The 134,330-nt window shown below is 33.1% G+C and overlaps 4 protein-coding genes across 4 annotated transcripts; 1 reads left to right on the forward strand and 3 right to left on the reverse strand.

Annotated features, from left to right (window-relative positions):
• Positions 1-13,710: 13,710 nt before the first annotated feature.
• On the reverse strand, positions 13,711-37,119 carry LOC132731868 (uncharacterized). The gene is made up of 4 exons (XM_060718168.1): positions 36,751-37,119; positions 27,068-27,137; positions 14,351-14,484; positions 13,711-13,741 (listed from the first exon to the last, which is right to left on the reverse strand). The coding sequence occupies exons 1-4, from the start codon at positions 36,986-36,988 to the stop codon at positions 13,719-13,721; spliced, it is 465 nt and encodes a 154-aa protein (XP_060574151.1). The 5' UTR covers positions 36,989-37,119; the 3' UTR covers positions 13,711-13,718.
• Positions 37,120-49,078: 11,959 nt separating this feature from the next.
• Positions 49,079-68,523, reverse strand: LOC132731869 (DDB1- and CUL4-associated factor 13-like). Its single transcript, XM_060718169.1, has 12 exons — positions 68,354-68,523; positions 66,926-67,125; positions 64,877-64,984; positions 64,209-64,295; positions 62,687-62,842; positions 61,382-61,459; positions 60,021-60,103; positions 54,712-54,779; positions 54,154-54,250; positions 52,787-52,922; positions 51,054-51,217; positions 49,079-49,492 (listed from the first exon to the last, which is right to left on the reverse strand). Exons 1-12 carry the CDS (start codon positions 68,421-68,423, stop codon positions 49,405-49,407), a joined length of 1,335 nt encoding a protein of 444 aa, XP_060574152.1. The 5' UTR covers positions 68,424-68,523; the 3' UTR covers positions 49,079-49,404.
• Positions 68,524-75,940: 7,417 nt separating this feature from the next.
• On the forward strand, positions 75,941-78,821 carry LOC132731872 (retinitis pigmentosa 1-like 1 protein). The gene is made up of 3 exons (XM_060718171.1): positions 75,941-76,508; positions 77,318-78,054; positions 78,268-78,821. Exons 1-3 carry the CDS (start codon positions 76,001-76,003, stop codon positions 78,271-78,273), a joined length of 1,251 nt encoding a protein of 416 aa, XP_060574154.1. The 5' UTR covers positions 75,941-76,000; the 3' UTR covers positions 78,274-78,821.
• Positions 78,822-84,312: 5,491 nt separating this feature from the next.
• On the reverse strand, positions 84,313-96,780 carry LOC132731871 (netrin receptor UNC5B-a-like). The gene is made up of 4 exons (XM_060718170.1): positions 96,692-96,780; positions 86,900-88,201; positions 86,202-86,344; positions 84,313-85,896 (listed from the first exon to the last, which is right to left on the reverse strand). The coding sequence occupies exons 2-4, from the start codon at positions 87,968-87,970 to the stop codon at positions 84,900-84,902; spliced, it is 2,211 nt and encodes a 736-aa protein (XP_060574153.1). The 5' UTR covers positions 87,971-88,201; positions 96,692-96,780; the 3' UTR covers positions 84,313-84,899.
• Between the last annotated feature and the right edge of the window lie 37,550 nt (positions 96,781-134,330).

Consider the following 134,330-nt stretch of genomic DNA (forward strand, 5'->3'; position numbering starts at 1 on the left):
CATGTTTACAGTGTTATAAATTTTCCCCATGCAAAACGAAAAAACTGGATTTTTTTTTACGTGTATTCAGTATCTCTGAAAAAGTGAAAAAAGCTAGTATCTACATGTTTACGGTGCATATATCAGTATCTCCGTGTTAAACGTGAGAAAACTAGTATCTTCATGTTTACAGTGCATATATCAGTATCTCCGTGTTAAACGTGAGAAAACTAGCATCTACATGTTTACAGTGCATAGATCAGTATCTCCATGTTAAACGTGAGAAAACTAGTATCTTCATGTTTACAGTGCATATACATATGTATCAATATCACCGTGTTAAGCGTGCAAATAACTACATTGTATTATCTTTATGTTTATTGTGCATATTTCAGAATCTCCGTGTAAAACGTGCACAAAGGAGAAAATATCTACATGTTCACAATGCATATACCATTATGTGCAAAAAGAAACACTATATAAGTGCATATATCAGTATCTCCGTGTTGATTTATTACTGACACCAAAGCCGATTATGAGATGTTTATAAAACTTTCCAATACTTCTCTACACCTCCATATACAAAGTCATCGATTTCTGTGATATAAAAGTATGCCTGAAACCGGAAACATATGATATATAGATTGAAATACTTTGTAGAAATCTATTTTTATTCTAAAAAAACACCTACAAGCTGTGTATAACCAAATATACATATATATTTCACTGCTTACACCGCTCAAAAATTTTGAAACAAAGAAGATTAGCGGTGTTTATCTGACAATGGGTGTTTATCTGCCTAGGTATATTAATTATTAAATCAGAACCGGTTACTGACCAAGGCTACCTAGGGATGGGAGACACGTGAATGGGAGAAAAGCGAAAAAAATGCGTGTTTTTTAAAGATTGAACCTCCATTATGTACATTTGACCAGGGTAGGTGTGGGAGGGTCGCTATCATAGAATGAGAACATTTTGAAATCTGAGGTTGAATCTTGATTTCCTATTGTTCTTTATGACGTCGAACAATCCTTTTCGTTATTTGCTGATTAAATGAATCCACTTTAGATATTTAAGAGGACATTAAATTTATTTTTTAAGATGACAATTACATTTTAAATTTGTTTCAGGCAATATTCGCATGATATAAATGTTTATAATAAACCAGAGACTTACAATCAAATACATATGGTTTTTGAAACAACTGGAGGATTCGTTACATACCAATACTGAGGGAACTAAGTCAACTTGCTTGTGGCTGTTATTTTCATTACACGTATGTAAAGTAATAGGCCAATTAAATAAGAATGCCGTTTGGAAGATTGGCAACTTAAATGTTTTGATAAGGTTGTACACTACGGCCAATAATGACACACAAATATTTCAGCCCAGCCCTAAAACGTCTCTTCCTGCAGTCAGGGTTGAGCAAGCAGAAGCTTTCGTTAAAATAAAAAAAACGAAAGCGTTAGCAATCGCGTAACGAACACGTTAGTTATTTCTACGATTTTTTTGTTGCATAACCAGAAAGCGTTGTTACGTTATCGCTAATCAGTCGTTAGTAAAATTCATTAACGTAATCGTTGTGTAATCGATAAGGGTATACATGGCATTTTGGCACCACCTGTTTTTAGCTTTTCCTGCATAGATTACATTACACGTACGAATTATTGTTTATAAAATGTTTATAAATTGTTTTAAAAATGTTTGTACAAATGTACAGCCATATATATCTGTGAAGACACAGCTGCTTCAAAGAAAAGTTGACATTGTGTATTTTTGTTTTTGTATACATTGCTTGCAATGTATACAGAGTTATAGCTGTATTTCAGATTTAGTACACCTAACGTGTTTTGCTGAACAACATCCACCTTTGGATGAAACCTCGATAAAAGTAGATCCTCATTTTGCAGGATTGTCACATTAAGATCACTTTTTATTAATATACTGTTTGCATAGTGGTCAATAAGCTTTGAAAGTTCAAAACTATGCACTTTCAGTTCAAATAAACATTTTCTAAACATGAAAGCAAAAAAAAATGAAAATTTCTATTTCATTCATAAAAGCATTGTGTAAACCTACGCTTCAAACTTCGTATCGACGCATGCGCGTGCAAGAATGAATGAATTACGACAGACCCTGTATAAAAATATGTCCAACACCCAAAATTAATATTAAATCTGTTTAATAAACCTTATTTACTTTTAAATATAGACTTGCATACTTTTTCTATTTCAAACTGTTTTAGAAAACGAGCATATACAGATATATATGTCTTATTTAGTGTTATGTAACATTGTAAGCGTCTGTATGAATGGATTAAAGTTAACTTTCTGACGAATTGTCATATAATTGCATATAATAGGACCCTATCAACGTGGTGGCATCGGAGGAGTATGCAATTATTTGTTTCACACCTGCAGTGTGAAGTATTTCTGCCACTTTAGTGAAATATATCGTCCAAAAGCCATTTTCGGGAAGGGGAAGATTCGTACTCAATATTATTCGAACTAAGGATTTGTACTCAATATTATTCGAATTTAGCCTTCATAATCGGTATTATTCGAACTGACAATCATGGCAGATATGTTTAGACCCCCTGGACATTTAGATGTTGAAATGGTAACATATCACATAACTTTATCAAATGGAAGCGCCAATGGAAATTTACTTTACCAGTGTTGACTGCCATTGGAAATGCTGAGAAAGATGAAAAGATACAAGTAAATATCCTATTACACTATGCTGGACCACAGGCGCTAGTAACATAATCAAATATTTTACATAATCGGTCTATATATGTATATAAAGATATATATAGACCGATTATGTAAAATATTTGATTATGTGACTAGCGCCTGTGTGCTGGACCTAAAGTTATCAATTTACATGGGCAAATGCAGAACATAAACTGAAAGTGAAAAAATTATTTGACAAAATAGAAAGCTATTGCAATCCTAGAAAAAATGAAGTGCTAGAATCACACAGATTTATTTGTATTTATTCATCATTTGACAGTTTTCTTACAGAGTTTTGAAAGCATGTTGAGTCCAGAAATATATTTTGAAATATGTTATTTACAATCCAATCACTCAGTCAGGCTGAGCCACCCTTAACATTTTTTTACATAACTCCTTAGACTATTAATATATATATAAGGTAAAATTATAAGCCATATATCATTTATTATATGAGCTTATGATTGCATGGGCAGTTAAATTAAAGCCAGTAGTAAAAAAAGAGGGTTGACCTGGGATAACCAAAGTGAAGAGTGAAATATGATACTCAACACAGGTACATTCTAAATATTTAGATTGATGTTTATGATCAGATTTAGCACAAATAGTAATTTAATTTCCCCTGATACCACAAATATGAATTTATTTAGAGTCCTGAAGATCTTTTTATGATGAAATCTTAACTGAAAAACCAGGTTTAACTGAATAATTATAAAATTCCTTGCCACACTGATAACTAGAAGGTACATAAAGCCAGTCAAAAAAAATATTTCTATCCATTATTCATCATTCCTGGACCTCCATCCATTTGATGAATTTCTCCAACTGGTAAATTTTTCATCTTATTATGTTTTGTTTGTTAATATAAAATATTTTTTATGTTTATATACAGCTAGAATAGTCTGTAATGGCTAAGATAGACAGATAAGAACAAACTTTTTAGTAAACATGAGTTACATCCCTTCAAATGGAGATAAAGATGAAACCCATAAGAAATTGCCATGTCTGACAGACAGCAAAATTATAAAATTCTGCAGGCTCAGTTTACTTAGGCCCATTAGGAGGTAGTGGTAATAACTGTGGGTCAAAAATGAAAAAATATCATTTTCAAGGGATGTTTCTAATATGATTTACTTTAAATAATGGGTCATTATCAATGAATATTTCTTTGACTTCTATGCCCATGTGTAATAGATTATTGACATTGCCAGCAGCTAGATAGCTCAGCTGAGTGAGTCAGTACAGCCCACATACATGTATAATATTCTGATTCAGGTTTGATTCCCGGTCAAACTGCACATATTTCTCACCCTGTGATATTTTCACCCTGTTACTTTTAGGGTTCAATATATGTTTATGATGGTTCATAACTGAGTCATAAGTCAATTCACTTTGTTACTTAAGTGTGCCAATGAAAAAGGAAAAATTTCAATATGCTGTGGATTATGTCAATGCATAGAACTATGAGACTGAAAATATTTAAGCTGTAGAGCTGCTGTATGGTATTCCAAGGGTTCTGGGTTTTTTGGTAGTTCTGAGGTATGGTATTCTGAGTGTCTCTGGTTTGAGTTTTAGTCAGGCTGCATTTCATTTTCTCACTCTTTGATATTGATAAATATTTTCAGCTCATTATTGGCTGGACTGCATATATTAATGATTTATTTGTATTAAATCAATATTGTTAAATATTTAGTTATTGTCTATATATGCATGTGACTTTATTTTTGATAAGGCATTGTAACAGTACTACTTCTTAATTTGACCTTTTTTGTATTGGGGGAGAAGCCCTTAATTAACTCCTTACCAGTAAGTTTTATTGTACACGATGATGATAGCTTGAAAGGATTTAGCTAAAAAAAGATACTACATGAATTTTTTTTTCCTATTGGATTGTAAAATATTTATTGATTGTCAAAAAACTATATGGAGTTCTCCTCGGTGACATTAAACAGTCCCAGCTGGCCATACATGCAGGACCTTGCAGACCATGAGACAGGGTGGTCTGTACCAAGACATTGACAAATCCGATATCGAGACATGGTGGACAGGACAGACAGTGATGTTCAGATCCCCCACTCAGAAAGGAAGTTCCTAAGTTCCTGGTCTTCAATTACTTCATTTGCTTACTTGGAGTAAAGGTGCTGGAAACAATAGTATGATATCACAAAAAAGCACAGACTGTGATAAAAGTCAAACCAAAAAATATACTATAACTGAATTCATAGATTATATAAAAGAAATTTATTAATTCTTTAAGTTTATAGTTAACAAAAAAAAAAGATACAGAGTATTTAATTTTGATATATAGCATATTAACACACATAAAGTGCATTATGCCATATAAATTTCAACTTAGTGCTTAAATACTTTCTGATGAACTCAGTAAGCAAACATGATTTACTAATCTTTGGATTCCCACACTCCTCTCCACCTAGCTCCAATGAGATCCACTTGGTTGACCATAACATGTACCATACCTCATATTGTTTGTTTACAGTTAGGAATGAAAAAATGAAAGTTTATTCTAGATATTATAAAGCTTAATTTTATTAAATTTCACAAGGCTTTCAACACATCAACAATGTAATTGTCATTTTATTTTTTGAAAATGTGTTGGACTGCTGGTCTGATGCATGTAGATGCTGTGTTGGCATATATTTTTTACATATTTTTGTGTGTGTGTGTGTGTGCATGCATGCGTGTGCATGTGTGTGTGTTTTATACATTATATAGTTAACATCTTTTGAAAACATCTTGTCCAATTTCAACCAAACTTGACAGGGTTGTTCCATGAGTAAAGGGCTTCCAAAGTTGTTCAAAGACTTAAATGAGGCCTAGAGCATAGATATTTTGCAAAAGGCATTGTCTGGTAGACATTCACAAGATTTTCACATTATACCCTGGATGTCAAATTAGCCCTGCACTAGGGTTCATAGATTTTCCTGATATGTATGTAGTTAAAACTTAAAATCTTCTCAAAGACAAAGACTAGAGGTTAGATATTTGTCATGAAACATTTGGTAGTTAACCTCTACCAAGATTATTCACGTTACAGCCCAAGGGTCAAAATTAGCCTCACCCCTGGGGTCATATATTAAGGTTTTCCTTATATGTATATAGCAAAAACTTTTTTAAAAATCTTTTTATCAGAAGGTTTAAGGCTTAGAGCTTAGATACTTGGTAAATAATATTATAAGTACGTCCTTTACCAAAGTTGTTCAAATGTTGCCCCTAGTGAAATAGCACCAGAGTGTCATAGGTTTTCCTTAAATGTATAAACATGTATAGAAAAAAAAACTTAAAAAATATTCTCCTCTGGATTGACAAAGGCTAGATGTTTGATATTTGTCATGAAACCTTTACGTGTGTAATAAACCTCTATCACTATTGTTCAAATTATAGCCCTGGGGTCAAAATGGCTCTGCCAAGGAGTCTTTTTGGGTTTTCATTATATGGTATGTATATAGTAAAAAACTTTAAAAAAAATCTTGTCTGAAGGTACAAGGTTTAACAGGCACCATGGTGTCTTAGGATTTCCTTAAATGTATATACATGTATAGAAAAAAGACTTAAACAGTATTCCCCTGTGAATTGACAAAGACTAGAGGTAAGATATTTGGCATGAAGCATTGTGTAGTCGACCTCTACCAAGATTGTTTTAATTTTAGCCCTGGGATAAAATTTGCCTTGTGGGAGGGTTGGGGGTGGGGGGAGTCATTAATTTTCGTAATGTACTTGTAGTAAAAATTTAAGAATGTACAAGGCTAGAGCTTAGGGCTTTGATGCCTAAATTTTGTCAAGTACAAATGCTTTTATTTTGAATCAATAATTGCACTATGGAGTGCATTTTTTCCAGTGAATGCGTTTTGCATGTAAACAAAAATGTTCACCTAACTTTTAAGTCTTGCTGAATGATTTAATACCACATTTTTGTAGACTACAAACCCACATGTTGGTCTTGTTTTTAAAGTAATAGATAAAAACACTGAAGACTCTATTTTACTATTTCAGCATTGTATACTGCAGATAATAAACCGGTCTTTGCAAACTGATTTCTGTATTGCTCTTCAATTTCGCAAACCATATAGTCTTGCCTTGAAAAAAACAGCACTAGTCTGTAGGAACAACACCTCTTTCCTGTCCTATTAATAACTTGAGAAGAAATAAGCCTAGATTTGTGTTCGAAATTGATTGTAACCGGAAGATGACTTCTATTGAGTTCAGTAGATTAAAATCACATGGTCTTGATGTCAAGCAATGTATACCTCAGTGCTTGCAGTGCTTTGATTTTGTTTGTTTGTATGTATGTATACCATACATTCGCCTTAAAACGCATCTAAAGAAAACAATGCTAAGTCGTCGGATATATAATATAATACAGATCAGAACAGAACATTATTTTATTTTGACAAATACAAAGTACATAATCATACTAAGTGTGGTAATACATTAATAGAAATGCATAAACAATACAATTTCAATACTAATTTTCAATGAATTAAAATAAACTTTGAAGACAATGTCACGTTACATTTTAATGACTTGATATATATATAGTACGAGTACGAGTAGCTTCAGTAATTATACTAGAACGTTATTTCAAATCAACAAAAATTGGTATTATAGTGTTGAGGATAAACTGTTTTAAACGTAATTAAATATACATGTTTATATAACAGATATATCATCAGAAAAAATATGCAAGTTACATAAAAATGTTAAATGGAATTTGTATGTTCTTTAATACAGACATATATATTCATTAATCAAATCATTACAATAACGTTTATTTGCTTTAAACAGTATACAACGTTTCTAGCAAATATATAGATAGGAAACAACTGAACATTTAGAATTTGTAACAAAATACAAAAGGAGAGACTAGATATAACTCCATTGCATCATCTTCAAGGTGCAGAATATTTCGGTCTTGACAGGTTATATGTGTGTGATGAAAAAGAGGAGTACACTATTTAAGAGAAAATGTTAAAGTGCAAAGTAAATAGAAATCAATAAAAAATTTGGATAATTTTCGAGATAAATATACAATGACAGAAAAAAGTAAGAGAGAGAGAGAGAGAGAGAGAGAGAGAGAGAGAGAGAGAGAGAGAGAGAGAGAGAGAGAGAGAGAGAGGGAGAGGGAGAGAGGGAGAGAGAGAGAGAGAGAATTAAGATCGGATAAACCTCAAAATTGACTATAATATGTATCATTTTAACTATTTAATCCAAGATACTGTTTATGCAAAATCAACATACATATTTCGAAGAAACCAGATGTCATATAAGTGTATGCTGTATGATTCGTACATTGTAGGAGTGCGTTATATAATTGATAGGCTAATATTCTTTTTTACCCGAACATAACGAAGTGCCATACAACTTGTTGCCTGTCAATTTATTTGATAAAAAACTGAAACAACAGAAAGCTGATACATTTTTATATAAACAGCATAAATATGTAAACATCCAAATGTAGGTTTGCGCTATATGCAGTATAATGATTTTGTTTTAATTTTCTTCTTATTAATCAATGGTGTAAGTGAAGTAAAATGCTTCAAAATGGTCATAATCATCCAATACGATGATCATCATAATTTTATCATCATCAACGTCGTCGTCGTTTTCACGTTATATCAATATTGTATAATTATTTATTTTCCTTATATGTATATAGTAAAAATTTAAAAAATCGTCTTCACTAAATTGACAAAGGCTAAAGGTTAGATATTTTGCATGAAACATTGTGAAGTGAACCTCTAGCAAGATCGATTGTACAAATTATAACTCTGGGGTCAAAATTGGCCCCATCCCCGCAGGTCATTGATTTTCACTATGTACATATAGTGAAAAATTAAAATATCTTCTTGTCTGAAGGTACAAGACTTAAAGCTTTGATATTTGGTATAAACTATCATCTATGGGTCCTCTACTAAATTTGTTTTAATTTTTCCCCTAGTGTTAAAATTGCCCTTCCCCAGAGGCGATAGTTTTCCTTATATGTATAAAGTAAAAACTTGAAAAACTTTATTCTCTGAATTGACAAAGGCTAGAGGTTAAATATTTGGCATGAGACTTTGCGAAGTGAACCTCTACAAAGATTGTTCAAATCATAGTCCTTGGGTCAAAATTGGCCCCGCCCAAGGGGTCATTGATTTTCACCATGTACATATAGTAAACAAAATTAAAAAAAATCTTCTTGTCTGAAGGTACAAGGCACGAGCTTTGATGTTTGCTATATAATATCATCTATAGGTCCTCTTCCAAAGTTATTTAAAATTTTCCTCCTGGTGTCAAAATTTGCCCTGCACAGACTAAGATGTAAAGTAAACGTTAATATCAGCTGACCTAAATTTTGACAAAGTGTCTTACTGTGTTGTCCTTTGATGAAGTCATGAAATTTAGGCTGTGTGAAAATATGACCTTCACCACCAAATTCACTAGACTTAACGGCATTGATATCTAGTCCTACTCTGATCTTTTATTTGAATAACAATAGATTAAACCACTTACCTGATAATAAGAAATAGATAAGTCAGGGATCTTTGCATTATAACAATCTTCAATTGTATAGAAACAAATAACAAGAGCTGTCAGTAGGACAGCAACGCTCGACTATTCTTAGTGCTTGATAGTAAAAAAATGCTTGATACAGTTACCTCCTCCTGTTTACAGGTTGGGGTCATGATGGTGAACAAGTGTGCAAAGTTTCAAAGCCATATGTCTATGGACTTTGAAAATATTTGAACTATTACAAAAACTTTAACGTAAATTCTAAGTCGAAAAAGGGGCATAATTCTGTCAAAATGCTTGATAGAGTTACCTCCTCCTGTCTACAGGTTGGGGTCATGATGGTGAACAAGTGTGCAAAGTTTCAAAGCCATATGTCTATGGACTTTGAAAATATTTGAACTATTACAAAAACTTTAACGTAAATTCTAAGTCGAAAAAGGGGCATAATTCTGTCAAAATGCTTGATAGAGTTACCTCCTCCTGTCTACAGGTTGGGATCATGATGGTGAACAAGTGTGCAAAGTTTCAAAGCCATATGTCAATTGAGTTTGAAAATATTTGAACTATTACAAAAACTTTAACGTAAATTCTAACTCGAAAAAGGGGCATAATTCTGTCAAAATGCTTGATAGAGTTACCTCCTCCTGCCTACAGGTTGGGGTCATGATGGTGAACAAGTGTGCAAAGTTTCAAAGCCATATGTCAATGGACTTTGAAAATATTTGAACTATTACAAAAACTTTAACGTAAACTCTAAGTCAAAAAAGGAGCATAATTCTGTCAAAATGCTTGATACAGTTACCTTCTCCTGTCTACAGGTTGGGGTCATGATGGTGAATAAGTGTGCAAAGTTTCAAAGCCATATGTCAATTGACTTTGAAAATATTTGAACTATTACAAAAACTTTAACGTAAATTCTAACTCGAAAAAGGGGCATAATTCTGTCAAAATGCTTAATAGAGTTACCTCCTCCTGCCTACAGGTTGGGGTCATGATGGTGAACAAGTGTGCAAAGTTTCAAAGCCATATGTCAATGGACTTTGAAAATATTTGAACTATTACAAAAACTTTAACGTAAATTCTAAGTCGAAAAAGGGGCATAATTCTGTCAAAATGCTTGATACAGTTACCTTCTCCTGTCTACAGGTTGGGGTCATGATGGTGAACAAGTGTGCAAAGGTTCAAAGCCATATGTCAATGGACTTTGAAAATATTTGAACTATTACAAAAACTTTAACATAAGTGGTTACGCCGACGCCGACGCCGACGCGGACGCCGACGCTCGGGTGACTGCAATAGCTCTACTTATTCTTATCGAATAGTCGAGCTAAAAATCTGTTCATACACTACTATTTAGTGTTGTATTAACCCTTTCGCTGCCAGAGGGTTATTGTTTTATTGTTCACCTATTTGCCAGAGGATTTTCTAAGAAATTACTATATTATTAATTAATATAATTATTATTATTTGTTATTAGTATTATAATAATTATATATGTTTCCAAACCTGTTAGTATAATAATAATTATTGTCGATGGTATAATTTTCTTTATATTTATTATTATTTTTATTACTATTATTATTATTAATTTATTATTATTACTATTATTATTATAGAAACGGCTAAAGCCGTCCATATGGCAAATACGCCGAAAATAACAGGGACGGCTTAAGCCGTTCCTATGGCAGTGAAAGGGTGCGGTGGAATAGCATTTTTCACAAATGCAATCTTGTTTTTTTTTTAAAGTAAAATAAGATGTCATAACTAGATGCCTTAGCTTTCATCAACTGTTGTCGGAACTCAAACACATTTAAAATTCTAGCTTGAAATCTTAAACAATTTAAAGGCCCATTATGCCTATGAAACGCTTTTATTTTCATTTCTTTTGAGTCTCACCTTGACTATCCTTTACATCTGTTGCATTTTTTGCAATAAGTACAGTTATATAGTGAATTAATATTTTGTATGGAAGTCAAAATACAATGTACGGCTTTGTTTAAATTTTGCAACTTTAAATGACAAATTATTTTCAAATTTTATCACTACTGGCTTTCAGGCAACAAGCACATTACATTCTCTAAAACCATTATTTAAACATAATAATTTCATGTTTGCCCTTTCTAAAGAAGTAAAATATTTATTGGTTTCTGAGGCATAATATGCCTTTAAACAAATTTTTCAGGTTTTCATAATCTATAATCTGGGACTTATTATCATATCATGTCTAGCCAGATATATTAATTATGATATATGTGAAACAAATGCATACATCTGTTAAAAACAATCAATCTTAAAAACTAAGTAAAGTTATAATCATTTTTAAAGACCCTTACTTTGAAAATCTATGATTCAGAGTTCTTTTTTGAATCTGATAAAGCACATGTAAATTTCCAAAATTGAACAGTAAACTTAGCTCTTTCATAATTAAGAAAAAAATATCCTTTTATTCTATTTGCTTAAAGATTTACGAAAAGGGTTTTTTGTTATGCCTGACAAGACCTTAAGGCTTTAAAACTTCTGATGTAAATTTAAACATGTTAACACTGACATAATTATAAAGGTTTACTCTTAATCAGTTAAAACTGTTTTATTTCATATATCTCTCAGAATTATCACTCTCAGTCTGCAAGCATTCTTTTTTAACTGCATTCAAGTCAAATTATGTCAAAGAAGCACAAGTATTGTAATTTTAAGGACTTGGAATCCACAAGGAAGCCCATAATTATTAGAAAGAAGCATTTAAAACACTATTTACAAAATTAGAATTGTCTGTCTATTTTCTCCAAGTAATAATACGGCATAAAGTTCACATAATTACTTCAACTAATTAATAACCATTTTAAAACTTGATTATTAAAAATGCAAGCACTTTTTCAACATTTTGTCACTAAAACTTGGAAGTCACTGTTTGGCTAAATGGAACATAGTCTTACAAATAGGATGTTGCAATAAATGTAATACTTCAACTTCCGGGCAAAGCAATATCTTATTAAATTTGTTTCAAAATCTACAGCATCTGTTGCAACATTTTCTTTTGGCGTCATTTACCACTTAAATCAGAGCATATACTCTGACATAGAAATTTTAACTCACATTTGAAATTGATTTAACAACAGCTCTACTGAGATGGGGCAAAATACGCAAGATGACAAATTTAAAACAAAGTTTCACAGACAAAATATATGCCTTCAAAATAGATAGCAAATTTATAAAATATTAGTAAAATATATGAAATGATGATATTCTTTCCAGGGAGAACATCACCGTTGACGACCACGACAACAACAGCAGCAGCAGCAGCACCTAAACTATGTTTGTACATTTAGTTTTCATGCATTATTTGATATATTAGTTATATTATATTAGTTGGGATATTTTCTTTTGAGTTTTATGCGAACAAATAAAATATTTTTTTCAAATACCCGAGTCGCCTTTAGGACTCCGTAACCTAAGTATTGCACGGTCCTGCTTATAATATGTAAATTAGCCGTTGCAAATGAATATTTTTAAGTTTACATATCGTTAAATATATCTAAAACATTTACAATTTTAATGTTTTCAACGGTTCTGTTTTTTAACCCTTGATTAACAAGCCGATATGGTTTTCAGGGTGTGTGATAATCAGAAAATCAGTTTATTCAACCTGTCCATTTAAGGCAAGTTGAAACAACATGCCCTTGGCTTCCTGTAAGCAAACAAATAACAATGATTTTGCGCATATATTAATGTAAAATGCTGATTAAAAACATGCCAATAATTATACCGTCTTTTAGTTAAAAAGTGCGGATACAATAATAATTAAACAACAGCTAAGCTTGTGCACAATTTTTGAAATATAATCGATTTCCATTTATATTTTTAGATGAATGCATTTAAAATTTCTAAAGTTTTATAAAAGTTCTTTAATTGCCATACAATAATATGTGCATTGATAAAGTCTACAGTCAGATGTACAAATTTGTTTAAAAGCTCTCCCAAAATTGTATAAAATCTGTGTTTTTCGTCTATTCAGCGATAAAGGTATTCATTGATGTCAATGTATATACAACATGTATCTATTCTGGTCCCCTGCCTAGACTAAGTACCAGTGCAGGTTATCTAATTACTTAAAAAAACATTTTTAAGCAAAGAAGAAAAGTTTATTTTTAAAAATATGAAACTGTTAATAAAAACATTCTGATAGGCAGAATCAAAACAAACAAACAAATAAACAAAAAACTCCAAGTTGCCCTGTGAAGATAGTGCCACATTTGTTATGGCTTGGGCTTTTCACATATGTGTTTAATGCTTGTAGATGGCGAATAGCAGGCTATATCATCTAGTTTATAACTAAAGAACGTTGGTATCCATATACAGAGCGGCTGCATGTTACCATTATCAGGCCCTACTCCGTTGTGCCACGATGACCCCGTCACTTATCGGAATACCTTTATTGTCACTCGTCCTAACGCGTCCATGCAGAAGGGTCCGGATGCTAGCGCATTTGTGCATCAATCAATAATGATGGCCATTCACGTCTGTAAAGAAAGAAGAAAAATTCATGTTTTTTCGTAACTTTTTCAGTATCATGATTAAATATTATCAAAAAGTGTGAAAATTATTTATTAATTCATCACGATTCATCGTCATACATACTCGTGGATAATTATATATATATATAATTAACAATGTCTCAAAGATTATCATTAATAAATTAATTATAATTTTCTACGTTAATCTTGTCATTTCTCTCTCCCGCGACTTAATGCTCTGCTTTATAAATTGTCTTTTGACGTATATTCTGTAGTATGCAAGCTACATAACCTCTGTTCCTCCATTTAGAAATTCCATTTTGTTTTTGTTTTGACCATTGCTTTTACTTGCGGACCACATGCCGCTTTTCTTGTGATGACCCGAACGTTTCACGAGGCAAGTTCCGTGATAACCGATCTGCGGGTGTTCTCAGTTTAAATGGTCACCACTTTCATGTTTAAATTTTGAATTCTGTTTAAAACGGTGCTAGTGGTGCGGGCGGTAGCCTACAATTACCACTACCGTCCATAAATAGGCTCAATCAAACCGAGCCAGTTTTTCTCTGTTTTAATACTTATACTTGTATGTAAAAGTTATAGAATTTGCATTAGTACCTGCACATGGTATTAACTGGTCTCTAACAAAATTCATTTTGTCAACAGTTTGAATTTGTAAAGGATGTGCGTTGAGGGAAGCACAATGATCAACAGCCTCTTGTAACGTCACTGCCGCCGTCGTGGTGAATAAGCTGAAAATATAATCGATAATTCTATTTTAGAATGAAGTTTATAAACTGGTTAGCAAAATAAAATAGCCGTGTCTAAATATGATCATCAAAGAGTGATGGAATATATTAATCTTACACTGGCTGCTGGTACAGACTGGAATATCTAGCTCGAGGGTGGCTGTTTACGGCGATAACGAGGCTCTGCCGAGTTTCCGCTAAACAGTTACCGGAGAGCTAGATATTCCCGTCTGTACCGACAGCCGGTGTTTGATTCTTTTTTTTGCATTTTACATATCAATTATTTTCAGAACAGAAATAACGAAAACTGATATTCTCATTACGCACATTTTTCATATAGTAGCGTATGAACGTATAACTTCATGGATTTAACTCCATACAGGATTGGAGCAGTACCTATTGACGCTTGCAGAAATCATAATCACAAAATAGACAAATATCGTTTTTTCGCCGGTTTTTTCCCATTTTTTATGCATTATCATACTTTAATCGGTGTGAAAAGATGACTTAGACCTTTTAAAGTTCATTCCGTTGGGTGAAAAGGCAAAATTTTAGATTTTATCATTCAAGCGTCTTGTCCGGTATATACTGGAATACGGTATTTAGTGTGGTGCTCCAATTCTTTTTTTAGTCTCACTCCAACTTCATGATCAAAGTCAATCCCCCAAGATGAAATGCCTTGCTAATGAACTTGCAACATTATTGTTGCCGGCAATAACATCTGTTCTCACTAATGTAATTGAGAAATCATCTGTGCAAAAAGATCAGTTTGAAAAAGCTAAGGCAAATATAAGAGTTATTAAGTATGAGAATGATAAACTTGAACAATATACTAGAAGAGAGAATATAAGAATTTTCAATCTAAAGTTGAACCCAGGTAAATCTCTGTCAGAGGGTGTTGTTGCCATGTTGAATGAAATGGCTTCACGTGGGTATAATCCAGACGAGTCAGAGGGAGAGCCTCCATATCATTTTAGAGTAGAAGATATCAGTGTGTGCCATCGCCTTGGCAAGTTTCCGAAGGAAGGTCATCCAGATTCTCGTCCTGTTATTGTTCGGTTTGTTCGCAGGCAAACTGTGCTTAATGTATTCAAATACAAAAAAAAATCTTAGGCATATGTCAAAATATCAAGAAGATAAAGGTCAGGGAAAGAAGTCTGTTTTCATTACAGAAGACCTTACAAGATTAAGAGTTAAACTTAGAGATTATGTTAAAATGCAGGATAGTGTAAGTAGTGTGTATACTACTGAAGGAAATATCCACTGTACTAAAGAGGGTAAACACTACATTATCACAAATCCTGATGATCTCTTTAAACTTGGTATTGTGCCAGACCTTAATGAGCTCCAGCTCCAGTCATTTGTATAGGATACATCGGAAGGTGGTGATTTGCCTCATTGTACTCTTGATCTCGATGATAGTGAGAATGTTCAAAGTGACAGTAACTTCGCACATGTAGAATCCAATGAAAAGACAGTTCATGGTCACACTTACAGTTATATGTTGTTACATTCCAGTTTAAAGTTAACATGTTTAAATATTTGTGGTTTGATGAACAAATTGAATTATCCTGATTTTCATGACTTCATGACTTTATTAATAATTACGATATTATTGGGTAAGTTGAAACCAAACTAGATGACTTTGATACTGTATGTTGTAATGGTTTTAAATATATTGGTCTAAATCGTAAGTCCTTTAAACGTAAATCTGGTGGAATTGGGTTGTTAGTGAAAGAATGCTACCATCAATATGTATCTGTTTTGAATTCTAGTAATGAAAATTGTTTGTGGTTTAAAATTGATAAGTTGTTTGAGTACAATATTATTTTTGGTGCTGTCTATATACCACCAGAAGGATCTTCTGATAGTTCAATTGATATTTTTGACGATATTGAAAACGATATTTTAAATTTTTCAGAAAATGATCCATACATATGTTTGATGGGTGATTTTAATTAAAAAAACTGGACAAAACTTCATTAATTTTGATAAACATATTGTTGACTTTAACTTTGACTATAACGCCAAGTATCAGTTAAGCAAGCATAATTTAGATATGTTAGGTCTTCCCATTGATAGATATTCAATGGACCATTCTTGTAATAATTATGGTTACAGACTGTTAGAATTATGTAAAACTTTTGATATTCATATACTGAATAGTGATCAATATATTGGTCATTATACCAACACAAATAAAGTTTCCATTTAAAAGGAAAGGCTTGCTCAGTTGTGCCATCATCCCTTTCCTTTAAAATTGTTTTTTTTTTTTTGTTTCAATTTATTATCACAATTTTTTTTGAATTACGGCATTTGTATATCATAAAGGGTTTATTTAGTTTTTTTTCTCGAAAAAGTTTCACTATTAAAGGGATAGGTAGGGTAAGCCAAAGACTGGACGAGCACCTGTGCCCATTTGTTTGAGCACCAGTGTTATGCGTGCAAATTTGGACCAAATAGGACCAGAAGTCCACTGATTATAACTGAACGGGAACATGCTGACGATAACAGTGGCAACTGTTTTTTGTAAAAAACTAATATTTTTTTGTCAAAAGCATTTCGAAATCTATTCTCTATTGTATAAAAATAATAAAGAAAATAATCAATCGTAAAAATACTAACATTGGCTCTCACGTGGGGATCAATCTACCATACTGAAGGGAAACAAGTGTGCACATTTCATGCAGAGAGAGTCTTTCGTTTTGGCAGTTGCTAATTTCATTTATATAGCAGCTTTAGAGACAAGTAAATGCACTAAAAGACTTCGTTACGTGGTACCAATTAATAAGCATGTATCAACTATGTTTTACCTAAAATATGTATGATCGACAACACAGAAGATCAGCACGTGGTAAGGTTAATGATATGCGTGGGCTATTTTTAGATTACCTCACCAAGACGATCTAAATGCACTTATATTCTGCGTGATTCGGTCACGATCTTTTGGTAAGCAGGACCGCCCTTTGGAGACGGAATACTACTACAGTAACCATTCTCTATTGTATAAAACTAATAAAGACAAAAACCAATTATAAAAGAAACTAACTTTTGCGTCTTGAAAAAGAATTGAAACGGAAAATAAGTAAAAATAGAAATCCTATTTATATAAACAAACTGGGATTACCAAAGTAACTAAAATAGCTTAGATTTCCGTAATATTACTTCGTCTGATACCGCAGTATGACGGAATCGCCCGAATTGTCACGATTGCAATCGGAACTACCTCGGCTATTATGATTAATCCAAATAGTGACGGAAAGGGCCAAAAAGTTGCGATTGGCACGATTGCAGCTGGTTTCCCGTTCAATCATGCACTAACAAATGTAAGCAGGAAACCACCTAACCGGAACAACTTTTCCAAAACAAATGGCTTGCCAAAAACAGTGTCATTGATTATATTTTATTTCCACAAGTATCTAAGTTTGATGTTCTTCCATTTGATCCTTTATTGCTTGATATTCATGTTGCATTATCATTTTGCTTATCTTGTAAATTAGCTGATATTTCTGAGAACAATGTTAATAAGAATTCTACATCTAGTGTTGAAAAGCCTGTATGGGATGCCAATTGTAAAACACTGTTTGTTGATTCTTTTGATCATATGGATATTGATAATCTTGTTGCTCAACTTGATAATTTAGCTTTAGGTTGTAAGGAAGAAATTTCCTCTTGTATAAATGTGGTTGTGTCAGATATTTCTGACATTTATACTAAAGCTGCAAAAAATGCAAACATGATTAAAACTGTTGTTGTAAATAGTAGGGTCGATAATGATACTAATAAGTCAACAAAACCATGGTATGATCAGGAATGTAGGGAAAAAAGATCTGTATACATGAAAGCAAAAAAAAAGAATATAGAAGTCTCAATTCCAATGTAAATTTAGAGTCTTTAAAAAGTGCAAGTAAAATGTACAAAAAAGAAATAAGTTTAAAGCTTCATACATGTCATAAGTATAATAAAACTATTAATAATAAGTTCAGAAATTTACGACATTCAGACCCCAGAGCTGATTTGTCTTTACTGAATAAATACTCGAGAGAAAGAAATAAAATTATGTCTAATATTAGTGCAGAGGCTTTTTATGAACATTTCAGTAAATTGAATGAAAATAATGAGGGAGAGAATGTTGATTTTGACATAACCAATATTTCAGATTATAATTTTGAATTGAACTCCACTATTACTAACAGTGAAATATTGAATGCTATTAATGGTTTAAGTAATATTTACATGACAATATATTGAATGAGTATATCAAGTACTCTAAAGATATTATGCTGCCTGTTCTTAATAAATTGTTTAATATCATTTTTGAATCAGCATGTGTCCCAGAAGTCTGGTGCAAAGGAGTTTTTTTTTCCTATTTATAAAAAAGGGTGATGTAAATAACCCAGACAACTACAGGGGAATCACTATTTTAAGTTGTTTAGGGATATTCTTAATAAAAGACTTAATACTTTTCTAGAAAATTCAGGATTGTTATGTGAAGAGCAGGCTGGTTTTCGTAAAGATTATGGAATTGTAGATCATATATTTACTTTGAAACTGTTAGTTGACTTTTATCTAAGTAAGAATAAGAAATTATATTGTGCATTTTTGGATTATAAAAAAGCTTTCGATTCTGTAAATAGACCTTTTTATGGATGAAACTTTTAAAGCACAATGTAGATGGTAAAATGCCAAGGGTAATTTATAGTATTTATGACAAAGCTAAATCATGTGTAAAAAGCACTCAGGGTCTATCAACATATTTTACAAGTGCAACAGGTGTCCGTCAAGGTGAAACCTATCACCTATTATTTTTTTTGTCTTCCTAAATGATCTTGTAGAACATATCTCAAATAGGTATAATGGTTTAGATTTACTATCGCAGTCTATTAAAAATGTACTAAGTGATGATATAGTAGAGGTTTACTTTAAATTGTTTTTACTGCTTTATGCTGATGATACTGTAATTTTTGTAGAATCTGCATCTGATTTTCAATTAGCACTAGATGTTATGTCTACTTATTGCGAGTTATGGAAGTATGCAAGTAAATACAGCCAAAACTAAAGTGGTGATTTTTCAAAAGGGAAATGTAGAAATACACCTTCTTTTTACTTTAACAATGCCATACTTGATATTGTTGAGGATTTTAGCTACTTAGGTGTTAAGTTTAATTTTAATGGTAAGTTCAATAAAACTACTAAATACCTGTGTGACCAAGCTAGAAAAGCTATGCTTCCTGTTCTTAAAAAATCCAGAACTTTTGGTCTTGATATAGATTTACAATTACAACTTTTTGACTCCATGGTCACTCCTATTTTGTTATATGGTGTAGAAGTGTGGGGTGTAGGTAACATTGATATTGTAAAGCAATTTCAATTGAAATATCTTAAACCCATAATGAATGTCAAAAAGTCCACACCTAGTGTTATGGTATTTGGGGAGCTTGGTACTCTACCAATTGATTGTGTCATAAAATGTAGAGCCCTAAATTTTTGGTGCAAAATCATTAATTCAAAACCTGATAAAGTACATGTATGTAATATTTAATATGTACAAACTAATGTTTGAATTGGACCGTCAAAATGTATATCACTCCCCATGGATAGCTTATGTTAAAAATCATTACAAGAGCTTGGTTTTGCTGAATACTGGATAAATCAATCTGTGTTATCACCTTCTTATTTTAAAAATATTGTCAAATCAAAAATCAAAGACCAATATGTTCAAATGTGGCATGAACAGGTGTTTAACTCTAGAAAATGTATCACTGTATCACAGAATTTTTAAATCCTCATTTGAATAAGAACCCTATTTTAAACTTTTACCTAGAAATCTAGCCCTATCGCTGTGTAGGTTTAGATGTAGTAACCATAAACTCCCTATTGAAAAGGGTCGTTATATAAATTTTGGATCATGATTTAGGATATTGCCATCTCTGTCCAAATTATTCTTTATAAGGTGATGAGTTTCATTTTATTTTTCAGTGTCCTTATTTTAACATTGATCGTAGCAAGAACATGCCCATTAATTTACGAAGAGGTAACATGTTTAATTTACAGCAATTATTTCAAAATACGGATAGAACTGTATTAATCAAACTGTCTGTTTTTACACAAAGAATAATGTCTATTGTAAAATAATGTTTACCACCTTCTAGTCAGTATCTATTACCAAGTATTGTCTTGATTTTCATTATTTACTTTATCTATTTTTATGCATTTTAATTAATTTTTTATTATTTTTTCATCTTTAAGGTCTAATGACATTTGTAATCGAATTGTGACACTTCCTATTTAACTTTTGTGAAACTTATTGTACCGGCGTGGTGTGGTTGCAGTGTGGGGCTTCATGGTCCCCACGTTGTGGTTTATACCATGTCGCTGCATCACTTCATTTGCATTTTTGGTCAGGAACTTTCATTGTGCGATTGCATTATGTCTCATTCTAAGTCATTCATAAGTATCTCTAGTCTTCTTTTTGTATTTATCGTGCAAATTATTTTGTCTCAAGCTTTATTTACACACCTGTATTATTTTTTTGTTAATGCTAATTTGTTTGTGAAATTTTACTGTTTATAAAACTGATGCCCATATAGGCCTTGTTGAAATTAAAACTAGAAATGTGTCCATAGGACAAGGGTGCCCCCCCCCGCGCCACTGTTCTGTCAATCTTATGACTCTAGGTCAAATATTTTTGGACTACATGTGCCACAAGTTGAAAATTAAAACTCTTTTACTAAGTAAAGGGCAAGAACTTTACAAATACTGAATAAATCCACAAGCAAACCCCAAGGTGCATAAGTACACATGCTGACCAACATTCTTGTAAACTTTCAGGCCTACAAGAGAAATACTTTTTGAGCTAAGCATGAACAAGTTGAAAATTGCAAATTTATACTACTGAAAGTCAATGGCAATAACTCTTACAAAACTGAAAAAAAATTCACATGCAAAGTCCCAGGTTCATAGCTTCACAGTGATGTGAATCATTATTCCTGTAATTTAGTGATGTTAATCATTATTCCCGTAAAGTTGGTTGATTCTAACTCAAGCACTCAAGGAACAAATAACAACAAAATGAAACGGTTTTTACTAAGTTAAGGGAAATAACTCTACAAATACTGGATAAATCAACAAGCGAAACTCCAGATGCAAAACTAAATATGCTGAGCAACCTTGCCAAAAGGTTTAATGACTATATGTCAAATCCTTTTTGAGTTACATGCGACACAAGTTGAAAATTGCAAAAAATTTCTAAGTTAAGGTGACAACGGAGTCAATTATCACTGAAAATACCTAAAATGAGATTTTTTGCTTAGTATATTTATCAACCTTTTCTGAACACATTCGTGATTTAATTTTGGAAGCAGTTAGTCCAAAAAATGTGTTTTTAAACGTTTTAAAACGGTACCTGTACTATTTTTATCTGCTATCGCGTAACCTGTCAATTATCGATAACGCTCCGCCCCCTGTTGAGGCATCAATGAGGGAAATCGGTAGTTCCATATATCCGTGAATTACCGGTCCATACTGGTCCATACTACTCGTAATTCATGTATCGTACAAATACCGTACATCTTTTATGAATATCCTCTACCTTTTATTTAGCCTTTTTTATAAAATAAGAAATTGTCGGCCAATGTACGTAACATAATGTATGAAACATAAAATTAAATAATTAAGCATAGCGACAAATCGCACGACCACGGGGTTGATTTTGTTGCTAAAATATCCATAATGTGTGAAAATAATTTGTCTGTCCCGTTAATCTGATAGATATTACATTGAGTTTATGGACTTTTGTACGGATTCAAGGGCTTGCTTTACATTCAACCTCGTTTTCTAACAATGTCAAGTAAAACAACAACAAAAACAGACAACATTTTTTATGTGAACGCCTATATGACTTGTGGTAAGGTCTCCCTGACAAATTTCTAAACCATTTTAGGTTGTCTAAGGATGATTATTTCTCTATGAATCAATAAAAAAAGATAATAAAATAAATTATCAGTGAATGCTTTGAATAAATTGTTCGCTAGTAAATCGAACACAGTACTAATAAATCTATGAGAAAGTTTGGAATTTATTGTATATCCCAGTAGAAACTGGATCTCTATGCCGTGCATAGATGATTTTCATGATAATAGAAGTCAAGAAGGTCAGATCATAATGATCGAGTGATACCTTTTATTTCTATTAAAATATGTGAAGCATTTATATCAATTTGGAGGAAAAAATATATAAAATCCCGTTCTTATTTGTACATCTACCATGGACTTTAAAATACTGTCAGAAGCTCAGTTTTTTTGTTATTTTAATTTATATTTTAACGGAATTTCATACACGAGTACACAGATAGAGTGACACTGGTATAATATAATAATAATGCTGATGATAATAATAATAAACTTAAATGTGAAAACAATTAAATACCCCGCTAGCGGTGCACAAATACGTCCCCATTTCCCCCCACCGAGTGCCTCAAATTTTACCGAAAGTCACGTGACATGTGCAACCGATACCAGACTAACGGTAAATCACGTTAAGATGTGAAGAAATTTCTGTTATAAACTGATATTAATCAGCAACTTTTTAATTGGTCAGATGTCACTGGGTCATAAAATGTTGTTAGTGTATGTTACCGCAACTTGTGACCCTCCTCTGGTGCGATATTTGTGTATTATGTAATTATTTAGCGTGAAACGTAGGGGTCCGAGAGAGAACAGCCAATTTATGACACTTCGTTTGATGCGGATCGGACTAACTTTGAATCGGCATAACTTTTTTAATAATCAAGCAATTAACATGCGGTTTAAAGCACATGAAAGGGAATTCATTACGGAGGGAACCGTGTCAGGGATTTTTTGTTTGCTCAATCAGCGACTTAATTATCTTTAAATAGTATTATGTATGGTGAAAAAAGTCGCATAAAATGTTTGACGTTACGTAATATTTTTTTTGAGAAAAGATAGACAAAATTTGAGACACGGTTCCCCAGATATTATAAGTATGTTTATTTTCCAAAAGTTTGATGACACAAAAATAAAAATGACTTTGATATGACGATTTAAAATTTTAGGATTTTTATTAAAAATCAATCATTTACAAAGACATTTTTTTCAAATATGTTATTTTTTATGATGATCAACGACATTTAATGCACAAAGATTAAATAAATAACAATTATTACTAGAATAAGTTGGTTTAAATGACATTTATGTGATTACCACGGAAAGTGTCTGTTGTCACCTTAAGGGCAATAACTCTAAAAATACAACATAAATCCAGACGAAAATACCCAGGTGCACAACTACACATGCTGATCAATATTCCTGTAAAGTTTGACTCTATGTCAAATCCTTTTTGAGTTACATGCGACACAAGTTGAAAATAGCAAAATTTTACTAAGTCAAGGGCAATAACTCTAAAAATACTAAATAAATCCAGACAAAAATACCCAGGTGCACAACTACACATGCTGATCAACATTCCTGTAAAGTTTCATGACTCTAGGTCAAATCCTTTTTGAGTTACATGCGACACAAGTTGAAAATTGCCAAATTTTACTAAGTCAATGGCAATAACTCTAAAAATACTACATAAATCCAGACGAAAATACCCAGGTGCAAAACTACACATGCTGATCAATATTCCTGTAAAGTTTCATGACTCTAGGTCAAATCCTTTTTGAGTTACATGCAACACAAGTTGAAAATAGCAAAATTTTACGAAGTCAAGGGCAATAACTCTAAAAATACTAAATAAATCCAGACAAAAATACCCAGGTGCACCACTACACATGCTGATCAACATTCCTGTAACGTTTCATGACTCTAGGTCAAATACCTTTTGAGTTACATGCGACACAAGTTGAAAATTGCAAAATTTTACTAAGTCAAGGGCAATAACTCTAAAAATACTAAAACTATTCAGACGAAAATACCCAGGTGCAAAACTATACATGCTGATCAACATTCCTGTAAAGTTTCATGGGTCTAGGTCAAATACTTTTTGAGTTATACATGCGACACAAGTTGAAAATTGCAAAATTTTACTAACTCTAAAAATACGAAAAAGATATCCAGACGAAAATACCCAGGTGCACAACTACACATGCTGATCAACATTCCTGTAAAGTTTCATGACTCTCTGTCAAATACTTTTTGAGTTACATGCGGCACAAAAGAGAACGGACGGACGGCAGGACGGATGTTCTTACCAGAGCTACATTATGGGGTTTTCTTTTGTTATTTCTTTTGGTCTTTTTAACCCAACAATGCAGAAAATAACCCACAAGAGAAACGGAATGAATGACATCAAATACATCTATTGTTCTGAGAACCCAATAATGAAGCTCTGGTTTGTACGGACGGACGGACAAGGGTAAATCTAAATGCCCGCCACTAAAGTGGGGGCACAAAAATTGAAAACTTGAAACTTGGTTAAGTGACGTCATCCTAAGAACGTTATTCATTTATAAAAGACGCGCAGCAATGACGTCATTTAAAGCACGCGACTTGTCTAACATGGGGGTGTAAGACAGGGTTTTCTAGCACCGATGTAAACGGTAGATAAGATAATCCTGTCTCATATGCAAGAAATATTCCTGTTAGTGACCGCGAATCTTTAAACATACTTTTCTTTGTTGGAGTATATAGTCAAAAACAAGAGGGCCATGATGGCCCTGAAGTCGCTCACCTGTACATAGGCCCCCGGAGCGGGGCCAGTTTAAAGACCGGGGCTTTTATTTGAACAAACTTGGTAGACAACCATAAGAAGATGTTTCAAGTTTTTTCTTTACACATATAGTTAAAAACAATGACACCTGGGGCAGGGCCAGTTTTGACCCCAGGGCTTTTATTTGAACAATCTTTGTAGACACTTACTAGAAAATGTTTCATGCTTAATATCTAAACTCTAGCTATTCGGGTTTTTTCAAAGAAGATTTTTAAGTTTTTGCTATACTCGTATAAGGAAAATCAATGTCCCCTGGGGCGGGGCCAATTTTGACTCCAGGGCTTTTATTTGAACAAACTTTGAAGACACTCACTAGAAGATGCTTCGTGCTTAATATCTAAACTCTAGCTATTTAAGTTTTTTCAAAGAAGATTTTTCCATTTTTGCTATAGTTTTACACATATAGGGAAAATGAATGACCCCCGGGGTGGGGCCAATTTTGACCCCAGGGCTTTTATTTAAACAATCTTTGTAGACAATCACTAGAAGATGTTTCATGCTTAATATCTAAACTCTAGCTATTTGGTTTTTTCCAAAGAAGATTTTTTAAGTTTTTCCTATACACATATAAGGAAATTTGGAAAATCAATGACCCCCAGGGCCGGACCAATTTTGACCCCAGGGCTCTTATTTGAACAAACTTGGTAGACATCCATTAGAAGATATTTAATGCTAAATATCTTAGCTCTAGCTCTTTTGGTTCTTTATATGAAGATTTTTAAGTTTTTACTATATGCATATGGGGAAAATCAATGACCCCCTGGGGCGGGGCAAATTTTGACCCCAGGGCTTTTATTTGAACAAACTTGGTAAACACCCATTAGAAATGTTTCATGCTAAATATCTTAGCTCTAGCTCTTTGGGTTTTTTAAAAGAAGATTTTTTAAGTTTTTACTATATGTATATATGGAAAATCAATGACCCCCTGGGGTGGGGCCAACTTTAACCCCAGGGCTTTTATTTGAACAAACTTGGTAGACATCCATTAGAAGATGTTTCATGCTAAATATCTTAGCTCTAGCTCTTTTGGTTCTTTAAAAGAAGATTTTTTTAAGTTTTTACTATATGCATATAGGGAAAATCAATGACCCCCTGGGGCGGGGCCAATTTTGATCCCAGGACTTTTATTTGAACAAACTTGGTAGACACCCATTAGAAGATGTTTCATGCTAAATATCTTAGCTCTAGCTCTTTGGGTTCTTTAAAAGAAGATTTTTTAAGTTTTTACTATATGCATATAGGGAAAATCAATGACCCCCTGGGGCGGGGCCAATTTTGACCCGAGGGCTTTTATTTGAACAAACTTGGTAGACACTCACCACAAGATGTTTCATGCCAAAAATCTAAGCTCTAGCTCTTTGGGTTTTTTTGAAGAAGATATTTTAAGTTTTTCTTTTGGTTGCCATGGCAACCAGAGTTCTGCATGGAATTAAATTCTTTGAACAATTTTCAAAGGTGACCACCAAAGGAACATTCCTGTGAAGTTTGGATGAAATTGGCTTAGTGGTTTATGAGGAGATGTCATTTAAAGTAAAAGTTTACGGACGACGGACGGACGACGGACGCCGGACGAAAAGCGATCACAAAAGCTCACCCTTTCACTTTGTGACAGGTGAGCTAAAAATTGATGTTTAAGTATACCATTGCGCAACTACTTTACAAAATATTTATTTCCTTTATAAACTATCAGATTAAAGAGGTTCTTGTAAGAAGTAATCAATTCAGAATGTATTTAACAAAATGTATTTAACAATTTCGTTATTAAGTGTTGTATATATTTTACAAGAGATCACATACTTCATTCATCGCAAATTGTTATATTGTTATATTGTAATGTACTATATTGTATATCTACCTTAACATAATGTTAGAGTCCTCCTCTAGCACAAACCATCCACCTTCATTTACAGGACAACCGACGGAAACTGCAGTATACAATATAAAATCATGACTTAGGCCGTGTCTACACCTATTCAAGTTTCTTACATGTCACATTTAGATAAGCTAAATAAATGGCCCTTTCAACATTTTTTCAGGCACAATTTTTACTGAAATGTCTCATTAAGATAGCCCAGGATTTATACCTTTGTCTTTGCAATACTATCATGTTTCTGTAAAATATGTGAAAAAAGCGGGAAAATGATGCAATTAGCTAAACAATGGAGTAAATGCAATGCGTACATTCTTTTAAAAATTCAAAAAATGTGACAAAAATTTATTTTGATGCAAATTCTTTATTTGATGAAAGTTATTTACTAAATGAACAAGATCATTTTAAATCCAATATGACTTTACTTTAAAAAGAGCTTTTTTTTTATTTTTTTTACAATGTATTTATTTTTTTTTATTTATTTTTTTTGCTCTTATGTGTATCAGCGTATTGATTTGTTTCTTTTACCAAGACATTGTAAACATTTACTGAAATTCAAAGGGCATGTACACTGAATCAACAACAAAAAGTCAGAAAAATAATAGAAATAACAGCACTATCAAAACTTTGGGCACATGTTTTGTGTCAAACTGGTGTTATCAGTGTCTTGACAGCCAAAAACTTGTAGAAAAATAGAACCTGTTCTAATTTTCTTGCAAGAAATTATCTTCATGAATGTCACATAATTTCTCTTTAAAAACCATTCAAGTAGGGTGTGTACACTATCCAATACAAGAGAATACAAGAAAAGCATTGATGCAAAGCATCAAAGGGCGTCCAAGCAAGAAATGCAGCAAGTGAAGATGAACTAGTAGACATATGATGACAAGATATTCTTATAATCTTTTCAATGGTTTTTACCAGAATTGTATATCACTTATGAATGAGCGGACGAAAGACATTGTTCATTATGAACTTTGATTGGCATGCTAGAGATTAGAAAATTACTTGTTATTTCTTTATGACCCGTGGTTATTAATAGCAACGGATTTTTGTGTGTTTGCGTTTGTTTACCCTCGCCACTGGAAAGAGACCATATGGCGAGCAACGGATATACATGTAAACAATCATTTACAATCCATATGTGTAACGCATGATCAACACCACACTTGTGTAATTGTCCCTTATTATGTTATCGCTATTAGCGAAGACCCCCTCTTAAAAGTATCTATTCACACTTAGTAAAAATATGACACTGGTTATATTACCATGTTGATCATGTTAAGCATAATTGTTTATTATACAATAAATGTAATATATATTAATTTTAATAAAAAATACAGATTTTATGAATATTGTTTCTCTTTTTTTTTTGTGTTTATGCGCTTTTTTATGTTTACTTACTTTTTTTAATTTAAATTGTAAAATAAATTTTAAGAATTCAATTGTCATATTGACCGACGATTATAAGTCAAAAATTAACTGGAAAAAGTCAGTAAATAATGGTTAATCTTTCAAATATATAATATTGTTTATTCTATATATTCTTAAAACCCATGTACATTTGTTTTTTTTTTCTTTATCATTTTTTAATTATCAACCAATTGAATAATTCATAAAATCTAATTTTGTAACTTTGAATAATTCCTCGGCATCTTTACTAAACCACGAAATAACAAATTAAATAAAATGTTTCAAAGTTGATAGTGTCGTATTATTACCATAAAAATGTACCCTTTTCTCAATTATTGTACATATTTATTGTTTTTATCTCATATAGATATAAAATGAAACATGTATTGTTGTTGTTCTTGTTGTTTTTTGTTTTTTTTCGAATTGTATGTTTATGTATAATAAAAATCAATAAATTTGAGAGTTGATCTGTGTTCATGAATTATTGTAACCAAATTAACTGACAAACATTCATTTTGGAAAAAAGCTTATTTATTTGTAAAATATTTGTTTTGTTCTGTAACTATATCAAACATCTACTCCAAAACCGGGAGAGACCGGACAATAAACGGTCACTAGTAAATCCCGGTCAAAATAGACCGGGAGAGACCGGGAATTACCGATAGGAGCACATCCCTCTATAAATAGATTTTCGGAATATTTAGGTCATCAACTCATCATTCTATTTACAGCTTTCGGATAAATGTACAACAATAACATTCCATAATAACCCACTGTGTAAATAAAAAAAAACCGAAGAGCGCGATTTATTGACGGAAAAGGTTATTTCATTTGAAAATTTTTGCAAGTTCGCTATTCATTGTACCACGGATTAATTAATAATCAAGCACCTTCATACCGTTCGGAATGATCGGCTTTTATTATGACCGACTTAAAGGCTCGAGAAGTTGCTGTCGCCCTTTCACAAAATCTGATTTCATTCCATAAAGGGGCGCCGCGCTTCAGCGCGGACGCCAATGATACTTGCATAATAAGTTGCATTCAAGACTTGGATAGGTGTAGACAGGGCCTAATGTATTATATAGTTATTATCGCATGGTTTGGAACTTTTCCTTTGTTCTTACTAACCCATTATACTCAGTACACTTCAACGAGCATTTGAAAACTGTATTGATATAATTATAACAGTACACTTTTTTCATTGCTTCATATAGGATAAAAACTCGAAGTTGAGTTCTTTTCGCACCTTGTATATATCAATGTAGTTTTTTCACAGAGGCTCCAATGGGGCAGTGGTAACGAACAATCCCAGTAGCAAAAAGAATGGAATCAATAAAATAAAATAAAATAAATAAATGAATACAATGAAAAAATATAAACAAAGATAATTAATGAAATCAAAAAGGTACATCCGCTGAATGAATTAAATTTCCACTGAAAAGGGCCCTTTAATCTTGAATCAATATTGGTAACAGTTTACAATCCGCCTCTAACATTGGATGTCTCTTGTATATCTTTTTTTGCGGCAGCAAAAACTGCCTTATCATGAATAACTGTAATGTAGCTAACGATTTATTTATTTATTTATTTCTATTACAAAAAAAAAGAAAAAATTATGCCATTGCGATAAAACAGTTATAGTATATGAAACTCGTAAATTCTTCATAAATTTATCGAAAAAAAAATAAGTAGGCCATTTTTACTGTTGTTATATCATAGTATTACTAGTATCATTTTTAAGATTTTACAATAGTTGTCACAGTGAACTCTGGAAACGTTGAAGAACATGTTTAATAAGTTTCTTTGACTTGTTTCAATCATTCAATATCAACAATATCTGTTATTATATCTTCCAGGGTTTGTTTTAAAACTGCTCGGTGATTCTGTCGGCGTCGTCTAAATTATGGATATACATTTATTTGCCTGTGTATCTCTTTAACAAGTGGTGTTAAAAATGGACGAGGATTTTGAAGCAATTCAACAAAATAGTAGATTGATTTCCCAATAAATCAATTAACAATAGCTCTTTATTTCTAATCAATGTCAAGAAGCTTTTATATCTTTGACTCGCTTGAACCTAATGAGAATTTCCTCATATCTGTCTAAAATCAGATAACAGTCTTCCATTGATAAATAATGTTTCACTATATCAACATGCTATGCAAATTTATTCATGATTTTAATGTACCATTATTTTTTTGTTAACGCGTATAACAAAAAAAAAACCTGAATTTGGTCTTTTTTTTATATTCATCCCAATTTTTTCATTCCAGTGTGTGTTCTACTTCCGTAGTTATCTGGGGCTTAGAATATAGCTTCTGTATTAAAAGAAACCATTTTTCTTAATTTGACATGAAAAAATGCATGTAATATTACTACATATATTTATCCATTTCATTGCAATTTTTATATTCTGTGTGTTTATTTGTTACAATTTTTCATTTTGACTGCTGTTTTTTTATGTTCCAAAGAAAATACATTTTATATTTTTATCTCTAGCAAGACTACCAAAGTTCCTAATCGTCCGCCCATTCATCTATGATATCCATGTACAATATTCTGGTAAAATCCAATTTTACATTGAAAACTTTTTAAGAATATCTGGTCATCAGATGTCTACTGAATCATCGTCACTTGCTGCATTTCTTGCTTGGATGCCCTTTGATAATGTACACTAGAACTTAATCTATATAGACAACAAGTACAAATGTTGCTGCAATGCAGCAATTGAGAAGCTCCGCGCAAAGAAAAATGTGCTCATTACAGATACCTTACCGCACAGGTCATGTTATATTCAGATTAAGTACTATTGTAGATTTTTTCCGAATGTTTTGTAAACCAGTTTTTGCATAATTATACTCATCTTATGCACTGTACATAATTAAAAAGAGGGGGAAGATATTTAATATAAAAAAATGCTTTCACTGATGCCTACCTGGTAAGGAAAGTAATTCCATTGAATACAAACAAGACTTACAAGACTTGTAAATGTTATGTGACTTGACTGTAGTATGTTCTGTTTGTGTCACTACTGTAGTCAGTAACATAAGATGATAAAAATATCAAAGTCTGTTTTTTTTTATTATTATAATTGTAACAAATATACAAATAGTAACAAAAGGGACTAATATTATAATATACTAATATTGCATGCATTTTTTTCATGTCAAATTAAAAACAAGAACGTGTTTGTTAAACACAAATGCCCCCGGCTCAGATTCTTGTCAGTAGCAATATTTCAAAAAATGTTTACCCATTCACTCAGTAATGAACAGAAAAATTGTCAAAAAATTGTAAACACAAGTTATATAGCTTGACAAAGTCATGTCATTTTGTAATTGTGAAAAATATAAGTTGCCAAGTCATTGCTCTGACTTGTGAAGTTGAAAAATATTCAACTTCATGCAAGTTATCTTCCTACCAAATATGAAATACATCTGTCATTAAATAAAGGCTGTATGGGCAAAAGTGTAAAAATCTATTTTGAGCACTGGTGACCTTAACCAAACTGACCCCTAACTCTATCCAAAAGAAGAATACCATGTAAGTTATCTTCCTACCAAATATAAAATTCATCTGTCAATAAATGAAGGCTGTATGGGCAAAAGTGTAAAAATCTATTTTTAGCACTGGTGACCTTGACCCAACTGACCCCTTACTCCATCAAAAGGAAGAATACCATGCAAGTTATCTTCCTACCAAATATAAAATATATCTGTCAATAAATAAACGCTGTATGGGCAAAAGTGTAAAAATCTATTTTTAGCACAAGTGACCTTGACCCACTGCTCCCTACCCCAATCAAAAGGATGAATACCATGCAAGTTATCTTCCTACCAAATATAAAATATATCTGTCACTTAATAAAGGCTGTATGAGCAAATGTGTAAAAATCTATTTTTAGCACTGGTGACCTTGACCCAACTGACCACTTACTCCATCAAAGTTTATACTTCTATCAATTATAAATAACATATGTCTATAGAATAAGGTCAATACACCTGTAAAAATCTATTTTTAACATTGGTGACCTTGACATTGTTAACATTGACCTTGACCCAAATGACCCCTTACTACACCCAAAGAAGGAGGATTGTATTAAACTAAGACATCACATAAAATATAAAGGCTGTATGAGCAAAAATGTTTATATTTATTTTTTAAACCAGTGACCTTGACCTTGACCCTAGAGACCGCTTACTCCACAAAAGATTAGAGGACCATCAAAGGTACCACCTACTAAATATGAAAGATATCATTAAAGAAATTAAGCAATTAGGAGAAATTTAAGATAAATCCAACTTGCCGAAATAGGTTAACCAGACAAGGCCCTATTTTCAAAGTGAAAAAAGGGAAATAACTGGGAAATATGGATGACACAGTTATATAACTTGGCAATATCATGTACTTTGTATTGGTAAGTAAGTGTGGAACTTATAAAGCCATTAGTATAGATAGAACTTAAGATATTTCCAATTTGCCGTTTTAGGTTAACCATTATTCATTTTCTAAGTGCTGAAAAGGGCAATAACTTAATAAATATGAAAGCCAGAGTTATGTAACTTGCCCAGATCATGTACTTTGTATTGATTAGTAAGTGTGTAAACTTAGAAGCCATTGGTACAGGTAGAACTTAAGAAAAATCCAACTTGCCGTTCTAGGTTAACCTCGTACGGACAGACGGACAGACGGACGGACGGACGGTTCAATCACTATATGCCCGGGGCATAAAAATGGTTTCTTTCAATACACACTCTGGAATGAAAAAAAAATGGGATGAATTTCAAAAAGACCAAATTCAGGATTTTTTTTTTGTTTGTTATACACGCGTTACATGGTGATACCGTATTTATTAATATAATAGAAGACTGTTACCTGAATTTTAGGCAGGTATGAGGAAATTCACTAACATCATGTTCGTGCGAGTCAAAGATATAGAAGCTATTTGACATTGGTGATATAAAAAAATCTTTTGTTAATTGATTTATTTGGAGATCAATATACTTTATTGTTGGATTGCTTTAAAACCATTCATAAAAAACATTACACTTCATGTTCAAAATGCAGATCAAATCAATGATGCTATTTATCTATAGCCTATGCTTAATGAGGGTCCATCCGCTCGTAAGGACACAAAATACAGGTTTCGCTGTCGAGTACGGACCCCGGACATGTCACCAGTCATACCCTTCGCAGGATGAGCTATTTTTTACGGACGCGGACAGTCACGGACAGGTCGCGTCTCGACAAAATGCCTCGTACGAAATTAAATACTTTACCGATTTCGAAAGAAAATACTAAAAAGCTCACCAAAATAGTGTTGAAGAACCCATAAGTTTATGATGCACCAATGACAGATTAAAACAACAACATCTGGTCTTCGGTTGCTAAAGAGATGTTATTCAAAAACCTAACTGGTATTCAATCTTTTTCCTTTTACCTTATTCTTTGATGTTACAACTGGTTTTGATATTTGTATGAAAATATATCATATTCTACAAATAATTATCCTCTGTTCGCTATACTATAATTAAAAGAATGTAGATATTAACGTACATATGGATTAATACTCACGAACATGCACCCGACACGGATCACGGGCGCGGGTCTCGGACCATTAGAATAGCGGCCTAATAAATTATTTTTGAAGCACCAAGTGGTGTGTTGTATCACTGACTCCAATGAAATGTAACTTTATATACTGAAGTTTAATTATTTCAAAACAACCAATATATCAACATGTTATTATTAAACATTTAATTTCATAAATATAAATTAAGAATAATTATCAAAAGCAAAATTATTAAAGTTTTATACATGAAATCTTCTTTCTATTGACAAATTCAATCATTAATAGTATACTTGATATGCTGTGTGTAAATTACTTCAAAATGTAACAAATTATAATTTCATGTACTACTAAAAAAGGGAAATAACAAATGTATAACCTAAGTGTCAAAAATCAGAACATTTATAGCTATTTTCATGTACAGCAGAACTACCTGTTCTGATTCATTGGAATGACATGTTGCGAATCACAGAAGGGGAAACCAATATAGAAATCGAAAGGAGTTCTTGAATGCGGATTTATTTTTAGCTGTAAATCGAAGGGATTAAATGATCAAATCCGGGCCCATGGACAAAATAAATAGTAAACACAAATAGCTCCGCGCCTGTGGGCGCGGAGCAATGACCTGTGCGCAGTGCAATCGCAACTACTCGGCCCTTTCCGTCAGTCTTCGGATAAGGACCTCGAACACAATAGTATGAAAACACAGAACGGATGCGGTATTTCGGTCTAACCTACGCTAAGAAACTAAACATGTAAACAAATAGTAATGTAATGCTGGGAGTTGTTGACAAGTTTATTTCCAATATATGTAGTAAAAGTCCACCTAAAATAAATGAATTCATAGGTACAAAAGCAAACAATACATTATTTATATATTTATTATTATGGTTGTAGAAACCGAAAGTACAAAAAACCAACCTGTTGACATTTAGTCGGATTTGTTTAAAATTGAACATCAGTGTTACAAATTGTTGTCAGACATATTTTCAAGCATTAGAGTACCGAAACAGACATTACTTTTTTTGGGATGTCAAATATATACATTCATTTTACATTACCTCTGTTTCTGTTTACATCTGAAACCACGTGGTAGAACTACTTTCAGTCCGTATTGTTTCCGAGGTTATTATAGATAATAGTCGAGGCAGTTCCGAATGGTGCGCAGTGATGAGTTGTTAAGGTATTTGTAATGAGCGCATTTTTGCGCGGAGTTTCTCAATTGCTGCATTGCAGCAACATTTGTACTTGTTTAATACTATAGTATCCTCTATATCTATGACACAAAGTTATTCGTGCATTCACTATAGGATATACTCGATAATTTCGATATTTTGTGTATTTGATATTTAAGTCTAACAGGCATTTATGAATTACTTTGCTTATAGTAATAATTGTACTTAACATCAAATTAATTGGAAAATTTATACTATAGATGGTAATATTTGAGCATATAATATTTTAGTAATTGCTCAAAATTTGTAAAGAAGTTTCCTTTTGCCAATGAAACTATATATCTCTTGAATATATGCTGATGTGTTCCCTTTTTTAAACGACCATTGTGTCCGTATTTTCCCTATCGCTAAGTAATATAATCAAAATCTGTCCGAATCTACCGGGAAATACCCTACATGTAAGTAAAATATAGCTTATTTGAATTTGCCGTAGTTTTCGGCCTTTCGGCCTTCTTCAGCGGCATAACAAATAAATTCAGAAAAAATAGGGGAAGTGTGTAACGTCATTGAGCGACGCCCGCCATGGCGACGTGTGTCGTCTACCGGCAGTAGTGTTTACTCCGTGAGGGCGATATGTTCAAACATGTTTATGTACTTTTTATTTGTTTGGGTCGTCAGACCAAACAAATAATGGTAGCAAAATTTCAGACTCTGGTGTACTTATTTGCAAATACCGAAAGTAGTCCAAACTACTCGAAGCGGTTATTTCCCTTTATATGTACACTAACGCCGACCGAAAAATTAAGGGGAGATCACTGCGTAAAGATTGTCAAATGACAGGCGCATTAATTTTCGTAAAGAAAAAATAGTTCTCGATTGGTCGAAGATTTCTAATATTGTGTTATTCTTATAGATATACATGCTTATATTAAGCTCTATGATTATTTACATCAGTGTTAAACAACAGGTTTACCGTGAACAAAATATATCGAAATTAATAAGGGTTATAGACTCTAATTTAGAATAATATGGTACAGCTTCCTCCTGGTCGCGCGGTTTACACGCTCGCTTAGGAAGCGAGATGTCTGGAGTTCAAATCCCAGTTAAGGCTACTCATCTCATGTTTTTTTTTAATTGTTTAAGCCAAATAAACATTGAATTGAATATCAGTGTTGCAATTAGTCTTATAGTCAATTTACTTAAGTTATAACACTGGAAACAGCATTGGTGACACTATACAAACAAATTGGTTTAAAATCTCACAACCTTCACCTTCCTGTCTTTCTGAGACCCAAACAAATTCAGCGCCTTCTGTGCTTTAATTTAATTACTCTCTTTGTGCATAGGCCAAATGTTCAACTATCACGTGAGTGTGTTAGCTGCGAAGGGTGTTGCATAGTTTATCTAGCTTTTTTTCTGAAAATATTCACATTCAAATCAAATCAGAATTGAGGGTACGATTTACCTTTAAATATCAAAAATTGTCTCCAAAAATAAGTAAAACATTTTACCAATATTTAATGTATAGAAGGCAAAATTTGCAGTTTGAATTGTATACACATTCGACGAAGACGCGCCATTCAGATAACAGATGTCCTCTAATGACGTGTAGTAGAAGTCTGCGCATGCGTCGTCTTGGCTGCACTGCTTCGCACAATCCAACTTTCTTGATACATATTTTATTTGGTTGTAGCCAGACAGGTGTATGGTTGGGTCTGTCATGTCAGTTTTAGCAAAGTGCTTGTTCATGATTTCCCCCGAATTACCACTTAAAATACCTTGAAAAATGACAAAATAAGACACATTCAGTCGGTTATTATGACATATTTGATAGAAACATATGGTTGTGACACGTTTATTTGCTGAAAATAATGATAAAATCTACACACTTTTCTACAGCGATGAAATGATAAAAGTTTACATGAATAGACTGTAATGCATTATTGAAATTTAGGGACTCGGCACGTGTGTTTTTTTTTTTTCCAAGTTAATACCCCGGTACACTGTTATAGCATCATGGTGCACTGCCGGTCACAATAGACTTAGATTAGTCAGTATGGTCCGCTCATTTTCGAAGAGAGGAAGAAGTTTGTTTTTATCCCCCGGTATAGTTGGGAAAACCCAAAATATTCATAATTCCGGATTATTGTCCAGGGATGATAATTTGGTGGAAAGTCCATTTAAGGGTAAGTCATCGTATGACGGTTATCATGTTGATGTTGTTATTATTTGCCTTTACTTTTATCTACTTTGTCTGATTTTTGTATGATCATTTGAATATATTTTGTTCTTCTAAATTTCTATTTCTTGTTTCTTTTTTATTTCTTTTCTGTTCCCCTCGTTATAAAAGTGACATTATGCTCATATTTTCATAGTCAAGTTCAGCTGAACTGACTATATATTTCAAAAGATTGACTGTTAAAATGGTGATTGACCAACAGTTCATATTGAAAAATATTTGTAGGCTGCCTGAAATATAAAAATACTGCCCCACTCTTTCTATGAAATGAACGTTACAAGTAAATTCTAATGGATAATTGCAAAATTCCGTTTGAATCTGTGAATGTGAAATAAATTTCTATATTAAAGGGAATTATGGCAAAATGGAAACTTATTTTGACATTCACTTGTGCACTCATTTATACCCTTTGATGGGCATAACAACTCATGGCAAATGATTAATTCAAAAAATATTTAACATTTTAAAAATTAAACTATTTTTAAGACACAACGATTACGGAATATTAATGATTTGAAACGCGTCACGACAAAACCAACATAGTGGGTTTGCAGCATGGATCCAGACCAGCCAGCGCATCCGCGCAGTCTGATCAGGATCCACGTTGTTCGCTATCAGTTTCTCTACTTGTAAAAGGGTTGGTAAGCGAACAGCATGGATCCTGATTAGACTGCGTGAACTAAACTATTTGAAATCGACGTGCTTCAAGTGTAGGATAGTGTACTGTTTTGATTTTTGCATGTAAACTTTATTGTTCAATATATCTCAATGATTTATTTGGCTTTTTGTCAGTCAAGGGTAAAGATATCTCGTGGTGTAATTTATTTGTTAGTTTTTCTTTTAATGTTTAAGAAATAATACAATTCCGCGAATTTATCAATCAACCCTCGTACAACCGATCAAATTAGAAAAAAGAGAACTAGAACACTCAAATGTAACAGGACCTAACCTTATATGCATGGTTACAACACTGACACGGACGCTTTACATACTGCGCTACCAAAGCACATGAAAATATCACGTTTATGTTGTTTTATTTATTGTATGTATGTATTCTAGGCTTAATGAGGGTCCATCCGCCCTTTCAGGGAATGAGAGTACGGACCCCGGACATGTCACCATTCATGTTCTTAAATGTACTATCAACCAAAAGGTGACCTATAAATTTTGAATTCAGTAATTCACTGAATGATACTAAATATGTTTGCAAGTCGATTTTTGTGATGATACTATTTTGATGCACGGGAGGCCAATGAGACCATTATATGCATCATGGAGAAAAATGAATGATGAGCTTCACTGACCGATAAGATTATGCAACTCAGACTAATACCTGATGTTTTATTTATTAGGCTTCAGTCTGCCTTTTATAAGACTTCAGTCTGCCTTTAGGTTACCTACTTTTAGCATTGTTATTAATCTTTCTTCTGTAAAAAGGCTCAAGTTATCATCTTGGGGCAGTAATTTTTCTAGCATATGGTTGATTTTCTAGATTAAATGACTAGGTATCAAAGAATTCTTGTTGTGTTTGTAATGAATCACAGTTAACTAATTACTACTGCATATCAATTATAACATTTTGATTTTACCACGTGACCAGTCAATCAATATATTTCCGTATCGGGCGCAATAGTATTAAAGATATTTTTATTTTATTATTATTATTATTATTATTATTATTATTATTATTATTAAATGTATTGTTTATTATTATTATTATTATTATTATTATTATTATTATTATTATTATTATTGTTGTTGTTGTTGTCCGTACTAATCATTGATAAAATTCGTTGACGTCGTCAAAATTATCCGAATCAATTATTATATGAATGATGATCAATGGTGCAATTTAATTAAACAATATGTTAATCCATCCAAATAAAACAAAATGCATAGTATACGCAATAAAAACGTAATTATTGTATTTAAGAATTGTTTTAAGTTGTTTTTGTGTGTTTAATATATCGTTAAGAAGTCCGCAACTAAAATTAAGATATGTTATATATGTTTTGTACGATGGTATATCATCAAATCTTCGTTACCACCGTAAATTTTAGTAATATTTGAGGTGTGCAATACAGTATTATATTTGGACTCATACAATAATAAATAATATGGTTTCTCCAGCTGTGTACTCGTTCAAATATATTATTCCCGTATTGTACAGCTTCATAGAACATATCCGGGAAAAGAAGGTAATTTAAAAACATTCTTTACTGATTAATCACTAAAAATTTTAAAAATTGGCCCAATGAAAAAAGACTTAAACATTTTTAAGTAAAAAAAAAGGGGGACAAAAATAATAATTACTTGGGGAAAACATTAAAAAAAGGCAAAGGGCCCTGCTATAGTTCCCATTTGGGAAACAATTTTCTTGGTAAACATGTATTTGATATGAGACATTTCAGATTAGTTAAACACTGAAGAACCGCATGTATTCGAATTGATTTATAAAAATCAATTTAGGGCTATATTGGTCTGTTGATTCAGGCAATATTTAAACTATGACGTTCATATTTATGTACAAAACTTGCCCGTTTTATTAGCTAGTATTTATTGAAATAATGGGATGGCTAAGTGATTCCAATATAACTATACCAAACATCGTGATTGCTAGTTGAAAGCAAAATCGAAAGTTTATTGAAATACTGCATGTGCGCGTATTTGTAGGAAAGGCAAAGTTGAATTACTATTTCATATTGTATTACGAACAAGGGTTTCATACCATGCGCGCGCATCCTCAAAATTCTGATACCGCGAACACTTTTTGAACAAAAACGAGTCATGTACAGCAATCAGAATAGATTTGAATTTAATTTATTTTGCAAAGAAGATGTCTTTACTTCTTGTTTCAATATTCCAAATGCCTTGACACAAGTCTTCCCTTTCTTGTTAGTATTTCGCGTTGAACGCGATTTTGATTCTAGATACTGCGTACACCCGGCGTTGAAATGTTACAAAAATTGAGAAATTGTCGGTTAAACTGAAAGTTTCACACAGCTGAAAGTTATTCTATTGTACAACCTGTTTCATAAAAATATTTTCAATCTTTATTATTTTTCGAAAAATGTCTTAAAACCTACTTTTTACAGAAGAAAGACATTATGATTCTGCGTACATTCTGCGTACACATTTGACAGTTTTCGAAAGAAGAAAAATAACAATAAAAGAAGATGCGCGCGCATGGTATGACCCCCTTGATGAACGGAGGCCTATAACAAAAAGTATCTTTAACAAGAGGGTCATGATGGCCCTAAATCGCTCACCCGAGTAAGAATACTTGTTAATTTGGATTTTTTTAAAAGAAGATTTTTTAAGTTTTTACTACATGTATATACATATATGGAAAATCAATCTCCGGGCGGGACTGATTTGACCCCAGGGCTTTTATTTGAACAAACTTGTGAGACACTCAATAGAAGATGCTTCATGTTAATATCTAAGCTCTAGCTCTTATTTTTTTATAGAAGCCTTTATTTAGTTTTTACAATAAATATATAAAAGGAAAACCAATGACCCCTGGGCGGGTCAAAATTTTATTGAACAAACTTGGTAGACACCCATTAGTAGATGAATAATTTTTGATATCTAAGCGTTAGCGCTTTGTGTTTTTTTTTAAAGCAGATATTTTAAAGTTTTCAATATATACATAATTATCAGGAAATTCAATTACCCCCTGGGCCGGTAAGCTATATACGTCAAGGTGAAAAAAATATTTATCAGCATATCAGCATATATACAGTGTTTAATATATATTTCATGCATATCACGTACGTTTACTTCGTGTTTTTTTAATATATTTTAAGTGTTGCGCAATATATGTTTGTCCAGTTATCAGGACTTGAAACATCATCATGATCATCATTATCACCAAAAAACATCATTATCATCATCATATCGATATAATTAAAGGCATCCTTGTCTTGTATTAAGGCTCTCTTTTAAAACAGCAAATTAATTCCACGTGGAATTCTAAGGTCCGGATTCGTATCGGTTTGACACTTGACTGTGAACGAGACTGTCCGAGGTTACCGAGACATTCCTTCATCTAGTATAATTAGCATTAGAAAGATGTCTTTGCACAAAATCATACTCTTTGGTATCAGCTAACATCATAAATGTACTACAATATTTCATCTATTGATTATATACAAAAGCAATTTTAATTAAAATGAAAAAACACATGATGAATGTCGATGGCAGTATGACGACGACGAAAAGGACAAAGGAGTGTCTGTAACCATGGTAACCTTATAAATATTCATTTAATTAGCTTTTATATCTATTTATAAAAAATTGAATCATAAAATGAACGTTATAAATTCACGCGATATCTTTACACTTAATAAAACAGGGTTTTCCAAATTATTTTTGAAAGACTCTGCTTAAAATAACAGAAACTATACATGTAACTATACTTTGAACTACATAGAAATATTGCTATTTACAAATGTCATCGTACTTGACTAGTTCTTATAATACAGCACTCTTGGCAAATGTCTAAACAAGACAAATGTTTACATAGTTAACCTGTTTTATTGTTTCCATAGGATGTATGTCCCTTTGAAACTCTATTCAAAACCTTACACTCACTGTAAATTTATATAAAAATGTTCACACAGTCAGTCAGTTTATTTATAATGAAACATTTGCTAACACTTATATATAATGGGATGGTTTTCCTGCCAGTAATGTATGTTTGTTTGTAATGAAAAGGGACAGATTTTTTAAGAGCTGTGGGGCACTGATATTCAATAACAGTTATAAAAATAGGTGGCTATATTATTAAAAGTACATGTACTACTTGAGAATTTGAAGAGGAAAAACAAAACATGTCGATGAAACGACAATTGGCGAATTAAGTTATAAAAAATACGTTTCCTAGTGTAAGAAACATAATTTACTTCATTAATTTGTCATTAAATATTCCAAACCATGGCTTTTAACTGACTTTCTTTCTAATATATAACTTTTTTTCAAGTTGGCATGTCTTCGAACCATGAGTATAACGTTCACAACAGTCCACCGCTATACATGTAAGGATAACAACGACAACAGATTGTCAGCAATCTTGGATAACATGAAAAACAGTTAAACGAAACATTTTTGTAAGTTTTTTTGTGCAGTAACAACTAGTAAAGAAATGTAAAACATACAATCTTTCAAAATATCACCTTTGACTTTTATTACAGTCTATAAGCTCCATGAATATACACAATAATTCATGTTTCTTTCTTGAAATTCTTCTGAGCTGAAACCTGTTATATTGCTACCACTTTAAATATCCATTCATTTACAGGAACTGCTGAATTAGTAAACTTATACGAAGCTGAGATCCTTAACGCTATTAGCCAAAAAGCAATGTGCAACAAATATATAGAAGGAGAGACGTTTGCGCTAGAGAACACGTGGACATTTTGTGACTGTTAGTTGTGAAGGAAATATTTTCTGCTTTAATCCTACCTAAAACTTTCTGAAGGAATGAAAACTGCATATTCTTTCAATCTCAAACATAATTTAAGCAGCAATATATTTCAACGATAAATAAGTGACCCTGAATTGCAACCCACATTCATTAAAATGAAAATAGTTTAGTTATTTTGTCCAACAACATTGACCTGGCACTCTTGCATTTGACCCTGTAGTCGATATATTCCTTAAACGTTACGATATACTTCTAAATCGATAAGAATGTAAATATCCAATTGTTGAAATAGTTTATGTAAAGGGGTTTACTTGAAGAATTTAGATGTAAAGTGGCATTTTCGAATCATTTTTCAGCGATTTATTTTTGTCTTTTTTATTTTAATTTTAAAATTACCATTCTTTTAAAACGATTGCAAACGTTTGTGTTGTGTTTACTATATATGTAGTATTTTTGATAACTGCATTTATAGCTTGTATGTTCTAAAACATATTCGATTGTATTATGTCACAAAAAGAACCGTTGAAAGAAACTGTAATGAAATATCAAATATAATTGTGTATAAAAACACCACTTAAAGGTATTCTAAAACCAGGTGTAGTAAAACGATTACAAGTAATTTTTTATTAATCATAACGTGGTGTTGGTAAGGAATCGAACCATAGACATTCAGAATCTATACCAATACACCACAGCTAACAGACGAGTAAAGTTAGCAAATATATTTTGATATATTGATAGATACTGGTCAGTGTTTATTCAAATGACCTTTACGAAAGTTAATGAAGTGACAGGTAAATATTGTTGGACAATATCATTGCTATTTGTTTATGACAGGAGGCTTCTTTATCAAAGTGAGCACTAGCGCATGTTTACTGTATAAACAAATGCACGTCAGGTATCCAGGTCTTTACAAGCAATTGGAGTAATATTCTTATATTATCTAATTTATAAATTTCGATAATACATTGAATATCATTAAGTAATGTTAAGACTACTTACTATAAGCGAGAATTTTTGTAATAGTGATTTTGCAAATGATGATGTATCCTAGTTTCTACTCTAATTATTTGTCTTTACCAGACAGGAAAATCAAAAACATACCGGACAATGTGACATTTAGCGTATAAAAATATAAATATTTAATATTTATAGATCAAAATTTAACTATAGGTTTTGGAGTGAAAAAATATCTTTCTTAGTGATAAGATAAGAAAACCCTATACATGTGTATTTTCAATTAAGTTAAAGAAGGTAATAACTGATTTTTTACAAATGTATATACTATTTATTGAAATCTAGGAAATTCTTACTTATTACAAACCGGTGTGTCTGATTTGAATACTAAGTTTGGGAAGCTGCATTCAACTTAATTTGGGCCAGTTTAAAATGACACTTGTATTTATACCATATTTATCTATAATGACAACAGCAGAGAATTTTCTTAAACATCGCATGATTAGAGAGAATTATAAGCGAAACAAATTGATGAAAGAAAATGGAGTTCTTTCCTTTTAATAGCTCTCTCCCCCACCCCCGGGAAGTAAATTGCTCATAAGCCCAAAACAATACGGTATATGTTGTTCAAATTCCTCTCACAGATGATCTTCAAGGAATACAACTTAACTATATTGTCAGGTTTTTTTTCCAGTTCCTTACAGTGCTCTTAAGGGGCATGCAACCTTAAGCAAAAACATGTAAATTTTGTTCTTAAAATTTTCTTTTGCAGAAGTGAAATTCCAAGTCAGGTTTTTATGTTAAAAATCCAACTAATTTATAACGATATGTAAGATGTTCCTAAGAATGAAAAGGAAGAAAAACGTAGGAATTATATTATGTAATTTAGACAGATTGAAGGCTGCACGAGAAGAACTTTCTGCTACAGACAAACATTTTGACATAACAAGACACAATTCTCACACCTGCAGACACTCGTTTTATCATAACAAACAATTTTATCTGTATCCACTTTGATAATTGTTTGTAACAGTGCATATTATACAATGTTCACTGTTACAGTTTATCATTTTGTAGTAACAGATACAATATGGTCACTGTTACATACAAACATCTTGTGGTAACAGACACAATGGTCATTTTAACATATAAAAATCAAGTGGTAACAGACACAATGGTCACTGTTACTTACAAACACCTTGTGGTAATACACACATAATTTACTCTTACAGACCATTATCTTGTGATAACAGAATCAATGGTCACTGTTACAGGCAAACATCTTGTGGTAACAGACACAATGGTCACTGTTACAGGCAAACGCCTTGTGGTAATAGACACAATGGTCACTATTACAAACATCTTGTGGTAACAGACACAATGGTCATTTTAACATATAAACATCTTGTGGTAATAGACACAATGGTCACTGTTACAGGCAAACGCCTTGTGGTAATAGACACAATGGTCACTATTACAAACATCTTGTGGTAACAGACACAATGGTCACTGTTACAGGCAAACATCTTGTGGTAATAGACACAATGGTCACTGTTACAGGCAAACGCCTTATGGTAATAGACACAATGGTCACTATTACAAACATCTTGTGGTAACAGACACAATGGTCACTGTTACAGACAAACGCCTTGTGGTAATAGACACAATGGTCACTATTACAAACATCTTGTGGTAATAGACACAATGGTCACTGTTACAGACAAACACCTTCTGGTAATAGACACAATGGTCACTATTACAAACATCTTGTGGTAATAGACACAATGGTCACTGTTACAGGCAAACATCATGTGGTAACAGACACAATGGTCACTGTTACAGACAAACACCTTCTGGTAATAGACACAATGGTCACTATTACAAACATCTTGTGGTAATAGACACAATGGTCACTTGAACATATAAACATCAACAGGTAATAGACACAACGTGCACTGTAACAGACCATCATCTTGTGGTAACAGACACAATGGTCACTTTTACAGACAAACACCTTGTGCTAACAGACACAATGGTCACTGTTACAGACAAACACCTTGTGGTAATAGACACAATGGTCACTATTACAAACATCTTGTGGTAATAGACACAATGGTCACTTGAACATATAAACATCAACTGGTAATAGACACAACGTGCACTGTAACAGACCATCATCTTGTGGTAACAGACACAATGGTCACTTTTACAGACAAACACCTTGTGGCAACAAACACAATGGTCACTGTTACAGACAAACGCCTTGTGGTAACAGACACAATGGTCACTATTACAGACAAACGCCTTGTGGTAATAGACACAACGGTCACTATTACAGACAAACGCCTTGTGGTAATAGACACAATGGTCACTATTACAGACAAACGCCTTGTGGTAATAGACACAATGTACAGTGTAACACACATTGTGTGTCCAGTTATTTCAAATTTTCCTGATAAATGACCGAGTTATGGGTCAGACAAGGTTTCAGGCACAGAAAGATGGACAGGGGTAACACTGTATGTCCCCCAGAGGGGGCATTAAAAACAAACAGAAAACAAAATATTTACAAATGATGTTATTATTAATGTATTAGTCAAACAATCATCATATAGCATGTCATATGTAAATTTCAAGGTGACAGTATCAAATAAACAAGACAATTTTGTTTACTGTTAATATTATTCTGTATTTACATGCACATACATAAAATCATTTGAATTTTTTTTACCGTCAATCTTTTTCTCTTAATAATCTTGATTGTGACTAATGTGAATCTATATAAAAAAGCAGACATACGTTGAGCATATTATGCCTGGTGACTAATATGAAGCTGCTTTTTAGTCTAAATCTGACCAGCCTTTCTTATTTAATTTGTAAATAGGAATGACAATGTTTTTTTGTTAAACACAAATGCCCCTGGCACAGATTACTTTATTTTTTCAAAGAAAGGTCTATCCACTCATTCAATAATGGACAGACAAACTACAAAACTCAGGTAATCAAAATCATGATGAAAGGGCAAACATATACACTGGTAATCAGACCTACAGGTAAGTAGTAAGAAGATCTGAACTTTTATCTTCAAACCAAATATGACAGACATCCGTAAATAGATAAAGGCTGTATGGGCAAGAGTGTAAAAATCTATTTTTAGCACTGGTGACCTTGACCCAAATGACCTCTAACACAATCTTAAGGAAGAAGACCATGCAAGTTATCTTCCTGCTAAATATGAAAAACATTAGTAAAAATTAAAGTCTGCATAAGAAATGTGTAAAAATCTTTACTATTCACCCTTGACCTTGACCCACTGACCCCTAACTCAAAGAGAGAATACCATGCAAGTCATTTTCCTACCAAACATTAAAGTGTCTGTCAATAAATAAAGGCTATATGGAAAAGAAAGTGTAAAAATCTATTTTTTGCAATGGTGACATTGACCAAACTGGTAACTTACTCTATCCAAAGTCGTAATTATGTTCTTGCTTAATAAAAAGAACATTTGTAACACCAGTTTAAGTGTACAAAATATATTTTTGGCATTGGTGACCTTGACCCAAACAACCCCAACTTAACCCAAGAAAGAGAACCTCCCTAGGCATGTCCATACTAAAAATGAAAGACATTAATCAAAACATAAAGGCTGTATGAGCAAAAATGTTAAAATTTATTTCTAACACCAATGACCGTGGCCTTGACCCCAGAAACCTCTTACCCATCAAAATTTAGAGGATCATTTAAGGTATCCTGCAACCAAATATGGAAGATATAATTAAATAAATAGAGTAATTAGGAGAAATTTAAGATAAATCCATCTTGCCAGAATAGGTTAACCACAAAGACCCTATTGTTTCAAATTATAGAAATGAAAATAACTGGGGAAAATGGAAGCCAAGTTATGGAACTTGCCCAGATCATGAACTTTGTGTTGATTAGTGTGTAAATTATGAAGCCATTAGTACAGATAGAACTTAAGATAAATGCAACTTGCAGTTGGTACGATGGATGGACGGTTCAATTACTATATGCCTGGGGGCATGAAAAACAGATTAACTTAAAATGAACAAACATTTTTTACAATAATGTACAGCATGATCTTACCCTCTCTTTCTCTCTCAACACATATCTGAAAGTATCTTGTGTAATTTTCAACACTTTGTATTGATACTAATTAATACAACACTTTGATAAACTAAATTGACTACAACAATTTTGTAGTCATAACAGACCCAAGTCTCACTGTAACAGACAGTTGTCCTGTCATAAAAGGTACAAGTCTCATTGCTACAGACAATCATCATGTTGTAACAAAAACAAGTTTCATTGCTACAGACAATCATAATGTTGTAACAAAAAAAAGACTCATTGCTACAGACAATCATCTTGTTGTAACAGATCAAGTCTCATTGCTACAGACAAACATCATGTGGTAACAAAAACAAGTCTCATTGCTACAGACAATCATCATGTGGTAACAAAAACAAGTCTCATTGCTACAGACAATCATCTTGTCGTAACAAAAACAAGTCTCATTGCTACAGACAATCATTATAACATAACAAAAACATTTCTCATTGATACAGACAATCATTATGTCATAACAAAAACAAGTCTCATTGCTACAGACAATCATCTTGTTGTAACAGATCAAGTCTCATTGCTACAATCACCTTGTCATAACAGACCAGGTCTTATTGCTACAGACAATCATCATGTCATAACAGATCAAGTCTCATTGCTACAGACCATCATCTTGTCATAATAGACCAGGTCTTATTGTTACAATCATCTTGTCATAACAGACCAGGTCTTATTATTACAGACAATCATCTTGTCATAACAGACCAGGTCTTATTGTTACAGACAATCATCTTGTCATAACAGACCAGGTCTTATTGCTACAGACAATCATCTTGTTATAACAGACTAGGTCTTATTGCTACAGAAAATCATCTTGCCATAACAGACCAGGTCTTAATGCTACAGACAATCATCTTGTCATAACAGACCAGGTCTTATTGCTACCGACAATCATCTTGTCATAACAGACCAAGTCTTAATGTGTTACATAGGTTTACAATAAAAACATTTTACTACTTCTTTGTCCATGGTCTCTTTCTCATATCACATAGTAATGACTCCACATACCTCTAGGATGTTTTCAACAGACTCATAATATAAGTGAAACCAGAAATAAAAATGTAAGGTAATCTTACATTCATAGATCATTTATTTAGTATAAGGGTAGCTATGTAATATTCTGATCTTTTTTAAATTCAGTTTAAAAATATTTACCAGATATACAGGTCCAGCCTGGTACAGCCAGTAAATATCAATTAATAAAAAGTTAATGGTGTCATATTAATTGACATTACAATATTTTATCACTCTCCTTTCTTGTTGTTGATTTTTTTTCCAGATGATTAAATTATTTGTTTCGTAAGATCTTAACATCTCGCAATAAAAGCTATAAAAATGCATCATTGATTCCACAGTATGATGATTAAGTGGTTTTTTTTCAAATCTGCACAGTTTGTCTCATTCTTTTTCTGCCACAACCTTTGTCTCCTTCTCAGATAATTTTGGAACAGCCCCAGGTTTACTATGTGCTCTTCTATTAGCCTCCCTGAATTCATAAAAACATAATATCTATGTCAATATGGTGAAAAACAAAAGCTGTCAGTAGGTCAGTATGCTTGACTATTTTCAATGTTCAATAGATAATTCTACATCATCCAGGCTCTAACTTTACTAAGTTCAAAAAGGGCAAACATTCTATCAAAACCCAAGTAACAGTTTTGGACATTTAACAGTGTCCTCTTTATCATGTGCTCAAATAAAAGTATGAAGTTTCAACACATTCCATTTAGAGATTTTGGAGATACCAACTTGCATGCAAAAACTTAGACGTTAGACGAAGTGAGATGACAACACCTGGTAAATAATAACAGGCCTCCCTTTTCTTTGAATAGTCAAGGTAAGAATTACCTTATAGAAGGTATTACTGGTTAAAATGTTTCTTGTTACATGTTAAATTGTGAGTAATCGACAATAGGATTCTTTGCTTAAAACTGGGACTCCCCTGAGGTTTCTTGAAATAATGGGACTGTAAATATTTTTTCAAAAATTTTAGTACCCTCTGATGTAGTTCTGAACTAATAACTTGCAAAAAAAATTACAGATTAATCACTCACTCAGTTTTTTCATAATAATTATCTAAATTGCTAAAAAAATGACCCAAAAATGAAAATTGTTTCAACGTTTTAACTCAAATCAGCTTAATAATCACAAAAATATAATTTTTCTTATTCAATTCTGACACCATTTCTTTATTATATTTGCATACTTTTCCTTTTCAAGTGCATCAGTTGAGGACAAAATTAAAGTATGAAAATAAACAAAGGGCAATAACTCAAAAAGTAAGAAATGCATAGTACCTGTTCTTGTGCACTGCACTTCTTCTTAATGAGACCTATCATCCTATGAAGTTTCAAGTCCATGGCTTTTATACATTAGGAGAAATGGATCGGACAAAAATAAGTATGAAAATTAACAAAGGGCAATAACTCAAAAAATAAGAAGTGCAGAGTACCGGTTCTTGTGCACTGCACTTCTTCTTAATGAGATCTATCATCCTATGAAGTTTCAAGTCCATAGCTTTTTTAGTTGAAGAGAAATGGCCCGGACAAAATTAAAGTATGAAAATTAACAAAGGGCAATAACTCAAAAAATAAGAACTGCAGAGTACCGGTCCTTGTGCACTGCACTTCGGGTTATTGAAAGAAGCATGCATACCAAGTTTGAAGTCAATCAGACTTATAGTGACTGAGTTATGCTCCGGACAAGCTTTAGGGGACGCCGACAACGACGCCGCCGACACAGACGCCGCCGACACCGCCGACAAAAGTAATACCTATATGTCACCTTTTCAAGGCGACACAATAAAAGACATTTCAGTTTGGATTTTATCTTTAAAGCTTTTGGTAAGGTAGAATTAAAACCACAAACATGAATGTAATAAATAATTTGCGCACCATGAGCAACAGTTTTAGAAACAGTTTACCCAATGCAGAACTGACAAAAAAATAGATTATTGAAATTCCTAGATATGTTTTGCTATAAATTAATAACCTATTCAAATAAAGTATAAATTCCTTCACTTTACAAAACATGTCAATATTACATACTTTCGCCTCTTGGATTCTTCAATCTGTCTAAGTTCTTTCTGTGCATGGTAAATCATTTTCGGTACATGACGATGTCTGGAAATCCTTCTCACTTGAGGATGATGTCCGAACTTCTCCTTCAACTTCTCATTATAATTAAATGCTGTCCTCTCCCGGGCGTTCAACTGAATACAACAATATATAATATAGTAATATAATAACAGTTTTTTTAGCCAGGATTTTACGTCCTTCCAACTCTGTAAAGGTCATATGGCAACTTCCCAGCTTTACTGGTGGGGAAAGACTTCAGGAGCCCCTCCGTGCATTATTTCAGGCTTGAGCATGTACTTGAGTAGAAGCACTAACATTTCATAATCTAGCTGGACAGCTTCTTCACATGAAAGAATCAAAAATCTCTGTTGGAATTCCAGACCACAGTGGTGAGGGTCAAGTGGTTTGAAATCAACAACATTTTGCTGAATAACTCGGCCATACAGGGTATACATCTCTTTGAAATTTTAGTGGTCCAGTGGATGCATAGCCTAGAAAAGTAGGGGTCCAGGCCTGAATTTTAGGGGTCCAAAATTATATTCACTATAAAAGACTATGAAGACCACTCTATTTTGCTTAAAATCATTTATTTACCCTGTGAGAAATATGCATGTTTATTGTACTATTTTCATAAGTATATGATTTCAATATCTTTTATCACTAGGTTTTTTTATAGCCCTTTACTATAATATCATGAGTGGCTGGAATGTCAAGTTTTAGTAGCATATTTTGTTATTGATAAGGTGATTACACCAACAGACTGAAAATTTGTACTGATCTATTTGTAAATATTTTAGCTGAACTAGTAAACACACAATAGATATCTTTACAGACCAGTCAGCTAAATATGTTGCGTTTTTAAAAATATCATATAACAAAAGGCCGACGAAACCGCTTTTGCACCTCCTCATAAGTTATGTTCGCCGAAACCATTATATTTATAACACCAACGATAATAACATACCAAGTGACTTAATTTCTTTAACACTATGAAAATAGGTTTGCAATAAGCACTGTTTTTTTATTATTGCCGTTCATGTACAAAATACATTAGCCGAACTGGTAGATCGACATTGGATACGCTAACCAATAGTAATTGCTTGTTATAAATAGTCTGTCTAAATATAGCAACAGAAAAACCAAAAACAGCTACCTAAAATAGATTTTACGGTAAACGTCATCAGTTACTGTAGCTTGCACGATAAACGTCATCAGTTTCTGCAGCGGGCACTTGCAAATAGCATGCGCAGTAGATTTCAATTATGTTAACTTCCGAAATAAACAAATGCAAGCATTTTCTGCACGCTGTATTAGATTTATATGGAATTTTGTGAGCTTCGAGAAGAAAGAGATAAAATCATGTCATTCAGAAACAATAATATCTGTTGTCTAGGATTATTTTTGTGCGTACACTTGGACGCAAGTGGATAACTTATATGCGTACATGTCAAAATTTATGCGTATAGGGACGCAGAATTCTGCGTCCCGTAAAACCCTGGCCATATATCCCCCACTCCTCTTTTTTTTTTACATATACACCCTAAACAGATGTAAATGATACAAATAACATAAACCTTAACTTTGCTAATTTAATGTAATGTAATGAACTTTTTTTCTAAAAGCTTTCAATCCTGAGGTGGCTATATCAGCAGGCTAACACATTTACATTTAAAAAATACTTTAATGAATAAAGAGATACATACCACTCCAATTTTTTCAGAAGCTCGAGCCTTCCATACTCTGATGTTCATTTCCATGGAACCTGACAAGATATATTTATTATCTAGTGACCATCTGACTACAGAGACCCGCTGCATTCTTTTTGTATGATAAACCTCCCTGAAATAGCAAACATAATTAAATTCCCTATATATTATTGTTAACAATACTGCATGTTTTTTGTAAAGGGCAAATAACTGCTACATTACTTTAGACAAATTCTTCAGTGATAACCTCCCTTATACATATTGATTCAGACTCTGAGTAAATATGCAAAAGATGAAATGTTTTTTTTCACTACCTGTACAAGTTTTTCTTCTTAAAACGTGTTTTTACATTTAAAATCTGGATATAGATTTAAATCAAGTCTTAAAAGTTCATCGTGACAAGATTTTCATTTTTCTGATTAAGTTTTTAATCTTAGTACAGTAGAACTTCTATGAGTCGAACTTCGATTAGTCGATTTTCTCGATGTGTCGAAGAAAAATGAAAGTCCCAATTTTTTCCCCTATATATTCCTTATAAAAACCTATTTATGAGTCGAGATTTTATGTGTCGAATTTTTCGATGTGTCGAAGTTTTTTCGTGGTCCGTATAAAGTAAATCTAGTGCAATTTACCACAAATAAGTCGAAGTCTTTCGATTATTTTTGACACCTTCGATCTCGAGACATTTTTCACACCTTATCTGGCTGCGAAGACGATTTCCAATCAACTTGTGTGACAGGTGTCAACTACACATCCGTGTGTTCAAACATCCTTTGTTTGCGATAAAATGTGTGATAAAATGCTTTAATCGTTACTATTTTAATTGCCGTAGTGGTATTTGAAAGTAAACAGTAAGAACTACTTTCATTTGAAAATATCCATGACTCGGTGTTGCGTGAGAATAACACGCGAAATATTTACTATAAGCCGGTTTAGTTATCGCCCTTTCTAACTGTTACGCCTTTTGTAACTATATTGTATACGTCAACGGGTAGTCAAAATAATAAGCCGTGAAAAACGTTATCTAACATGCTATATTTATCATAGTTAAATGTAAAATATCTGATTAATGATTGAAAAACATGAAAAAGGTTTCGTTATAGATCTTATGATTAGCACTAGTCACGGGTCGAAATTTTGTCATGGAATTGAGAGCGATTCATGAGTCGAAGTCCCGATGTGTCGAAGTTTCTACCCAAGTCCCTTCAACTTCGACTTACCGAAGTTCTACTGTATTTGAGAATTTTGAAATACAATCATGCCTAAATTAATTACTGTTAAAACTTGGTATGCCTAAAATCAACATTAACATTAACAGCACATGCGCACATGCACAAACACAACACAATAAAACTATACTAAACCTGCTTCTCTGTTGACCACATGAAAATATTCGTACAGTTTTATCAAAACTTCCTGACACAAATTCTGTCCCTGTAGGTGAGTAGTCAAGGTCCATAACTGTGAATGAAATAATTCTTTTTTACCTTTCAAAATAACTGATAATCTACTACAAAATTTATCTGTATCAGAGCAATTAGTATATTCTATAGATTTCTTTTTTGGAGGGGGGGTGGGGAGTAAAAGTCATATGGCTTACTGTTGGAGGAAGACCTCAGATGATGTCTTTCCCTGCATTTATTTCAAACACAAGTAAACATCAGAGTAATTCAAAAGCTTTAAGCGGACACAAATATTGCTGGGTTTAACATATACCAGTGCTGTAACTTTGACCTTGAACTTGGGTATATGAAACCTGGGTATGTGAGTCTATCAATGACCAAATAAATCAAGAAATTCTTCAAAGTTCAAAGAGTTTAAAATGATATAGAGCAGATAAGTCATAACTGATGGACAGACAGACAGATGACCAGGGATTTAACAAGATACAACTCTTCAGGTGAACAGAAATATGATATTACCTGCAGACACGTGGTCTTTATGGATGGTTAAAGGCATACTCAACTTCCTGATGTCAAATGAATACAGACTGAAATATACAAGAAAATTATGTCAACTTATTAAAATACAAGCAAATATAAATTGGGTATTATTTCACATTGTTACTAACTTAAATACATGTATACTGTCATTTATTTTGTAAATCAATACTTAAATGATCCTACAAGAGTGTCTTTTAATGATAAGAGTCTTAAAAATGTAAAATTAAAGTAAATAAAATATAGTAAGGCTATGAAATATTGTTGAAATGATTGAATTAACATAACAAAACCTCTGTGGATTGGACAGACACATAGGTTTGGAATTCCTCCATCGAGATGTTCATTTTTGTTAGAATATACATAAACTTAATGTCTGTATGGTGTGTGACATTGTGGTTTTTTGTTGTTGTTTTTTGGAAAACATGGTAAAGGTCACATGGCAACTTTACAGCTGTACTGGTGGAGGAAAACCTTGAGTGCATTATTAAACACACAAATAGGCATCTGAGTAGAACCACAGACGTTCCATATACCTTCTGTTTGTTATAAATGATATGAAATGTAAACAAAGTAGTACATTTGTATTTTGACTTCCATTCTAAATACTAAATCACTAAAAGTGCCAAAATTAAAAAAGCAACAGAAGTAAAAGATGGTTCAGGTTAAAGGCCAATGAGTATCCTATTAACTATACCTAAGTAAAATTCTTTTGAGAAACATAAGTAAAACTATTTTTGGGGCATAATGGGCCTTTAAACTGCAGTATTTACTGATAAAATAGTTTCATTTATAAAATTTCTACTATTTAACGAAATTAAATATCCTCATACAGTTGTAAATAAACTAGAACTGCCACTATCTTGGCGTGAATACCCCCGCATACCACTTTGTCAGAATCAACAGTGGCCATTAAGAGCGCAAGGACATTACCTCCCTGCCAAATCTCAGGTTACTAAGCCAGTGCATTGCTAAGTTATGTATTCTACATGCTTCAAATGTGAAAATGTCAAAATCAACACATTGCAGACAGGACATTCTTTAGCAATTGAGAAGAAAAACTTTTTTTGTCAAGGTCCCTGTGACCTTGAACTTTGACCCAGTGACCTCAAAATCAATAGGGGTCACCTTATAGTCATGATCAACATCCATGCCAAATATGAAGACTGTGGGTCAAAGGAATCTTAAGTTAATGGGTGGACAAACTTTTTGAAGTCAAAGTCCCTATGACCTTGACCTTTGATCCAGTGACCTCAAAATCAGAAAGGGGTCATCTACTTATCATGACTAACCTCCATTCCAAATATGAAGACTGTGGGTCATAGGAATCTTAAGTTATTGGACGGACAGAACTTTTTGAAGTCAAAGTCCCTGTGACCTTGACCTTTGACCTAGGTGTGACCTCAAAATCAATAGGGGTCATCTACTTATCACGACTAACCTCCATGCCAAATATGACGACTGTAGGTCAAAGGAAATCTTAAGTTATTGGGCGGACAAGCTTTTTGAAGTCAAGGCCCCTGTGACCTTGACCTTTGACCTGTGACCTCAAAATCAATAGGGGTCATCTACTAATCATGACTAACCTCCATGCCAAATATGACGACTGTAGGTCAAAGGAATCTTAAGTTATTGGGCGGACAAGCTTTTTGAAGTCAAGGCCCCTGTGCCCTTGACTTTTGACCTGGTGACCTCAAAATCAATAGGGGTCATCTACTAATCATGACTAACCTCCATGCCAAATATGACGACTGTAGGTCAAAGGAATCTTAAGTTATTGGGCGGACAAGCTTTTTGAAGTCAAGGCCCTGTGACCTTGACCTTGGACCTGGTGACCTCAAAAATCAATAGGGGTCATCTACTAATCATGACTAACCTCCATGCCAAATATGACGACTGTAGGTCAAAGGAATCTTAAGTTATTGGGCGGACAAGCTTTTTTGAAGTCAAGGCCCCTGTGACCTTGACCTTTGACCTGGTGACCTCAAAATTCAATAGGGGTCATCTACTAATCATGACTAACCTCCATGCCAAATATGACGACTGTAGGTCAAAAGGAATCTTAAGTTATTGGGCGGACAAGCTTTTTGAAGTCAAGGCCCCTGTGACCATTGACCTTTGACCTGGTGACCTCAAAATCAATAGGGGTCATCTACTAATCATGACTAACCTCCATGCCAAATATGACGACTGTAGGTCAAAGGAATCTTAAGTTATTGGGCGGACAAGCTTTTTGAAGTCAAGGCCCCTGTGACCTTGACCTTGGACCTGGTGACCTCAAAATCAATAGGGTCATCTACTAATCATGACTAACCTCCATGCCAAATATGACGACTGTAGGTCAAAGGAATCTTAAGTTATTGGGCGGACAAGCTTTTTGAAGTCAAGGCCCCTGTGACCTTGACCTTTGACCTGGTGACCATAAAATCAATAGGGGTCATCTACTAATCATGACTAACCTCATGCCAAATATGACGACTGTAGGTCAAAGGAATCTTAAGTTATTGGCGGACAAGCTTTTTGAAGTCAAGGCCCCTGTGACCTTGACCTTTGGACCTGGTGACCTCAAAATCAAAGGGTCATCTACTAATCATGAGTAACCTCCATGCCAAATATGACGACTGTAGGTCAAAGGAATCTTAAGTTATTGGGGCGGACAAGCTTTTTGAAGTCAAGGCCCCTGTGACCTTGACCTTTGACCTGGTGACCTCAAAATCAATAGGGGTCATCTACTTATCACGACTCACCTCCATGCCAAATATGACGACTGTAGGTCAAAGGAATCTTAAGTTATTGGGCGGACAAGCTTTTTTGAAGTCAAGGCCCCTGTGACCTTGACCTTTGACCTGGTGACCTCAAAATCAATAGGGGTCATCTACTAATCATGACTAACCTCCATGCCAAATATGACGACTGTAGGTCAAAGGAATCTTAAGTTATTGGGCAGACAAGCTTTTTGAAGTCAAGGCCCCTGTGCCCTTGACCTTTGACCTGGGTGACCTCAAAATCAATAGGGGTCATCTACTAATCATGACTAACCTCCATGCCAAATATGACGACTGTAGGTCAAAGGAATCTTAAGTTATTGGGCGGACAAGCTTTTTTGAAGTCAAGGCCCCTGTGACCTTGACCTTGGACCTGGTGACCTCAAAATCAATAGGGGTCATCTACTAATCATGACTAACCTCCATGCCAAATATGACGACTGTAGGTCAAAGGAATCTTAGTTATTGGGCGGGACAAGCTTTTTGAAGTCAAGGCCCCTGTGACCTTGACCTTTGACCTGGTGACCTCAAATTCAATAGGGGTCATCTACTAATCATGACTAACCTCCATGCCAAATATGACGACTGTAGGTCAAAGGAATCTTAAGTTATTGGGCGGACAAGCTTTTTGAAGTCAAGGCCCCTGTGACCTTGACCTTTGACCTGGTGACCTCAAAATCAATAGGGGTCATCTACTAATCATGACTAACCTCCATGCCAAATATGACGACTGTAGGTCAAAGGAATCTTAAGTTATTGGGCGGACAAGCTTTTTGAAGTCAAGGCCCCTGTGACCTTGACCTTGACCTGGTGACCTCAAAATCAATAGGGGTCATCTACTAATCATGACTAACCTCCATGCCAAATATGACGACTGTAGGTCAAAGGAATCTTAAGTTATTGGGCGGACAAGCTTTTTGAAGTCAAGGCCCCTGTGACCTTGACCTTTGACCTGGTGACCATAAAATCAATAGGGGTCATCTACTAATCATGACTAACCTCCATGCCAAATATGACGACTGTAGGTCAAAGGAATCTTAAGTTATTGGGCGGACAAGCTTTTTGAAGTCAAGGCCCCTGTGACCTTGACCTTTGACCTGGTGACCTCAAAATCAAAAAGGGTCATCTACTAATCATGAGTAACCTCCATGCCAAATATGACGACTGTAGGTCAAAGGAATCTTAAGTTATTGGGCGGACAAGCTTTTGAAGTCAAGGCCCTGTGACCTTGACCTTTGACCTGGTGACCTCAAATTCAATAGGGGTCATCTACTAATCATGACTAACCTCCATGCCAAATATGACGACTGTAGGTCAAAGGAATCTTAAGTTATTGGGCGGACAAGCTTTTAAGAAGTCAAGGCCCCTGTGACCTTGACCTTTGACCTGGTGACCTCAAATTCAATAGGGGTCATCTACTAATCATGACTAACCTCCATGCCAAATATGACGACTGTAGGTCAAAGGAATCTTTAGTTAATGGGCGGACAAGCTTTTTGAAGTCAAGGCCCCTGTGACCTTGACCTTTGACCTGGTATCCTCAAATTCAATAGGGGTCATCTACTAATCATGACTAACCTCCATGCCAAATATGACGACTGTAGGTCAAAGGAATCTGAAGTTATTGGGCGGACAAGCTTTTTGAAGTCAAGGCCCCTGTGACCTTTGACCTTTGACCTGGTGACCTCAAAATCAATAGGGGTCATCTACTAATCATGACCAACCTCCATGCCAAATATGACGACTGTAGGTCAAAGGAATCTTAAGTTATTGGGCGGACAAGCTTTTTGAAGTCAAGGCCCCTGTGACCTTGACCTTTGACCTGGTGACCTCAAAATCAATAGGGGTCATCTACTAATCATGACCAACCTCCATGCCAAATATGACGACTGTAGGTCAAAGGAATCTTAAGTTATTGGGCGGACAAGCTTTTTGAAGTCAAGGCCCCTGTGACCTTGACCTTTGACCTGGTGACCTCAAAATCAATAGGGGTCATCTACTAATCATGACCAACCTCCATGCCAAATATGACGACTGTAGGTCAAAGGAATCTTAAGTTATTAGGCGGACAAGCTTTTTGAAGTCAAGGCCCCTGTGACCTTGACCTTTGACCTGTTGACCTCAAAATCAATTGGGGTCATCTACTAATCATGACTTACCTCCATGCCAAATATGACGACTGTAGGTCAAAGGAATCTTAAGTTATTGGGCGGACAAGCTTTAAGAAGTCAAGGCCCCTGTGACCTTGACCTTTGACCTAGTGACCTCAAAATCAATAGGGGTCATCTACTAATCATGACTAACCTCAATGCCAAACATGAAGACTAAGAGTCAAAGGAATCTTAAGTTATTGGGCGGACATGAAAAAACCGACGGACGGCTGGACGGACGGACAGCCGGACGGACGGACGGACGGACAAGCTGATTCCAGTATACCCCCCTTACAACTTTGTTGTGCGGGGGTATAATGACCTTTAATGTTGTAAGTTTCTATAATAGAAGAGTGGCTTATTTCATAAAACTTACTTATAGTCCTCATTGGCAACGGTAAATACAAATGCTTCCATTGGATTCCAAGCCAATGCATTTGACTTTAGCTTTAATATCACCTGAAAAAAAATACAAACATACGCATTAAGTATGATATATTTTTTGAAAAAAAAACAAAACAAAAAACACTAGATTACAATCTTTATGCAAAATATCAAGGGTCTAGGCATTGTAAAACACAAGGAAGATTTTTAATGCTACTTTCTTTTTTCTCTTTTGGTTGGGTTTATGTTGCACCAACACAGTATAGGTCATAAGGTTACTTTCAAGCTTTACTGGTGGAGAAGGACCTCTGTGCGTTATTTCTTGCACCCACATGCGCCCGAGTAGAACTCCCGACATTCCATAAGCTAGCTAGTTAGCTTCCGCACATGAAAGAATCGAAAGTCCCTGTCAAGATTTAAACCCACTGTGGTAAGGGGCAAAAGGTTTAAAGTTAATGATTGTAACCACAAGGTCATGCATGCCCCTTTTTTGTAAGAATAACAGGGATTTTTTTTGGCTTGTTTTATAGCCAATATTCGGTCATATTCCCAATTGAAAATAGTATATTATTTTCCCAATCCACAGGAAAAAATTCCCACTTGAAAGTTGCAAAATAAAAATGTTGAGTAAAAAACTCTAAAATCTTTGAAAATAACGACTTCTTCACTGTCATTGTGCTTAAATTTTTGAAGATGCCATCCTAGACAGTGTTGTTTGCATTCATTTAATCACTGCAAATTTTCAATCATGCATTTTTTTCCCAATTTTTAACAAAATATCGCTGAAATTCCCAGTTCCATGGGTATAGGTCAAGTTCACAAAATCCTGGGAAAAAACCCTGAAATGTAATAAATGTGAGCCGAAAAGAAGGCTGATATTTTTTAATCCAGAGTCATTCTACTTTTGTAGAAGTCCACTAAGCAATGCTGCAAGTCAAATACCTAAGCTCTAGGATAAGTATTTCTCTATGTTAGTCTATGTAAAATAAAAGCAAGGTTAGGTCAATTTTCATTCTAAGCATAGAGGTCCACTAGACAATACTATATACTCAATATTCAAGCCCTGTCATGGTTGTTGACCATTAGACGTTTTAAATATAATAGAAGTTTCAATTTATACAGAATTTATTTTTGAGTGATTGTGTTAGAACCTAAATGTATAAGCTTATATAAACACTATCAAATATGTTCCTGGATCCAACCAGTTCTATGCAATGTGTGTAAAGTTTCTTGCTAAAGAAAACAAAAAACTTGATCCTGACATGGGTTTGAAATCAAGCTTTAGACTACATGTCTGACATGTTAACCACTCAGCATCATGACCACAAATCAGATAAGATTTGTGTTAGTTACCTTTCTAAGTGGTGCTGACCCTCTCATATCATATAACAGTATACTTCTATCAGCTGCACATCCTGCCAGTAAATTTGTCTGAAATATAGTAAAATATATTACTGTTTTTATTTCATACATGTACTCTCTTTTCATGCAGAAACACTATGTAATAGGTCATTTTTTTTACAATAACTCTCCTATTTATACTAAAAAGTGGACTTATGCATTGTCTTAGTGAAAGTTTGGTTGAAATGTAAGGAGCTCTGCTGACACACAGCCATGAGCCTGACTACATGTACATTCAAAATTCCTATAACCAGAGCTTTCCTTTGTAAAAAAATAAGAATAATAAAATATTCTTTCATTCTAATATTCAATTATAAAATTACTTTTGTTTTTGACACATTTCTGGTTCCTTTGTCAAAGGCTTTAAACATATGCATGTAATACGTCTTGCAATAAATCTATGAATTAGAATCTCTATATTGGTAACTGCTAAAAAAGTACAGGTTTGATATGAAAATCATTAGATTATATGAACTTCAGATGATGAACAATGTCTCGATGCTTTTCATTATAATGTAGTGAGTCTTAAACCTTGCATTAATGAATGGAGAAGTAGATAAACAAGAGCTGTCGGTAGGACAGCAACGCTCGACTTTTCTTAGTGCTTGATAGTAAAAAAAATGCTTGATACAGTTACCACCTCCTGTTTACAGGTTGGGGTCATGATGGTGAACAAGTGTGCAAAGTTTCAAAGCCATATGTCAATGGACTTTGAAAATATTTGAACTATTACAAAAACTTTAACGTAAATTCTAAGTCGAAAAAGGGGCATAATTCTGTCAAAATGCTTGATAGAGTTACCTCCTCCAGTCTACAGGTTGGGGTCATGATGGTGAACAAGTGTGCAAAGTTTCAAAGCCATATGTCTATGGACTTTGAAAATATTTGAACTATTACAAAAACTTTAACGTAAATTCTAAGTTGATAAAGGGGCATAATTCTGTCAAAATGCTTGATAGAGTTACCTCCTCCTGTCTACAGGTTGAGGTCATGATGGTGAACAAGTGTGCAAAGTTTCAAAGCCATATGTCAATGGACTTTGAAAATATTTGAACTATTACAAAAACTTTAACATAAGTGGTTACGCCGACGCCGACGCTCACGCTCGGGTGACTACAATAGCTCTACTTATTCTTATCGAATAGTCGAGCTAAAAAGACCCTAAAATCTCGCCAAAACTCGAAATCGGCACTTACGAAAGCTCACCTCTGAGAAACTTGTGCTCAGGTGAGTTTGAAAGAGAGTTTTTAATCATACCTCAATAGGGTTAAATTTTACAGCATGTACACTATCTACACCCCAGGTAAATGACCTGACTGGCTCGGCGCGGTCACTCTCCCATATGTCCACCTGCTGACCGCATGTAGCGAATGTATTATTGCCATAACTGTGATCAATCTGTTCAAATACTGTCTATAAAAAAAATTAGAAAGATTTTTTTTTATTATTTATATGTTTCAGGTAGGCTGTGACATGACAACATCTTTTAATATGACATTAAACACTGCTTCTACTTTCTTCCTTTTTCTCTCCTATTTTCTGTCATTTTATTCACTGCTCCTTTGTTTTCTTATACATAGCATTGCCTAGATATATGTTTGAAAATTAGCATCAAAATTAAAGGAAAGACTGTTTTGAATGAATATTTTACCCAAAACACATAATCAGTTTGATATGCCACCAAAGGCTAGCTAAGTACCAGTTAACCTAGAATTTGATACTGTGACCTATTTTTTTTTGTTGCATTATAGCTACAGCTATGAAGTTTGGACAATATGCACAGATTCAGATGCAGAACTGAACTTTGATTATAAGCTGACCTAGAATCTAACCTTGTGCTTGCTTTTTTATTCACAATTGGCAAAATTATTTATCACTTGTCATGAATAGCCTTAGAGACATTGTGTGCGATCTAGGTCTTTGATGGCCAACTTGTTATACTGCATATGACTTTCCCCTTTCCAATTTCCATATATATTAAATCCATATAAATATTTTCCATTATAAATCATAAACAATGAACTTTCAGCCTTTGACCCACTTTATGTTCCAATAGAAATCATTAATAGATCCAATCTTATCAATTTTGTCTTGTTTTCATTTTCTGAGTCAAAGTCCATATCAAATCCATTATCACAACCCGTAAAGCTTTGTTTTCTCTTTTTTTTTTCTTCGTCATTTTCATTTCAGTCCAAAATACCTTTATCAAATGCATATTATATTTCATCTAGCCTCTTTTTATTTTTGAGAGTGACTATACAATCCATATAAAACCCCTATTGTAATGGTTGTGTACAATACTGATTCTGTAGTTTAACTCATATACAGCTGCAAAACCTATATCAGACTTGGCTAGTGTAACATCCAATAGTTTAACCAGCTGGGTATTGGTCCAACAGAATTCAGTTTTGTACTCAACAATATATAATAATCTGATAATATTATTACTCAAGTAATTTTTATTTTAAATTTTGCCTTAATACATGGCATCAGAGGGTAACAATCTGTTATGTCACATGACAAAATAATTGTTCTGTCCACTTACATGTACATTACAAAATGACTCTTGCTTTTACCAAGTTTGATATAAGGATTTTCACCTGGTAGGTGTCTTATTATTTTACTTTATCTTTATGTCTACTTTATATGACAAGACACAACAAACCATGTAATGGGCCAGCTAGCAATTACAGCTTTACACCCTCTAATTTCAACTTTACACATTTCCTCATTATCATATATTTTTTAAAGAACTGAACTGAGATAAACATGTACTTACCTTTCCTAAAAGTGTACTGACTGGTTCATGACTCATTATTCCATCTTCACCCAATGACCACTGCTTCACAGTTTTGTCTGTACCACACTAAATAACAATTCCACATGAATTCCACATTAATACTCAAGGCATGTTTATATAAATTAAGCAAATTTTTTCAATAATAGCATATCCTAACATTCAAAATTGTTTTAGATATCTGTCAATAATAATACAATAATGGTGACTTATGTCCGAAAAATGATTTTACCAACAGAATGCCGACAGTCAAAATGGTGAACAATTGTGTCATTAAGTAATTTCAAAGATCATATTAAAGAAATATAGACTGATCACATCAAAAGATATCATTTTTTATGTCCTTTTGTAGCATCATGTGTTACATCATATAACCTGAATAATTGATACCTCTACATTTAACCGCACAGTGCCATAGAAAATTGTCATCTTGCATTCCCAATTGTAATATTACCCAAATATTAAATTTTGATTTCTTCGACTTGTTTGATGTCTACAATATGTTGTCAGTTTTTACCAATTTGTCTAAAACATGGTAAAAATTCCCAATTCTGGGTGTCTGTTCATGTTACCAAAGTGCTAAGAAAAAAGCCCTGACAGACATAAAGTAAATCTGCAGATATTTATATATTGTATTAGTATTTACTTACAGACATAAATCCTGTGCCATCTGGTATTGAACATAAACCATTAACAAAACCATCATGTGCCTGTACATGGGACACACACTGTCTTCTAGCGAGATCCCAAGCTCGTATCTACATGAAAAATTTTCAGTAAAAATAACACAGAATAACCACCACTATATTTATTTCAGAGACAGAAAAATTATGTGTCTTGACATTTCTACTAAGATAAGAAAGTTTAAATTCTGAAGTTACTGAAAAACTTGTAAATGTACAAACAAACCTACATAATTTGAATTGCCTGTTTTAGTTTGTCAGAATACAAATGTATTGTGTCATTTGTTTTAGAATACTTGCCATCTTTTTAATACACTGCTTAGTCTTTGTCCTACTTTTTCATCCAATTTAGAATGCCTAAATGTGAATACTCCTGACAGTATACTTCGCAATATTGTTTATTTAATCATTCATTTAAACATCAAGTTTATTTCAACTAGAAATGTGTCATCATGCCACGGATGCCCCCGCATGCAGCCAAAATTTCAGATGGTGCATTAATTATTTTTTTCATTTTAAGTTCAAAGCCCTTAAAACTTTTCAATGTTAACACAAACCATTTTCATACAATGTTCAAGGCACTGAAATTATTCAGTCTAAACCTTTTAAAAATAGCATATTGCATATTTGTAGCCAAAATAATGGCTAAAAGTAAGAGTGCTGAAACTGAAAGTTCAAAATTTTTCCAACATTCAGGAAAGATAAGTTTGTCTTAAAATCATTGAACTACAACCAAATTCAAACTTAAACTGCTTATTCCTAAGATGTATCTATATTATTTTCAAAGTGAAAGGGACATAACTCTGCCAAAAAATCATCAAACCATGACCAAATTCCAACTTGACCTGCCCATTCGTTTGACATATCCATATGTCAAATTTAAGTTGAATATGTAACACTGTTGGGTAGATAATGAACAGAAACTGTAAATTTCATATTATTTTCAAAGTGAAAGGGGCATTACTCTGCCAAAAATCATTGAACCATGACCAAACTCGAACTTGGCCTGGGCATTCCAAAAACATATCCATATGTCAAATTTGAGTTGAATGTGTTGCACCATTGGGGAGATAATAAACGGAAAATGAAAATTTCATATTACTTTCAAAGTGAAAGGGGCATAACTCTGACAATAATCATTGAACCATGAGCAAATTTGAACTTGACCTGCGCATTCCTTCGACGCATCCATATGTCAAGTTTGATTTGAATGTGTTGTACCTTTGGGGAGATAATGAACGGAAACTGAAATTTCATATTATTTTCAAAGTAAAAGGGGCATAACTCTGCCAAAAATCATCGAACCACGACCAAATTCGAACTTGACCTGTATTTTCTCATGACATATCCATATGTCAAGTTTGAGTTGAATGTGTTGTACCGTTGGGGAGATAATGAACGGAAACTGAAAATTTCATATTATTTTCAAAGTAAAAGGGGCATAACTCTGCCAAAAATCATCGAACCACGACCAAATTCGAACTTGACCTGTATTTTCTCATGACATATCCATATGTCAAGTTTGAGTTGAATGTGTTGTACCGTTGGGGAGATAATGAACGGAAACTGAAATTTCATATTATTTTCAAAGTAAAAGGGGCATAACTCTGCCAAAAATCATCGAACCATGACCAAATTCGAACTTGACCTGTATTTTCTCATGACATATCCATATGTCAAATTTGAGTTGAATGTGTGCAACCGTTCTTAAGATAATGAACGGAAACTGATGATGACGGAATGACAGAATGACGGAAGGAAGGTAGGACGGAAGGACGGAATGACGGAACAGGGTAACACTATATGCCCCGGCCATTACATGGCGGGGGCATAATAAACACTAAATGTGCCAAGCAGGTTAACCATGCTTTCCATTTATTGTGTAATTATCTTTTAAATAAGAATTTTGCCAGAGGTAAGGAAGAAAATATTTTAATTAGAGAAAGGAAAAAGGTGCCCAAACAAAATTGGCATAAAAACGGGAGGGGTGAAAAAAATAAACAGCAGTAGACTTACCTCACCATCACATGCCCCAGACAATAATAAGGACAATCTTGTAGGATGTTTGGCTAGACTGTGTACACCATCTCTATGACCATCAAGTGAACCAATAAATGGTTTAGCAAACACACGCTCAAGCTTTGTAGCATTCAATGCTCTTATATATTCTCGCGGGGCTTCAAATGGATGAAGACTAGGATCATAGTTTCTTGGAACTATAACAAACAAAAAACAAAATTTTTGAATTGATACCACACACTAAATGATATAAATAACTTGACTGCAACTACTTTCTCTAAGTATCAATTAACATACCTTAAAATACATTTAAAATGAATATGTGTTAAATTATACCAGAAATAGAGTGATCCACTTTTAATGTGAACTCAAATACATGTAAAGCACACACTTGATCATATGGTTACTATGTATAAGGAACACTACTGTATAACGCCATTAAATCGTAATATAAATATAATATATTTAAAAGATAATGATAACCAACAAACAGGAAAAAAACATTATTATATAAACTACCTGCAATAGTTTAAATCTAATTTTGTTTATTATTTATGTAAAACATATCACAGGGTGAGAAAAATGTGCAGCCTGACTGGTACTCAAACCCGGAATCCTTGAAATACTGTTCCCAACTCTCAGCTATCCGGCCACATACACATCTTCTCCCCCTTAAATAGTGAACATGTCTGAACTGTGACATACTTCCCAACATATATTGAAATTTGTCCTCTAATTACATAGGGTCACAGACCAATGTAAATTAAACTCTGAGATATATTCTGTCACAGAACTATGTTGGGCGCCAAATGTCACAGGGTGTGAAAAATGTGCAGCCAGACCGGGACTCAAACCGGGGAACCTCGGAATACCATTACTCTACACTATCGGCTGAGCTATCAGGCCGCTTACACATCTTCTCACCTTAATAATGAACAGTTCTGAACCATGACATACACACAGGACAGAAAACTAACGTGTATTTAATGTCTGTCTGAAACAAAAGTTAATCACTGCTTAATAAATCTGTTAATATGTCCACAGCTATAATTTTTAACATTATTTCACCAAATATTATTTCTTCAATATAAATGTTTCTTTACAAAATCACTCAAATTACTTCCAGGGTTAATGTTAGTGTTATGGGTAAGAGGGTTATAATTGTAAACAAGTATTTTGCTGCAGACAGATATTAAATTTCTAAAATTTTCTCAAATCTTTATCTGAAGCTCTGAGCTAATACGAAATAAAACCACTATCCCAAAGCAAGGGATCCTTTTATAATATGCAGTATTGATTTCACATGCTGAATGTGACAGCAGCATGAACTGTATCCTACTCCTAGGAATGCTTCTCCCAACGAAAATAATATCTAAAAAATCTATCCGAATACTACTTCACTTTGGAAAAAGTCAAAACGTTTACCTTTGTGTATATCTTTCTTTGTTTCCCTCAAATAATTGTCAGGATTCCTACAAAGAACCTTTACTTTCATTACGTAGCTTTTTATATGTTTCTTAGCGTTGAAATAATTATAAATCCCCTCACACGTGAAAACTCATGCTGTCTGTCAGTAATGGGTTATGTCTAATATAATGTCATCGCCGTCGTCTTTACACTGAACACCACTAAATGTTTTACTTTATGTAGAAAAAAAAACAAGTTGGCCTATTCCAAAACAAGTATTTAACAAAATAAGTACAGAAATATTAAATATAAAGACAACAACAAAATGTAAATAATGATGTTTAAAGGCCCACAGTAGTATGTCTCAGGAAGACGGTTAATTTAATTTCTCAAAAGCTTTTTATTTTTGGTGTCCTGTTATATAGTTTTCAAAAAGATACTCATTTGGCAATTATCTGAACTATCATCCTAATTGTTTTCTGGCAATTAGTGCAATTAAATTGATATAGTATTTTGTATGGATGTCAAAATACTACTTTGTTTAAATTTTGTTACTATGATGACAAAAAAAAATCACTCCCATGCAGTGCTAATTTATTCAAGTAGTGTATAAATATGTCCAAGGAATAAACTTGCAAAATTTTACAATACAGTTCAAGTGGAATTACACCCATTCAAGTGCAAATGACCAGTGATATCTAAAAAATCTATCCGAATACTACTTCACTTTGGGAAAAAGTCAAAACGTTTACCTTTGTGTATATCTTTCTTTGTTTTCCCTCAAATAAATTGTCAGGATTCCTACAAAGAACTTTACTTTCATTACGTAGCTTTTTATATGTTTCTTAGCGTTGAAAAATAATTATAAATCCCTCACACGTGAAAACTCATGCTGTCTGTCAGTAATGGGTTAAATTAGTCTAATATAATGTCATCGCCGTCGTCTTTACACTGAACACCACTAAATGTTTTACTTTATGTAGAAAAAAAAAACAGTTTGGCCTATTCCAAAACAAGTATTTAACAAAACAAGTTACATGAAATATTAAATATAAAGACAACAACAAATGTAAAAATGATGTTTAAGGCCCACAGTAGTATGTCTTCAGGAAGACGGTTAATTTAATTTCTCAAAAGCTTTTTATTTTTGGTGTCCTGTTATATAGTTTTCAAAAAGATACTCATTTGGCAATTATCTGAACTATCATCCTAATTGTTTTCTGGCAATTAGTGCAATTAAATTGATATAGTATTATGTATGGATGTCAAAATACTACTTTGTTTAAATTTTGTTACTATGATGACAAAAAAATCACTCCCATGCAGTTGCAGTGCTAATCTATTCAAGTAGTGTATAGATATGTCCAAGGAATAAACTTGCAAAATTTTACAATACAGTTCAAGTGGAATTGCACCCATTCAATTGTAAATGGTCAGTGATTATGTAAAAATCATAATAAATTGACATTTTGCCATAATTGGGTTGAAATTATTTTATATTTTAGGATGAAAAAATTATCATAAATCCACAGTATCATAGCGTCGCAGTGCGGTGACCCAATGGAATTTGTATGATATCGTTCAGAAGGTATCAAGTAACGTGAGAAAGATGGCTAAGTAGTTTTCTTCATATTGTATTACGATCATTTTGAGCCGTGCCATGACAAAACCAACATAATGGGTTTGCGACCAGCATGTATCCAGACGCCTGCGCATCCGCGCAGTTCTGATCAGTTCCATGCTGTTTTGCTTACCAAACCCTATTACAAGTGCGGCTGTGCAGGCTGGTCTAGATCCATGCTGGTCGCAAACCCATTATGTTGGTTTTGTCATGACGCGGCTCAATTTTCATTATCAATAATTGGTAAATCACCATTATTAAAGTCAACCTTTTAAACATATAACTAATTCAGCTCTATAGAGAGAAAAAAGAGCATGCTGTTACTGTTAATCTGTTGCAAATACATATGTTTAGTACTTTATAATAACAGCGGAGCTTAGATGGTCTCTTTGCATGGATGTTAAGTATTGTTTGCTGTCGTTTTATTGATTATGATTTAATTTCATTTTTACGTTTTACTTTTACTTTTGTCGCCACTTATTAAACATTTATTATTGTTTTACTTGTCTCTTTCGTCATTTCTGAATAAATAAAATATCAATACATTATTTACTTTATGGGAGGTTTAAACAAAATTGATTTTGTTGCACAAATTTTATTGGAGTTTCGATTTGAACGATGTGTATTAACCAACTTGTTGAATTCCTAATGTGATAAACCATAGTTATCATTGAAAATTATTTACACTCCGGGCAAAACAGCGCTTTGAACTATGCGGAACTACGGTTGTACAGAGGGGACATTGTGACAAATGTATTTTCACCAATGCACGTAAAAAGTGCCACATACGCAAGTAAAAATGACCACGCACTTGTTAACAAAGGATAGTAAAATGTTTTTCGAGCTACAAAATTTACTTTTTGTCAACCGTACATTATTCAAGTTTTAAGTCAATATCTCCTCAATATTATTTCGAGCTATACTCCGGACAATAATTGCAATAGACTTGCCGACAATAATGATGAAACGTATATGAGCCGCGTCATGACAAAACCAACATAATGGGTTTGCGGCCAGCATGGATCCAGACCAGCCTGCGCATCCGCGCAGTCTGATCAGGATCCATGCTGTTCGCTATCAGTTTCTCTACTTGTAATAGGGTTGGTAAGCGAACAGCATGGATCCTGATCAGACTGCGCGGATGCGCTGGCTTGTCTGGATCCACGCTGGTCGCAAACCCATTATGTTGGTTTTGTCGTGACGCGGCTCATATACACCTTTTTATGTTGTTACCACTTGATTAAAATAATGTGTGAGGATGCCGCGATTTGGAAAATTAAATTCAATTTTACGGCCATGTCTGCTTTTCTAGTTTGGTTGGTTTTATGCCGATTTTAACACAGTTTTGGGCGCTCGGTCCTGGATAACTAACCAGTATATAAGTATCCGGTATTTTTTCCGCAAGTTATCGACTACTTATTCATAATGCTTGGTGAGCGACAAATGACCAGTAGACTCGACGTCCGAGATTAGTTGTCACGGAAAACTTTCTGCTCGCTAGAGGAATGAACCATTGACCACTGGTTAACAAATAAGATATGTTCTCTATTGAGCTAAGGGAGCTAGGAAATCAAACGTCTGCCTCTTTAAATGTTAAACCTGTTGATATGATAGAAATATCACGGACTGTACATGGATGTTATATGCTATATAAAACTATTACACTGGTATAACCATATTTAACTTCTACAGGAAATCAATTGAGTGTGAGTTCTTTTGGAAAGAAACTTATCTTCACTGTGGTGTATATTTTGATGTATATTTAACGACGGGTACTTATATATTCATATTTAGATGCATCTATATTTGAAATGCTTAGCAACAATGAATTAGCATAAAGATTCTACATATAATTTACACCCTGCATTTATTTTGCAAGGCCATGATTTGTGACTTAAACAGATTATGAGCGAATGACCTTTTATAGTTAAACTTTAATATAAATTTTTTTGAAATACTTTAACAATAATCAATTTTTTATTTTCACAAATGATAAAGTTCTATGAAATAACACACTGGGACATTGAAGGATCCCACTAGCTTCGCTCAAAATATTGATAAGATTAAATTCAAATGTACTGTTAAGGCTCCATTTTGAAGAACCCTATGTATTATTTTTTGGTTTTACGCCGCATCAATTAACACAGTTACGGTCATACGGCGAATTTAATCCAGATTTACTGGTGAAGGAAGACCTAGCTCAGACGCCCTATCAGGTACTAACTGCCAGCTGAGTAGAACCACCGACGTTACGTCTGTTAGCTGGATGAAAGAATCCAAAGATCCCTTCAGGATTCGAGAAAGAATCCAAAGTCCCTTTTCAGGATTCGAACCCTCAACGGTGACAGGCAAGTGGTTTGAAGTCGACGACCTGAACCACTCGGACACTGACCCTATGTATCATTAGTTTTATAGTTTTATTACGGGATATATGAAACATTATAATACATGTCTTCAATCTGACACACTCTATGCATACCTTCAACTAAAGCGTCAGATTTCCTCTGTTGATAATAAGTGGTCGTTCTTTTCGTTTATGAAAAACTGGCTTACATTTTCGATTCCTTTATCAATAACTTGCAAATAATTACAATATGAAAATACTGTTTTTGTTTCTTTTAATTAAGACGAGCTGTAAAGAAATACTATTTTATCAAATAAGCTAGGGAGCAACGTATCTTTTAAAATAAACGCCTCCAAACTTCCAGTGATGTAATTTGTCTTCATTTTGCTATACTGTTGATCAATTTTAAACGGGGTCACTTTTCAACGGGATCAGTTTTCAACGGGTCAATCTTTAGCTTTAAATAACGTGTAGACATCAATTTTCAACGTTGATTGGTCAATACTAGTAATCATTTTAAAAATGTCCCGTGACCGTTGTCTTGATTTTTGTTTAGTTTTTTTGTTATTGTGTTGTTGTTGTTGTTGTTGTTGTTGTTGTTGTTGTTGTTGATGATGATGATGATGATGATGATGATGATGATTTGAAAAACCTACCTAGGACTGTGTTAAAGCTGTCATTCGTTTAAAAATCCAGTAGTAGATTTTTAAAAAGAAATAGAAAGCTGAACGACGCATTTAAATATAACTTTACACTTCAATTCCTATCTATAGAATACTTTATGCTGAATATTTTTATACATAATACCTATCGATGTTTTTAGAAGAATTTTAAAATAATGTATGCTGTTATCATAGGCGTATCAGTAATAGAGTTAATGGCCGGGTAAATAATATTTATTAGTACCCTCAAAATTCCTCATTTATTATTTAATTAAGTAATTGTAGTGTCTAGCCGTAGAATATAGAATTGTCGTAGGGTGTACATCCACAGTAATTTGATTTAAGCTGATGACCTTGCTATGTAAGAAAAACGTGGTCGTTGTTGACAGGTGGTCTATCAAACAAGTTCTTATTCTTTATCTTTCTTTTTTTAGGGGAGGTGGGGGGGGGTAAAAAGATAATCTAGAATGCAAATAATTAAAGCCACGTACGTTATCCAATTATGATCTTTTAGTTACTGCATGTAAAATTCTTAATTCAAAATACAGGACTCAACTGAGTCTTTTTGGTGTTTTTGTTGTTGTTGTGTTTTTGATGTTGTTTTTTGTGGGTTTTTTTTGTGTTGTTTTTGACATGACAGAACTGAAAATAATGTTTCTAATTTTGTGTGGTAGACCAAAAACATTCGCTCACTCCGATTTTCCAAAAGAATCATCATAATTGTGCATGCAAATGGTCGACAAATGAAAATTTAGCGTTTTAAAACGCTTTTATTTCAAATCGGACTTAGAATGGCACAATAAAATTAAGTTTTAGTTTATTTCTTCATCATTTCTTGTCCTAGTTAATCTATGTGAGACATTCATTTTTTAAGAGTTTTGAACCTCAATGGAGTTCGTTTAAAAGTTTCATCACGATTGACTTGCATCTATTGATGAAGTAATACTCGGGGGGTATTCAGTGGGATGTTTGTACGCCTATACAAACATAAAACTCATCTACATCTAATTTGCATTAAGTTAACTTTTGAAAGAAGACCCATTCTGATAAGTATAAAATCATGTTTAATATTTGATCGTCAACCATATTTAAGCCTCCTACACATATTGAGGCCCGTAATGAAATAAATCTCCTTTCTCATTTTCTGCAAACAGAAAAGTACGATGTATCAGTGCCTTGTGAATTAAGGAGTCACCTCTAGCTGATCTGTGAGTGTGGCTTACGAGTATAAGTAATGTGCTTAAATAGTATCAGATAGTTTTGCAAGAGGTGTCCGATGAAGAATCATTTGCTTGATTGCTTTAGTTATTGTTACACATAAATATCCACCAATATACGAGACAAGTCGTCTTCTTTCCATATCTAACATTTTTCTAATTGGCCGGGCTTGGAAAACATTTTCAAAATGATTTTGTTTCAGCAAACTTTGAGAAACTTATTTAACAAAGAATAAGCTTTCAACATGTAACTTACAATTGGGGACTACAATTATAGTTATTCAATGGTAATCAATTATAAATAAAACATGTTCAAAGAAATTGTCGTAAGTTCCACAAAAACGAGAACATGTACAGCCCGTTTAAGAACAAACCTAGGTAACATGGGTAAAATGTAATTGATAAAACAAAAACATTTGAATTGTAATTTATGATACAATACCTCTGCCAGGCAACGTGGAATGGTCAACTTTATGGTTACCTAATTCATGGGGCGGTTCACAACATCAGTGAATCTTTTCTCTTTTTATTCATTATTTTATTCTTATCTATAACATACATGAAACACTGCCTGGTTAGGTTAAAATTGAAATAATGTATTTTACAAACTGAGCAAATGCAGCAGATAATCTTATAAACTACTATCAACGATAAATGATCTAACCAACTGGAGCCTTTAGCTACTTAAGCGCTTTAAAATGACTGTTCCATACTTAATATAAGTCTAAAGAAAAAGCTGCGCATCATAAAGAAAAAGCTGCGCATCATAAACTTCTCACCTCCCCTTGGAGCGTGCACGTCGCTGAGAAGGCACAGGGCATCGGCAGAAGATTTGAAGACTGGGGACGACGCAAAAAGATCGAAACTTGTGCTGCGGACCAGCTGCCGGTGTCCTGACTAATGCCGAGGGGAGTGGCCCTACAAAGTAGGCGCTTGGGTCGACGAGGACGGTGTGGTTAGACGGCTTGAAAGGCAGGCCTATTGCTGTCGCAAACAGCCCTTTTCAGGGTTAACCTTTCCTATTGTCACAGGTTACTGTACAATTACGTTCTCATTGACCGCCGTACAGTGACCTACTTTTGGCTCAAAATTCATATCTTTGGCTAATACTCTGTGGAAATTGCATGGAGGTAAATAATCACCACTTTGTGCTTCAAAATTAACTCTTTAAGGACATGACTGGTGACATGTCCGGGGTCCGTACTCGACAGCGCAAGCTGCATTTTGTGCCCGAAAGGGCGGATGAACCCTCATTAAGCTTTAACTTCAATCAAATGCGCATCATAAAAGGCCGATTCATGACCCAGTCGAATCGTGCTAGACTAGTATTCTTAAGGGAGTCAACCCCCGCTTTACACAAAATATAGTAGATCTTGGGTTATTCTGTGCTGCACCAGCGGCATATGAAAGAATCAGGGTAGCCGTTATATATTCACCCCGAGCATAACAGGCGTCACATATACGGACAACCGAAACAAGATTAGTGAATGGACCCGAAAGAAAAACACTGTTTATCAAACCAAAATTATATATGTAACATTTTAGTTAATTAAACATGTTAAATTTAAATTGTTAGACATTTAATAACAAATAAACTATTATGTCACATTCATACACACAAGCAATTCCAGTACATTTCTTTTCACTAATATCGTGAAGTGATTAACATTGTATTGGTATTGATAAATATTTTTTTAATATTTGAGGACTCTATAAACAATACTCGTAGGAACCTCACATGCGTTACCACAGATCTAGCTTTGATGTAATTTTCATCAGTTGGATACCGACTGTTAGGGTGTTTAACACGCAACTTTTAAAATGCAATTTTTGTTTACTGTTCTAGCGATTCTCGTTTGTTTCGCAACCGTGTTACGGCATGGTGATGCAAAACCCCTATCGAAAGCAGAAAAACAGAGGGAGCTAAGCGTGCTGGATGATTTAATAACGTATTTGTCCAGGAGAGATGATGATGACTTACCATTATTTCAACCACAAGAACAGTCATCAAATAATGATGAGCTTCCACCAACTGAAAATGCTGACGTGTCAAAAACTGAAAATGCTGATCTGTCAAAAACTGAAAATGCTGATCTGCCAAAAACTGAAGATACTGACCGTCCAAAAACTGGAAATGCTGACTTGCCAAAAACTGAAATTGCTGACTTGCCGAAAAGTGACATTGCTGACTTGCCAAAAAATGAACAGAGTGGAGAAAATAAACAGGGAGACGAGATAAGTGACAATCCTCCTCCGGCTGGTGGTAAGGATTCCGAAACTGCAGGAACTGTCGGCTTCGGAGATGAACAAAATAGCGTAAATGAGATCGGTAATATATTTCTCTTTTTTTCAGTTTCAAATTTCCTAAAACAGTCATGCAGCCTCAGATATTAAGAATCTGCGAATTTCAATCATACAGCAGAAATATATTATGTGGCGGCATGGCCGAGTGGTTAACGCGTCGGACTAGTAATCTCATGATCGCTAGCCGTATGGATTCAAACCCCGTCAGGGGCAAGTCGTTGTTTCCTTGAGCAAGAAACTTTACACTCATTGCTCAGTAGTGGATGGTTCCAGGAACGGATTCGAAAGTGTGTCGTATAGCTTCCTACACAATCGAACTAAAATAAATTCTGTATTAACCAAATATATAATAAACAATTTTTGTCAAAGATTCAAAAGAAGTAAATAATGTTTGCACTTCTACTTACAAATCGTGATGTTGGTGTTATCAAACTCAAAAAGCTACTGCATAAATACCAAGATTTTTTATTGTAAAAAATGTTTAAAAACAAGACCGTAATAGAAATATTTGATTTTGATATGTTCAAAATTATATTTTAATTTAACGAAATAAATCAAAATAGAAACCTTAAAGTTTGTGCAATACGGTAAGTTCTGTTCATGACAATTGTAAGGTTAATACATGTATATTATCGTCCAGAGCCCTTAATCCAAAAATGCTTTGTAAAACTTGCATACATATATCATTTTGTTTTATCAGACTATGTAGATTATGATAACACTTGCTTGTCAGTAAAATAAATATTTTCATCAAAATAAACGTAAACATCGAACTGTATGATTTAATAATTGGTTGGGATATCTAATCATTAGTTAGGTTTGAAATGCTTTCAGAATCTGGTAGTAATAATGAAGACAATAAAATCCCATACGACATTGAAGAAAACTTAAGACATGAGTTTGATGGAGTCAGGGAGAATGTCGAAGATCTATTGGAAATCATAAAAGAGGGATTGAGAAATGGTAAACTAAACGAAGCAGGTGATATTGTAGACTTTCTCATAAAATTTCTGGACACTTTAGAAGATTATGATCAAATTGTACAAACAAATGTACAAAAAACCGATAAGGCATTAGATGAAATAGAATCTGAAATGCAAAATGCAGCTGAACATCTTCAGCCAAATAATGATAAGACTCCCGAAATTTCCAGCGAAATAGAGGTACTTGAAGAAAGCCAAACAGACACCAGTTTCGGTGAAGAAGAAACTGAATCAGTAGTGGGAACAGAAGGAGTAGAAGAACAAGCAGCCGATGATGATGTTGAAGATGATAACCAAATAAACCAAATTGCGGATGCTAATGGTGAAGGAAAGCCAGTGGTTGGAGATGACCAAAAACTTTCTGGTGATGATGAAGAAAACACAGGAAGCGGACCGGCTGAAAGGCCAGCCAGTGGTGCTGGTGAGCAAAAGAGTCCACCAATGAGTGATGGCGAAGGCGGAGTAAACCAGTCTGGTGGCACCGGTGCCGGGGACGATGAAGGAGAAGCCAGCACTGCATTCAAGAGAAAGAATGTTCTTCAGAACAAAGAACTTCTACGACTTATCAGAAAACTAAAAGAATTAAAGGTAGGATTATAATTTCAAAATATTCTGGAAATGTAATTTTATTTCTGGATAATACATGTAGCACCTAATAACTAGTAAATGCTTGGAATTTTGTCTTTTGTTCTTTTACAATAATTTTGGTTTTTCGCCGTAATTATAATCTTATATATTTTAACATTCATGTATATACACAATACCGTATTGCAAATTAAATCTATGTTTTGTATTTTACAGGCATAGGACAATCATAAGAGAGCTCAAATTTTGATGAATTATAATATATGTACATGGTCCGGTTTTCAGAGTTTTTACTGTATACTAAGATATAATTTGGTTTGACATTCGTACTATCGGAATCGATCTTCAATGTTTCTAATCAATGGATTACGTTGTAATGGATGTTTGTCAATCTTTCAAATGAAGTAAAAATATATGACTTCTTTTAAATTTAAAACGACTAGATCTCGATGATTGGAATCTCGTTGCAACTTAAAATAAAGATAAACACGTTGTATTGATGTTTTTACTGATTACTAATTTATTTTTGTATTATGTTAGATGCTTATATATTTCTTTTAAACTAAATCAATGCTAAAGTATACGTAAATAATATAAACATTGCGTAAAGAATTTGAACATTCTTTATATCTTTATATCTTATATAGCAATGCTAGTTTTTGAAGATTAAAAACAAACAAATTAAATGCTGCAATGCAATATTCACATTCTTTTTCTTTTATCTCAATCACATTCATCTGCTTAAAAGATCAAATAAAAATTTATTTATATCGGCGTTTGTTTATTTATTTCTTTATTGTTTGTTTGTCTGTTTGTTTGTTGTGTTTGTAGCGATGTTCTTTGTAAATTTTGCCTGAGAGCCAGTCATAATTATAAACCAGTATAAAGCAGTGATTTTTATTATAAGTTGTCCAACATATATACATGTATGTACGAGGGGTGTTCAAATATGAGCAAGGCAGTAATCCCCTTCCGCAGTGAACATGAATGTGTACTTCTTGACCTTTTACCAGCCACGACATTGATGTTATGCCATGCATATCATAATCACATAGTCTCATGATGGTGATTATTTGTGCCAAGTTATATGAAATCTTCCATTAATAAAAAAAATATGGAGAACATACAACCTTGACCTTGGGGGTAGCAACAGGGATGTTGAACTCTGCAGTTTGTGTCATGGTGGTGATCATTTGTGTCAAGTAAGTTTAAAACCTTTGAATTGTCAATAAGTTATAGAGCGGACATGAAAAATAGATGTTTTTTTTACATTGGACCTTTGAGTGTGACCCTGACCTTCAGGGTTGTGACTTGATTATTGTGCTCTCCCGGTGCAATTCTTTTGCATTTACATAAAGTTTTGCCTTTAAGTTTGCTTTTATTCAAACGTGTACTATATAAATTAATGCGCTCTGTATATTAGAAAGGTAACTAAACTTTTTTAATTGTTTGTCCTGACGTTAACCCTTAACATTTCTGGGTTACGAACAGTAAATGCCGTTGTTGTGCCTTAATATCACATAACCCAACTAGAAATATCATGGAAAAGTTTCATTGGCGTTTTCCTTTATATTCCATTTAATAGAACAACTTTAAACAACCATCACAAGTTTCAAGTTTATTCAATAGCTAGGTCTATATGGTCATCGGTTTAAAGGAGCTCTGTAGGAGCACATTTGTCTCTGAGCACATTTGTCTTACGTAAGACCGATGCGGTCGCATTTGTCCCACATGAGACAAATGGGAGCTCAAATGTCTACCCCAAATAACTCATTTGTGTGACAAATGTGCTCCAAACAAGTTTTTTAAGGGACAAGAAAGCACATTTGTCTCATGTGTTTTTAAGGGACAAAAAAGCACATTTGTCTCATGTCAATTTTTTTATGAATTATTTGTCACATATTTCTCCACGGCAGAAATTCTTTTTTCAGAATCGAGGTTCGCCGTTTCACCACATGTGAAGTGTAATAATCAATAGGTTTGCTTATGCTTTCTTTATGAAAACCTAAAGTGAACTATGAATTATAATATCTCTAATTAAAAAAAATGTTTGGCTTAACCTGAAGGCGTACACTGAAACATACTAAATTCCGTTTACGAAGGTACAATGGTGACAGCGCGATACAGGACGGTACGTTGATGAAAACGCGATGGTGCAATGGTGAAAACACAATGGTACGAACGTCAAACAACGATTGTACGATAGTGAAACAACGATTGTACGATGGTATAAACAACAAAGTATCGATGATGATAACGTGATGTTACTATGGTGAAAGACGATGTTACGATGGTGAAAATACAATGGTACGGTATGATGAAACTGCGATGGTATGATGATGAAAACGCGATATTATTTTCTCTATCGTGTCATCGCATCATCGTGATTTCACCATCGTGCCATCGTGTTTTAATCATCGTACCATCTCAGTTTCACTTTTGAACCATTGTGCATAGCTGTTCAGGGAGACAAAAATATTACTTATGTCCAAACGGAACACCGCATCTCGCCGAAATCTCGCGTCTAGCGAAATCTCGCGTCTCGCTACGCATCTCCCTCGTCGAAGCGAGACAAGAAATTGATTTCAGGTCATATACTGCTAAGTAGTATTCCCTTTATAGTCTACATAAAATCACTTAAAGGCCCATTATGATAGAGAAATGCTATTATTTGTATTTTTCAAAAGCTTTTTATTTTTGGTATACTTTTATAGCTCCAAAAAGTTACTCATTAGCTAATTACATGAAGCATTTTTTTCATCTGCTGATTTTTTGCAGTTTGTATTGAAAGTGATTTAGAATTCTGTACTGAAGTCAAAATACTACTTTGTTTACATTTTTCTACTTTCATGCCGCATTATTTTACATTTATTGCGCATTTCTTTGGGTTACAAGCATCTAACTTCCTCAGAAATCATTATTTGAATATTAATAAATTCATACTTTCCCTATCTAAAGAAGTAAAAATTGATTCATTTCTTAATCTCGTGAAAAGGGATACTTTGACATTGCGAGATCTCGTGTTACAAAATCGTGCCTGGCTTCGTGTCTCATCGGAATGTCGCGTCTTGCTCGATTCTGAGTGGCCCGATATTCCATAATTATGGCATAGCCCGGATTATTTCAGGAACTCATGCATGTTTTAAGTGCTTATTCAATGGCGGATCTGAAAGAATGACGATTTTTTAATACATATATTTCTGATGAAAACAAAATAGTGTGTAATGGTCTTCTTATTTTCTGTTATAGATCATTTAAGGACCTCCGTGGCCGAGTGATTTAAAAAAAAACCCACTTGCCCCTTACCACTGTAGACTCTCGACACATACACGGGGCGACGAACTATTCATTCGAGGATCCCGGTCAGGGTCCGAATGCGGAATACATATCCGCATGCACATGCAATTGCTATCGCGTGCGCACGTAATAGTATCGCGTGGCCACGTAAAAGCTATCGTGTGCGCACGTAACAAATAAGAAAATTCTATGTCCCCTTTATGCCATCGTATATACTACCTAGTTTTTACTAAGATTTATGTCATCGTAGATACTACCTAGTTTTTACTAAGAATAATTCTAGTGCCATAAATCATTTATAAAACTTTAAGCATTGAAAAATAAACGTATCACAAATAATAACGATAAGAACAGAATTGCTGCATATGTGTTTAGGTTCTGGATATTGCACTTGTAAAAATTTTCATTGTGACATTTAGAACAGGTATATTCTTTATAATTTAATATATGACTCCTATGCATTTTTGACTGACCGGAAGTGACCACAAAACGGTATTATAAATACAGAATAATGGCTGGTAGCCGGTATACAGATGGGCAAAATCATTACCTTTTAAGAATTTTATGGGAAAATGTGAGACAAATGTGCTTCGAGTGTCCTTTCTATTGTGTGTCGAACACATCTGTCTCATTTCCAATTTGTCGCAAATATGAATGTTTACGAACACATCGGTCACACTTTGTGAGACAAATGTGCTCCGAGACAAATGTGCTCCTACAGAGCTCCACTAAGCTCTAAAGGTCTAAAAACATAAAATTTGAAATTCTAAATAAGATCATGTGCAATACGTAAAATGAAAACATTTGCAAAGGATCATAAACAAATATTCTCAGAATAAAATTTATAATAGATTTTTGGTGCGATTCTTAACCCAATGTGGGTGAAAAGCGTTGCAACGCTTTTAATTTTTAGGTCATTTTGGACAATAAAAATGATCATACCGGGAAAACTGGATGAGGGAATGATCTGAAAATTTGCACACAAGTTATTGGTACAGACCTACATCAAAATGTTTACAAATCTGGAAAAAAATATTTCTAGTCTTGTCATGCCAAAAAATCTCAGTGGATTCCTTTAACATACACATAACTTTATACACAAGGATAACTCATAAAACAATATACATAAGAGTTGGTCGTCAACAAAACTTCTAGACCTGTGGATAAATTTAGACAAACACAGTGTAAAACAGACTAGAAAAAAATCCAGAAATGGAAGATTGAATATAAAGCAACTACTGTATGGCACTTTTGTTTCAATGAAAATCATCATCCAAGAAGTTATCATTACACAAATCACAAAACTGTCAACTATGAGCAATATTAGTAAATCATCCTGTTTCAGTAGCAAGCTTATATAGTAAATACAGTAAATGACTACTACGCTTAAAATGGCATAAATACATGGCGGATATTTTGGTAATAAACTTAAAATAACTTTATATTTCAAAAATTTGTCTTCAATATCCTATAGAATGCACATTTACCAGAGTTGCTTAGCTGCTCATTCCAGTTTTGCATACAGTTATTTTTATTTCCATTCTTAATACTTAATACTATTGGTGACAAAACGGGATACTTTTTAGAAGTATTCGATAAAACCCTACTCTTGTAATGAATTTGTAACCTAAGATATCTGTGGTGACACTTTGACCATTAAGATAATAACGTACTATGTCTGTACATAATATTTCTCTATTTTCTTTTATTTTGGCAGGTAAAAAACTGTAAACTACATTGTACAATTTTTTATAACTAAATCAAGATACAATGCTCTAAGTTCACCAAAACACTCAATGATGAGTATATTTTTAACACAACAATATTTATAGATATTTCAACTGACATTGCTTTATAAACTCCCTAGATTCTACACCATATAATTGGATAGTTCGGTTTTACGGCGCCGCAACACAGTAAAGGCCATATGGCGCCCAAACAGGAAAGATGATTTTGGCTAACCTTGGGTGTTACAACCTTAAAAGCAACATAATGGGCCAAAACCGTCTCACCAGATGCATAGACTCTAGTAATTTGACGTAAGTATTTAACCTTCTATTAAGATTTCCGAAACAGCTTACTGTAGTAACGCCTCTATAATCATATCGCCTTTTGTTGTAAATAGGATAAATAAAACAGTTTAAGACACATGTTGAATAAATATTACATTGAACAACCGGTTTAGAACTTGCATCACAGTATCTTTTAAATGTTTAACATAGTCGTTTGAAATATTATGGAACAGTTGGCAACATCCTTTATATATAGAATAACATTTTGTAATTATTAAGATTCTAAGATTTGCATTCCCAATAGGTTTTTCAAAAAGTTTTCAGTATAAATATTTCTGAATACAGTATTGATTGTTTTACAATCATTCTGAATAACAAAATAGACATACAAGTTAGTGAAAAAACTTTGCTATTAAAACATGTATATCTAAAATAAATGGGGTCAAGATAAAGAACTTGAAAAATTGGCACATTTTAACGTAATTTATCACTTGTTGCGTTTTTCACAATACCTTTATCTACTCCTGTTCTACCAGGAGATTATCGAACGTTTTACAAACAACCCAATATACTTAAAATGAGCCCAGTATGTATAATCAAATCATCTTAGTTACATTTAAAAAGTTTCCTTTGTTTTTAAGTAAAAATAAATTTCACTTATATTTTCATCAAAATAAATGAAATATGTTATTTGTGTATGTTTGTTTATATTGACACCAACTATAATATTATAATTTAGGATATATACCTATATCTCGGCGGTAAGTCGTCCTGGATAACTAACCAGTAATTACCAGCTTTACCGCAGTTGACCAATGTTTCAAAATAAGTGATAAGAGACAAATGATCAATAAATTCAATGATCGAAATCAATAGTCACAGAAATTTCACCTTGTCCGAAGATCGAACCAGCGACCCCTAGACTCAGTTACTGCTTTAGAGTTAGACAGAAGTCAAAGCCTTCAATAAATGTTGGATTGGCTTTGACAAAAGATCTTTTTTCACAATAATTTTTTTAGGTTGCCCTCCTCAAAAATTGTTTAAAGATCCTGTATGTTGTAATTAAGGATGTAACGATTTTATATATATGTATATAATTATTCTTTCTAAAACAATTTCCAAACATCCAAACATCCAAAGATATATTTGTTAAATATGTCCTGCAAATGTTTTTATTCATTATAAGTAATCATTAAAATCTATATATTCATTTCTTACTTAGACTTTATTATATTTATTATATATTTTCTATTTACATGAAGTGTAAATTCGGTAATGTCTTTGCAAATAATGCATTTCTGAGCTTACTATATTGTAAAATCTTCATTTGACTATCAGATTTATGATATGAAACCATAAAAAAATGAGATACAGGATCTTTAAAGAGTTTAGAATTGTTGTTCATGAAACCTCTAACCCCAAACCAATCTCCATCCCGCTAAAAATAAATAGCATTATATCAATAATTTACATAAACAGCAAGATGCAGTACACTGTATCTGACATGTAATTATCAGTTTTTACATTTGCATGTTCGTCTTACGTTGAATCATACAGCGTCCTTTTGCTTATTGTTGCACTGCTATTACTTTGATTAGTAAACAGGGCGGACAAATTATCGGCGACATAACTTCCAGTTGTCATAGAAACGCCTGATCTGAGGTGACTTTCGTTTCGGACGTTTCCTTCAAATGTATTTTCGGATGGTTCACGTACATTAGTATTCACTTTCGCCTTTTCCGTCTCATAATATTTCCTAACTTCCTCCACACAATCCATGCGATCAATTTCTCTAAATAAAGACAGAACTTCTGAGTACGATTTGCCCTGATTCTCTAAAACATTAAGTAGCACAGAAGTGGGATGTTCAAGCGTTTGAAGTTTAGGTATACATGTATCCATGCCTAACTTTGAAGCTAAATCTTTCCAGTCCTGCCCAAACGGACATTTAGGTGGATCCAAGAGTAACACCAAGCGATTCCTTAAAGTATGTGGAAACAGACGCGGCTCAGTTACTTCCGATATCATCCTACTACGATAATCTGACCCTGACCAAGAAGAAAATTTATTATTTATAACAAACTTGAGGTTATTGGAATCCATTACAGCATTTCTATTTAAACTCTGTTCAGACACATTTGACGGCGAATTTCTTCCAGTCAAAGCTAGTTGCCTGCCCGTGACTGTTCTATTTTGGATAGTCTTATCAAACCTACTCGTTTCACAATTATTGTCTTTAATATTGTTTATTTGAATTTGTATATGGTGATTGCATCGGATTTCTTTCCCTGAGAACGGTGTGTTATCATCTTCAAATAATTGAATAAATATTTTCTCGCCGTTTTCTGTGAGGGTTTGCTGAAATGTAAATACATGTAAACTCATTTCTATAGCTAGTGATGTTGGTGTTGCTATTTGATTTGCTGACCGCCGAAAGCAAACAGATACGTATGGACATTGGCCATGCCAAATTTTGATGAAGGAAATTTTCTCACTTGTTTCAGGGTCTACCAATTCCCAACCATCCGACATATACCTGAAACAGAAAATTTATACCAAAAATGAAGAAAAAAGGGAATTAAGGGACTCTAAATACATATTTTATATTATTCCATATTTATGTTGATTTTTATACTGATTAATGACATTTAGTTTTGGACAAAGGACATGCAAATACATTTTCATAATATCATCTTGAAGTCTATAATAGTGCATATGTGATACTTATACATTTTACATTGAAATATTGTTGAAGTATATAGGAAGTGGTGCCACGAAATAAAATAAAAAATAACAATGCCAAGAGGAGTGTTTTATTTTTCAGCAAAAATGTTGACCTACTTTGTTTCAGTAAACATGTCGTGTTCATTTCCATCGAAGAGAAACACTTTTTCCGGACATATAAGTTTCCCGCCAAATTTAGCTTCGTTTTGGATCGCCCATTGCAAAGCACAGTTTGTCTTATTCAAAAAGTACAACCGAACCTAGAAGATAAAGAATTGTTTAAAGTATGAACATAAGTTAAATTGTTTTCAGTTTTAAAAGCAGCATGTTTAGTCATAACTTGTGAAAACATTCCACATTTGATAATTTACAAGTTACGGATAAGAAAGAAAATAATACGGATAATTATATCTTCAGATGTTTCAAAACATTTAACCCCAGACAGCGTGGTCCATATCCAGATAACAAGATCTTTTACAAAGGCATTTTAACGAAACTATGTTTGTTGATCTATTGTTGACAAGCTATATACATTTGAATAGATAGTTAAATTTGTAGTCACTATACTCATAAAATAAAAGTATTTATACTCGTATTACAACAACACTCAGATAAGAATGTCCCAAAGTTGGTTCATATCAATACTCGATGGCCATCATCAAACATGTCATTGATTTCGCAGGTGGCCTATTCCATAAAAAACTGAGAAACTTACCTGTATTAATTTAGTACTTCATCTTTAATCTTTGAGATCAGTAAGACGGCAAAAATACCTGATGTAATTACGATATGTTCATAATAAATGTTGTAAATACCTGATGATGATTTATCTCGTTTCGTAGCGGACAGGCAAACACCGCAATCTGTAGCCATTTTTTACCGATCATATTTTCTACTGGTGTCTGTATACACGTATACAGGGTAAATGTTTCTATGTTCAACTGGCATTCGTCTGGAGTAAGGTAACATATCCCTGAGTTATCGCCCTGGTTGCAAACCTCTTTCCATGTTTTCTGATGAGTAAGTTCAGTTTCACTACGCATGACACGAATTTGGTTTCGATTATAGGCACAATGGCGGAATATTAATGTGCAGGGTTTCTCAAGTTTTAATCCATGAGGACCAACGTAGACTACAGGACTTACAAGGCTTTGTTCTTTCTTCATTTCAGGATTATCGGAAAGGTCCCAATTAAGCACAAGTACCACTAATTTAGTATCGCCACGTTTCACTGCACCTTCTGGAATATGTAACGATATGCCCATGTTATCTAAATAAAGAACACCACCTTTGTGCCCAATGCTGCGCGCTATGCTTACTAACAATTTTCCACACACTGTTTGTGTGAAACTTCTTTCTGTCTCCGTATACAAATCTCTCAATGGATCATCTGTAATAGATTCATTGTCCGAGTTTATCAGCGACTCCGAATAAGCAGGATTAACTACAGGCATTGATCTGAATAAATACTGATTTTGTCTCTGAGCACCAGAAAGACCAGAGTTATTATATGTAAAGTCTCCGTCATTTTGTGTTTCATTTTGTGCAGCTGTGGGTATCACATTGCGCGGAATGTAATTATCATGATCATATGCTGGAGGGGAGTGAACTCCACACTGAATTCCATGAGTCGTAATAAAACCGTTAGTATACGGTTGTCTACCCTGAGTGTAACCATTACGACGGTCGCAACATTCATTCCTATTGTTTCTTTTTCTACATTTCTTATACAAAAACAGTAACACAATGACTAGCAGAAGTGTTACGACTACAGCTGTTACTAAAACTAGTATATGTTCAGATGACCAATTACGTCCTTCATTATACTCTTTATTATTTGACCTATTTAAGTTGTCTTCCAATCCTCTATGTTTCTCTGTGGACATCCTTTTGAGAAAAAGCTATCTGCATCAAAACTAGACAAACTATTCAATGCAAATCCTCTTGTTATATAATTCTCACGTCATTGTTTTTTTTTCCTTTTCAATATCTTTGCTACTCGGCACAACATGTATCATTATTTATACATCTCTATGAAAACATCTCTTTCAGGTTGACACTAGTGATGGCGAATGGTGTCGGTTCAATTTTGGTACTGGTTAAAATAAATTTTGAAGCTGAAAATATATACAAAATGAGATAACAGTTTCAAATTTATATCAAATGATTCATTGGGAGGTAGGTCGTGTCAGGCACTAGTGTACATGCTTTAACCGGATATAATATATTTGTTGATATGAATTGTAAATAAAGAAACTTGATTTTGAAATTTGAGAGATACCATTAAACCCAGATAGATAGATAAATAAATAATTTAATTAACTAATAGATTAAAAAATCTTCTTCTATTCACTTTTATGTACATGCATTAAAATATCGTCAAAATAAATTACTGTGATGACGATTTAAGCATTAAATGTAATCAAAAACGATTTGCGATCAGTAATAAAATCTGGAACAGGGAATATCTTTTAAGAACAATGGCAAACAAAGTTTTATAGTGAAAAATGCAGACTCAGGTCTCTTTTTCGTGAGGATTTATCTACAAAGAAGTACATGTCCTATGAAAAAATACCTAAATATTTTGTTAGCTGATCTAAAAATCAACATGATTTAAATCTCTAATTTTTCACCAAGTGAGGTAAATCTTTTGGTCTGAATAAGTTGTGTTTAGGTTGACACACATCAACAAGATTGATGACGTATGTCATCAGGTAAAAGGAAGTAAAAATCGAGTTTTTGAACTCTGGCCCGATTACAACCCCGATTGTAAATATTGACCTAAGATAGAGCCTTATTCACGTTATCAAGTAGATAAAACCACATAATGGCAAAAAATAACTAAAATCATGAACTTGAACATATTTGTGAATAAGTCTTTACCACGTGATCACTTGACGCTCCGTACTTCTGTGTTGGTATATTTTTCAGGTCCTTCGGGATAATTGATTCCAGCATTTTTTAAGTGTTGAAAAAATGAGTATCGCTCAAGTCGGTGAGGGTGATGCATTTTTTTTTCATTATCCCTCATGTACACACTAAATCAAAACCGAGTCTGCAATTTTCTCGGGTACTGGTATTTAGTACTGCTTCGTTCATTTAACTGATTTACTAATGCTCAACTGACTGTTTAAATGCCATTATGTCTCAGATTTTTATTTCTCAAAAGCATTTTAATTTTGGTGTACTTTATAGTATCCAAAAAGTTATTCATTGACAATCATCTGACCCATCTTTCATTTGTTTTCTTTTGGGCAATAAGAACAATTTATAGTGAATAAGTATTTTGTATGGAAGTCAAAATACTACATGTGTACTTTGTTCACATTTTCCTACTTTGTGACAAATTATTTCACATTTATCGATTCTTTCTTCAGGTATCAAGCATCTAACATTCTCTAAAAACTATTATTTAAACATTATAAAATTCATGTTTGCCCTTTTTGAAGACCTTTTTGAAGTTTCTGGGGCATAATGTGCTTTTAAGTGAAAATGATTACCTTGTATTTCATACACAGATTTTACTTTTGATTGGCATTAAAGAAATAGATTCATAGCGATTTATACTGGTACAATAGGATAGATCCCACCCTGTGCATTATTTCATAAGAAAGCAGACATCTATGTATAAACATTGTGCAATTATAAGTGATAAGTAACATAAATTACGTAAGAGAAATTCAAGTCATTTTAAAGCGTTAAAAGATTTGAAAAGGTAAAGTATCAAAGAAGATCAGTGAAGCATGCATGTGTTGAATTGATAATAATGATACTAGCTTCTTGTATAATATCTTAAGGGATTTGGATTGTGGTTAATTATATTAAAGATACTGGATATTTAAATATGATCATGTAATTTTTATGTTCTTGATAAAATGTTTTAACTACTTTTCATTAACGTGCACTTGCACATATTAGTGTTATTTAGTTTATTATTGTTCTAACTTGAGTGAACAATCTAGGTTGTATGTACAAATAAAAATATGTGTATATATACACCTGTGATGCATGTATGTATATATATATAGTGTACATTGATGAGACAATGCATAATTGTACATTGATTAGAAATGAATGAATGAATGAATGAATGAATGAATGAATGAATGAATGAATGAATGAGTGAATGAGTGAGTGAGTGAGTGAGTGAGTCAGTCAGTCAGTCAGTCAGTCAGTCAGTCAGTCAGTCAGTCAGTCAGTCAATGAATGAATGAATGAATGAATGAATGATTGAACGATTTTTCGGGTATATTGTTTAAAACACAATTAAAATGCCTTTAGTCCAATTAAATTGGTAGACGTTGAATAATGAAAAATACAAACGATTGTAAACGAAAGATAATTAAAATTACAAATTAGAATACTTTATTCTTTTTTATTACCTTACATTGTACGATTTTCAAATTGACGAACATACATGTTCATGCTACCATTTTTATTCGTTTTCTATACAAGTATAGGCAAAATGAAAATTGTTAGCTTTTTTTGGAATAGAGAAAAAAGAATCAATAAAGAACTCCTAAAACGGCAAAATTGAAAATGTTGCTGGCTCGGTTTGATTAAGCCTATTCATGGACAGGAAAGTGCAAGCTATCCCTAGTACCTAGAATACACTCATGATAATATTTATGTATTTCAAATAAAAAAGAAATGCTTTCAGAAAGTATATTCTTTACATAAAATAATAAAATTTTGTTATCATTTCTATAATACTAAAATCTTATGTATAAAAACAGAAGCTATATTGAAGTTTCTTGTTTTACTTTAGATCTCTTGTTCAATATCGCTATACTATGTGATCAGATTTTTTGAAGAACATAATTTCAAGTTACCACAATTTGTGTTGAGCGGAGGTATTTTCCTTAAAAAACTCCTTAAAAACATATTATTTTTGTGGAAGGTGAGAACGTGCAATGTCCTGGATTTAAAAGAAAAAACTCTATTTATTCATGTGACTCATGTCTCAAATTACAAATGAAATGAAATCAAAATATTGTTTAAAATATCTTCTCTTAAATGCACGTGATTTCAGCATGAAGCCGTGAAAAATACTGAAGAGTGAGTGGTAAAAGGTCGTAACGAACATTTTTGCCGAAAATCAGATTTAATTTAAAACAGTTCGTTGATACACATAGCAATGTGCATATTCTGTAAAAATATCTTGGCTATATTCCATTTATTGACTTGAAATCAAAGGCCATAACAACTATTTTAAAATTTTAATGAGCGGTAAAGGGTCTTAAGTGAAACTAAATTAACGGTAAAAGGGCAGATTTGACAAATATGCCCATTTCATTCTCAACTTTTTTTGCAAAACGTATGCGAAAACTGACGTATAAGGTAGTATTTGCCAATTACGCCTTTTTCCTTCCAAGCAAAACACTCAATGTGAAACTAATGCCCCCTTTATCTGAACAAATTAGCAGTTTTATAGATTATAGAACATATCATTTCAATACAGCAGAATTGTTTGTGATAACATAAGAATTTCACTAATATCATAAATTTTCCACGTTCATTTGTTTATGTTTACAAGAAGGAATCATGGATGAAAAAAAATCAGGTTTGTACAATTTCAATAATTCTTTGCAAAATATTTGATCGTTGTTTTATATGCGTTGTTGTATCGAAAAGCGACCCGGTTAGAAGCACTAAAAGTAAAAGAAAGGTATCGTTGAAATACAGTTTTTTTCAAAAGAGAAGAAAGCATCCGTGTTTGCTTAAAACTCTCGATATTGGTGAGAAGCTAATACGGTACACTCTTAAAAGAAAAACAAATGGTACATTTCAAGGAACAGATTTGAGGGGTAGGCACACACCCAGTACAAAAATCAATGATACAAGAGTGAAATTCGTGTACGAACATATAAATTTTTTTTCTACTATGGAATCTCACTACGCTAGAAAAAGTTCTAAGAAACAATATGTAGCCGATGATTTGAGCATAAAGCGTAAGTGGCAACTCTACAAGGATTGGTGTAGTTCAAAAGGATATGTCCCGGTAAAAGAACCGAAATATAAAAAGATATTATGTGAGAATTTCTTTGCACGAAAGACATTATTTCCGAAGAGTTCCACTCATATTTTGCTAGCTTACCAACAAACAAAAGCAACAAAGACTTCCTTTCTGAAAATTCAGAGTATGAAGATGAAGAATATTAGAATTGGTGAACAATTTACAATAACTGCTAACATTGTTACAGACGAATTAAAAAGTATGTGTTTTATACATATATAGAAATTTAAGTGAAAAAAATCTCTGATTGATTTTATGTTTAAAATTTGGGATGTATTAGGATGGCATCTTAAAACAGACAATCGTTATTATGTGACGATATGATGGCGGAACTGTAAAAGTTTTATTTTTGTTACTCTTGAAAACTTGTATTTATCATTTAATACTTGAACACTTTCAAACGGTTATATAATTTTATTCCATCGCTTTACAGGACTGTTAATGCCATTTTAGTAATTGTGACCCATTATTCTCAATACATATATGAAGAACAGTTATATTCAATGTACATTGTATTTCAAAAGGAATAATTGTTTTCAATTTTATTGTGAATGTGCACGATTTCAGATAAAAGTAAGTGGTAAAAGGTCAGATGTGTCATATGTCACCCTAAGTATGTGTAAGTTTTGTGTATTTGTTAAGAATGAAAGGGTAGTATTTGTCAAATACTACCTTATATGAATGAACAGTTATTCTATTAACTTGAAATCCCTTGGCGGCAGAAGGTCATATTTGCCATATGCAACCTTTTCATTCTAATGTCTTTAGCAAAACGTAGTAGGAGAAAAAGGGCGTATGTACAGTAGTGATGATATTGATTGATTGATTGATTGATTGATTAGATATTTTGTATGTTTGTATATAAGAATATAAAGATGATATAATAACATCTAACATAAGAATAATTGGTTTTCTCTGAATTCAAGTTTTGATTTTTTAGACAGGTATAAACCTTTAAATTCTGTTCCTGAAAATTATGAAAAATTCACTTACGACCTTTTACTTCTTAGGTGGCGATATTTGAGCCGCGTCACGACAAAACCAATATAATGGGTTTGCGACCAGCATGGATCCAGACCAGCCTGCGCATCCGCACAGTCTGATCAGGGTCCATGCTGTTCGCTTACCAACCCTATTACAAGTAGAGAAACTGATAGCGAACAGCATGGATCCTGATCAGACTGCTTTTATATTTTGGCATAAAAAAAGAGGTAATAAAAACGATAGCAATATTGCAATTGTTACTGCTTGAATATTTTGGCATAAAAAAGAGGTAATAAAAACGATAGCAATATTGCAATTGTTACTGCTTTAATACTGATGAAAAAAAACGAAAGACACAGTTTGTAAATATTTATTACAATAAAATATGAAAAAGGTATTTCCATCCTATTCGACGCGCCGAGATTAGCTCTATATTTATAATTCCCTCGCTAAGTCGCGGTGGTGCTTGGGATAATCACTCGATACTGTAAATGGCAGCCATTTTACGATACGAAAATGCCTGGCCCACCTCGGACAGTTTATCCTGCCGAAAAGATATGAAAAAATACTTGCAATTCAAAGTTTGTTTGCTACATAAAGATTATCGATTTACTCTTTTTCTCTGCCTGATTGTAATAATATTGATGTGTTTTCATTGGCTTAAACCATCACGTTATCAATACACATGTAGGTGTAAACTAATTTCGTGTTCATTAAAATTATTCCGTTAATAGACAAATAACAATCTTATTTACAAATGGATTGATAAAACAACAATCCCAGAAGCATTTAAGATAATAACAATCATTGGAAAAAAATAAATGCATATAAATTGTTAATTTGTGTATATCAACTCACCCGCTAAACAAAACATAATAGACTCAACCAAACAAGCGTCTGCTTCTTAATCTAATTATGTAGTTGCATGACCATGATTAGCAATAGCAAACCAAATTTAAGAGCTAAAGCTATTGTAAAAATCAAAGCACAGAAGGCGCTGAATTTGTTTGGGTCTCAGAATGTCAGAAATGTGAAGGTTGTGAGATTATAAAACAATTTGTTTTTGTATAGTGCCACCAATGCTTTCCAGTGTTTTAACGGAAGTAAATTGACTATAAGGCTTATTGCAACACTGATATTCAATTCAATGTTTATTTGACTTAAACAATTTTTACAAAAATGAGTTGCCTTAACTGGGATTTGAACTCCAGACCAGCGTGCGTGCAAACCCCTCGGCCACGGTGAAGTTATATGTTTACGGCATGAAGAAAAACTATATTATTCTAAATTAGGGTTTGTAACTCTTATTATTTCGACGCTTAACCTGTTGTTTAACACAGATGTAAATAATAATGGAGCTTACTATAAGCATGTATATCTATAAAGAATAAAGCAATATTAGAAATCTTCGACCATTCGTGAACTAAAATGCTTGAAAATTAATGCGCCTGTCATTTGACAATCTTTACGCAGTGATCTCCCCTAAATTTTTCGGGGTTAGTGTACATATAAAGGGAAGTAACCGCTTCAAAAAAGCGGACTACTTTCGGCATTTGCAATTAACAGCATCAGGGTCTGAAATTTCGCTACCATTATTTGTTTGGTCTGACGACCAAAACAAATAATTATACTATGACCATAGCAGATTTCGTACAGAAAACGATAGCAATATTGCAATTGTTACTGCTGTAAGATTTTAGCATAATCAGGTTATAACCCTGTTACTGTAAGAATATTAAAGCTGTACGTACTCGCAGGAATACAAGTTTACAGAAAACCCGTCAGATTGGCGCATCCAAAAATGTTGCCTAAATACCTATCTTTTTTATTCAGGAACACGTGTTTTGTATAACTTTCCTTATAAAAAAATCCAGATGTCAAATAAGGTCAACAGATAACGCAATCCCAGATATCAAACTCGCAGTAAGTTTAATTTCTAAGTGCCTTTTTCAGAAAATTAAGCAGATAAGTTACATAATTTAACATTATTTAAGATAACCTCTTTAAATTTATTCTCAATATGTATATAACAAAAGCAATATTGTTAGTAAACAATAGTTGTTCAAAATGTTGTTTTCTAAATATGACTGCTAAAACGACTACAAAAAGGAAGATGTCCGCCGTTTGTTTCTAAGTATTTTGCCCTATTTCTACGTCGGTGAGTGGAACGCAAAAGCGTGTCAACCAATGAAATGTTGAGAGATTTATTTGCCTAATTAAAATAAACAGTATGAAATAAGTGTTTTGTTTTATTTTGTCCACAAAAATGCAGTTCATTCAGTTGATTATATACAAGTGTGTAAATAAAGATGATTTATTTTGTTACATTGAAGAGACCCCCTATAATGATATCTTACTTATCTCACGTGAATTTATGAATTTATTTAACTTATAAGCAGTGCATATACAAAAGCTGAATACACAGATTATATAAACGGTCACAACTCTATCAGAGCTGAGTAATTTGTTAAAGGCACACTATGCGTCAGAAACGACATTGTTTTTCATAACATTTAAATGATAGTGCAGTTTAATCACCTGAAAAAAATAGCGATGAATACGAAATTATTTGTCACAAAAGGAGCAAGATGTAAATAAAGAGTATTTTGACCAGAAAACAATTTAATCCATTGTAACTACTTCAAAGCACACAGTAAAAGTGTCAATTGTAGAACTTTTGAATAATGACCAGAACTAAAGCTTAGAATAAAATAAGATGTAGGGCTTAATGGGCCTTTAAAAGTATTATAAGTGGATTCTTAGTCACACCTGCACTTTAATTATATACTATATGGCGACTGCCAAGTTTTCTAGCGGAAGAGGACCTACGGTGTCCTTCTCGTGTCTTATATCAGACATTTGACAAGTAAAACAATACAGCGTTCAATATATGTAGATATCATTAGAATATCATAATCATAAACATTCTCTTTCTTTCAACTCTGTTTAAAAAATTATAATAAAATTGAAACCAAATGTTTTTAATGTTATATACTATTATCAATCAATCAATTAATCAATCAATCCATCAATCCATTTATCAAGTACGTGTATGTTAATGTTGGGAAAAAAAATCACAGACATGTTTACAAATCAATTCTACAAATAAAAAAATGGTCTTGAATTTTTTAACAAGCATAAAATTTCATCAAATTCACATTAAAGGGTATAAAGCTATATTTGTTGAAACATTTTTTATAAAACTTATAGACGGTAAAATTTTGTTATTTCCACAATCGTTTGGTCAATTATGTAACATATATAATGTTTGTAATGTTTCTGCTAATTATTAAACATGAAACATTGAACATGAATACTGTAAAGGGTACGTCGGAACAAAATATTTTGCTGCTATTTAAATAAGGGTAGCGATGATTTCGTAGATGTGCCATTCGCTCATAATGATATCCATGTACAAGTATACGAAAAATACAAAAGTATCACTCTAAAAGTATATTAGAAGTATTATTTTTTAAAAATTCAAACAACAATTTTACAAACAACAGGCAAATAGCTTTATACACTTCAACGACAATAATATATACCTGTCTACAATTAATAATTATACATGTATAATTTAAGAATTTTACGTAAAAGTAGCGCTTACATTTGACAGTGTTATATCCTGCATTTACAGTTTTAAACATTAATTTCTTCCTAGTTTTATACAAACGGTATCTTATCAGGTTGGTACCCAAATATCAAATCTTTATTGTACCCGGCCCAAGTATACATAGGGTACATAGTATTGTACGACGTATAGTTCATCTCCAATAACAACACAGTGGATATAACGCTTTGAAATTGAGTTTAAGTTGAAGCATGTTATTTTCACACTAAGCGTGTTCTTCACGGTACCTCATTGTAATATACATGAAAAAGACCGAAGATTTCCTACAAACAAATGCTAGCTTAACACTTTGCGCTTCTTCAGATCCAAAATACTTTAAGAAAATCAAACTTGAAAAAAAAATGTACTAAGAATTTCAGACAAGTAAAGATATTAAAAATTGGCATGCTTTACGCTAATTATCACCATAAGGGCTATTTTTGCATACATGTATATTGACATCTTTTTGGATATTTACGTGGTTTGTGTCATTTGTAATGTGCACATCACTTTCTTTGTTCACGTCACAGTATTTACTAAACTTTTCATGAAATTGAGCATGAATCTTAATCTTGCCTGTAATGAAATCAATCTGGTCTTACATGCATGTGAGACAGTATAAATTTGGGTAAAACCAACATATAGTGCGTTTGCTTACCAACTCTTTTACAAGTAGAGAAACTGATAGCGAACAGCATGGATCCTGATCAGACTGCGCGGATGCGCAGGCTGGTCTGGATTCATACTGGTCGCAAACACACTATGTTGGTTTTGTCGTGACGCGGCTCATTTAGTTGTTTCCTATACGGTATCAAGCTTTTCGCGAGATTACTATTTCTACATGTTGTTGGTCTTACGTGCATGTGAGACAGTATAAATTTAGTTATTTCCTATGAAATATCAAGCTGGTCGTATGTTCGTGAGAAACAGTATAAATATAATTATTATTCTTTGAGATACGTATCTACATGTAGTTGGCCTTACGTGCACATGAGACAATATAAATTTTTGTCTTGTTCTGTATTAATATAGCTGTTCTTTATTACACGTGATATTTTTTGTTCATTTTATAATTTTGTAAGAAGTGCAAATAAAGAAAAACTCTATAAATTTCGCATATCAATAATTAACGGTTAGAGTTAATATAGTGTTATACTTTACTCTTACGACACAAACTTTACTATGTCCTATTTCAACAGAGATAAGTAGTCCGGGTACCAATCGCTTGCTTTATTTATTTTTAAATCAGTATATATAGAAAAGTTCATCACGTTAGACATTCCTATTCGGGAAGTAAAATTCACACCTGAAATCTTATTGGGCGAACAAGTTTATAATGTTATCTTTTTCTTGGATTAAGGTATCAACAACACGAACATATATTATTTGGCTGCAATCTGATTAACTTTAATCTTGTCTAAGTGTGTGTGTTCTTTTCTGAAACAAACATTTATTAACGCCCATTACATTAAAATTATTATAATTATTAATAAAAACTCTATTCAAGATTTTTTTGTAATATTAAGCTGATACGATGATGTGATAAAGGTGATCATATAAGTGTGTGTGCGCGCGCGTGTGTGTGTGTCTGTCTGTCAGTATGTCTGTACAACGTGACTAATTAGGGAGGCCTAGGGTGCATAAGAGGCTATTTTGTTTGGGATGCCTTGGAAAGAGAGTCGTCTAACCACCACAAAGCGAAGAAATAGAACGATATGTAAGACGAAAGAAAGGGACACAGGCTGCTGTTTATTTGTTCGTTTGTTTGTTTATTTATTTGTGGTTTTACGTCACACCGACACAGTATATGTCATATGGCATCGTTCCAGCTTTACTTGTGGAGGAAGACCTCAGATGCCCTTCCATGCATTAATTCAAGCACAAATGGTCACATAAGTAGAACCACCAACGTTCCGTAAGCTAGCTAGATAGCTTCCTCTTATGAGAGAATCCAAATTTTCGCCGGGTTTCGTACCCACAGCGGTGAAGGGCACGTGGTTTGAAGTCAACTACCTTAACCACTCGACGCTCGGACGCTCTACACAGGACTTTGTGTTGATTGGTGTTTAGCTGAAGCATAGTACGTACACATTTTTCTTTTGTGTGAATGCACTGCATTTTCAGCAGGTGGATATTACGGAATGCCGTTAGGGCCATCGCCTATGAATGTGTTGATCTAAAACGCAATAGTCGATAGTACGATGGTGAAAACGCGAAATCACGAAACTACGATGGTGAAAACGCGAAAGCACGATGATGAAAACGCGATAGTACGATGATGAAATCGCGACAGTACGATACTGCGATGATGAAAACGCGATAAACTATCGTGTTTTCAACATCGTACTGTCGCGTTTTCATTATCGTAGTTTCGTGATTTCGCGTTTTCATCATCGTACTGTCGAGTATCGCGTTTCAGATCAAACCATTCATAGGCGATGGCCCTTACGGCATTCCGGAATGCCGTTAGGGCCATCGCCTATAAATGTGTTAATCTGAAACGCGATAGTCGATAGTACGATGGTGAAAACACGAAATCACGAAACTACGATGGTGAAAACGCGATAGTACGATGATGAAAACGCGATAGTACGATGATGAAATCACGACAGTACGATGGTGAAAACGCGATAGTACGATGGTGAAAACACGACAGTACGATGATGAAAACGCGATAGTACGATGATGAAAACGCGATAGTACGATGATGAAATCACGACAGTACGATGGTGAAAACGCGATAGTACGATGATGAAAACACGACAGTACGATGATGAAAACGCGATAGTACGATGGTGAAAACGCGATAGTACGATGGTGAAAACGCGATAGTACGATGATGAAAACACGACAGTACGATGATGAAAACGCGAAATCACGAAACTACGATGGTGAAAACGCGACAGTACGATGGTGAAAACACGATAGTTTATCGCGCTTTCATCATCGTAGTATCGTACTGTCGCGTTTTCATCATCGTACTTTCGCGTGTTCATCGTCGTGCTTTCGCATTTTCACCATCGTAGTTTCGTGATTTCGCGTTTTCACCATCGTTCTATCGACTATCGCGTTTCAGATCAACACATTCATAGGCAATGGCCCTAACGGCATTCCGTAGGATATAGGTAAGGAATGCAGAGAAGACTCTGGAATCTATAACAATATAATTATATTATGTCTGACACTGGGCATAATAAAATTAGACAATTGAACCGGTTCGAGCTATTTAAGGTTTGATAGAAAATAATACCAAATAAACCAGAGACATTTTACTTTTATTTATTTATTTACTTAATTATCTATTTTTTTTAGAAATAAGGATATTTGTTGACTGATGTTCTATCATTACGTTGTCACACATATTAACATAAGACAATCTTACTGTTTGACAGCTTACCTAAAAGATGTGTACGATGATCAATAAGGCAGGGAGGCGGCAACCCAGCCGGACACCCAGAATGCATCGAACCAACGGAAGAGGGCACAATGGCGGAAGAAGGAGGGGAGGGACATGTAAAGAACTGATTAACACATATTCTTGTCTAGATATGTGAGGCCTTGTACTTTTGTATTAGGGATCTTGTATGATTAGGTGGTCTGCTGTCAAGATTGTATGTGTCGAAATTGGTAATGTTTCTTAGATGAGCTGAATTAGTATGTCTTGTTCAAATTATGTCGACATACAAGCAGCACATATAAACTTCTCTATAGTGTGATGTTAACAGTAAATAATCAACGTACGCTTTCTTTCATATAAACATAATAGAAATTGCTCTTGTACTCCTTCACCTATCCAACCTATTAGGTAAAAGTTTGCCGACTATAGCTAGGCCCATAACGTGACAAGTGTTCTATGTAAGGCACTTCCAAAACCAGCCGAAACATCTGTTGCCCCCTCCATTATGGTTTCTGGGAAAAAGGTTAGATAGTGCCCTATAAGTTATACTTGTAAATTACATGACGTTCCCACCGCTGTGGATGCGAATCCCACCTGCGACTTTGTTTTTTCTCAGCTACATGTAGCTTACTGGACGTTGATGGATCTACTAAGGTGCCCGTTCTTGCCTGAAATAATGCACAGAGGGGCGTCCGATTGTCTTAGAAAAAAACATCCGTCATCGATATATATGGCATTACAAGGTTTTTTATGTAACTGAAGTCAATTGTCCGACTACTTGTAAACAATATTGCATTATTCATTGCTCTGATATCAGTTAACTAATCAGTTACCCCCTTAATTGTCAAAACTTTGGTAAGAAAAGTGGGATTTGAGGTGGTATATGGAATTTACCCCCTCTAAATGTGGGATACCTCAAATAACTAGCTTACATGGGAGAAAAACATAAACAGGACATGACAAAGAGCAGACCAAACATTAGCGTTCAGTTGCAGAATCATAATGCTAAAAGCTTATCCATCTACTTCATAACTTACCAGACATTAGTCAGACAGACCCAAAACACAAATACTGTGTATACAAATCAAACTGAAAATGCCCAAAGAAGTCATTCCCGTTGGATGAAGCCAGATAATGGTCAGACCTCTAGTGTTACTGATATGTTCCATTCTCTTAAATCTCTCTAGACTTGAATTCATATGTAATCATGTAGATGACGGGCTATCCCTTTTCTACAAGATTAATCAGTTTGGTCCGGTTGCTATACCAATTAAATAATAACTGACACTACTCCGGCCGCCCATCCGTTATCACCATCAAAGAAAACCTTACTTACCCCTTTTTCCCGAACTTCACGCCATTGAACATTATCCCCTGAGCTATAGCTTATTTCTCAACTTAAACTTCAGAAGATTATTGATAATGTTTCTTTTCCAGAACTGTTAACTGCAGTCATAAAGTCGCACTCCCTTTATTATATCGTCTTTAATTTTGTCTCCGATTACATTGCCTTACTCTCTCACCTTGTGATTTTGACGCGCAAACATGGAGACTGATGTCGTTGCGAGGAGTGTTATTTGGACACATGCAGTAATCCTAATCAGCTACCCGACGTGATAAATTATAACTATCCCTTTTGTTCCAACGGGCAATTTTACTGATGGTGGATGTGTGATTTACATTTACAAAATGAAGCATTAAACCTATTTTGATTCATTTGTGGAAAAAACATGGTAGCTTTTCTTATGTGTTTCATATGTTTTCTGACTTGAAAGAATATAATTATACAAAGGAAATGCATTTGTTTCAGGTAAGCAGTGCAAGGGAGGTAACAATTTTGGTAGTAAAAATGTCTGCTGTTTTTGTTGTCCCCCTTTACATATAATAAATAGAAGATACTTTTGTGTTCGTTGGTCAGCATGAGCAACTGGCTGTCATTACAGCTGTAAGGTGTTGACAGCAGCTAAAAATTAGTAACAACACTTGGAATTAAATAGATGTTTCTTGTTTTGATCATTTTCTATGCCTGGTATTTTTATTTATATTATTTATTATGTTATGTATGTATCAAATCCCTGCTAATTTACTGGATGAAATTTTAAAAGATGCCTCATTCTGATAGTGACAAAAGTTATAAATCATTGGCGTCCGCGCCGAAGAGCGGCGCCCTTATGGAATGAAATCAGATTTTGTGAATGGGCGACAGCAACTTCTCGAGCCTTTTATTATGACCACATAATAAAAGCCGATCATTCCGATCGGTATGAGGGTGCTTGATTAAAAAAAATATCTCGATATGTACAATGAATAGCGAACTGGAGAATTTCGCAATGCATGAAATAACCTTTTCCGTCTCTTCGTTTTTTTTATTTATCATTTTGTAGTACACAGTGGGTTATTATGGTATGTTAAAATAGAATGATGAGTTGATGACCTAAACATTCCAAAAATCTATTTATAGAGGGATGTACTGCTATCGGTAATTCCCGGTCTCTCGGTCTATTTTGACCGGGATTTACTAGTGACCGGCGAATAGTATCACACGTTTATTGTCCGGTCTCTCGCGGCTTTGGAGTAGATGTTTGATATCGTTACAGAACAGAACAAATATTTTACAGATAAATAAGCTTTTTTTCGAAAATGAATGTTTGTCACTTAGTTTGGTTACAATAATTAATAAACACAGATGAACTCATTATTAAACATTACATACAATTCGAAAAAAACTAACAACAACAACAATAGCATGTTTCATTTTATCTTTATAAGATAAAAACAATAAATATGTGCAATAATTGAGCAAAAGGTTCATTTTTATGGTATTAATATGACACTATCAACTTTGAAACATTTTATTTAATTTGTTATTTGTGTTTAGTAAAGATGCCGAGGAATTATTCAAAGTTACAAATTAGATTTTATGAATTATTCAATTGATTGATAATTTAAAAAATGATAAAGAAAAATACAAATGTACACGTACATTGTTTAAGAATAAACAATATTATATATTGAAAGATTAAGAATAATTTACTGACTTTTTCTAGTTAAGTTTTGATTTATAATCGTTGGTCAATATGACAATTGAATTCTTAAAATTTATTTTACAATTTTGATAAAAAAGAGTAGTAAACGTAAAAACTCAGTATTAAAATAGCACATAAAACACAAAAAAAGAGAGGAAAACAATATTAATAAAATCTGTATTTTTTATATTAGAATAGATATTACAATTATTGTATAATAAACAATTATGCTTAACATGATCAACATGGTAATATAAACCATTGTCATATTTTTACTAAGTGTGAACATACCTTAACAGGGGGTCTTTGCTAATAGCGATAACATAATAAGAGACAATTCCACAAGGTGTTGATCATGCGTTACACATATGGATTATAAATGATGGTATACATGTATATCCGTTGCTATTAACAATCACGATCATAAAGAAATAACAAGTAATATTCTAATCTCTAGCATGCCAATCAAAGTTCATAATGAACAATGTCTTTCGTCTGTTCATTCTGGTAAAAACCAATTAACCATTGAAAAGTTTATAAGAATATCTTGTCATCATATGTCTACTAGTTCATCTTCACTTTCTGCATTTCTTGCTTGGACGCACTTTGATGCTTTGCATCAATGCTTTTCTTGTTCAACATTATAATTTACTGGTGTAACCACAAAGCATGCTATAATGTGTAAATAATGCCCATCAAATGACTTCTACAATTACCTGATTACATACATGTATGTGTCAAAGAATATATATGTTACAGAAATGTGGGGGAAAATTTATAAGCAGCCAGATAGCTTAGTTGAGTTCCAGTTTGAGTCCTAGTCAGACTGTACTGTTTTCTTAACCTGTGGCATTTGGTGCCAAACATTGGACAGTAGCTGTATAAAGCTTGATCCTGATCCTTTAATCTTAGTGAACATGGGGCCAGGTCAATTCACATTGTTTTCTGTTCCCATAAAAAAATAAGAAGACAAATTTCTTTATAGCAGGAGAGTATGTCACGGTCTAGAAGTGTTTACTAAATATGTAAACTGTCAAAATTAGCTTAGTCCTGAAAGCTGTGGAACTGTATTTCAAGGGTCCCATTAGTTAGAGTCCCAGTCAGGCTGCACATTTTTCTTACCCTGTGACAGTGAATGCTCAGTTAGCGAATATAAACAGTGAATATAAACAATACACAAATAAACTAAATATTAATCTGTCTAAGCCTTGATATTATAAAAACAATTTTTATACTAGTATGCTATTGTATTTTTTTTAAATATTTCTTGCAAATTGAAATAATTTTAGTCCATTTCTTTACATGTATTTAAAAGATAACATAACAAAGTAACTAGGCTGGGGATAAAAAAGAATTATGCAAAGTTATTATTCTGAAATATCAATGAGCAATTAACAACACAAATATGAGCCACGTCACGACAAAACCAACATAATGGGTAAGGGACCAATATGGAGCCAGACCAGCCTGCGCATCCTCGCAGTCTGATCAGGATCCATGCTGTCAGTTTCTCTACTTGTTATAGGGTTTGTAAGCGAACAGCATGGATCCTGATCAGACTGCGCGGATGTGCAGGCTGGTCTGGATCCATGCTGGTCGCAAACCCATTTTGTTGGTTTTGTCGTGACGCGGCTCAATTATTTATTTCAGTGAGAGAATCACTTACACTGATTAATAAAACATTGGTCTGTAAATAAATGATTCAAAAGATTCTAACTGAAATAATGTTGGGCAGGATTTTATATTGATTGAAATTTGTACTTTGTGAAATAATTCTTACATGTACATGTATATTACTCTGATGGTTGAAGTAAATCCCTGTGGTTGAAAGTGTTTAATTTATATTGAATTCCTGCAGTACTATTTTAGGTTGTGAAAAAACATCCTTGTATTCGGCCTGTCTGTTTCAAGTACTGGTATATAACTACTACAGGTTTATTGTTTCGTTGTGTATATTACCACTTACAGATTGAATTGCTTCTTTATTATATATTACTGCTGCAGATTTATAATGGCTACAGGTATATTGCTGCTACAGGTTTTATTACTACTTCAGGTTATATAACTATTAATGGTATATTACTGCTAAATATTTTTATTACTAATTCAGGTTATTTAATTACTACTGGAATGATATTGCTATAAGTCTACTTCAGGTTATATAACTGCTACCGGTATGTTACCGCTATAAGTTTAATAACTACTTGAGTTACCGCTATAAGTTTGATAACTACTTCAGGTTATATAACTGCTACTGGTATGTAACTGTTATATGTTTAATAACTACTTCAGGTTATATAACTGCTACTGGTATGTTACCGCTATACGTTTAATAACTACTTCAGGTTATATAACTGCTACTGGTATGTTGTTGCTTCAGGTTTTATGACTATTTCAGGTAATATTTATTCTACAAATTTATAACTGCTATAGGTACATTACTGGTACAGGTTTTATTACTTCTCCAGGTAATATAACTGCTACTGGTATATTACTACTATAGATTTTATTACTTCTTCAGGTAATATAACTGCTACTGGTATATTACTGCTAAAGGTTTTGATACTACTTCAGGTAATATAGCTGCTACAGGTCTGTTACTGCTACAGGTTTTATGACTACTTCATGTTAAAGAAATGATAAAGATTTATAACTGCTTCAAGTATATTACTGCTACAGAGTTATATTTACTCTGTTTAAACTCTTGATATAGATTCACTTTGATAAATGTTTATATTTTATATAAAAAAAATATTTTTTTGTGTCATACTTCCGACTGTCATTCAGACGACATGTTATGATTTTTTACAAATTGATTTTTTTCATTGATTTAAACCTCGTAATTAAAAAAACAAAACTTTGTGTTATTGTTCTGTTATGAAGATATCAGATTTTCTTATTGTTTTTTTTATTGACTTTACTTTATTAAAGAAAGAAAAAAATACATGAGTTTTAATTAAGCATGATTGATCTTTGCTTCTTAAGTGAACATGAAATTGAATTTAAGTGCTAGTCAATTATGTAGTTGAATAATTACCAGGAGAAAAAAATACACAGTATGGGGGCAAGGTGGAATATTCTTTATTACTTTGTGAGACGTAATGGTCTGAGGTATATTGTTTTATTGACAGATGTCAATACCAAGAGGAAATTAAGAAAAAAACAAATTCAAAAGTAACTTAGTTCAGCATTGGAAAGAATTGGTTTCATGTTAGTGTTTTTTTTTACCCTGCTTATTTAAGTGATATTTAGTGCAAAACTTAATGTTTTATGTTTTGTATGTGATTCATTCCTTTAAAGGACCTAATAAGTACTATGGTTTTTATTTGTTTGGGTCGTCAGACCAAAGAAATAATGGTAGCGAAATTTCAGACTCTAATGCTGTTAATTGCAAGTGCCGAAAGTAGTCCGCTTTTTTGAAGCGGTTACTTCCCATTATATGTAAACTAACGCCGAAAAATTCAGGGGAGATCACTGCGTAAAGATGGTCAAAATAATTCCCGAATGGTCGAAGATTTCTAATATTGTTTTATTCTTTATAGATATACATGCTTATAGTAAGCTCCATGATTATTTACATCTGTGTTAAACAACAGTTAGCATCGTTACAAACCCTAATATAGAATAATATAGTTTTCTTCAGGCTGTTTACAAATAACTTCACACTGGCTGAGGGGTTTGCGCGCTCGCTTAGGAAGCGAGAGGTCTGGAGTTCAAATCCCACTTAAGGCAACTCATTTTTTTTTCTAATTGTTTAAGTCAAATAAACATTGGATTGAATATCAGTGTTTAAATTAGTCTTATAGCCAATTTACTACAATTAAAATGCTGGAAAGCATTGGTGGCACTTTACAAAAACAAATTGGTTTATAATTTCACAACCTTCACCTTTCTGACATTCTGAGACCCAAACAAATTCAGCGCTTTCTGTGCTTTGATTTTTTAACTTGACAGGACTGAACATTTTTTTCTCTAGCATTTGATGTAGGTATTGACCAATAACTTTTGTCATTAGCTCAGTCAATTTTCCTATAATAATTATTGTATTGTATAAAATGATCCAAAAAATGAAAAGCGTTTAAAGTCAATGCAAACGGAATCACATAAAAATATAATTTTCAATTTAACTCAGAGTACATTTCTATATAATCCTTTGCAATTCCTTCTAAATTAAGTGTCCCAGTGTGAGAAATCTAAATTTTATGATTTTTAGGCTTTTGGACCTCAGTTGAGTTCTTTTAGATTCTTTTTCATGCATTTACACATTTTTTACACATTCCAACTAATTTCCATCAATAATATAATTCTGTTGAATGGAATCAGTGGTGATGAGGAAAGAATTACTGACAATATTAATGTCAACCATAGAACCATTAATCTGAATCACTTCCTAAATGGAGGGACCCAGGTTTGAATCCTGAAAAACACATTTTTTTAAATACTTTTTTCTATTTTAATAGTTATTTTTCAACAAGAGGCAAAATGATACATTTAAGGCTATTTTAGGTCATTAAGTATGACATATATTCGCATTCAATAAAGTTAAAGTTAATGACACAGTCCCTAAGGTCCGAAATGACAATGATACAGTTGCTAAGGTCCAAAATAACAATGACACAGTCGCTAAGGTCCAAAATGACAATGACACGGTTGCTAAGGTCCGAAATATCTATGACACAGTCGCTAAGGTCTGAAATGACAATGACACAGTCGCTAAGGTTCAAAATAACAATGACAGGGTCTCTATGGTCCAAAATAACAATGACAAAGTCACTAAGGTGCCAAATCACTAACTGGTCCCAAATAACAGTGAAACTGTTGCTTAGGTCCAAAATGACAAAGACACAATCCCTAAGGTCCCAAATGATAATGACACAGATTCTAAGGTCTGAAATAACAATGACACAGTCCCTAAAGTCCGAAATAACAATGACACAGTTGCTTACATGTAGGTCAGAAATTACAATGACACAGTCACTAAAGTCCGAAATGACAATGACACAGTCGTTAAGGTCCGAAATGACAATAATGCAGGTGCTTAGGTCCCAAATAACAATGACACAGTTGCTAAAGTCCCAAATAACAATGATATAGTTGCTCAATGACACAGTCGCTAAGGTCCCCAACGACAATGACACAGTCGTTAAGGTCCCAGATGACAATAACACAGTTGCTAAGGGCCCAAATAACAACGATACAGTTGCTAAGGTCCCAAATAACAATCATATAGTTGCTAAGGTCCCCAATGACACAGTCGCTAAGGTCCGAAATAACAATGACACAGTCGCTAAGGTCCAAATCACAATGACACAGTCGATTAGGTCCAAAATAAGAATGACACAGTCGCTAAGGTCCGAAATGACAATGACACAGTTGCTTATGTTCGAAATGACAATGACACAGTTGCTAAGGTCCGAAATGACAATGACACAGTCGCTTAGTTCCGAAATGACAATGACACAGTTGCTAAGGTCCGAAATGACAATGACACAGTTGCTAAGGTCCTAAATAACAATGACACAGTCGCTAAGGTGTGAAATGACAACAACACAATTGATCAGGTGCAAAATGACGAAAACACATATACTTGGGTGCAAAATGACTGAGTAAATAATAATTGGTGTCCGTGGCCGAGTGGTTAAGGTCTTTGACTTCAAACCACTTGCCTCTCACTGCTGTTGGTTTCAGCTTCGCATTTTCAGATTCTTTCATGTGAGAAAGCTATCCGTTTAGTTTTCAGAATGTCAGTGGTTCTTATAACTCAGGCGCCTGTTTGTGCCTGAAATAATGCACAGTGGCACACAAGGTCTTCCTCCACCATACAGTTAAGCTAAGAAGTTGCCATAGACCTGTTGGTGCAACATAAAACCCAATATAAAACAGAACAAAAACAAAACTGAATAAATAGCAATGGAAGAAAATTAATTTGTACCAATAACAGTGTTCAGAATATGATAAAGGTTTGTTAATGAAAGTTTCAAAAGAATTAAAAAATACTATTCAAAACTGTTCAATGACTGTTAAATAGTTCATTCATTTTTCCCTTTCCTTTCTTTTTTTTATATCACCTTCATAACTATTAACTTTGACCATGCAAACAACATAGAAGTTTCTATCTTTCAGGACCTGGTATGATGTCACCACGGGCGAACCATTAACAATTACATGTTTTGTTACATGTTAATCAACCGAGGGTATCCAATGATGGCTTGAGGTATGTATGCAAACTGTATTTACTGTTAAATGATAAAATGGTTTAAATCAATATAAATATAAATGATTAATACATTGTTTTGCTCTTCCTTTTAAATTATCAAAACTCACGGATTAAAATAAATAAAAATTAGGATGATAACAGAGCAAAGTAAAGATGGCCTTTAAGAACTGAAAAAAAAAAGATTAAAAATTACTACAACATTGTACTTTCAAACTCATTCATACCACAGGAAATACTGATTTAGAGCCTGATATACACTCGAGACAATCTGACGTTTTATTTGCCGAACACCCGTCATTTGTTTACTGACTTAACAACATTCGTCACAAATATATCAGTTAAGGACACTTATTTTCTCAACAAAATCTCTTAATTTTATTGATTCAAAGATAGTGCTACCTATGGCTTATGATTTGCCGTCAATTTTATCTATTGCCGATTGACAATAATGTTAACGTTTAGGTAACTTGTTACAAGTGAGTTGAAACTATAAGCCCACTACCTAAATCAAACAACTATGGTATTGGTAATTCAATTTGAAAAACCGTGTCATTAGAAATTTCTGTCTTTCATGTTTTGTATAGATGTAATTTATTGGATAGGTCTAAACAAAGACACATATTAGAATGTAAATGTAAAATGTATAAACATTTTTCACCATATGGATATTAACACATAATATATATTAAACTGCAAGTGATTCTTTATGGATTAAACTGAATGAGAGGTAAGCTCATTTAAATCTTTACTTGGTATTTAGTTTATGCATTTTAAATATTACCTAAAATTGTTATTATATAATTTGTCATACTAGTAATCTTGACCAGCTTTAAACTTAAAATTGTACTCAATATATATGACAATTACAGTGATTAGAGTGAGTGTTGGCTAGAATATATAAAATAGAGTGAGTGTTGGCTAGAATATATAAAATAGAGTGAGTGTTGGCTAGAATATATAATATAGAGTGAGTGTTGGCTAGAATATATAATATAGAGTGAGTGTTGGCTAGAATATATAATTTGAATGAGTGTTGGCTAGAATATATCATTTAGAGTGAGTGTTAGCTAGAATGTATCATTTAGAGTGAGTGTTGGTTAGACTACACCACTTAGAGTGAGTGTTGGTTAGATTACAGCATTAAGTGTGAGTGTTGGTTAGACTACACCATTTAGAGTGAGTGTGGTTAGACTATATCATTTAGAGTAAATGTGGTTAAACTATATCATTTAGAGTGAGTGTGGTTAGACTATATCATTTAGAGTGAGTGTGGTTGGACTACATCATTTAGAGTGAGTGTTGGTTAGACTACATAATTTAGAGTGAGTGTTGGTAAGACTACATCATTTAGTGTGAGTGTGAATAGACTACATAATTTAGAGTGAGTGTTGATTGGACTAAACCATTTAGGGAGTGTTGGTTAGACTACATCATTTAGAGTGAGTGTTGGTTAGACTACACCATTTAGAATGACTGTTGGTTAGAATACACCACTTAGTGTGAGTGTTCATTAGACTACACTATTTAGAGTGAGTGTGGTTAGACTATACCATTTAGAGTGAGTGTGGTTAAACTACACCATTTAGAGTGACTGTGGTTAGACTACACCATTTAGAGTGAGTGTTGGTTAGATTACACCTTTTAGAGTGAGTGTTGGTAAACTACATCATTTAGTGTGAGTGTGGTTAGACTACACCTTTTATTGTGTATGTTGGTTAGACTACACCATTTAGAGTGAGTGTGGTTAGACTACATAATTTAGAGTTTGTAATGGTTAGAGTACACCATTTAGAGTGAATGTTGGTTAGAGTACACCATTTAGAGTGAGTGTTGGTTAGACTACACCATTTAGAGTGAGAATTGGTTAGACTACATCATTTAGAGTGAGTGTTGGTTAGACTACACCATTTATTGTGTATGTTGGTTAGACTACACCATTTAGAGTGAGTGTGGTTAGACTACATAATTTAGAGTTTGTAATGGTTAGAGTACACCATTTAGAGTGAATGTTGGTTAGAGTACACCATTTAGAGTAAGTGTTGGTTAGACTACACCATTTAGAGTGAGAATTGGTTAGACTACATCATTTAGAGTGAGTGTTGGCTAGACTACACCATTTAGAGTGAGTGTGGTTAGACTACATCATTTAGAGTTTGTGATGGTTAGAGTACACCATTTAGAGTGAGAATTGGTTAGAGTACACCATTTAGAATGAGTGTTGGTTAGACTACACCATTTAGAGTTAGTGTGGTTAGAGTACACCATTTAGAATGAGTGTTGGTTAGACTTCACCATTTAGAGTGAGTGCTGGTTAGACTACACCATTTAGAGTGAGAATTGGTTAGACTTCATCATTTAGAGTGAGAGTTGGTTAGACTACACCATTTAGAGTGAGAATTGGTTAGACTTCATCATTTAGAGTGAGTGTTGGATAGACTACACCATTTAGAGTGAGAATTGGTTAAGACTACACCATTTAGAGTGAGTGTTGGTTAGACAAAACCATTTAGAGTGAGTGTTGGTTAGACTACACCATTTAGAGTGAGAATTGGTTAGACTACATCATTTAGTGTGAGTGTTGGTTAGACTACATCACTTAGTGTGAGTGTTGGTTAGACTACACCATTTAAAGTGAGTGCTGGTTAGAGTACACAATTTAGAGTGAGAATTGGTTAGAGTACACTATTTTGAGTGAGAATTGGTTAGACTACATCATTTAGTGTGAATGTTGGTTAGAGTACATTATTTAGTGTGAGTGTTGGTTAGACTACACCATTTAGAGTGAGTGCTGGTTAGAGTATACCATTTAGAGTGAGAGTTAGTTAGACTACACCATTTAGTGTAAGTGTTGGTTAGACTACATCATTTAGTGTGAGTGTTGGTTAGACTACACCATTTAGAGTAAGTGCTAGTTAGAGTAAACCATTTAAAGTGAGAATTGGTTAGACTACATCATTTAGAGTGAGTGTTGGTAAGACTTCATCATTGAGTGTGAGTGTTGGTTAGACTACACCATTTAGAGTGAGAATTGGTTAGACTACATCATTTAGAGTGAGTGTGGTTAGACTACATCATTTAGTGTGAGTGTTGGTTAGACTACATCATTTAGAGTGAGAATTGGTTAGACTACATCATTTAGTGTGAGTGTTGGTTAGACTACATCATTTAGAGTGAGTGTTGGTAAGACTTCATCATTTAGTGTGAGTGTTGGTTAGACTACACCATTTAGAGTGAGAATTGGTTAGACTACATCATTTAGAGTGAGTGTGGTTAGACTACATCATTTAGTGTGAGTGTTGGTTAGACTTCATCATTTAGAGTGAGAATTGGTTAGACTACATCATTTAGTGTGAGTGTTGGTTAGACTACATCATTTAGAGTGAGAATTGGTTAGACTACATCATTTAGTGTGAGTGTTGGTTAGACTACATCATTTAGTGTGAGTGTTGGTTCGACTACACCATTTAGAGTAGTGTTGTTAGAGTGTGTGTGTGTGGATCATAGTCAGAATAACATCATGTAATTGATAGAGTCCTGTCACTGGCATTAAAGATAATTTATTTTATTCTTGATTGCAGAAAAATACTGATGTACATACAATATTAGTAAGAACTTATGTGTCAAGAGTTTATTGGAACATACCAAATATTACTTGGTTATGTATCCAAACTGTTCACTTTATTAAGCAGTACATATAAAATAGCATGGAGTGATGCCCTTACAATGTACATGCTATATATAACTATTTGTAGCTGGACTTCTGATGATAAAAAATTGTATTGAATACATATAGATCATGACAATATTAATGCCTATCTTTAAGTAAGGTTTTTTTATACAGGTAATCAATACTCTATTTGCATAAATTATCTTTTATCTAATAACTATAAATATTGATATGAATTCAAAAAAAAGAAGATTTAATTACTTTAATATTAGGTTAAAAAAACAACCTTTTAACTATTAAAAACTAGATAATTAAAGATTTCTTCAAATTATCAGATGATTTTTTCACTAACAGAATTCAGTCAATTTAATTTAGTTTATAACACATAAGCTTTATATCATAATAATGATTAAATATAAGAAATTGGCACCATTTTAGCATAACAAGACACTCTAGAATCTGTTGCTGGAACCAACATGTACTGAGAAATAAAGGTAAAGTTTTGTGATCAAAGAAGAAAATGGCTTGTCCCTGACTGCATGGGTTCAATCAATTGCTACCAATACAGTGTGTGAGACCATCTGCTTAGCTCAATAGGTAGAGTGTTGGACTGTGAATTGGTTGACTTGGGTTCGATTCCCAGACGGTGCAGGTCACTTTCCTTGGGTTTTAAATCATGAAAACATTTCTCCGGTCATTCAAACTGTATCTCTGCTCTATCATGTTCAGAATGTAACAGTTCCCTGAAAAAGTGAAGGCAAATAGTACTGGTTAACTGATGGCCCGGCTGAACTGTGCTCTGGTAATTTCAATGTGGCTTACAGCCGTGAACTGGAGGGTAAACTGCCAACACCACTACACCATTAGTATGGTGTGCCAATCCCTGCAATCTGACTTTACTCTAATTTTCGTTTTGATATCCCGTTAATTAATAATGTGAACAGTTAAAAAAAAGGAAGTTGAAAAAAATTCAGCATAATATTATAGATCTTTTATGAAATAAAGAAGTATTAAATATAATATTATGTTTTTGTGGCAGCAGGGCCGAGTGGTTAATACGTCAGACTAGTAATCTAATGATCGCTACCTGCATGGGTTCGAACCCCATCAGGGGCAAGTCCTAGTTTCCTTGAGCAAGAAACTTGACACTCATTGCTCAGTACAGGTTGGTTCCAGGAATGGATTCGAAAGTGTGTCTATAAGCTTAAAGCTTCTCACACAATCTCAAACTCAAATAAATTCTGTATAAACCAAATAAAATTATGTTAAACTTAAATTATGTGCATATTTATCTTTTGGCTGAAATAATAACATGGAAACCAAATAATAAACATTACTGATTTTCTTTATCTTATATAATAGATGCTACTTGAATGTTGAATAGTGAAAAAAATGGTATACAAAATAAAGTTGGCAAAATAAGGTCATAATTGAGGGAGTACTTTTACATATGAGCCGCATCACGACAAAACCAACGTAATGCGTTTGCAACGAGCATGGATCCAGACCAGCCTGCGCATCCGCGCAGACTGATCAGGATACATGCTGTTCGCTTTGAACTCTATTACAAGTAGAGAAACTGATAGCGAACAGCATGGATCCTGATCAGACTGCGCGGATGCACAGGCTGGTCTGGATCCATGCTGGTCGCAAACCCATTATGTTGGTTTTGTCGTGACGCGGCTCATATATATTTATATATGTGTGTTAGTACGCAGTTTATTTAATTAGCTAGGTGCTATTTTCACTGCTCTAAGAATGAATGTTTTCAATTTTACTTTTAACCTGAGTGTTAAGGTAGACGGTGAATGATCAATAAATGACAGTGATAACAATAGATTTAAATGACTTTAAATTAGATCATCTTCCTGTTTGTAATGTTAATTTGCTGATTTAAATGCCTTTATTTATAATATAGTATTGATTTATATAGAAACATGGTGGAATACTTCACATTGTTTTCTTTTGTCGCCACAAAAATCATTATACCTCCTGATTATACTGTAAACAAAGAACTATAATTATAAGCAACTACAAAAGCAATCTGTAAGATTGGTAAAATACTCCTATCAAATATCACTTATGCAAAAAATTAGACAAAAATAATACCTCACTTGCTCTTGTTTAAAGATTTGTTACATTTCAATCCTTTATTATGTAGTTTTTAATTAGAAAACCAATTTGAAGATAGTGGTAACTACCTTAATTGACTTTTAATTGCTACAGACTATATTTAGACACTCTGACAGTTGAACTTAGTATTTCTGAATTTGTGACAATTAAAAGTTGGGGTGACATGACATATGTACTGGGTTCTTGAAATGTACTTGCCCTCATACATGTATAATTGTAAGAGACCAGAATGATTTTTAAAATGTCAAGATAATTTGATAACTGTTGAGGCCTGCTCTTTTAGAAAGACTTAAAGAAGCTCCACTGAGTTAAAAAAAGGATTATTAAAAAGCATAAAGTTTGAAAGTCTAAATACATAGACCAATTGAGGTTCTTAAAGAGGAAAAGTATGGAAATGATAGTAAAGAAATAAACTCTGAATTAAATAATAAAGAAATATCTTGGGAATAAAATTGAAATAACATCAGATAAAATTCTTAGCTTTATTTGAGTTAGAAGTGTTGAAACACTTTTTATTTTGCAGTCTTTTTGCACAATAGAAATAATTATTCTGGAAAAAAAGGAAGTGAGTGAATTATCTGAAATTTAGCACACGTTTTTGGTACTAAAGACCTTCACTCCATGCTACAGTTTAATGGGTCTTGACAGTTATTTGATATTATAATGGTCTGCCCCCTTAGCACAATAGGTAGAGCATTGGATTTTTAATCCAGGGGTGGCTGGTTTGATCCTTGGGCCAGGCGTAATATTTTTTAGGACAGTTGAGACTCAGGCAGTCTGTCACTTGACTGATTCAACAATGCTTTGCTTAATGCTTTAGTTGATCTAGGGATGCAAGAATATCAAACTTTATATTATTGTCCTTTTTTGACCTCTGTTGAGTTCTACAATTTAAAAAACTATTTACTGTGTAGCAGCTGGCATAATAGGTATCAGACATAACTGCGGTCTTGAGGCATAAAATTTATTATGTAAAGTGTACAGATTTTCATGCATAGGGATTAAAGTCTGTATTAGCTTGTAATCCTAATCTGCCAATGATAATAGATTATTAATTGGTTACAGGTATTAAGTAAAATTGTTATTGATTGCATAACTAAGTCTGTTACAATTTATATACATGTATATCATTTTCTCAGGTATATAATTATTGTCGATTCAAATATGATCGAGAATGGTAAATGTTATATTTAAAAGTACATAAGGGTGGCAGGAAAAAAGCCATATAGGAAAACGCATTACCAGGAAAACAGGTGATTGAATATAATCTGGCCTGATAGTGTAGTGGTTATGGTACTTGTTTTGCATGCAGAAGGTCGTGAGTTCAAATCCTATAAGGGGCTAATACCTTTTGTATTTTATTTGATTTTTTTTTTACTTTTTATTTTATTTACATGTATATATTATTATATATTTTCTATGTTTTTATTCACGAGAATTCTACAGCAAATATAATTAGTTACGAATCATTTCAACATTTATTCAAACAATGCCTTCAACCTTTGTGGCACTCTCAATCGCGCTGGCGTTTTTCGTCTTCAGTGCCTAGCAAGTACCTCAATAGGTGAATACCACAGAGAAATGAATGGCGAGGTTGTCATCAAATGGCTTAATTAAAAGCTAACGCCTTATCTTCCAGCACACACATTCGTGGTTATAGACAATGCACCTTTTAACACTTTTGCGATAACAAGTTTCTAAATAAATCAAGTACAAAAAGTGTGATGTAGTCCCTCTATTAGCGCCATGACATCCACTTCAACCAAAAAGCTCAGGACTCGCATGCTCGCAATAAATATATAATTTTCGTTGTAAGCCATTATGTCACTTGTAGGACTCGTATTTTGCTGAAATTATTTTTAAAATAAGTTTTACTTTTATACTCTTACTATGCTATTTTATTCCTCTTTTCGAGACAGTAATGGTTTCCGTAAAATGTTGAACGTAAGTTTGTTTATTCATGACCCACATTTGAGAAGTTATTACCCATGCATTGAAAAAAGAATATACTATTAAAAATAATGGAAACGCTGGGATTTGAACCGGCACCAGAATAGTTGATAGACAAGCGCGCTTATTACCACTACACTACAATGTCTCACTGCAAGTACATGTAGTATGCCCAATAAGTATTACAATACTATCCATACATACAATCATGACTTACCTTTTCTGAAGTGCACTGATCCATATTATGTTTACAACGGTTCCAAAATAAATAAACTTCAACAGTACTGGTTTTGTAATAAGAGAGTTGTTTCCTATAACTTTGCATGCCTTTGTACACCATCACAGACAGCGACTTTGGTCATTTAAAGGAGCTCGACCTAAAAACAAATTTAAAATTCTTATAAGACAGATAAACTGTAGCACTAGAAAAATATGCAAAAGGTGATGAAGAAATATTATACTCAAAATTAAATTGAAAGATGATCATTGTGCAATTCTTAGCTCGATTTGAAAAGCATTTAAATCATTTTTAATTTTTGAGTAATATTTTGTAATTAAAATGATTGATCCGGAAAAATTAATTTAGCAAACGCTCTGACATTATGCGCACAAGTTATTGGTGTAGTATCACATCCAATAATATACGATTCTTGGAAAACATTTCCATTGTCGTCAGAATATCTTAGTGGAGTCCCTTCAATATAAATTTAGAATAGAATCATTTCCTTTGAGGGCACAATGGTCTTTAATGTTAAGTTGGTCTTTTTTTTTATCAATTTAACTTAACATAGCTTAAAATATTTACTGTTGTTTCATTTTGAAAAGAAAAATTAAAATATACAGAAAAGATTATATAAATAAATTAATACATGAGATTATATGCAGTGATAGTTTCTAAAACACAAACACATTGTTACGCTTTAATACACATATCATAATACTGAATGTCTTTTATTTAAATAAGGTGTCTAATTCTTTAGTGATACAATAGCATGAATTAATACAGATTATTTTATTAAACATTAGAGTAGTAAGGTATGATTTATCAATGATTTATCAACAGTATATCCTAGTTTAGTTACAGTATAACAAATGGAATTAAACAAAATTGTGATATCCGAGTAACAATGGGGGTACATGTTCACATGTTTCGATAGGCCCATCTTTAACCCAGTGTCGAGGTTAAATTTCACGGGTTTCTAGGATTCTTTAAACGTGTGCCAAGATATGACATCTGTCAGGGATCTGGGGGAAAAAAATATTCATCAATAAAAATATAAATGCTGTTTTTATGTGTTGGACAGTATGAAGTCAAAGTTAATGTTTAATTGGATTTTTGTCAATTTATGAAAGGTATAGTATGTGAGTTTTTTATTTTTGAAATCTTCAGTTCTTAATATATATAATAATATTACCGGTAATTTTGGAGTTGGAAATTAAGAGATTACGCCGGTATATAAGTATAAAACATTGGGAATTAATTTAAAAAAATAGAATAATTGATATTTTAGTAATATAATCATATAATATATAAAACACCATGAATTTGAATTTATAAAGTAGAAATAATTAATTGATATTTGAGCTACAATATAAATACAAAAATTACCACAAATTAGTATTTAAAAAGTTAAAATATTGATATTTGAGTACATGATATATAATTACAAAAAACACTGCATGAATTTAATTTTAGTATCAAAAGTTTAAATTTTTATTAGATTTTGAAATTAATGTATAAATAAATTATTGATCTTGGTAAAATATAAAAAAGTGTATAAGCTGGTTTACATTGAGTATTTAAAAAAACTGCCGTCAATGTATTTTGAAAAAGTAACCAATACAACATACAGAAAAAAACAAAACAATAGGGAACTTGTGTATTAAATATCTGTAAGAGTGACATGTTTTTATACTTTTTACAATAATTATATGCCTATATCATCAGGCCTCGACACTAACTTTTTAGCTCGACTATTCGATAAGAATAAGTAGAGCTATTGCAGTCACCCGAGCGTCGGCGTCGGCTTAACCACTTATGTTAAAGTTTTTGTAATAGTTCAAATATTTTCAAAGTCCATAGACATATGGCTTTGAAACTTTGCACACTTGTTCACCATCATGACCCCAACCTGTAGACAGGAGGAGGTAACTCTATCAAGCATTTTGACAGAATTATGCCCCTTTTTCGACTTAGAATTTACGTTAAAGTTTTTGTAATAGTTCAAATATTTTCAAAGTCCATTGACATATGGCTTTGAAACTTTACACACTTGTTCACCATCATGACCCCAACCTGGAAACAGGAGGAGGTAACTCTATCAAGCATTTTGACAGAATTATGCCCCTTTTTCGACTTAGAATTTACGTTAAAGTTTTTGTAATAGTTCAAATATTTTCAAAGTCCATTGACATATGGCTTTGAAACTTTGCACACTTGTTCACCATCATGACCCCAACCTGTAAACAGGAGGAGGTAACTCTATCAAGCATTTTTTTTACTATCAAGCACTAAGAATAGTCGAGCGTTGCTGTCCTACCGACAGCTCTTGTTTAGCAGGTGGTAAACCGGACCACTAGATTTGAAATTTAGGTGGTCCTTCCGGAAGTCAGGTGGTCAGTTATTATAACCATATTATTATTTTATTGTTTTTGAATTTTGACTCTTTGACTGCAGATTTAGAAAAAATGCTTTGAATTGATGACAAAGATGTATAATTACCTTTTACAGTAAAGAAAACAGATCACTTAAATATATATTTTTTCATCTAATTAGAAATGTAGGAGAGCAAGTCAGTAAAGTAAAGTTATCTTGGTTTTTTTTATCTCGTTCAAAAACACATAATAGGGTTCGTATTTATGTTATTTTTATATTGAAACGACTACTCCCTCAACTTAAGATAGGGAATAGTGAAACAATTAATTTTGTGTCTGCCTTATTTTCTTACTGTTATTCAAATACTCATTGCTGATACATGGTACGTCTAACTCTTATAATCATGATCAATTATCTTTTATAGATTAACATTTTTAACAAAGCTATTAAATTATCTAATTCTTGTCTTTAAAAACAAAGAAATAACTAAAGGATAAAAAAAATAATAATACCAACGTAAAATTTAACTATACTCAAATGAGCCTTGCACCAACCAGATAATTCAACTGGTCCGACGGACCAGTGTCTTTTAAAATTAGGTGGTCCTTGCCAAAATCGGGTGGTCTCGGACCAACGGACCACCGCTAATGTCGAGGCCTGATCATATATCATTAACATTACGTTTTATTTTGCCATCATTATCATATGGCTGCAACGTTGTTGATTTGACGTCACGTCCATTGTATTCTAACAAAGCTACTCTATTTAGTGAAGTGGGTAAATAAAATGTTGAACTTGTTGTAGTTGAACGTTTGATGTTTCATACATAATATAGCACTTTGGTATAAAATTATCAAAGAAAAAGACATTTGTAATGTCCCTGTATTAATTTATCATTTACGATTTATATTCATTTAGGATGGAAAAAAAAACATTACAGAATGAATTTCAGTTTTGATTGTGTAGGAATATATAAGGTTATAGAAATGCTCCTGAATCTGTTCCTGGAACCAACAAGTACTGACAAGCATACAATGACTATAAGTTTTATTTTTGTTGGTTGGATATAACATAGAACCAAGACAGTAATAATTAGGTCATTAGTAACAGCAACTTTCCAGCTTTACTGGTTGAGGTAGACCTCAGGTGGATAGCTTTCACACATAAAAGAATTCAAAGTCCCTTACAAGATTCGAACATCATGAGGGGCAATGATTTTGTAGTCAAGACTTTAAGCACTTAGTCTGACTCCCGTAAGAGTTTTATTAAGTTTCTTGCTTAACAATGGCTTCCCATGCAATCAGACTGGGTTTGAATCCACAGGCTAGCATCCTAATAGATAACTAGTCTTATGTGTTTACTTAATCATTTTGAATAAAGTAATTGGCTGATGATATTTACATGTTTGGGTATTAATATGTGATGTTGGTCTTGACAAATAAATTGTGTGCTTTTTTTCAGATCATTCACCAGAATTATTGATTTTATTTTAAAAAATGACCAATAAATAAAAATTAAGCATTTAAAATGTCCTTTATCTGAAATGGGGCAAAGAATTACACAAAAATACAGTTAATTTTCAACATTTTTCTGAGTATATTACATATGTATTTTCTTTATTATCTTTTGCATAATGATCTTCTCTGTTTTAAATGCCCCAGTTGATCATTGAATATAAAATCAAATTTTATATTCTAAGGCTAACCTCAGTGGAACTCCTTTTTCTCATACATAAAATTTTACTCATAAATTAGGCAACAGGCCAGTTAATTTGTTACAAGATTGACAAGCAAGATTGACAAGCAAGAGAGCAGTAACTGTTATAAAAAAGAAAATATTCATGTCAATATATTATTTAAAAAGTTATTGTCATGCCTCTATATGAACTGGAGTCTTGTTGGCTAAAAAGTCATAGAACTGCATAATATAAGGTTATCTATAATCTAGGTCATTTTATTTTCTTTAATGTGGCACCATGAGACTGTAACTTTCTATATCGCCCAGCGTGCAGTCTAACATCTACCATATAACATTGTTATGCATTCTGTAGCTTTCAAGTTATTGATTGACTTTGTTAAGGTCATTGTCTTCAAACCACTTGCGCCCCTCACTGCTGTAGGTTCAAATCCTGCCAGGGACTCTGGAATTTTATTTGAGGAAGCCTTCCAGGTAGCTTACACAATGTCATTGGTCCTACTGACCGGTTTTGCCTGAAGTAAGGCATGTCAGGGTACCGGAGGTTTACCTCAACTAGTAAAGCTCAAAAGTCGACATTTGACCAATACTCACAGTATTTGGTGTTGGTGTGATGTAGTTAAAACCTAACCAGATAAAAAAAATCATCATTTTTCTTTCATGTTTTTTTTCCTTCAAACATTTAAATGGCTGCTATATACTTGAAATATTCAGAATCATGATTGACCTGTTACTATATTCTTGTGCTAAGGTTTAGAAACATTTAGTTAATATCTCCCATCCTTTCACAGTTAGATAAAAAAAAATTCTCAAAATACAGCAACAAAGTTTAAATATAGAAAACAATTTTGATAAGCTGCAATGAATGGGTCTCATTTACATATTTACAATGTATTTGTACTTGATTGTGGTATTGATATCATAGGTTTAAGATACCTTGCATGGACAGAGGCTCAGGACTATAATGAGGTGATTTTAATTTATAGGCGGAATTCTCTAATAAAGTGACAAAATAATCTGTTTCAAGTGTATAAATTTTCTGTATTGGAGTACATCTTCATTGATTAAGAAAGACGATTTTCTTGTATCTGTGTAACATTAAGGGTAGCAACTTTTATAAAGGTTTGGAATGTATAAGCTGGACTAATTTTTCAACAAATTTGATTTAAGTTGGCTTTTTTTTTAGTATCCTAAAGCTTTTAAGACTGTGAGAATTATTTACTGACCCCAGGCTTGTTTTATAATGTAAAGTTATTCATAGAAAGATTTTGATTAAAGTTTAAATAATGCAAGTAATTAGATTTTTTTTTAATGATTTTTTTATCAATTTAAGAATTTAATTGAAGTTGTGTTTTCCTCTTAAGATAAGCATGTTAAATAGTTGATATACTGTTAAAATATTCAAAACTAAAAACAATTTACCAAAGTTTTGTTTAAAATTCAAAACAACACAATTAACAAACGTTTTAATTTCTTGACAGCTAAAACTTTTCAGAGAAAATTGTGAAAAAAAAAATCGCATCAACATTTGTTTTGGAGGAGTCTATATTTTACAGGAAGTGTGATATATTGTTTCATTCTAGTTTTACTGGAAATTGTTAACGAAAGTTGTTTCATACTAGTTTAAAAGGAGGTGTGTAGTTACCAGAAATCCTTTTATACAAGTTTTACTGGAAATTGTTTTATACTACATGTAGTATTACCTAAGAGCCCCATTTTACTGTAATATTGTTTTAAATTAGTACTTGTTTAGCAAGAAATTCTTTTATACTAGCTTTACCAGAAATTGTTTTATACTAGTTTTACTGGAGGTGTGTACTGTAATATTATTTTATACTAGTTTACCAGAAATTCTTTTATACTAGTTTTACTGGAGGTGTGTACTGTAATATTATTTTATACTAGTTTACCAGAAATTCTTTTATACTAATTTTACCAGAAATTCTTTTATACTAGTTTTACTGGAGATGTGTACTGTAATATTATTTTATACTAGTTTACCAGAACATTTTTTTATACTAGTTTTACTGAAGGTGTTTAGTATAAAGTATAATATTGTTTTATACTAGTTTACCAAAAATTCTTTTAAACTGGTTTTACCGGAACTTGTTTTATACTTGTTTTACTGGAGGTGTTTATACTATAATATTCTTTAATACTAGTTTTTAGTGGGACAAGATTTTGGTTTAAGTGTTTCTATATTTATAGATGTTTATATATTGGTTTGACAGCAAACGCTATAAGTTATACACACAATTCATTCACAACTACTTATTTAATCTTGTTGCTTTGATGTTCTGTCAAACATACTTCTGTATGAAATCCCCTTATCTATTTCAGTATGAAATAAAACTTTTTGATGATCTGTGTAAGATGTATACATATATATATGTCAGGTATTAGTTTTAAAGTTCAGGCGCTGATCCAGGATTCTCTTACATAGGGGTCTCAATAATTTCAACAAGGGGTTATCCATATTTCATAAGGAGGGTTGACATTTTACTAGTTTCCAAGAGTCAAATTTATGCTGGTTTTTAATTAGTTTTTGAGTGATATTTTTTGTTAAAATAACATTAGTTGATATCAAAACCGGAGAGAGGTTCCACAATTACTAGCTAAATTCCAGGCAGGGTCAATTATGACCCCTTTAAAACCCACTCTCCCTCTTTTTGGATCCACCCATGAGGTCGGAATTTCCAAGGTTAATAATTAACATAAAGTTATACAAATTGACAGAAAAGAACTAGCTGTTTTTAAAGCAAACACGCGGAAATTGTTGTATCAAATTTGATATAAATCCTCAGCTGTAATCCTTTGGTTTATATCCTTACCTATGATGTGACATATTTCCCTAGTAGTTTAGTTTGTGTTGTAATATATGACCATCCCCCAGGTGATAAACAACTTCTGCTGCTTATCAGTTAAATTCCTTTTGAATTATATGGATTTATTTTATTGTAAGATAAATTATTTGAACTGGTCTGATTTTAATGCTCTCCAAGAAAGAGAGCATATAATATGTTGTCCCTGTCTTGTCTGTCCTTCTGTCCATCTGTCTATCACCCTCTTGTCTGGGGAGTAACTTGAAGAAAAGTATTTCAGAAATTTAATTTAAAAAAAAAAAAATTAGCTATTTTGATTACTGAGTTGTTGTTGTGTAAAAAAAAATGAAGCAACTTTAACATAGCCCATAATTCAATCATTTTAAAAGTTATCAAGATGACAAAGTGCAGTTTGTTATACAAAGGCATAATGCTGAAAGCTATAATTTTGGAGTTATGCCCCTTTTAAATTTTGATTTTTTTTGTCAAAATTGGTAGCCCTTAACAGACAAGCGTTCATAAGCAGTTAAATTGTAAAGTGCATTAATTTTATTGTTTCCTTACCCCCAAAAAGATCAACATAATGATGTGCAAAGCGTCTTGATAAATATTCTTGATTTTGTGTTCATATTTTGAACCATTCTAATTTTGTTTGATAGTAATATATTTATTTATTATACTTTCAAAAATAGGATCATTTCTATTTGGATTATAAGATAAAGAGGGTATTTGAGATGACTGCCTACAGTGTTTAAGATATCATAAAATATAAATATTCATAGTTTTAAGAGGTCCATACTTGAAATCAATATTTATTACCTGATAGGTGAAAAAGTTCTTCTGTTTAAAAGCTTTAATCTGAAACATGATTAGACCTGTCCTACAGTCTATGACTAGCTATGACCTATGACAAGAAATGAGTACTAAGTGTAATTTAAGAGATGGCTAATAGTTAGTGGATATTCTATTTTCACTGGACAAGGGGTCAATATTATATGACCTGATGAAAATTTTAAAGAACTACGGTCATTTGTTTTGTCTTAGGTAAAAACAATGCTCATTAATTTAAGCTAAGACAAGAACTATTTGTCTTTGGTATTATATTTCATTGTCAAATGTCATTGGTTTAATGTAAGACATTTTTTTGACAATGGTCATTGGTTGAAAATAAGACAAGACTTAGTGTTAAATGTAAGACAAGAACTTTTATCATTGTTTTAATCTTTACATTGAAAACAACGGTCATATAAGACAAAGACAATCATTGTGATTGGTTGAATGTAAGACAAGAACATTTCCTTTGAAAGAAGACAATGACAAATCTTAATCAGAACAAAGGTCATTGGTTTAATCTAAGACAAAAACAATGGTCATTCCTTTAATATAAGACAAAAAATTAATATAAAACAAGAACAATGGTCATTCCTTTAATATTAGAAAAGGACAATGGACATTCCTTTAATAATTGAGACAAGAATTTAATATAGAACAAGAACAATGGTCATTCCTTTAATATAAGACAAGAACAATGGTTATTCCTTTAATATAAGACAAGAACAATGGTTATTGGTTGAATCTAAGACAAAAACAGTGGTCATTTCTTTAATATAAGACAAAAACAAAGGGTATTGGTTCAATCTAAGACAAGAACAATGATCATTCCTTTAATATAAGACAAGGACAATGGTTATTGGTTCAATCTAAGACAAAAACAGTGGTCATTTCTTTAATATAAGACAAAAACAAAGGGTATTGGTTCAATCTAAGACAAGAACAATGGTCATTCCTTTAATATAAGACAAGAACAATGGTCATTCCTTTAATATAAGACAAGAACAATGGTTATTCCTTTAATATAAGACAAGAACAATGGTTATTGGTTGAATCTAAGACAAAAACAGTGGTCATTTCTTTAATATAAGACAAAAACAAAGGGTATTGGTTCAATCTAAGACAAGAACAATGGTCATTCCTTTAATATAAGACAAGAACAATGGTCATTCCTTTAATAAATGATAAGAACAATGGTTGTTGGTTGAATCTAAGACAACCTTTAATATAAGACAAGAATAATTGTTATTGGTTGCATCTAAGACAAGAACAATGGTCATTCCTTTTATATAAGACAAGAACAATTGTCATTCCTTTAATATAAGATAAGAACAATGGTTATTGGTTTAAAATCTAAGACAAGAACAATAGTCATTTCATTAATACAAGACCGGGGCCCCGTCATTGTCACTCACTAGATTAATCAAATTAATTAATCAAAGACAGGGCAGTGGTCGTTGGTTTAATCTAAGGTTTAAGAAATATTTTCATATATATTGCTGAATATTTGATAATTATAAAAATTGAGAGGAAAAAATACACAATTTAAAAGATATAAGCATGTGGTGTATTATTTCTCTCTATTCTTGATTTTGATAACAATATTTTATTTGGTCAATGATTAAACAAGATTTTATTAATCTTGGCAAAACTATTTACATAATTGCAATATCTCAAATAAAAACAAAATTTTTGTTTAAGTAAATAAAGGTGTTTTAACTAATATAATATTATTGTGATTTTAAATGGGTTCAAGTGAAATATTACTTCTGTATTGTATTTATATAAACATAAAATATATTAAAATACAGCAGGTTCATGATATTGGGAGTGAGTAAGAAGAATAATAAAAGTACATTTAATAATATGAGATTACCTAATACCATAAAACAAAACTGTCTCTGGAATATTAATATACAGTATTTTTGACATTAATTTTTTTTAAATAAGATAATGAGTTTCATAGCTAGGAGTAAATTATTTCATCATTTCCGTGACGACAGAAGATGATTTGCTGGACTTATTATTCAGAGGTCTGTACTGTAATATAGCATTTATTAAAAAGTTTAAAAAATTAACTTTACATTAATAAAATCTCAGCTTTTCAAGCATTGTGAAGCAAGCGCTCAAAACTTTTTAAATTGAATTTTATCTATTTTCTATTTTGAATTAGAAAATTGACAATCAGAGAACCAGACTAAAACATTTTCCGTTGGGTCACCAGTCTGTAATTAATGTATCGATGTGTACCATCAATCACTTTTGGTAATTTTCATTTAAGTATCTTTATTAAATCAGAGCGTTTACCTTGAGCTTTTTATTAAAATATTTGACGTGAGGGGTGTCAGATCACTTATCGTATGACAATGCCAGTATTTATTTGATATTTGATCACCATACTGTATCTTTATTTGTAAAGAATTATATAAAATGATAAAACATATCTTTTATGTGTGGTTTAGTTTTCTAATTGAAATTTGAGTGTGTGCGTTTTTTGAGCAAATTGGTAAATTTTGACTTTGAAGTGTTTAAACTAGGAGTAAAATACTGTGTAATCCAGTATTAATTGATTATAAGCCACAGATCTTTAATAAAAAGTTATTTTGAAATGGAGATGTTCTTATTCGTTGTACAGAGAAGGAGATGAATCATTTTTTCACAAATGTGCTTTTTGTAAGTGGTTTTTCTTGTTGTGTTTGGATTTAAAGGAAAAAATACAAGACTCAAAATAAAATTTCTTGAGCTACCGGTAAATTATGGCGTTGTTTTTACTATGGTTTTTAAATATGGACTTAAAATTGCCCATCAAGCTTTCCTCAGGACAGGTAATATGTGTGGTATGGAATTATTTAATAGTGATACTTTTTTATTTCCCATCAACTTAAATTCGGATGATTTTTTACGTTTATAATATATATTTAATTGTTTTTGTGCCCCCATTTAGATTTACCCTTGTCCGTCCGTCCGTCCGTTCGTCCTTCCGTCCGTCTGTTCACTTTTGTGTCGCATGTAACTCTAAAAGTATTTGACCTATTGTCATGAAACTTTACAGGAATGTTAATCAGCATGTGAAGTTGTGCACCTGGGTATTTTCGTCTGGATATTTTAAGTATTTTCAGAGTTATTGCCCTTGACTTAGTAAAATTTTGCAATTTTCAACTTGTGTCGCACGTAACTCAAAAAGTATTTGACCTAGAGTCATGAAACTTTACAGGGATGTTGATCAGCATGTTTACTTGTGCACCTTGGTATTTTCGTCTGGACATTTTTAGTATTTTCAGAGTTATTGCCCTTGAATTAGTAAAATTTTGCAATGTCGCATGTAACTCAAAAAGTATTTGACCTAGAGTCATGAAACTTCACAGGAATATTGATCAGCATGTAATGTTGTGCACCAGGTATTTTTGTCTGGATTTATTTAGTATTTTTAGAGCTATTGCCCTTGACTTAGAATTTTTTTGCAATTTTCAACTTGTGTTGCAAGTTTCTCAAAATGGATTTGACATAGAGTCATTAAACCTTATGGGCAGGTTGCTCAGCATATTTAGATTTGCACCTGGGGTTTCGCTTGTGGATTTATCCAGTATTTGTAGAGTTATTTCCCTTGACTTAGTAAAAAAGATTGACAGAACAGTGGCGTGGTGGGGGCACCTGTGTCCTATGGACACATTTCTAGTTTAAAATTTAACTTACCCAATTTTTGAAAATCTATGCTTTACCCTTGTAAATTGTATGAAAATTAATTATGCTAGATTGTATAAATGTGAACTCAACTTCTCTGTGGCCAGGACTGCTACATCTCTGGTGTGCCCGGGCTCTTAAGGATAGGATTCAAAATGATTTCATCTCCATACTTGAGATGAAATTAATATCAGAAAATATGATAAATACTAAATGAGATACACATGACCACCATAGTAGACATTATTGTAACACATGCAAGACTCAGGTCTCTAGGTCAAAAGGTCAAGGTCACATTAGAGAATTGAACTAAGCTGATTTCTCATATTTTCTTAAGTTCAATTTGGGTCTGTGTTCGATTAATAACGTCTACATGCATGATGGGATTCAAAATAAATTGGTACATACAACCATAATATTAGTAGACAATGTGTTGTGTCCCCCTGTTCTCCTGATTAAAGGTCAAGGTCATAGGAGGGGCTTGAACTTATGTATTTCATGTACTATAGTATATTCCTAAGTGCAGTTTATCATCCATAACTGCATGTATGATTTTATTTTATCATTTATTGGTACACATGACCACTATAAGTGTGCAGAAACCATTGCTATTATGTTACAGGTTGAGGTCATTGCACAGGTTGAGGTCATTGCACAGGATTAACTTGTGTATTTCTAACATATTCTGAAGTTTTCACATGCATCTTTATTTCAAAATTAATTACATTAGTGCTGTACTCATTAAATTCAAATTTGACAACATATGAATACCATACAAAGGAAAACGCCCATATCCTTCAACTTACTAGGTCCATGTTATAAGGCCACTTATATTATATAAATAAGTTATAAACACAATTGTCGATCTCTTATAATAGTTATTTTAACCCTTAATTACCTGTTGGAAGTGAAAGTGTTTCACCTTTGTAACCATTATGTAGAGCCAGTTCAGCCTGCACATCTTTCAGCAGTTTCAGCAGGTGAAAGCTGATTTAAGGATCTCCACTATGATCCAAAAGATCAGCTGGGGCACTTCAAACAGATATATATGTAGAAGATGATAACAAAAATACTTAGAAATGAATTGAAAATCATATTTTTGAGCTATTCTTATCCTAAAATTGTGTGAAGGTATGGCAAGGCTTTTTAATTTTTAGCTTGTCTATTTGCAGAGTATTCAAGTTATTGCAGTCACCCATTTGTCCGCTTTGGCATGCCTGTGGTTAAGTTTTTACCTGTTAGCTGGTATCTTGGGAATGGATTTAAACTTCACACACTTGTTCTCTGTGATTATCTAACATGATTGGCACAAGTCCCATAACTCTGATTCAGTATTTTGCATAATTATGCTCCTTTTTTGACTTAAAATGTTTTGGTTAAGTTTTTGCCTGTAAAATGGTATCTCCATTAAACTACTGAAGGGAATGAATTGAAACTTTACTTACTTGTTCTCTCTGTGATAATCTTACATGATTGGCATAAGTCCCATAACTCTGATTCACTTTTTTGCATAATCATGCCCCTTTTTCGACTTAGAAATTTTTGGTGAAATTTTTGTGCATAAGCTGATATCTCCATAACTACTGATTCAGAAGGGTTTGTGCCTTTTTTTGTGACAATTCTATGCATTCATTATAATCAAGCAGTGATTTACTTGATAAAACATCTTAATAATATGCCTTTGTACCTTTTTGGGATAATTTTATATATTCATATAGGTAAGCATTATTATACTCAATGAAACACCCTTGTGACAACTTTTTTCGAAATGTTTAGCGTCGCTGTCCTCTGACAGCTCTTGTTCACAATTAAAATAATTATTTTAGGAAAACGGAGTGAGTGAATGAACTGAAATTTTGCACACATGTTATTGATCCAGACCAACATCAAATGGAATATTAATCTTAAAAAAAAAAAATCCAGTCTCATCATATCAAAATATCTCTGTTCAGTCCCTTTAAATAACATCATGGAATATCAATTGAAAAGCAGTGAAATAGTTGATTTTATTAATAATAATTAATTGAATTAACATGTGGTTTGTCTTATACAAAACTTTTCCAACATGACCGAACCCTGCTGATGGTAAGAAATTTTCTAAAAAGCAATGCACTTGCAATGCTTGATATTTAAATAAATTTGTAACATTGATTTCAAAGAAGTATTATTAAGATATAAACAACATGACTGAATAGACTTAACCTGTAGACAGATAGACTTGAATCATGACTTAAGATAACATAGAATTATCTTTGATACCCAAGTCCAAATAAACTCCCATGATTTTTATTCCACTTAAATACACTTCCTATCAAAAGAAAATTAATTATAGAAATTTAAGTGAATGCAAAGATCTATTAAAATATAATAAAGATTTTTATCTTATTGAAATGAAGTAAAATGTTTTATATATAAAAAGGCCGCTCAGTATGATATGAAATATAACATGTCTAGAAATTATTTTATAAGTTTTAAATGTTCTATTTTGATCTTAGTTTACAAATATGCATTTTTGAATATACAAAATTAATGTAGTTCAATACTCGGGTTACTCTTTTATGTGATACCAATAAATAATTGTAAACAGACACTAAACATATTATTAATTTTTTTAAAGAATGTGAATAATTATTTTTCTATTTCAATTGTCAGACTTCCTGATGGCCTAACATCAGATATATCAAAAAGCATCATGGCACTCGTAGGGCGCTTGTGTAAAGCCTGATTTTAATCACAGTGTGTTTGAACAATCAAATGTTCAAGTGGTTTCACTGTCAGAAAAATACTGATGATGAAATGTCACTAAGTATCAGGTGTCCGTGGCTGAGTAGTTAACGTTGTTGACTTCCTTACTGCTGTAGGTTTAAATCCTGACAGGGCCTTTAGATTCATTCATGTGTGGAAGCTATCTAGCTAGCGTACAGAACATTGGTAGTTCTACTGAGGTTTTCCTCCATCAATAAAGCTGGAAAGTCATCATTTGAAATGTACTGTGTGACGTAAAACCTGCTTTGAAAAGTTGTAATATGTTTTCCTCTATGTATGACGTAGTTAATTATTGTCAAATAAATATATAAGACTCAGCTTTATTATTCTAAAGAACTTTTAGCTTGACTATTCAAAGAATTGGGAGAGCTATTATTTTCACCAACACGTAAGCTAAACACGTAGGTTATGTCTTTGCAAGTTGCTATCTTCAAAGTTACTGAAAGGAATGGATGAGCTCTTTACACACTTATTTGAGAGCATAACAGGAGGTTACTGTTCAAAGCCCACAACTCTAACTGGGTTTCAACAGAGTTATGGCCCTTTTTGAACAGGCTGTTGTTTTACAATCAAGCACTAAGAATCACCATCAGGTTGTCCTTCTGACTAGCTTTAGTTATTATATATTATTATTAAAGCAAATTCATTCTGCATGTATATTATTAGTTATAAAGATCGTTGACAGGTTATATGGCCCTATATAAAAGGCTTTTGTAAATATAACCCGAGCCGTTAGGCGAGGGTTATATTGCAAACAGCCGTTTATATACGGCCATATAACCTGTCAACAATCTTTATAACGAATTTATAATACAGCAAGCATCATTTTTAGAGAAAAAATTAAGATTTCTTCATGAATCGACAGCAGCCGTTTATATAAAACTATATAAACGTCACAATTATCCAATGAAAAATGACGTTACAAACGTGCAGTATTAAAATAATCTATAACAGACTTGAAGCCTGCTCTTGAATCTTCTTAAATTCTCCTGCAGCTTAAAATATTATATGTTGAAGAGCTATCTAAATGCCAGTGTAACATGTCAAGTGCTCCCAGTGTTTACTTATAATTAATGATTTATTTGATTTATCAGACATTTTGATTAGTGTTGCTACTGGGATTAAATGTTTACTGCCATTTTTTGTGTAAATAAATATGTTAGATGTAATATGTAACACTTGATAAAATAACGGAATTTTTAATATTATAAAGTTTGATTATCTTTTTTTCAATTCCTATATTTTATTTATGACCCACCCTATGGTCATTGCTCTTGTAGTGAGCAATTATTGACTCAAAAAATATTCAAGGACTGTACACATATATATATATAAAGCATGAAAATACAGCTATGTAATATGCAGTCACATTTAAAGAAGGTTTACTGCTACTCTAAAATATTGCCTATTATCCACCTTATTATGCAATTTGGCTCTAATTTTCATGTTTGGAATATAATTAAACTGCAAAACCTTTGGAAATATAGAAATAAAGTCTATTGTCAAAACTATTACCCTTTTGGTTCATATTTTTTAAATATATCAAGGGATTTAACTTATTAACTTACATTCTGGTCTGGGTGTAAGACTGCTTAGAGAAATGAGAGATAAGAAACTTAAATTCTGCCAGGTCTGGATGTAGAACTGCATAGAGAAATGAGAGATAAGGAACTTAAATTCTGCCAGGTATAGGTGTAAGACTGCATAGAGAAATGAGAGATAGGGAACTTAAATTCTGCCAGGTATAGGTGTAAGACTGCATAGAGAAATGAGAGATAGGGAACTTAAATTCTACCAGGCCTGGGTGTAAGACTGCATAGAGAAATGAGAGATAAGGAACTTAAATTCTACCAGGTCTAGGTGTAAGACTGCATAGAGAAATGAGAGATAAGGAACTTAAATTCTACCAGGTCTAGGTGTAAGACTGCATAGAGAAATGAGAGATAAGGAACTTAAATTCTGCCAGGTCTAGGTGTAAGACTGCATAGAGAAATGAGAGATAAGGAACTTAAATTCTGCCAGGTCTGTTGTAAGACTGCATAGAGAAATGAGAGATAGGGAACTTAAATTCTGCCAGGTATAGGTGTAAGACTGCATAGAGAAATGAGAGATAAGGAACTTAAATTCTGCCAGGTATAGGTGTAAGACTGCATAGAGAAATGAGAGATAGGGAACTTAAATTCTGCCAGGTCTGAGTGTTAGAACACATAGAGAAATGAGAGATAGGCAAATTTAATTCTACCAGGTCTAGGTGTAAGACTGCATAGAGAAATGAGAGATAAGGAACTTAAATTCTGCCAGGTCTAGGTGTAAGACTTGCATAGAGAAATGAGAAATAAGGAACTTAAATTCTACCAGGTATAGGTGTTAGACTGCATAGAGAAATGAGAAATAAGGAACTTAAATTCTACCAGGTATAGGTGTTAGACTGCATAGAGAAATGAGAGATAAGGAACTTAAATTCTACCAGGCCTGGGTGTAAGACTGCATAGAGAAATGAGAGATAGGGAACTTAAATTCTACAAGGTCTAGATGTAAGACTTGCATAGAGAAATTAGAGATAGGCAACTTTAATTCTACCAGGCCTGGGTGTAAGACTGCATAGAAAAATGAGAGATAGGGAACTTAAATTCTACCAGGCCTGGGTGTAAGACTGCATAGAGAAATGAGAGATAGGGAACTTAAATTCTACCAGGCCTTAGGTTAAAGACTGCATAGAGAAATGAGAGATAGGGAACTTAAATTCTACCAGGCCTGGTGTAAGACTGCATAGAGAAATGAGAGATAGGGAACTTTAAATTCTGCCAGGTCTGTTGTAAGACTGCATAGAGAAATGAGAGATAGAGAACTTAAAT

Source organism: Ruditapes philippinarum, unplaced genomic scaffold (assembly GCF_026571515.1).
Source record: "Ruditapes philippinarum isolate M1 unplaced genomic scaffold, ASM2657151v2 ctg2672_1_1_1_1, whole genome shotgun sequence".
In the NCBI taxonomy this organism is placed as follows: Eukaryota; Metazoa; Mollusca; class Bivalvia; order Venerida; family Veneridae; genus Ruditapes; species Ruditapes philippinarum.

What these genes read in the sequence shown, in the direction of transcription:
- LOC132731868 (XM_060718168.1), bottom strand. Translation starts at nt 36,988, where the DNA reads ATGAACAAGCACTTTGCTAAAACTGACATGACAGACCCAACCATACAC. An exon ending in GACTCTAACATTATGTTAAG is followed by an intron (nt 14,485 to 27,067) that starts GTAGATATACAA and finishes TTATATTTTCAG; the next exon opens with CTTATTCACCACGACGGCGG. An exon ending in CCAGTTAATACCATGTGCAG is followed by an intron (nt 13,742 to 14,350) that starts GTACTAATGCAA and finishes CTTTCTTTACAG; the next exon opens with ACGTGAATGGCCATCATTAT.
- LOC132731871 (XM_060718170.1), bottom strand. Translation starts at nt 87,970, where the DNA reads ATGTCCACAGAGAAACATAGAGGATTGGAAGACAACTTAAATAGGTCA. An exon ending in ACGAGATAAATCATCATCAG is followed by an intron (nt 86,345 to 86,899) that starts GTATTTACAACA and finishes TTTATCTTCTAG; the next exon opens with GTTCGGTTGTACTTTTTGAA. An exon ending in GACATGTTTACTGAAACAAA is followed by an intron (nt 85,897 to 86,201) that starts GTAGGTCAACAT and finishes TTTCTGTTTCAG; the next exon opens with GTATATGTCGGATGGTTGGG.
- LOC132731869 (XM_060718169.1), bottom strand. Translation starts at nt 68,423, where the DNA reads ATGAAAGTAAAGGTTCTTTGTAGGAATCCTGACAATTATTTGAGGGAA. An exon ending in TAAAATTTAACCCTATTGAG is followed by an intron (nt 61,460 to 62,686) that starts GTATGATTAAAA and finishes ACTATATTTCAG; the next exon opens with ACAAATTTACTGGCAGGATG. An exon ending in GAAGAATCCAAGAGGCGAAA is followed by an intron (nt 49,493 to 51,053) that starts GTATGTAATATT and finishes TTATGAATTCAG; the next exon opens with GGAGGCTAATAGAAGAGCAC.
- LOC132731872 (XM_060718171.1), top strand. Translation starts at nt 76,001, where the DNA reads ATGCAATTTTTGTTTACTGTTCTAGCGATTCTCGTTTGTTTCGCAACC. An exon ending in AAATAGCGTAAATGAGATCG is followed by an intron (nt 76,509 to 77,317) that starts GTAATATATTTC and finishes AAATGCTTTCAG; the next exon opens with AATCTGGTAGTAATAATGAA.